This window comes from Silurus meridionalis, chromosome 6, assembly GCF_014805685.1.
Source record: "Silurus meridionalis isolate SWU-2019-XX chromosome 6, ASM1480568v1, whole genome shotgun sequence".
NCBI classification, from domain to species: domain Eukaryota; kingdom Metazoa; phylum Chordata; class Actinopteri; order Siluriformes; family Siluridae; genus Silurus; species Silurus meridionalis.
The window spans coordinates 13209147-13353325 of NC_060889.1; the positions used below are offsets into that span (position 1 = coordinate 13209147).

The window sequence follows — 144179 nt, forward strand, 5'->3', positions numbered from 1 at the left end:
CTTTCAAGCCTTACCTGTGGTCACAAACTCTTGGTAGTGACTGAAATAATGAGGTCGCGGAAATGAACATTCTGTGAAGGGTGGCTTTTTAAGTTTTTTAAGGTGTTTCGGGCATCTGCTTCCCGGATGCCTCCCTGGGGAGTGGTTTTGGCATGTCTAACAGGGGAAAGATTCCAAAGTAAAGCAAAAACTAGTTGGGGAGATTTTATCTTTCACTTGGCCAGAGAGCATCTGGGTATCCCTGTGGGGGAGCTGGATTGGTGGCTAAAAACAGCATGTATAGTATCTCTTCTTGGATTCATGCTAGAATAGATGATATTGTTAATAAACCATATTTGTAGGATGATGTACATGTTTTAGTAGGAGAAACATTCCTCTTAAAATTGCAAATGTTTTCCCAGTTCACGCAACGAGTCTGAGTGTCTGAATTAAAAATTTGCTATCGTTCAATTAAAATATCAAGAAAGCTCATCTCAAGAAAAAACGTTTCGGTATTAAGAGTATATAAAAAGTAAGCAAATAAAGAAAATGTATAAAAACCTAAGCCTTTGTGGTTTTCCATTGTGCATAATTTTAACAATTGCAATATGTAAAGAAATTTCACCCAGCAACTGACATACATGAATAGAATAAAATGTTCTGCTTGACTAGAAGGGCAAAACTCTTATCTTTTCAAGAAAATCAGTAGGCTGGAGAGAAAGAAGTGCGTATGGCATCAAATGGACAGTAATTAGTGAACCGGGCACAGATCCTCATAACTATACTTTTACATTTCTTACTTCGCGCAGAGACACACCTGCGTAGACTCCATCCATTCAGCTCATTAGATAAATCCACAGAGAGAGGACTACCTACTACTCTAATTGCGAACGTTGCTCAGATTTTCATGTCATCACTTTCTCTCAATTCCTCAGGTGAAATTGAAGGAAATAAAGACGGTGAATGCTGTGAATTAATTTTCAGACTACCAGGCAGCAAATTAGGCTAAAATGATCTCACTGTGAACTTTTTTGGCTAACTCATTTGAAAATGCCTGGCTTTGAGGTAAAGCCCTTAGCTTGGTCATAGAGGAACAGTGTGGTCTCTTGTGTTTGCAGTCTAACCACACATCAATTATTGCATTCCCACACAGTGTCAGTTAGATTGTGCTGCCTCCTTAGTTTCATGTGACTGAAGACCTGACAGTGAGTGAAACGCTCCTAGGCAAGTCAGCTACAGATCCGGACAATTCTTCATGTCTCTGAAACAAGAAGCGACTCTCCTTCATTAACTGCAGCTTTGCTTTCTTCAGATCCCCATGCCTCTCCAAGGAATAGGATGCACACGAATGAAACCTAATAAGAACTGAATAGATAACAACACATGGGAGCATAATAAAGATAAATGTGTTTTGGTGAAATCATTAATGATGCTTTGATATCCAACCTGAAAAGCATAGAGTGAGCCACTGTATTAAATATTTTTTCAGATGTAAAATAAAAAATTAAAAATAATATACATGGGTTTTTTTTTTTTCAGCTCCTTTACACCATGAGAAAAAAATCATTTGGTAATAGGCTGTTTCATCATTATTTATGCCTATCCACTGATTTTGTTCACTTTTAATTAGAGAATTTTGTGAACATGTCATATACACTGTGAATACTGATTAGCGCACTATTTCTATCATTTTCCTGAACGCCACCAAGAATATCTGTGTGTGTGTGTGTGTGTGTGTGTGTGTGTGTGTGTGTGTGTGTGTGTGTGTGTGTGTGTGGTGGTGGTGGTGGGGGGGGGTTCAACCTTTTATGTCACTACTTAAAATTTGTGCCTATTAGAGAAGTGAAACTAATTAGCCATGTGCTCTCCTGCAGTCTTCCACATGTAAAGCTGCATACTGTGCTCACAAAACCTTTCTTAGAACACACTGAGAAAAGACACAGCAGGTGAATCAACTTTAAATTATATTGAATGCTGATTTTCATCAATAAGTCACGTTTTTTAACAAAAAAAACTCGTAACCAACATTAAAGAAAATGCTTTTTATGTGTTCCAGAGGTCATAGGCTGACTGCTGGTGCAAAGCTAAATACAGGAGTATAGGAGTATAGTTGAGATTTCTGTAGTAACAAGGCTGACCTTACAGTGTTGTCATAAGGATGAGTCAGATGGCAGCCTGAGGGCAAGCTCATTATTTCAAGCTATCACTCAACGTCCTGCCACTGATGAGTGTCACACACTCAGGCTCACGCTTACGCTCTTCACTGATCAGGAAGACGAAAAGACTTCTAGGTTTTTTTAATGCATAGCATGTTCCGCCTTATGGGCATTTTAATGAAGATTTTTATCACGTTGATGCTTCAGTGAATGAGATTAAAGCAAAATGCCAAGCAAGGTCCAATGTAATGGCGAAAATATCTAGCATTATTGGCGTAATTAGTGAAGCAGGTTTGTGAGTGAATAAACAAATGTGAAACAGCATTCATTTATTGGTGTTAGAGTATAGCCACCTGTTCATGAAAGCCACCACAGAAGGCAATTCACATAAATGTGAAGCGAGGTTGCACCAAGAGCTGCACAGAATTCTTTATTGATCACAAACATCATTTACCATTTAAACCTGCATTTTTAAATGCGCATCCACGCTTCCTTGTTGTTTCCACTGTTTGCTGTCATATGTGTAGTGGTTTTGTCCAGTTTTGTGACTTAATCTGATGCACAACCTGATCCTTGCACACCACTAGCTAGTGATAGCTCTGGATGTCACAATATCAATTTGACAAAAAATGTACTGTATGGACTAAAATTATGAAATGCTGTTAACTCCATTTCACACATGAGGGGAAGTGTGATTTGAGTGATTTGGACCATGGCATGGTTGTTAGTGTCAGATGGTTGGTTGGAGTATTTGGGAACTGCTTATCCCCTGGGATTTTCACACTCGACAGTCTTTAGAGCTTACACAGAATTGTGTAAAAATCAAATAATAATAATAATAATAATAATAATAATAATAATAATAATAATAATAATAAAACACTTACTGAGCTATAGTCGTCTAGAAGGAAACTCCTTGTTCGTGAGAGAGGTCAGAGGAGAATGACTAGATTGGTTTGAGCTGAAAGGACATCTATAGTAGCTCAAATAAGCAATCTTTACCACCATGGTGAACAGAAGACAATTCAACATGTGCAAACATTGAACATTGAGGCAGATTGGTTATAATAGCAGAAAGCTACTGTGGGTTCTATTCCAGGAAGCTAAAAAAAAAACAAGCTATCTAAGGCTTCATTGAGAAAGTTAGAGAAAACTTGTTTTTGTGGATGCTTTCTGCAAAGGAAAACAGTAGAATTAGCATACTGTTCATTCTATAGCCAGTCATGTGTCAGGTGCTACTAATATAATTGTATTAATATATAGGCAATAATAATTGTTTTATTAACAGAAAGCACATAACTAGGCATTCTGTGCATTTTGATCATATAAGATACAAGAAACCAAACTGCATTGAACTATTAAATAACAATTGTTCAGAAATCATTATTCAACATATGTTATATAACAATTGTTCAGATGTCATCTCTTGTTTTATATATGTAATCTTATCAAGTTAAATGTATGGTTTCCTTAAAAGTTTATTGTCTGCACATCATATCTATTCAGCATTACACCCCTGTGCCACATAAAGTCTGATGTCATAAGAAAAACTATTACTATTTACTACTAACACTTACACCAATCTGTTCTTTGAGAATGTTGATGGAGAAGTATAAAGAAGGTCAGAAGGAGTTGCATTGTGTGTTTTTGGATTTAGATAATGTGTACGACAGAGTGCCGAGAGAGGAGTTGTGGTATTGTATGAGGAAGTCAGGTGTGTCAGAGAAGTATGTGAGGGTGGTGCAGGACATGTATGAGGACAGTGTGACAGCAGTGAAGTGTGCAGTAGGAATGACAGACTGGTTCAAGAAGTAGGTTATACTGCATCAAGGATCAGCACTAAGCCTTTTCCTGTTTGCAGTGGTGATGGACAGGTTGAAGGACGAGGTCAGACAGGAGTCTCTGTGGACTATGATGTTTGTGAATGATATTGTGATTTGTGGTGAGAGTAGTGAGCAGGTTGAGAAGAGCCTGGAGAGGTGGAGATATGTGCTGGAGAGAATGGGAATGAAAGTCAGTAGGAGTAAGACAGAGTACATGTGTGTGAATGAGAGGGAGGGCAGTGAAGGGGTGCGGTTGCAGGGAGAAGAGGTGGAGAAGGTGGAGGAGTTCAGGCACCTGGGGTCAACAGTGCAAAGTAATGGAGAGTGTGTTAGAGAAGTGGAGAAAAGAGTGCAGGCAGGGTGGAGTGGGTGGAGAAGAGTGATAGGAGTGATTTGTGATAGAAGGGTATCTGTAAGGGTGAAAGGGAATGTTGAGATTTTCACTGGGAGTGATGAGGATAAACAGGATTAGAAATTAGTGTATTAGGGGGACTGTGCATGTAGGACATTTTGGAGACAAAGTGAGGGAGGTGAGATTGAGATGGTTTGGACATGTGCAGAGGAGGGACATGGGGTATATCGGTAGGAGAATGCTGAGGATGGAGCTGTCAGGAAGAAGGAAAAGAGGAAGACCAAGGAGGAGGTTTATAGATGTGGAGAGAGAAAACATGCAGGTAGTTGATTTGAAAAAGGCAGATGTAGAGGACAGGAGGGTATAGAGACGGTTGATCCGCTGTGGCGACCCCTAATGGGCGAAGCTGAAAGAAGAAAAAGATTTACATTAATCTGGGTTTTTTACAGTGAGTAAAATCATAAGATCCTACAGGCAGACATATTTAGCGACAGTACATTGTAGTGCATCATCAGAGAATTGCATTTTGCAAACATAATGTATCAAATTAGTAGCTTAGGGTATTGATTGAGCTCAATTTGTCACGTCTTGTAGCTTTTGTTTTAAATGAACACAAGTTACAACATAGCTGTGCATTTACAAAGTAAGGAAAGTCTATAAGCTCTCTTATGGTCATAAATCAGTGGCTTATGTAATAAATTATAAGATCGATTGGATTTCAAAAAGCCTACAGGCAGTTCAGAAGTCTCTAAAGACAAAAATGATCTATAAAGGTTAAGATTTTGAGGTATGTTGTAGCACATCTGTTTAGTCTGCCTTTTTGTCTAAAATCTTATCATCCCTTAGAGAGAGTGTGTGGGAAGCTGAGTCTGCAGGCAAGAAAGGTTGCCATTTAAGAAAGAACAAAAGGTTGGAAAAAGTTCTAGCATGCAAATTTTCTTTTTTTTAACCAGATGGGTTGAAACTATGCACTGCCCACAATCGGGAAAATAAAATTGCTCTAAATAAAATTGTAAAATTCCCTGGTTTAAGATCCACAACAAAGGATATTAAAAATGTTTAATCTTTAAATGTTTAAAAAAGTGAAGATTTAGAATGCAGTTAATTTGTTTTTCTGACCCTAATAAGAAAACAGAGCTTACATTTATCTACTCTATACTGAGTAGATAAATACTGTACTGTATATATAAGAACTGTATATTTACTATACTACTATATATCTGCATTCCTGTACTGTATAACACAATAAACAAAGAAACAATTGCAGACTTAAAAAATTCTTCTATTTAGGACTAAACTAAGGTATATATTTTACCCAATAAAGAAATAGCGCTTCCCGATCTAGCGCAGACCCTCTTTTTCAACTTTCAGATTTATGTTATAAACATAATCCAACTTTTCAAATATTAGGCTCATTATTTAAAGTTATGCAGTAGTCTCTGGACAATTTATTGGCGTCATAAAGCTTTTGTTTTTGGGGCTTTCCACTAGCAAAACACATTAGATTTGTAACTATACATAATTTTGGGTCCCCAGACCCTAATTTGAGAGCCACTGTACTACAAGTACACTTATCTGAATTTGGCTAGATGTTAAAGCTTACTATGGATGTAAAACAAACATCAGTGTAATAGTGTTCATATATTCAAAGTATTTAAAAGTGTTAAAATTAGAATGACTGAGAATACATAATTAAATCATGGAATGTGGGAAAGGTATGGTGGCTTTGCATGTTTTTCTTGCAATTCCAGGGTTGGGGGTGAAAATCACACATTTGTCTTGGGTGTGCAGAGTATGCTTTAGGGGTCTGTCAGTCCAAAGATGTGCACTGTCTGTAGTGTGTGATAGTTGCAGTGGCGGGCGGTTAGGGCCAGCAAAAAGCCTTCTCTGCTGGACCAAACGCTATCAGAAGCACTGACCTACATTTACAACATAAATTCTAATATTTGTTCCATGAAATTTTATTCATTTATTCACAACATTCTATTGTCTTCATTTTGTAGCGTTTCTTTTGGCTGCACTGCTTCCAGTATGTGTATTTGGATGTTGTATTTTTTGTGTAATCAGATTTCAGCCTCTATGTGCTGCCATGTCAATCTAATCTGCCCAGGGCCTGCAAAGTCAATACTGCTGGCTTTTTGGCCAGAATATTAGCAACGGGTCTGTTCCTTTAAACAATCAGATTTCATATTCACCTCACAGGGCCAACTAGCTGGCCAAGAATAGAGTCAGCATTTTTCCATCCTCTGATTGGTTGGTTAGAGGGAAACTGTTACAGCCAAGTTCGACTGGTAAAACACGTGTGTAGCTCTCTGCACACATGAATACAGCTGAGTTTTTACACCTTAATACAGTTGAACTCACTTATCTCGACCTCGGTTAACTCGCCAACCTTATTAAGTCGACGTTTTTGAAGTGGAACCGCCAAATTCTCGCTTTGTCTTAGCATTTTTTAATCGGTTATGTCGCCGAACCCTAATATCTCGAGCACAAGGGGGGCAAATTTGCCACTTAACGTCGGTTATGTCAGGAATCCACCCTGCTTCTTCCCCCGTGCGTGCCCCGCCCACACAGAGCTCGTCGCAGTCATGCTAATCACACACACCTGACTCTCATTCACTCACTCATCCCATCTCCTATTTAAGCCCCTCACCTCCACACACTTGCAGTCCGTTATTGTTTGTGCGTGATCGTATGTGTTGGTTCATGTCGGTCTGTGTAATTGCGTATACATATCCCGCTACGTACCCTTCTTCTCGGACTCCGCATTCTCTCAACTGCACCCCGGATTACCCGATCCTGCTGTTTTCCATGTTCACACTGTCTGCACCACGTTTTTCCGTTGCTGCCCAGCGCTGCGCTTTCCATAGAGCAGATCCGTGGATTCTCTACACGAACTGTCTCTGCTTTCACAGAACTTCGTGGACCGTGCTCCCGGAGCGCACCACTGGATATTACTGCTTCGCTACAAGTATTGGTGGATTATCTCCTGAGTATTCTCAATAAACTTTGTTTGCGTTTAATTCGGCTTCCGCCTCCTTATCCGCATTACAGGTTATCTCGATCCGCATGACAAATCAAACAAATCACGGCAACGTTGTTGTGTAAAAAAAGCCTCCAAAAACACGTGCATGCACATTCTCATTTAATAACGCACATCATGTACATAAAGAAATTTCAAGCCGTTAATATATTGCCGCCATATTGGTTTTTGTTTATCTCGATCATCGGTTATCTCGACGCTTTTTGGCGTCCCCTAGGTCGGCTACTTAACCGGGTTCCACTGTATACCTAAAAATCGATTTTCCAGAAAAGCTAGACATTGTGAGGAGAGGTCAGTCCTCACTGAAGGCCCAAGTACCAAATGCACCACCACTGGATAGTTGCCATCTAATCAGGGTGATCATTGGGTGCTATTGGTATAAATTGCAATGATGTTCTTGCGATCAAGAGATTTGAGATGTGGCTGTTAGTTAAAGAAAACTTCAAAAGACAACAACAAATCAATGGATTTTTTTGATAAATTCCAGGACAGATGAACAGGAAATATGGTGATTAAACAGTGAATGCTCTGGAGTGTAACACGTTTTACACATTTAACCATTATAACAAGAAGAAGGGGAAAAAATGGCTTTGTCAAGGCTTTATAAACGGCTGTATTGCATCTGTATGGTAGCTTCATGATGTTGTCATGGAAATGGCTGCACTTTCTCTTGACACTAATTGGCTAATGGGCTTCACTGCTGAATTCTACTTATAGTCTGTTACTTATAACAGCTCTTATATACAACACAAAAGCATAGACTGTGTAATGTGTTAAACTGTATAAGAGATGAATCCTGTAATTAATGTGAAATACAGATAAGAAGAGGTTTTTTCCTCAGTAAAGATTAGTGAACCATTGCTTCAGTACTTTTATTAGTGAAGGCACAGAAATATATCGCCTTATTAGAAAATGGCACTATCAAAGAGTTTCAATAATCATAAACACTCCTAAATCCTATTCTATTCACAATCAGCCTAAGTGATTTACTTCCCAAAGCATCTGCAAATGGAATACAGGTATTGAGAGATCTTTGAAAGACCTGTCTTTACATACCCTGCTGAAAAATCCATCTTAATCTGAATAGCTATCTATGCTGAACCCCAAGGCAGCAATTTGAAAGTCTGCAGTTATCTGGCTTGATGTGATTCAGAGAAAAGCACATGATTGACTTCACCCTCTGAGGTTGGCTGCTGTTATCTGATGGGAGACCTTAGAGGCAAGCAGGAATTGAATATTCTTGGAAGGAATGTGTGTAAGATGACATTAAATGTTGAAAATGACAGAATATTTGGTAGAAGGGAACACTTTCAGAATGACCATGCTAATGGCACATTGCAAGGTATGTTAAAGGAAACACAGGAGCAAGACAGTTCTCAAATGTCAAACGTCTATTCATTTTGCCAAAAATTGAGGATGCTGGAAATCAAATTACCTGCAAAAGTTAGATTCTACTGGTTTTGTCAATGCTTTAGGAGGTTGTAGTTGGTCAGATGAAGTTGGATTAGACTTCAGCATTACTAGAGCTTTCTAGACATAATGTTAATAGTGAGGAAGACAATTGCATATAATAGGATACAAAGTAAGAAAGCCATTAAGAACATACATTGGTGTGAAATATTTTTGCCCCTTCCTGATTTCTTATTTTTTTGCATGTTTGTCCCCCTTTAATGTTTCAGATCATCAAACTAATTTAAATATTAGTTTGCCCCTAAACCTAGTAACTGGTTGGGCCACCCTCAGCAGCAACAACTGCAATCAAGCGTTTGCGATAACTTGCAATGAGTCTGTTACAGCGCTGTGGAGGAATTTTAGTCCACTCATCTATGCAGAATTGTTGTAATTCAGCCACATTGGAGGGTTTTTGAGCGTGAACCGCCTTTCCAAGGTCATGCCACAGCATCTCAATAGAATTCAGGTCAGGACTTTGACTAGGCCACTCAAAAGTCTTTATTTTGTTTTCTTCAGCCATTCAAAGGTGGACTTGCTGGTGTGTTTTGGATCATTGTCCTGCTGCAGAACCCAAATTCGCTTCAGCTTGAGGTCACAAACAGATGGTTGAACATTCTCCTTCAGGATTTTTTGGTAAACAGCAGAATTCATGGTTCCATTTCCATATTTTACTGTTGGTATGATGGTCTTTTTCTTAAAGGCGGTGTTACTTTTACGCCAGACGTAATGGGACACACATTCCAAAAAGTTAAACTTTTGTCTTTTCAGTCGACAGACTATTTTCCCAAAAGTCATGGGGATCATCAAGATGTTTTCTGGCAAAACTTAAACGAGCCTTTATATTTCTTTTTGCTCAGCAGTGGTTTTCGTTTTGGAACTCTGCCATGCAGACCATTTTTGCCCAGTCTCTTTCTTATGGTGGAGTCATGAACACTGACCTTAACTAAGGCAAATGAAGCTTGCAGTTCTTTGGATGTTGTTGTGGGATCTTTTGTGACCTCTTGGATGAGTCGTCGCTGTGCTTTTGGGGTAATTTTGGTTGGCCGGCCACTCCTGGGAAGGTTCTCCACTGTTCCATGTTTTTGCCATTTGTAAATAATGGCTCTCATTGTGGTTCGCTGGAGTCCCAAAGCTTTAGAAATGGCTCTATAACCTTTTCCAGACTGATAGATCTCAATTACTTTCTTTCTCATTTGTTTCTGAATTTCTTTGGATCTCGGCATGATGTCTGGCTTTTGAGGATCTTTTGGTCTACTTCACTTTGTCAGGCAGGTCCTATTTAAGAGATTTCTTGATTGCAAACAGATGTGGCAGTAATCAGGCCTGGGTGTGGCTAGAGAAATTAAAGTGTATTAAACTACAGTTTTAACAGGGGGACAAACAATTTTTCACACAGTACCATGTAGATTTAGTTTTCCCTCAATAATAAAAACCTTCATTTCAAAACTGCATGTTGTGTACACTTGTGTTATCCTTGACTAATATTTAAATTAGTTTGATGATCTGAAACATTAAAGTGTGACAAACATGCAAAAAAATAAGAAATCAGAAAGGGGGCAAACACTTTTTCACACCACTGTACATATATTAATACATTTTAATTAAATTATTCCATAATCCATAAATAGAAATGTTCCAGAGCACTGGCAATATAGAAAATATCTCTGACCTGGCCAAAGACTTTTGGATAATGTTTAGTAGACAGACAAGTTAAATGTCACAGTTTTCACATAGAATTTTTTTATGTCATCTTTTTTCTTGTCAAAAATAGGTGAATAGACTCTTCATAAAAAGCACAGCAGCTGAGAGACCTTATCAAAGTGCTCCATGACACTTGCAGAAGAGTTTGGATAAAAATAAAGCACACAGTCTCTATTGTCACATTCTGGCTTATGGCCATTCTCTTGTGGTCACTGAAAGTGTGGTTGTATCTTCTTGGTTGTGCTGCTCTGGTGCCTGCTTGCACCTAATATAGAAAAGCTTGTTTCAGCTGTGTGAGCTGTGTATGTGTGTTTCATCTTCAGTACCTCGAAAGGTATCACAGTGCCCTGGTTTAGAATTCACAATGATCTCTGCTACAGAACATCTGCAGAACTCACGAAACACGATTTTGAAATGACATTTGAATACCCCAAAGGTTTCAACCTTATAAAGATAGTGTTACTCAAAGCTCTACACAGTGTTTGATTATATTGTCTGTGTATGTAATAAATGAATAACATATGTTTCATATGTTTTATGTTTCTTGGAATGTAATTGAAAATGCATGTGACTTAATGAATAAAATGTGACAGGATGTGCACGTATGGGAAACTATTAACAATTATTAATCAGAATCAGAATCACAAAGAGGTTTCTTCGCCAAATGTGCTCACACACAGAAGGAATGTGCCTTGGTGACAAAAGTCAGAATAGGCAGAGTTTAGATACAGATACATTGCTTGTCAACAGTTAGGAGACCTCAATGAGTTCATGTATATTGTCTTTTTATGTATATTGTTTTTGCAGTGGTAGCATTTACATGAGCCAGTGTGCATTTCATCTGGGAATAAAATGTTTTTATGCTTCGAGGTTCTGGTGCTCGATGCTCTGTATCGCCGGCCAAAGGGCAGCAGTTCAAAGAGGTGGTGGACTGGGTGTGTGCGTTCAATTGTGATTTTGGGTGCTCGTTTCCTCACTTTGGAGGTGTACAGTTCTTAACAATAGAACTGATTCTTTATCAAGAACTACATCACAGCAATTCAACAAGCAAGACAGGGTATGCAACCCTTCACTTATCAGCTTTCCCCTTCGGTGTTAGTAAGAACAAAGAAATGGAGCTTTTCAGGTTACTGATAAACTAAGTGCACATTCTCCCCCCAAAGAAAAAAATATATAAAAAAATAATTAGCAGAATTAAGCTTCAGCTGGGACTGTTGCAGAGTGCTGACACTGTGCGATCCTTCCAAACATGCTAAATAAACATTTTCTTCTTCTTCTTCTTCTTCTTCTTCTTTCGGCTGCTCCCATTAGGGAGTCGCCACAGCGGATCATCCGTCTCCATACCCCCTGTCCTCTACATCTGCCTCTTTCACACCAACTACCTGCATGTCTTCCCTCACCACATCCATGAACCTCCTTCTTGGACTTCCTCTTTTCCTCCTTCCTGGTGGCTCCATCCTCAGCATTCTTCTACCAATATAATTCATGTCCCTCCTTTGCACATGTCCAAACCCTCTCAATCTCGCCTCCCTCACCTTGTCACCAAACCATCCTACATGCTGTCCCTCTAATAAAATCATTTCTAATCTTGTCCATCCTCGTCACTTTTAAAAAGAAAAATTTGTCCATTACTGCTTTACAGACCTATTGGTAAGTCATTAGCTTGCTATATAAACAATAATACTTAAGATCAACCTGTGCCTTTCAGTTAAAGAGGGTGAGAATTAATCAGTTCTATGGTATACATAAGTATCTAAAGGCTTCTTTAGAAAAAACGTAGAAATGTAGCAACAATAGAGGTTTTGATATTTCGGAAGTTCAGAAAGTGATTTGAAAGTGAATTTTTGTCTAGCGTTGATATTTTCCATTTAAATTCCCTCAAACATTAAAAACCCTGTTTTATAGCTGCCTTAAAGGATACCACCCAACACACAGAGATCTTTATTTCTATTTTTTTATTTTTTATTTTTTTGCTTTTTCAGCATGCCAGCAATTTGCACGTTCATCAGTTGCTAGAGCAGCCCTTTTCAAATGCACACAGCAATTTCCTCCACTTTGCTATCTCCAAGCTTGCCAAGTAGTACTCTGTGGGGAGGAGGACAGTGCTTTAAACCCCTTGCACACAAGAAGTCCAGCATGCACTGCAAAAATTTGCTGAGTCATAAGACACATCGTTCTCAAAATAAGCCTATTTTCCTCACTGGGAGCCCTAGCATCCAAGATGATGTCAAATTTGTTTGTTGTTTAAGTAAAACATGGCAGCTCTTTTTAATGTTGGGGTACAATGGAGTCAGTCAAATCAGAGAAAATCAGAGAAAGGGGAATGTAAGCTACTGTGTATATACTGTATATATATTTATGTATTTATTTATTTATACATTTATGCCTCAGTTCTTCCCTTTGTCAACATTTCTGTTCTCACAATTTGTATAGAATTTATTCATGGTATTATTCTTATCTCACTATTTCTCTATTTGTTTTTAGCTTAATCGCTTCATTTCTTTTTATATAATAGAAATAGCTAACTAATGTAACTGATAACATATATCCGGCCTGTGCGCACATTTTCAGTACACCAGCAAGAGCTTTTTAAAGAAGCATCACATTCTAGATAGTTTTTCTTTCTTTTTTTTACTGTTTTTGTGGCAGGATAATCCATAATATAATGTTAGCTAGATATAAAGCTAAACTTGAGAAATCTCATTTAATAAATGTACGAAATAATATAAGGGCAATTTCAGGGTTTATGGATATTATATGGTGTTTGCACTTACATTGGCTTGTAAAATGTATAGTAGCAGAGGCAGGTTTAGGATCAATTAGGCAATTTAAATATGTTTCTATTTAACCTCTTGAGGACAACACAGGCAAATATTCAAGATCCATGTATTGAGTTACATGTTTAAAACCGATAGTCATTTATGGATGTGGCATCAAACTGACACACCCTTGCAGGACAATACATATTATCTACAAGTTCTGTGAATTTTAAAGTCTCAAATGAACCCAAATACAAATAGGAACACATCGTTAAGAACAAACCAAAAATGAGTTATGGATTTAACATGTTTGAGTCTATACGGGATATATGATGTAAAAATAAAGCCATTGTTTGTATAATCAACCACGGAAATATGGAAATATTATTTTATGGAATTTTTATGGAATAAATTGTGAAAGGAAAATAGACAATAGCAAAATGGCAAGGACCAGCACAAATCGTCTGCTACCACACCACTGCCTTTTTCTTCACATGCCACATTTCTTATCTTGCTGGCTCTCTGAATCTCAGCAGGCACTGCATTATAAGGTGTATCCTCCTGCCTCATAGCTCAGAACGTTCAGCTGTAATATTTACTGTTGCTGTGGAGCGCTGACTCAACAGGAGATCAATCTCACAGCCATTTTATCATAGACCAGACATTTATGCTTCTGTGATTGGATAGATAAGAGACCTCTGGTATGACATAGACAACACTATGGTCAAAACCTTTTAGAATCTAATTCAGGATTGGAAACAGAGTTGACTGAAACAATTATATAAACGTTAAGTGCTCATGTCACAGTGTATGATATGAATGAAGGGGTTTGCTGTGGGCTTTTGATGTGCATGTAATATAGCTGTGATGAAATGGACTCCTTATTATAATTCAGCATACTGTATTGATTATTGAGTTATTAAAATGAAAAGAAAAAAAAAGCTTCAAAGTATAGGAACGCGGGTCTATTGTTTTCATTACATATAGTCAGTGATGTATAATTCTACTGCAAAGTGACAGCTGGACCTAATAAAAAAAAATCTATTATTCATATTTTTTGAATGACTTAATACTTAGAATAAACGACCATGGAAAGGCTACCATGGAAATTCTGTAGTTGCAAGATGGCAGATAATTAAGCTAGAGAAAACACTGACCTGGCAACAGTGAGGGAAATGTACATTTAATAACTAAGGTGTAATAACTAATGTAAATAGAAAACAAACATGCAGTAATCAGAGGTCAAATGATTGGGTGTGAGCAGAAAACATCATCTCCAGTGCTGTAATTTGATGAGAATATGAAAATCATAGCATGGCATAATGATAATAATGTTGATGATCCTGCTGATGTATAATTTCAGTGGTTTATAAAGAGATAAATGCTTCTATACTGTCCTTTACTCGAAGCTGCACAATATGGCCAAAAGTATATGTTCTGTATGTAGATGTCCTTGAAAGAGACCCAAAATTCTTTCAGTATTAAACAATGCCAATGTTTGGTAACGTTAGTTTGATAACAATGGAGTATCCTGGCCAGAGCACTGACCTTAACCGCACTGAACACCACTGGGATGAATAGGAATACTGACTGTGCACCAGGCCTCCTCTCCCAGCATAAATGACTCATGCACTAATTTTCTTGTGGCTGAATAAGCACAAACTCCAAACAGCCATGCTCCAAAAATCTACCGGAAAGGCTTTCAGTAATAGTGGAGATGATTATACCAGCAAAAAAGAGACTAAATCTGGAATCGGACCTTCAATAGGCACATGTTGAAGTGATTGGTCAGTTGTTCGCATACTTGTATTTATAGTGTATACATTTGACCATGTTTTAAAATCTAGTTTACAGGCACTATTGTTTTATGTGCTACATATTTTTATATGATTTTTTTGTCATAACATGGTATATGCAAACCATACAACCTAGTCAACACTTAAAATCTTTGGCAAATAGAAGCATATTTTAAAATACTTTTAATATGAATTCCATCATTTTGAGGAAATCCATATAATAACAGACAGGAGAACTGTAATTGTTTCCACATTGTTGGCCCTCGTCACTAAATCCCAATTCCATCACTAGTCTACACAAAACCATTGTACAAACTCCCAGAATGTTGTTTTACACTCATTCCAAGTCTACACCAAGCCTGGATGTTGTTGCTTGACAATTTTACGACAACCAATTCTGTGTTTAACAAGGCCACTCTGGATTACATTAGAGCCCATAAGGACAACAAGTTCTTGCATAGCGATCGAGATGTCATTATCAGTGTTTTCAAAGTTTGTCTGTGTCTGCGGGGTGGCTGTACTTCAACAAGCTTGACAGGTTAACGTCGAAGCTTCCAGCCACTGTATGTGAAGCATCTGTCTACACATCTGACAGAGAGTAGGACTCACGCTGTGCCAAAAGCAGCATGTGATAATGCAGCCCTGCTGCTCACTTGCAAATATTTATCCCTGCTAAAATGTCAGGTAAGTAATTTGGTCTGTGGTGACTTCAGAGTACTGTTTAAGCAGGGCTCAACAGAAAGGCTGCAATAAGACAGGATCCATTTCTTTTCAAATCCTGCTTTAGTTTGAGGATTTTCCCAGGTTTAATAAAATATCCCAAGGATTTCTTATCTCTGTCTCGTGCAAAAAATGGAAACATAGCATGTGCCTTATTACTGTAATTTGACCTATCAAAGAATAACAGCAATTTTGACAAACGGTTTTTTTTTTGGAATTACTCAAAATGTAAATCTCCTTGCAGAGAGAATTAGAACACATTACTAATGAAGGATAGTTCAATGAAACATCACTCATTCTAGTGACTTTAGATTTTTGATAAATAAACAATTGTTTTTTATAAGTACTGTATGAGCAATCTTTTTTATTTAACTTCTCTTAAAGATCAGCGCAAATTATCACAGTAGAACAAGTTATGAGCTTCCACAATGACATCAGTATTCAGTATGATGTGAAAATCAGGGGATCAATCCCACTGGTTGCACACGCATTACATCAAGGTGATGGAGGGGTTAGCTCAGGGGTCAAGGCATTGACTCTGGATTGGAAGGTTGTGAGTTCAAATCCCACCAAGCTGCCACTGCTGGGCCCTTGAGCAAGGCCCTTAAACCTCAACTGTTTAGTTGTAAGTCACTCTGGATAAGGGTGTCCGTCATATGCCATAAATGTAATGTAATGATGAACAGAAAATTACTTTTATATCTTTACAACTATTTGTTTGGTAATAAGAAATGAAAACACATACTGCTTCGATATCTTAAACTGAATTACATTTGAATTTCTCACTGATTATTCATATATGGAAATGTCCCCTGGCTTTCTATTAATATTATATTTAGAGTAAGAGATTGGAGAATTTAAAGGCCAGACCTCTTGGTGCGTTTGCACCCACTCGATTATATCAGGTCAATCATCAGAGAGAACATGAACTCTGCACGTCTTTGTTATGAACCATGTAATTTCTATCTCATACAGCTTTATGACAGATTCACGGGCTCAGTAAAGTAGAGGGTTAGCAGACGGTAGACTATAAAACGGTTTAAGAACACTGGATAGTAAAATGCAACCTTACTTATTCTCTATGTACAGTACACTGGGGTGCAAACAAAACGCCTGCTCTCTGTGCAAATGCGCTTCCCTTTTTCGCTTTATTTTTTTCCTAGGAGCCTTGCCACTATAATCACTTGCACTATTCTTCACTCGGTGACATTAGTGTGGCAACACAAGGTGTTTCAGCAACCTATTAAAGAAAACACAATATGAACCCTGTATGTGTCCTCTATTTGCATCACCGCTGACCAATTGTTTAGCCAATTAGTTAAATATGACTGATACATCTGTCACTGATAGGATGTACAGCTCTACTCTCTAGGTTAGAAAAGGTATGAATGCTACTGTCCTGTCTAAACCTATACTTTTCTGGGTTTGCACTGATCTCACACTGTCATGTATCTGAATGTTATGAAATCTTATGTACTGTGCCACTATATTTTGTCGCACCGAGGTTGGAGAATTTTTTTTCCAATGTACAAAAGTTATACAAATAACTGGCAATAATAAAACACATGTTTCAAGATGACCAGATTTACTGATTTGTGTTGTGATGCACAGCACTGTAGTCCTTTGTCATGCAACTTAAGATGATGTGCTGTAGTTTGATTAAAAAAAAAAAAAAAACAGTTTGGACAGATTTCCACAATAATTTTTCTGTAAAATAAAAACTGAAATACAAAGAAAATGTGAGTCACTTCAAGGACGGAGGAATGATCCCTAAGGAGAGACGGACGATTTTAAATTTCATCCAATGGGTGTGAAGAACGTATTAAAGGCTATTGCTGAAGTGCGGTGTCCATTTTCAAATAAAACTTGACACGTGCAAGTTCATGCCATAAAAAATCATTTGCTAACTACATAGTTATGCCAATCTGGTCAGATTGTTAAAGAAAAACAAATCTTTGTGCTTGATTGGTTCTTGTTTTTCATGTGAATGATACATGTGATGGGACTGAGCAGCCTCTGTGGCACTATGTGCTACAACAAAAATGTGACTTTACTCTTCATTGCACTGTTTGGTATAAATAACCTAAAAAATAAAAATAAATGACCAGAGTATACACGTGTCTTGATTATTTACATTTTGGCAGCAAAATTGCCTTGTTAACTGCTGTACATCAGTTTGTCAGAAGGCATAAGTCCTAAGAGGCCATGCAATATAATATTGTTTTTCTTTTTTCCTTTTGTGATCTCGACATAACAATAGCAGTTTTCTCGTTATCACAAACTTAATTTTCTCATGATCGCAACATAAAAAACATTGTTTCCTTGAGATCAACCTTTTCCTAACCTCTCTTCTGCATGAAAACATGTTCTAGTGGCAGAATCATGGATAATAACCATAACCATTTGAGGCAGCGGGCTCATTCACGTTTTATCCAAGACGCTGCACCTAGAACATTCCTCTTGATCAGTAATGAATCTTTCTGCGTATTCGGCATAAGGGCATGTTCTAGAGGCAGCATCGTTGCAGCATTATGGATAATACCCTTAAGCATTTGTGGCAGCGAGCTTGTGGATGAGAACACATTCTTATGCGAAATACACCGAAAATTAACTACTTATTAAGGGGAAACCATTTTTATGTCACGATCATGAGAGAATTAAGTCGTGATCACCAAACGAGAAAGAAAAATATATATTATGCATGGCTTCCTAGTGCTTTCGTAAAGAAAAACAAGCCACTTTAGGGCATTTTAATCACAGCAAATGATCTGATGAGGATGCATAAATGAATCCTTATATTGATTTTTTTTCCCTTTGAAAGGGGGGTTTAGCTTTAAACCAGCTGGGAAAGGGAATGAAACTTGTGCAGGATTGAAGGCCCAGCATGCCTTCTGCTAGCCTTGCGACTGCCATCCATAGGACATAAGGAAGCATTTTCATTCTCAGCAAAAAAATGAGTTTCACCCACTCCTAGTACCAAAAGGCAAACTTAAACCAGCATGCTTTTCAGCATTACACTGGTGGATCATTCGGTGAAATATCTACAAGAAAAACCAGTATCGCGTAGTACATAATGCCCCACTCTTCTCGTCTTCACTTACAATCGTACGAACGAGAAACCGAAATTGAAAAACTCGGAACCCCACACACAGCTCACCTCAACCCTGAGTCTATAAAACTGTACACGAGAAACAGATTGACACATGTCAGAGCCAATCAATATACAGAGCTATAAAGCGGGAAGCTGTGTCGGACCAATGAGAAGCTGTAGACAGTAAGTGGGCGTGTCCAGAGCAGGACGTTCGGTTGCACCAGTAGTGCGGGTAAGCGGAGGGGGGTGGGGTCGGTGCTGCTGTGAGCTGAGCCTCGCTACAGTAGCGCTGTGAGGCAGACGGAGCTCCGGTAACGCCGCTTGAATTTCGTTACCCTGTTGCGAGTATTTCTGGCGAGCGATAGGGGCGAGCCATATCACCTCCCGTTTTTTGGGGAAAGAGAGGAAAAAAAAGAAGAGTTTATTGAGGGAGGACTACTGTAACGACATACATATCTATTATAGATCTCATTTTAATTACAGCCAGACGGAGCGCGCGCGCACACACACACATTGGACTGGAAATGTCTGAAAACAAACCGAATGATGATCCGAAGTTGTCCACGACGGATAGAGTTATTAAATGTGAGTATGAAGCGCTCCGTGCTGACACGAAATGGTGAAAAGGAGGTGTGTGTGTGTGTGTGTGCACAAAATAAAATTTTTATATAAGGTGTTAAAATAGCTCCACGCTGCCCTGCTGTACTGAAGGGGACCAGTTGCCTGTGTAAGGGGGGGCGAAAAGGGTGTTAGCCGGCTGGAGTGCTGAAAGTAGGAAGTAAAAGGGAGTCGTTTCACGAGTACACAGCGCGTGTCATTCGCTCGAAAGAAGAAGAGAAAAAGAGAGAGAGAAAACGGCGGTGTTTTGGTGTCAGTAAGCGTGTGATATCCACGCTCGTACCGTGTTTACTTGTGCGCCACACGGCGTTACACGGGGAGGTTGAGCAAAGCGCGGTGAAGTCCCAGGTGTTGCTCAATAACCCGTGCACATTTCACAGCCAACAACCCCAACACACACTCATTTTGTCTGGGTTTTTTTTGTTTGTTCAGTCCGTCATGTTGTATTTAAAAACCCTCACTTTGCTATCACATTGTTTTTATATGTGTTGTATATATATATTTATTGTTTTATTGCACGGTATCGTATTTAAGGCGTCAGTGTCCACTATATCAGCAACGATGGGAATTCCTCTTTTTTTTTTGTGAGTCAAATAAACGGACTCGACTCATTAATAGGAGCCGACTCCCAATCGGCTCACTGTCATTTTTGTTTTTTTTTACCAAACCAAATTTTGCAATATTTCCACAGGTTTTTTCTACCTTTCTTGCCTGTAGGGAAAAGATTCATGCAGCAAAAGCAATACTTATCATTGCATTTTATATCTGTTTGCCTGATTGGGGGAAATCAGCAACACACTACCAAATGTCTCTGCATTGATTGTGTGTGTGTGTGTTTTGAGTGTGTGAGCCATTAAGGAGGTTTCTTTTGGTAATTAATCACCTCCACTGGTCCACTTCAGGGCAGCCGGAGTGCGGGCGGATCCTCCTTCCTTGTCTTGGAACACACGAGTCAACATGCACACTAATTAGTTCACATGTTAAAATAGGGTTTCTATGGAAAACTCTAAAGAAAGAAAATGGTTCTACTCCTATGTGTGCTATGTCAATATTTGACTAAAAAAAAAAACCTGACGTGCTCATGAATTACATCTAACTGGTCATAAGTCAGACATTTATACCCTCCCATTCTTTTAAACATTTTAGATGCTCAAGCCAATGCTATAATTCAGTTTTATTTAAAAAAAAAAAACTTTTTACTCCTTGAACCTACAGGTTGTGCGATTTATTCCTTTCTAGGGCTAAATTTTTATATGCCGACCGGCTCAGGAGTCTTTGCACCTTCCAACAAGCGCTTCCCTTCAGATCTCTTTGCACTTTCTTTCCACCAAGTTGAATAGCAATAGGTTGCCTTCTACGCAAGCAGGCACTTTGAATACTGCTGTGATCCATTATTTTGCTATGCACGGTTGTAGAAGTTCAAACCCCACCCCCCACCCCAATATGAATTGATCGCTTTCATAAGAAAGCCCTCCGAGAGCTGATAAGTCTTTTGCTCTCATTCGTTCGGCTGCGTCTCCTCAGGACGCCGCTGTGAAGAGCAATTTCCTCTCGTTGGCCGGAGGATGCGATTGAAAGGGCTCCGAGTGCTTGTGGAAGGACCCTGCATTATAAATATTTCACGAGATCATGGCAAAAGGTATCAGAGTAATGGGCGCAGTGGCACAAAGTGCTTTGCTCAGGGTGAATAGGGTTTTGAAAGGGTGGGGATTGAAGAGAGGAAGGAAAGAGTTGCTGCTTTCTTTTTCACCTCATTAGATTTGATTTAAAGATGTAAATTTAATGATGTAAAGAAATTTATATCATTCTGCATAGTTTTTTCTTTTCCTAATAGAAATATTACTGCTAGGGAAAGAGTGACAATTTAGTGTTGCACATCTTTCATCAATCACCACTGTGAAGAAAGACAAATCATACACATTGTATACCTCTCTATGCTTTTATTTCTTCGATTCAAGCACAACACGTGGAGTTAATGAGCACAGTGCGGATTTATTTTCTTTCTTCCCTAAAAAGCTGCGTCACTGTTGGTAGAATATTAGAATATTTATTCAGCTGCAGGACAAGGCTCTTATTTGTTTACCTGTCTTGCTCTGCTTGTATTTACAACACGGTCGGTCTCTCTTAAGCGCTGTCTTCTCACCGGCTTTACCGTAGCCACATTGTTTATAAATCATTTTGTACTATATGCAGGCAAAACGTACCAGGTCCTTCCCCTGCACCTTGTTTTGCACACAGTTTTCTCCTCTATGCTGGGGCTAGGAAAGGTTTCAATTTTAGACTTTTAGAGTCCAAATTTAGGACAGGACAGGGAAGTGGTAGCTCTATAGTTGGACTACTCATCAAAAGGTCATAACTTCAAATCCCAAAAGCACCAAGTTGCAGCAGCTTGATCCTTAACACACAACTGCACAACAGATAACTGTAACTTGCTCTGTTAAGGCTCATAAATGCTGTAGGACTGATTTGAGAGATTTTCTATAGCATTCAGGTGAATTTGCACCCCCCCACCCCCGTCCATCATAGTAGCTGTGCAATACAAGGCTGAAATGTTCAGCAGCGTGTCTTTAGTTTTAAACGGTCCTGTCTGTTATGTAATGCCGTGTTCCTTAAGGTTTTTTTTTTCTTCGTTCAGGCTCCATGTCGAAGAAAAGACTCGCTTCTTATGCTAATGAAGCTTTTATGGTTTCTAAAAGCAAATCTGTGCGAAAGAAGGCAAAAGAAATGCTGACGGACAGGTCGATGGGCATGCTCAGTCCACAGGTGTGGCTGAATAAGAGCTGAAATGCATTAATTACACCTGCTATTCACACAGCTACAATGTGTTTGTTCTCTAGAAGAGTGGATATTACTGCAGGGCAGCCTGCTCTCAAAGGGCACCACAGATTTGATGTATTATTGAGTTTCAGCACAAATAGATTAAGGTTTTGTTTCAGTACGGACTAGGCCGTGGGTTGGCGCAATGTAGCGCAGCGGAACCTTTTTGTCTTTTTATTTCTCGCGTTTTCTCGAATTCATATATTGAAATGCACTATTGTTCTGCAAAATTGATAATGGCTGCACCATTTAAAGCTTCCTCCACAATTAGGTTCACTGCAGAACCAGGACAATAGTTATATAATTTCTGATCAGAAGATTATTTTGTATTGTTTGCATAGTTCTGCCTAGCAATTATTTTTGCTCGTTTGAATCGAAGAGGTGCTAAATGCGTTTGCTTCACTTTCCCGTTTCAGTCGATGTGTCCAGTGTGTGTGTGTGTGTTTTGGATGCCACTGCGTTTGCTTTCTGGGATGGTACTTCGCAGGAAGCTAATTTGATCCAGGGACATGAGGTGAAAATGTGACCAGGCTGAACCTGTTTGAAATGCAGTAATGTGACGTGTTAACATGGCTAACTAGCTGATGTCCTGTGACTGGTCAGTGCTGCACAGTAAAGTATTATTTTGAAGCTTCGAGTAGCCCATATGTGAAACATTTCCAAAACACATTCTGGAAATCAAAAGCATTTTGATTCGTTAGGTTTTAACTTTAAAAGTCTTTCTACTCAAATGTGTCCGTTCAATGGCCTTCATGGGAACCCTCTGTGACCATTATTTAACATTATCTGAATAACTGGGGAGATTTTTTTTTTAAAACAGATCCACAAGATAACCCTGGCATTCAAACAGTTTGTTGTCTTTGGCTCCTAAACCAGAATATTTTATGTTGCTCTGAATGCAGTGAGTGCGGTGCAAACCTTGATTTACAGCTGTTTCTATAGTAACGGCAGATCCAAGAGTAGGCCTAGTGAATGGCTTAGTGCTCCCTACATATGTCTGCTACACAGGACAAAATATAATGGCTTCTACACCATATGTAGTGCTCTATATGGCATCAGAAGCTAGCTATGATATTTAGCATGGTAGCCAGCTTGAACTACAGTAATCTGGATTTCACAGGTTATTTTGTTGTTTAGGATTCTTCATCTAAGATCTTGAATCTAAGTTGAAGCATAGAACGATATTAGTGTTAGAAGTATGGTATTAAGGCGAGCACTGCCCTCAGGCACGTGTTAGCATGTTGCTAATACATATCTGTATATAAACAACAGATACACTGTATGGACAAAAGTTTGTGCAAACCTGAACATAAGATTTGTATGTGCTGTTTGAATCCCATTCTATATTTGCTTACCATTTGCTGCTATAATAAGATCCACTCTTCTGGGAAGGAGTTGGCTAGATTTTATAGTGTGATTGTTGAGATTAATGCTGGAACAGGTTTTTGTCTACTAGTTCTAGTGATCTATATATATTTATATTTATGATATATTGTATTTTGTCCTGTGTATCAGACATATGTATGGAGCACTAAGATCCAGAAGAGTATATCAGGTTTTTAGTACTGGCTTTCTGAATAATACAGGTGTGGATGTGAGTTTGGTTTTGTTTGTGTTTGATGATTGGCATCACCTCCCCTGAATTTACTTTCATTTTTTCTTTCAGAGGACCTTCTTTTATTTGATGTTTATGTTTAACCCTGCTCTCAACCAAAAAATAAATCAAATTGGGTGAAGATACAATCTAAAGTAACGGAATGCTTAACATACGTTTTATTTTTTGTGTGCGGTGGAAAAGATACTGTAAACCAGATAAAGCCCTGTTGAATGGAGTTTTAAGTTTACTGGGATACAGATTTAGGATTGTGTTTTGTTCATGTACACAGTCAAAAAAACTATATTTTTATAACAGTAGCCATTGACCCAGATTAATCACATAAAGTTTAAGAAGTGAAAACATTCAAAATGTGAAATTTAAATGTTTTATTTTTTTCCTCTGCCTTGAGGTGTTTTGTATTCTGGGGTATTAATATGAGGTTGTACACATGTGAAACTCCTATGTCCTCTATTACCAAACAAACAAAGCAAAGACCAGGACAAATCAGGACATAGATATAAAACTCCATATGCAGAAAAGAGCATTTAGGGCCATAACAAAAACACGTGTCTGACAATAAAACATTTGCCAGGAGTTGGACCCAATTTCCAACACGCAGTGAGCAGGAAAGAGAAGGAGGGTGAAACAAAAAAAGAGTTGAAAGAAATTAAAGAAACCTTAGACTTGGCAAACCTGTAGATGAGTTCAGCACGGTGAAGGGGACCACGATCTAAGAGTCTCCAGCCTTGTTAGACGCTACATCAGGATGCATGTGAGAAATGCTGGTAGCCTTCGCTACCCCATGCTGGCTTAATGGAACGTAATCGGGTTGAGACTCGCGGGAATTGTTAACGATCAAATTAGAAGAACAGTTGCACAAATGCATTAATTAAATCGCTCAATAAAAGACACCTTAATTAACTTGTCTCGTCAGCCAAGCTGTGAGTGCGACTGGCTTCATTTTCTCATCCTGTTATCCCAACCCGAATAATCACGTATGATTACGCCGCCAGCTCCTTTAGCTCAACGCGAGTGACTCAGCAAATCGAGCCTTTTCTCCCTGTGAGGTCGGGTGAGACACCATGAAGCCATTGTCTGCCGATTTTATAACGCAACCGTAGACTGATGGCATGTGACATTTGACTTATGAAGATGGGCAGCATGCTAAGCGAGAGAAGCCCGCGGCCCTGACACCGCCTGCTCCCCGCCGAGTCATTTTTAGTAACTCAAAGTACTTCAACCCCAAGCGTTAAACACCCACTGTTTACTGTGGATTCCGCCGGCTTGTGTGTTTGTCACACCTATGCCCACTCACTCACTTTTATTTATTTTTTTTCTTCTGTCAACTACTCAAAGATGGACTTTTCTTCCTGAAGTCTTTAAGTTGTAAAGGACTTTAAATCCAAAATCTGGCTTATTGGGATCCTATTCTTAAAGGTCTGAAATGAAAATAGGTGTTTCTTTAGTGTAACCGACATTAATATGATACTGTCCCTGTGCAAAGGCTCACAAAAATGGGATGGCCTTTAAATTTTGCATCCAATTTTACATATATTTACTTATATTTGATTTCTTTTAATTGCATTCAAATTGTATAGTTCTGGGAAACTGATCAAAGCATTTGTTTCTTTGGCTTAGCAAGAATTTCTGAATTTCTATTGCTCTTTGTTCACACTATGCACACCGGCGGAGAATGAAAGCGCTTGACGTTCGTTCATTTTATATCCTTTCTACATATTCGTTTTCTCGACGTGAGAACACCATTCTGTCTTTGCGCAACCTCAGGGCTTCTTTATTACCGATATGTGGTCCACATTTACGGACTCCAACTACAAATCTTGATGTCACTCTGTCTTCCAATTTTGGAATGAAATGGCTAATAAGATATTTTATTGAGATTTTGGGTGTAACCTTTAAACCACATGAGTCAGGGATTACCACTTTATACACTCTGCTCTTTCAAAAAGGGTATCGTTGTGCTGCAGGAGATAATTTGCTCAAACTCGTGTTTTCGTTTAATTCGAGTCAGTATGTGTTTCGCAATCCGCCTGACAATTTACAAGAATGCATCGCTCCTTCGGTACGTCTCTTGTGCAGTCCTGCAGCGTGTTCAGGTGACCAGGCTTTTGTCAAAGTGTGCGAGATAGAGCGCGGCGCGACAGGACGGTCTCGCAGCACGGACGGGTGTCGAGGGCCGAGCCGCTCACCGCCACAGACACTTGTTTTGACGAGAAGAGCGGCAGAGTCTTTCTGTCAGCAGAGCAGAGGAGAGAATAGTGTCTGAGAGGCTGAGAGAAAGGAAGGCAGACTGAAAAGAGAAGCCGGTTACCTCAGCATCACCTCCACAACCTCGCTTTAAAGCCAGCAGAATGTAGCAACACTCTCTGACTGGTGCTGTGAATACACTCGCTCTCCCATGTGTATGACTAAAGCAGAAAACCCCAGCAATTCTTCAGCTCAACCACAAGCAGCAGTGATGGGAAACCATGCCGAACGCGCTGGTGTTGCGAAAGCATGCTGAACAGACACAGCAAGCCTTTTTTTTTTTTCTCTTTTTTTTTCTTTTTTTTCTTTCCCCGTCTTCTCCCACTTAGACCATCTCACCCCAGTGCTGTAGCAGAGAATACTCCTGACCTGAGATGAAATGGGTGAGGAGTTTCCTGGAGGCATTGCATGACCAGCGTAGGAGGGTTTCAGGCAGAGGAGCTAGCGAGTCCATCTGTTCAGCCTGGCGTTTGGAAAGGTGCAGTGTGACACAAGTATGTACTGTATGTACACAGGCAGATAAGCATATGCTGCTTATAACACAGAAATCACAATACAGATACTTGCTTTATAAGTGGGTTTTTTTTTTTCTACACAGAGTAGCAACTAAGGTCTGTGCAAGTGTTTGCAGGTGATTTCATGTGCTCATGAATATATGTGGTGGGGTGTTTACTTGTTCAGGCTGTCGGTGTTTTTTAGATGTAAGGGGACGTACTCAGTTTGAGCCAAAAGTGACATTAGCTTTATGTAGCCCCAAGTTATTGTCTGAAAAACACAAACTACAGAATTAGAGGGTGAAGTCAGAGCCTTGATGAGCTTTGATTAGATTACTTTTACATTAGCTTATTGCTCACTTCGGCTCGTCTGCGCAGTAAGCTTATGCTCGGAGTGTGGCTTGTCTAAATGGATACAGAGCAGCTTAACTTCAGCTAATGCAATGGAATCCTCTTCTCCAGTTAGCGGCTAGATGCTAATTTTGGGGCGGGAACAGGGTTCCACGGAAACGAGTACGGAGAAAGCTCGTTTTAGTGACTGATAGTAGTAGCTTTTGGTTTAACAGTTTGTTCTGGTGTGCCGTAGCATGTCCCAATCAGAGATCCTAATAATTCCACTTATTTGAATTATTGTCAATTGTCTTTGTGTGCGTTACAGTATTTATACCCATGGTTACACTGTTACAACCCTTTTGTAGATGATTGGTATATACACAGTAGATGACTGATTTTTGCACATTTTACACTGTAGCAGTCCAAATCCAGAGAGAAAATAGTTTAGTCTAAATCACCAGCACTATGTTCACCTAGTTGAATAATGTGCCTTTGTTTCTGTTTCCTGTTGAATTTTAAGTGTGCCACCAGTGTGCAGACAAACACATCCTATTCATACATTTTATGTTTAGTAATTGAGAATTTCATATTCGGTACAGCTTCATGGTCCAAGGCTCAATCCTGGGCTCGGGGAGTTTTGCGAGTTCTCCCTGTGTGGGTTTTGTTTAGGGCAAATTTGTTCCTGCTCACTGCAGCAGGGGTTTGGGACATTTTTAATCTTGTTCTTGTACAATGACAGTTCATGTTGTGCGAACTGCTTCACGTATGTGCAGTACATCCTCTGTGGTCATTAGTCACAGCGAAGAAGGAGGAAAGGGGCGCTTTGCTTAACGCAGCGGTTAAGTGTTAATAAGGCAGAATCGACAGTGCTGTCGAAAAAGAATTGAGGATTGAGAACCAAACCGAGATCATGACTTCACCCGCTTTTAAAACATCTGCGGTATTTTGTTAAACGTGAAGTTTAGAGGTTAATCGCAGGCGCTGTTTCTCCCTCCCTCATATTAAAAGCGCTTTTATATTGTTGCCATGCCATTAGCAGACTGCATTACCAATGTTTGCTCAGGTGAGTTTTTGAATTTGCCAAGCCATTACCGCCACTGCAAATTGCACTTGCACCTTGCACCTTTCGCTTTTGCAAGATCTGCAGTTCGAGGAAAATGTAAAAGACGATCGGCTCGTTTCAGTGTGTTTACTGTTTACCATTATTGGATTACATGTATTGCAGGTCCGTATCCAGACCACACAAATAACTTGTTTGAAATGCAAATCATGCTTCTTGCTTCATGCTTCGAAACGTATTGCCCTGTTTTGTGTTTATGTGGCAAGCGAGATCTTTAAAGGTCTCTTGTTTTATTAAAAAAAAAAAAAATAGTATGTTTGTAAAATGTTAATATGACAACGGTATGTGTTATGGCTCAGTTTATTTAATAAATTTTTTTTATGCAAATGCAATCTTCTATTTCCTGAGTAGCTTTTGAGCTTTTGTCAATAGTGAGCATTTTGCAATCAGTGCATGCCATTACTCAGTTCTAATGCTAATTAGAGTTAAGTGGTTTGTCTTCGAGCACTTGAGAGAATATAAAACCCGGTTTGCTTTATGCTTTGTCAAAACCAAGTCGCCACCACTAACCCTAACACCCCCACCCCCCACCCCCATGTAGAGAGCATTTAAGAGTTTAAGGCACTTTGAGCGAGATTCTCCCAAACCCTTTCCCCCGATATTTCTAGATATTTCGGCCGTAACTATTTTAAGGGACTCTGGTTAAGATGCGTTTCGGTTTGGCTCCTCGGCCGGAAAAAGCTGTGTAAAAATATGCGTTTGACATTTCGATCGATCCTATTTCTGCTGCTTTACTACCCACTGCTCACCAGTGCCATGGATAAATATTATCTTTGTAATGGAGGCTAGTATTACAATTCTCCTCGGCCATGTTTGGGGACGTGTAAGAGTACAGGTGTTGGGATAATTTATTCGTCATGTGACGGGATGTTTTACAGCTTAAATCGGAGGTATAATAAAACTGTTTTTGCTGCTTGCTAGAAGTGTGATGTGTTGGCAGGCCATGGGGGCATGACAGTCATACAATGTGCCTGTATTTATGGGTATTGCGTTTCAGTTTTGCCAGGATGCTCATGTCTGAGGTAGCACACATGCTCCATCACTAAGCATGATTGCACATGGCATGGAAGTACGTGTGATTGATATGTCTGCTGATTGTGTTTTTTTTGGTAAAGAAAATAAATGCAGAATGTGTGCACATTTTTTTTTTTCCTTTTTCACTGTTTATTAGTCTGCTCTTTCAGATCGCTGCTATTAATCAGATAGAACGCAGGGAGTCCTTGTGCACTCAAACAGCCTGCATCGATTTTCCTCTACGCACTTCAGCTCAGGTTGCAACCCACCATCAGCTCTCAGCAATGAGAGTCAAGCCTTTCTGTCTGCTGCTGTTGTTTACAAGCAAAGCAGCCATGTCTACTGTTCATTCAGCTACTAGCCGACCAGTAGTAGTTCGTACAATAATAATCCCAGTATCAAGTACACCCATACACACCACTAAAGCTTCTGATTTGTTCTTAAATGATAGTCATGTATAATTATTCACAGAATTTAAGAATTTTAATCTAAGATTATGACCCGTCTGAATCACATGAGGAAAAGTGTAAGTAAGTTAATAATGGCTGGATTTGTGTAAAAGTATTAGAAATTCAGCAGAGGCCAGTGAGGATCTACACTGCTTTGAGAAGAGAGGTATCTAGCACTCCTCGCTTTAGCACTTACCCCCCTCGGCGCTGGCGAGAACGTCCCCCAGATAGCATGTCATTAGATCCTGAGCTCGAAATGTGCAGCAGTAGTGCCAGGGATCAATTAGAGGCCACTTTACTGTTGCTGCTTGTTGTCAGGGAGAGGGTCAGCAACAGACACGGCCATGCAGTGATTCAGCTAAATCAGGATGTCTCGGACAGGTTGTTCACAGCTGAAAAAATTTGAGCGCTCATAACGAAAGCCCGGTCCGCACTCTGATTTCAGAGTATTATTTGCTTTAATTATTCCTTGTCACGTTGCATAAGATTCTGTGAAAGACCAGCGTGTTCTTTGTATCAGATTATACAATGAAAGAGAACCCGTTTCTCCATGCGAGCTAGTGGTAATATGTAAGTGTAGGGCTGCAGCTATCGTAGTAATAATAGAGCGATCGGATAAGAAGGTACTTTTTCTTTATTAAAGAGCAATACTAAATAACAGGAGAAAATAAGACAAGTCTCTTGAAATGAACCAGTCATTCGTTTCCTTTTTAGAGCCATTTTTATTGCTGAAATTGCAATACAACAATATCTGTGAAATCTAAACCCAGTTAATGCATTTAAATGCCATATTACATCAAAATGCAAAAACAAACAATTGTGTATAGATATATATAAAAGCATAAATAAAATCTATAAAAATCTATTTTAAATGACTTTAAAAAAAACATAAAAACCGTAAACACACTGTATGGTCTTCTGTGTTACCTGTCCAGGGGTCTCTTTTATAAACGTGGCTTACGCACAAAACGAGGCTGAAAACGTGTGTACGCCGCTTTCCACGCAAAGGTTGTGATTTATGTAAAAAAATTAAAAAATACTTGTGTAAACTTTGAACCCTGCATACGCAAAGTGTGGAAACAGAAGCGAGAAGGGGAATTGTCGACTCAGATTTTTGCACAAACTTTGCACGTTTTCAGCCCCGGTTTTTGTCCGTGCGCCACGTTCATAAATGAGACCACAGAACGGACCAGAGTTTAGCTGGTGGTGCGTCTGTAATAATGGTCCGTTGGGAAACACGGTGTTCTGTCTGTAGTTAAGACAATACGCTTTTTTGTATTCGAATTACTCAAGTTAATTGAGGAATCGTTTCAGCCCTGAAGTCAGATAATGCATGTCAAATATAGCAAGTATTCACGTTCTCTGAAGTTTGGCTAGATGTTGCATAGTAAACGGTACACTCCTGTGCAGACAAAAATGGCCCAAAATGGCAAAATCTGAAGCTTTTAATTGTTTTAATAATAAATAATTGGTCAGGAGATTTAGTAGGAATGAAACGAATGCACCCCTCGAGGCCTCTTTTTCTAGTGTTTACTCATTCATTTTAGCTGCAATGAACAGTACAGGGAATTCTAGAAACAGGGAAATTCACATATATATTCTAGCAGCACACTTGCAGTCGTCGCCTGCATTCGGTCACAACAGCACTAAATAGGCTGTCGTCATATTCCAGGCTCCCAGACCACAATCTCACCTCAGTCAGCGTGACGTCTCAGGAGGAAATTCGGCTTACAGCGTAAACCCGGCATTCTCACTCGCTCTGGGTGTAAAACGCAAGCTGATAGCATTCTGACTGTCACTTGAAAGCCCCTGTTCCCATTAGGAAATTGGATTTGCTCCACGGTGAAGGTTGTTAGGGAAATATGTGTGGACATGCAGGTGAATCTGGTCTTACGTGCCCCGTGCTGAACCCGGTTCGAAAGTCAGGATGCCGAGTGGCTACATGTAGAGCTGATGATGTTATTTTAAAGTGTTTTTTATGTTTCTGGCTGTTTGACATAAACACTGGAAGCACAGTGTGTAATCTCTACTCAGGGTTACTCAGTTTTCATCTTCTTTTGCTAACTGTAGGGGAATGTTTTTTGTGCACTGCTCTGTGACTAAATTGGAAACGTTAGGTGAGCATAGGCAAGTCGTCTGTCCTTCTGGTTCTCAGCACACTGTGACAGACCAGCCCATATTCAGTGCGAGACTTGAAAAGTCAGCTGCGCAAGTAAACGCAGGATTAGCAGGCAGAGGGAAAGCCCTGAAGGGAGGGGTGGAGATATATATTTTTGAAGTGGGGGATGTTGTGGTGCACAGCCGTGACAGCATGTCTATGGAATGCAGAGAGAGAGAAAGAGAGGGGGGGAATGGAATGAGAGTGGTAGATCGACTATGTGCTAACTATATCACTGGGGGTACAGCCTGGCTAATGCTCAGAGCAGCTGGATTGTGCAATATTGCTCATGGCAGTTTGTCTTCTCTCTTGGGATGGGTTCATTAGCCAGAGCTTATATCCGTACTGACTGCAGGTTCGCTGACCACCTACTTACTCACACTTCTGACACTCAGGATCATTAAAATAGACTGGCATTGTTGAGATATGCTGTAAATTCCTGTGGTATATGATACAGCATTTTTTTTTTTTTTTTTAATCCAGTGTTTGAGATTGTATGGTATGTGTATATTCAGCATCATTTTTTACAGCACTGTCACATTATTGCGGGATCCTAAGATTTGACCCAACACCAATTAAATACTAGGATATTCATCTAGATTTGTCCTCGGTATGCTAAAAAATGTATATAATGTATATAAAAACAAAATTGCTGATAATTTTTTGTATTTTATTGAAGCATATTCTGTGTAGTTTTAACGTTTAATTTCAAACGACAGGAGTGGAACCTGATCTAGAAATGTGCTGTTGCAACACATCCACTGTAAGGTTTGACATAGTGTGTGTTCTGAGATGCTTTTCTTGCTCAACACCGTTGCAAAGAGCTGTTACTATACACTTCCTGTGAGCTCGAACAAGACGATCCTCTGACCTCTGCCATCAACGGGTTGTTTCAAACCGCAGAAGCGCCGCTCACAGGATGTTTTTTTGTTTTTAACACTCTCCTGTGTAATATCTAGAGACTTTTCAGCAGAGGGGGGGAATCCCTGGAGATCAGCCGTTTCAGAATTACTGAAACCATCCAAATTGACACCAAATGATTAGGATCACATTTTCTCCCTGTTATTATGTTTGGTGTAAAGGTTAACTGAAGCTGCCCGTGCGGTTTGGTAGTTTTCAGCATTTGGTCTTGTTTTGATCTACTGAACCAAGACCACACACACACATGAGCCTGTTGCATTTCAAATAACAATAAATATTATTATTCTATAAACCTCAGCAGTATAGGGATGTCCTTTACCATTACTGTGGTAAAGCTTTTGATTAGTGTGATCTTAGATTGAATGTTTTCTATCCTGAGCCCTGATTCAGATTCTACTACTGAACACACACACAACCAGCTTGGCACAGTTTATTGACATTTCACGACCAAAAGCTTGATGCTCAATATGCTCTTGTATCTAACTTGTTCTATCAGCTCATCCATAATAATGAGCTCAGGAACAGTTCACCGCACACTTTGCATCGTAACACGGTTGTTCTCCTGTATGCTGGAGTTCACACACGGTGGTACCGTTTTCAATCGGGTAGATCCTGTTTGCTTATGTAAGCTTTATTTGTACAGCATGGCAGGCCCTGTAAAGACGATGTAAAATCAATCCTGACGTTCTCTTGTTAATGTCCCTGAGCGTTCCGTGCATGATTCCTGAGTATCAGTGTTTACACTCATTACATCTCCATGCTATCATTTTACTATGAGGCTGTAGGACATTTCATTTCTTATAGCATTAGGCCAAAAAGTATATATGCTGTACTATTAAAACCGTTTAAACTCCCAGTGTGTAATTCACCCACATTGCATGAATCATTAGCTTAAAATGGCTCCTGTGGTTCCAAGGAGCACAATCCCAATTCTGTTTCCTCTTTCTTTCTTTCCGTTTATCACTTCACTTCTCTCAATCTGCCTCCTATCCTGAATTCCCAGCACTACTCAACCTACCACACAGTTCCCAATCCATTAAAACACAAAACCAAAGGTACCCCAAACAATAATAAAGGCAGAGAACAGGGCAGATCGTGGTTACATGACTGAAATGCATCTTTTCCTGCTTGCGTAATATCTATTGGCTTCATAGCTCAGCGCTCAATCTTTGATCTGCAGTACCTTTGTACTTTTGATAAAGCGACGAAGACGCTCAGCTTGAAGGGGCGCAGCTCTATAAAATGAGTTTGGCGTCTGTTTAAAAAAAGCTTAAATACAAACTGGCTTGATTTGAGATTTGAGGACTTGTACTGTATTCTATGACTCAGCACATGCTTCTGCCATTGTAGTATTTATCATTTAAGATCTATGATAGATTCTATATTTAAGACTGTAGACAGAAATGTATATTCCCCTCTTTGTATAAATGCAGCGGTGGCGCAGAGGGCAGCTGTGCAACCTGGCAGCCGCAGAGCCCACGGTTTAAACCTGAGCCATAACGTACCATTCGCCAGTAGGTGGATTGATGACAAAATTGCCCCAAGGTGTAAATGAGTGTGTGAATGGGTGTGTTTTTTTTGTTGTTGTTGTTGTTTATTTTATTATTTCTTTTTTGGTGCACTGAGATGACCTGGCGTCCTATCCTGGGTTCATTTGCACCTCACAACTAGTATTTATGGGATATGCTGCAGATACGGCATAATTCTGAGCAGCTCATTGAAGACGAATGTGAAAAGTCTCTAGAAGGTCTGAATGAAAAGATTAGACGAAGTCAGACAAAAAGATTGGAAATAATTAATTTATACGGGAAAAAAACACTCAGCTGGTTTTGGTAAGTACTCATTTTGGATTATGTGCAAGAGCTTTTAGTGTGGGGTTTTGCCTCCTGGTTTTCACTTTAATTTATTCATGGCAGGTTCCCACTCTATCACTTGACTGCTACCAACCAGAGAGGCACATGATCTTCGGTGGGGGCATCACCATCTTCGGTGTGCACAAAGTCGCAAACACCCCCGAACGACTAGTGGGATTGCGATTGATAGGACAGAGATTGTATGATACCCTCCTCCCTGAGAGATCATTTTCACTATTTTGCCCTCTCTGACTCCTGGCCACAGACGTCTGTGAGCCCGGCAGTTTAATAAGCACAAATGTTCTGCAGTTATGTCTGCCTCAGACGCAAGCAGGTACATGAGGCCAGTGTTAATATTTCAGCTGAGTGCAAGGTTTCTCCTGGAATATGATTTACTGTTATTTATCTAAAGAAATTGTAGTGGGAGCAAGAAATAAACACATTTTTGAGCAAAAATACACCCACAGTGATTTAGATGATAAGAAATAAGAATATAAACACACAATTCAGTTTGTGGACATGTTCGAAGGAAGCCCAAGTGACATAGTGGACATGCGATACTTGTCCATACTTCGTCATAGAAGGAGGTGAATTGTTTGGACCAAGCATGATACTTTCAGTAGAAAGTGATTCTAGGCAGTGGAGATGCAAATCATTTTATCATTCAAATGATCACTCAAAGCAGGGGCTCTATTTTTTATTAGCCCAAATCTGACTTTTATATTTGTAGATAAGCCCATGATTAGTTGACTATAAGACTGCGTACAGGACTCTCGTGGCAGAGGCTGATGCTCAAGATCGATCTCTAATGTGAATTCGACACAAAGTCAGAACATGCGTTAAATCTCAGTAGCAGTGAGCACCGAACGTTCGCTTCATTCTCGAGTAAGCACAGAGTAGCACTCATGCCATATCTCTCATTCTCACTCTAAATTTGTTTCTTTCCTTGTTCATGCATGAGCCGTCATCTCTGGGTTCAACATATGCCACTGACTTTATAGTAACATCTGTCTCTCTGATCCCCACCTCCCTCTCAGGAGCCGTCGTCTCGCTCTCCCTGCTGTTGCTTACTGTTATCTCAGTAGGGTGTCTAGCTGTGCTCGGTGTAATTAATATGGCTGTTTTGTGCTGTAGGCCCGTAAGCGTTTGTCAATGTAAGCGGCAGGATTCTAAAAGGAGTCGCCGGGCCGTGTTGTGCGGCATGCTAGAACGTATGGAAACTGCAGCTGCCGAAAATCTCACCGCCATAGCAACCCCTGGCTGGTTTCACTTCTGTCCAGTGGTTTTTGCTAGTTTCTGTTTTATTTCATCATGCGCATTTGAAGAGTAGGGCGAATTTTTATTTCAGCTCGCTTTTTCTGCCAAGCTAAACGAATCCTCGTGGTACAGAAGACAATCTTGGTACGGGTTAAAAAAAAAGAAATCTGGGAACCTTCTGAAAGCGGCGTGTTGACGGTAACCCTGTCGCGGGGTATAGCTACGCCTATTCGAGCCCACTATAGCTCGTAACTCGAGCTACGGTCGGAATGTGTTGGACTGTCGGGACAGCCAAATGCAGCTTCTCCCTGGCTTGTGTTGAAGGATTGGATGTCCCCCCCCTCCTGCATATGAGCTTGTGTACGTGTAAGACCGCACTTGGATAGCACCCACGCAGTGTCGATCAGAGGACACCCTCCTCAGGCTGGGTATTTATAGCACACCATCTCAGAGAAGTCGGGGAAAGTCCAAACGGAGCACTGCTGCATCAGCTGCATTTTGCTTGGATCTTTGTCTGCCACCTCGAGAGGATTCACAGCCAAAGTGACACAGTAAAAAAAAAAAATTCTATAAAAATACAAAAAAAGGTAAAAGGCAGAAGGGTATAATTACACATTTCACAAGTTTTATCTGACTCACTTTTTCAGCTTAAAAGTCATTACTTGTATCCCAGACAGGCCTCTCGTCACCTGTTGAGTCAGATAGGTCTTTCTGTTGTTGTTTTTTTTTTTTAGTCACATCACACCAGTTTCGCTTTTAATTCCTCACCAATTTGCTTTTCTTATTAATATTAACGGCCAATCACAGTCTTCCTGTCTGTTCTTGCTAACCACCCAAACACCTCCAAGAATCTATAATAGGCCTGAAGTGAACGCATGTCATCCAAACCGAAAAACTGTCTGTTTCTTCTACTGCTTTGTAGTTTGGTTGGTTGGGCAATAAATAACGCACCGATATGAAATACCAATTCAAAGTGTACTCCTGCATAAATGATGATTTATGCCTGTAAAGCTTAAATCCATAAACTAGAACCCTGTGCTTGTTGCCATGACAGCAAGTCTGTATGCTTGAACCTGATTCAGAGCAGACTTGTTAATTGAAACCGAGACTGGATTGCACATTTAGAATCATAAACAGACCATGAATTTCATGACAGTAACTGTATTAACTGTAACTGTATATGTAACTGTATAAAAATTGCCTGTCATATTCATATTCATATATATATATATATATATATATATATATATATATATATATATATATATATATATATATATATAAAATATTTCCTCATATTGAAGGTGCCAGACTCCACGTGAGTGGAACCACTGCTGGTGGAAGTGTGTGTATGCCGAATAAAATAAAAATCCAATTAATTAATTCTTTATTTTAAAAACTTTGACCCTTAATTGTGAAATCTTTTGCACTGAAGTGTCTAAATGATGAGCTGTACTCCAAACTAATAAGTGACCCAATATCTTCGACACTTGTGTAGACATGGACGCGCAGATTCAACGAAACAAAAAAAAAAAAAAAAAAGGTGAGTCACAGAGTATAGCTGTGAACTTCTTTACAGCCAGAGTGTCATTCTCCTGTACCTCCACGCTGTACTCATAGACTGCACATGTTTCCTTTGGCTGTTTTCCTTTTCACTCTGTGGCTCTTTGAACCAGCCATCAATAACCCAAGACAGAGAAAAATGAAAGCATTAAGACGTATTCGGTTGAGACCCACAGCATCATTTCCCATTCAGACTAACGATTTTTCTTTCTCTTCAGGACAAATCCCACTAGCAGCTGAACATTTCAATGCAGTGCCGCTGTGAACGCTAGCCAAGGCTGCGACTGATAAATAGAACAAAAAGTCATTGCTGGGGTTGCAGAAATACAGTGAATAGGACCGTTTGTGGCCGGGGCTCTTGATTTAAAATGGATGGGTATCAACCACTAAATTCAGCTCAGTGCATAATGAAGTATTTCATTATATTCATCATGAAACACCAGTGAAATAATCGATTAAACTAGACGTTTCCTTTTCTGAAAATAAACACACCGTGTAAGATGTGTAAGAATACAAAATACAATTTGTACACTATATAGACAAAAGTCAGTGTTATAAGATTCCTGTGTGCCTTTTGAGCATCCCATTACACCTTTGCTGGTCTAATAACCTCCATTCTTCTGGGAAGCTTGCGGAGATTTGTGCTCATTCAGCCATGCGGGTGTTCGAAAAAATTCAGGTACTGATGTAGGACGAGGGGGCGTGGGGGTGCGGGTGCGGTCAGTGTTTCAATTCATCCCAGGGTTGAGGTCAGAGCTCTACAGCAGGCCACTCAAGATCTTTCACTTCACCCCATGTAAACTATATCTTCATGGAGCTTTGTGTGCTGGGGGATTGTCCTGGTTTGGGTCTCCTAGTCCAAGTGAAAGGAGAATTTAATTCTACCACATCCAATGATATTCTATACAATTGTGTGCCTTCAGCTTTGTTTGGGGAAGAACCACGTATGGCTGGAAACGTCAAATGTCCCAGTAGTCTATACAGTGTACCTTTTAATTTCTTAACCATCTGTTCTGTCTCTCTTTTATTACGTTGTCTCACAGTATTATTTCACACCGGGCTGCACACTGACTGACACACACACACACACACACACACACACACACATATACACACACACACACACACACAGGGAGCAGGTCTCACCCACACTGTTCCACATGCCTCACGCTCAGATGACGCAGTCACCAGTGCTTTCATAGTTCTTAACAACTCTACCCGGTGCTCAGGCTCCTTTGGGAGGAATGAAGTGTAATTACTTTAGCCGGCATAGCCACATGGCGCTCGAGATTCTGTTTGATGTGGGTCAGGCTCTCGCTGGGCCCCACAACGGGTGCTAAGCGCACCAGGCTAAAATAGAGCATGCTCGTCCCTGAGCCGTGTGCCGAGTCATTACATTTCACACATAACACAGGAGGCAGAGCAGATGATGGAGACAGAGAGAAGCATTCATTCCCTACCAGCTTTCTTCCCTGCCTCTCCCCATAGACCCTCCTCAGGAGCAAGGGAGTTTGCCCAGCCTCAAGCTGTGACCAGAAAGGGAAAAAAACATTTTAAAAGATCCTTTTTATTCGCTCTTATCAAATGTGCACGCTTTTTTTTTTTTTTTTTGTGTAATACCTGGTGTAAGAATCTACTTAATGAGTCGCTGGTGCCTCAAAACATAAATCAGCAACTGGCAGTCTGTTGTTTTGCTTTAAAGCTAAAAGCAACGGTTAAATGATGACTGTGTGAACACAAATTACAACCCTCTGAGCTTCATGCGGAGAAAAATGGTGTGATTTGAAAAACACCAACATGTTGTAGTGCCCTGTTCAAGACAGTAATGTGTATGGAAGAGCAATAATCAATAAAGATATGTGTAACCAAAAACATTTGCTTGCAGTTGTTCAGTCTTGTTCACCCTCTGGTCTAGGATTCGCTAGTACTTCCTCAAAAGAGCTGTATTTAGCTCGACAGTAGACTCTGCACAAATGCTGCTTATGTATTTTTGGTCAAATCTCAGCTTGTTCCAGTGTTACAATGCCCCTGTGCACAAAGCCAGCTCCATGAAAATATTTTTGCATGGGTTGGAGTAGAAGATTTTGAGTGGGCTGCTCCTGAGTTCTGACCTCAACCCTGTCGAACAGCTTTGGGATGAAGTGGAACGATGACTGCACCCCTATACCTTCTCACCCAACATCAGTGCCTGACTTTACTACTACATCCGGTGGCCGAATGAGCACAAATCCAAACTCTAGTGGAACATTTTCCGAGAACAGTAGAGGTTATTGTAACAGTGAATGGGGACTAAATGTGGAATAAGATGCTCAAAAAGCACATACTCGTGAATGAAATTGATCATATATCCGTTATTTCTAATTCTCCCACAACACACTCCAAAATCTACTGCAACATCTTCACCAAATTTCACACAATTATCATCAATAGCAAAAACGGCTTCCGGTGCCGCACCAGGTGTGGTATATGTGCGCATAGTCTTTCACACTGATTGTACGCACACATGCTATATATCGTAGTGACTGTACACTGGATGCCTAAGGAACATTTTCAGATGTTTACTACCAAACTCGAATGTGATTTGTAGACCTTTCCATAGAGCTTCATTGTTCATTAACTGACATCATAAGGGCTGTTAGAACTTAAGTTCAAAGCGCGCCGTGTCACAAATCGTCAGTGAATCGTGGCTTTATTTATTTGCCATGCACATTGATCATATGCAAAAAAAAAATGGTTTTGTCTGAATTCAGAACTTCTATTCAGTACATCACAGAAGCAGGAATTATAGCTTCAAGTTGTCTTGGTTGGCTCTCTCCCATTGTTCTTGGCAGATCTTCCTAGTTGACAGCTAGTACCTGGATTTCCTCAGCAATCAAAGAAAATTTCTAGCTAGCATCTCTGCTATAAAAGCCTGATTGATGGATTATTTCTGAGGTGGCTGTCTTTCTGGCTGGTGCTCTCATCTTTGTGCAGGACTTCTAAAGCTCTGTTAGAATGGCCATGGTGTTCCTTCCCGAAGCAATTCTCGCTTAGGTACTAACTGTGGCCAGACATCTAGCTTTAAAAAGAGTTCTTCCATGTCACAATGATGACACACAGTGTGGTCTTGGGAGCAACATTGAAGAACGTACGTTCTTTCGACTTCATGGCTTCCTTTTTGGTCCGAGGACCTCTGTACATTGCGGAATTATAAAAACAAAGGTATGTAGACTTGGTGGCTCTCACCTTTCGCTTAAAGATCCCCCACAGGTCTGAAAACATACCTGGCAACTTTATCGCCTTCATGTCCAGTCATGTTGAGTCAGGTGAACTGCAATCAAGGCAACCAATGCAAACAGGAAGCACCTGAGCTTCATTTAGAGTGCATTAAGCTTTTTATTAGACAAGACTTTTCATGTTCATTTATTTTAATGTGTATATATAATAATAATAATTCCATAATTTCAAATTATACAAAAAATGGTTCCTTGTGGTTTTATAAAGGGGGGTATTTGTTGTATTCATTTGTAATCAGACCCTCATGCCCTCTGCTATACAAAACCACAGGATGATTTCTGCAGATTTAGAGCTTTATTTGCAAATACAGTGAACTCGATTTCTTTACAAATCAAATCTTTGTACAAAAATGCATTTCTTATAATAGTTTATTGACTGGCCAATTCGTCTGACCCTAGACTTCCGTCCTGAATGAGTTTTGAGTAAACAATCTTTCTTTCCGTTTTATTAGTACATAAGTACATGGACACGTTTATGCTAATGCACATATACACTGCAGATGTGCTTTATGCAGATTAGGGTCAAAAGCAGCAGCGTAGTTTATTTATTCATTTATTTTTATTTTTTTTGTGGCCTCTGTTTTTCACTTTACTGTGCATTAATGCAGTTTGGGATGTTTTAATTGAGTTTTGCAATGAGGTGTCATGTAGCTATAGTTTTTTGGATGCACACAAATATGAATATAAATTTTCCAGATAAATGTAGGCTTTTTTTCCCCTCTCTTTTTACTTGCATTTGGTAAGTGTTTGGTTAGTGTGTCATCATAAACAGGTATTTAAATGCTCCGCTGGCTTACTGTTTCTGTCTGTGTAGTTTTCTCATCTATTCAAATGCCTACTCAAATTACCTTTACCTTTCTCCTCTCCTGCTGGTTTACTTTTTTCATTCTCACTCTCTCTCTCACTCTCTCTCTCTTTCTCTCTCTCTCTCTCTCTCTCTCTCTCTCTCTCTCTCTCTCTTTCTGCCTGTCTCTCTCTCTCTCTGCCTCTCTCTCTCTCTCTCTCTCTCTGTGTGTGTGTGTTTTGTGTTTTTTTAGGCTTATTCTGCCCTAATGCTGATTTGCATGGTGTCTTTAAACACGGCTTAATCCTGTGTCACACCATTGTGCGAGTGGAAGCTCTGAATGTCTTCGGGCTCGTCATCCAGTGCCACACATGTACAGACACGCAACACATACATCACTTACACTCCTGTACCTGCTCCTCAGGTGTCTTACTCACACACGTTTTTTGGCACACGAGCTCGCGTTGTGTCTCCGTGTAACCGTTTCAGTTACCTTGTTTGTCAGGCGAACTCGTTCCACTTCCAGACTACACGTACAGGCGCATACACCATACACACAGTAGGACGCATGGCAGCGCTCGTTAGTGTCTACTAGAACCTGCTGCTGTCTGAGAGATGGAGTGGAGGATGTTGTCACGATTGTCTCGACGATCCAGCAGGTTGTGTGTGTGTGTGTGAGCAGTCTGTCTCACTCTTCTTCCTCATGCAGCAGAACCTGTATGTTTTACCCATCACGCCAGCACAACAGCACAAGTCAAATATTAACCTTCGGTTAAGCCGAGCTTCACCGCTTTATATTCTGACTCTCGTTGTCGCACTAGAATCAGAAACACGTCCGCACCACACACTTATTTATCTACACAATTATTTACACAGCTATTACTTGGGGGGCTGATAAACCACTAGGCTCTCGAGCAGTAGATTCCGTATACAATTGCCAGGTATGGAAAAATCCACCATGTATTTGCATTTGTTCATTTCCAGTACTTGATGATTGAGGTCAAGGAGCATATCCCAAGAACACTTGAGCTAAGGTGGGAACACACACACATACACACACACTTCATTCAATGTGAATGGAAATGTTTGTATGCAGGCATGTTTTAAGGGGGTGGGAGGAAACTGGAGGACCCAGAAGAAAACCACACAGAAAATGTTAGAACATTTAAAACTTCACACACACACACACACTCTCTCACACACACACACACACACACACACACATCCTGAACTCTGGATCGAACTGGTAAACCTGGTGCTGTTTTTTTATCTTCCATTGATGATTGACGGTCTGAAAGATGTTGACCTGTGGAAAAAGCGACATGTTGTACAGCTTGTCATTGTACCATCAATACTGCTAAATACAGCGCAAAGTGAAAATGAAGACTGGTTTGTCTTCATTTGAGATAAACTCTCAGACCACAAGGCACATAACTAGCCTGGAATACGTTTCATTAGCATTACATTTGTTTGCTAGTTATGACTTTGTAGCATATTACGTAGGGTTTCCAAAAAATTGAGGAGAACATGGAGCTTTTTAAATGCCTTCAATTGCCTCATTCCAGATATGAGAAAAAAAAAAATTAGTTTTGCACCACATTGTAATTTTTTTCAGATTTTCCATTTTGAAATGTCACTAAATATAATAATATTGAATCTGTTAAAAGCGTTTATTTTATTTATTTATTTATTTTTACAATTAATTCCAAAATGATACTACTAATAATAATGACAAGTAAACAAAATTCTATCATATAATTAATATAGTAGATTTATTTCTTAGTTTTTCAGAAGGCAACACAAACCACTTATTTTGATAGACATGAATTCCTTTATTTATACAACCGTTGTTTTTTTTTTTTTTTTTTTTTTTGCTGTTTTAGTTTCCCTGGCAACCATCTAACTGTGGTTCATCCTTTCTCTGCACACTGTAACAGGGACAGTATTTCATAGAATTAAATGTTATTTGTTTATTTCCTCATTTATTTATTCTTTCCAAGATGTCACAGGTGTAACAGGGGCACATCATTGCAAACATCTTGCATTTTTTATATATATATATATATATATATATATATATATATATGTGTGTGTGTGTGTGTGTGTGTGTGTGTGTCTGTGTGTGTGTGTGTAACTGACATCCGGGATCGACTCATATTAGATCCTTTAATGTTGTAACTTAGAGTAGAAATCACTTAAGCTGTTGTATGATTTCTGAAATGATGGACTCGGTAGAAAAGGACAGGAGAGTAATACGGTCAGCGAAACGTGTGGCGCTCTGCACACTCGCAGCTTTTCGGAGTGTGTAGGAAATCGTTTCTGTGCTCCGCATAAGAAAGTGGGTTGGGTAACAAAACAGTAATTATTTGCCTCCACACAGATCCCTGCTAGGATTTCTGGAGCAGGTTGCACATGTCTTGCCCTGGTTAATTATACGTTTGCTCCATTTTCAGTCCCGCTTCATATTTCCGTACAGACACAGTGTTCTAGCGAAGTGCTCTTCTTTAGAAACAGTGGGGAAAAGAAACAGGGTGTAAAGGGTGTAAAAGGTGCTCCAGGTGAATTGGCGTGCAAACCAAATGTCGTGCAATTAGGTTAATAACCGATTTCACTTCAGGTAAACCAGCACACTTGTTTATGGCCATGCGATAACGGAGATCTTGTTACCAAGGCCATGTGCTCTTTGTACGAGCATGTGCGCAGCGATTTAAAAGCACAGCGGCCGGTAAATCAACGGCGTCCGCGTGACAGACTGTAGTTTCTAATTACAAAGTACATCTGATCATAAGTGCCTGTATCTGATTATATAAAAAAAAAGGATTATGCGATCACCAGCTTTTCATCAGTTCACCCTTTTATTTGGCTAATATGGCTTTAATAAATAACATTATCCTGTTAGGCCTGTGCTTACAGATTTAATCAGGGTGAGCGTTCCCAGGTTTTTGAACAGCGTCGTCCAACTGGACTCTTTCCATCCTCTTGCCTTCTCCTTCCTTCCGTTTGAATCGGCCACTTCCTCCAAATCCGAGTGTGCCAGGGGCACTAACTGCGATGCATGTGGGTCTCATTGGCCTTCAAACCTGCCTTCATGTGTGGAGCTCTCGCTCTCTCTCTCTCGCTCTCTCTCTCTCTCTCTCTCTCTCTCTGTGTGTGTCTTTGCCTCTCTCTCTCTCTGCCTCTCTCTCTCTCTTTCTGCCTCTCTCTCTCTCTCTCTCTCTCTCTCTCTCTCTCTCTCTCTCTCTCTCTGTGTGTCTTTGCCTCTCTCTCTCTCTCTCTCTCTCTCTCTCTCTCTCTCTCTCTGTCTCTGTCTCTGTCTCTCTCTCTTCTCTCTCTCTCTCTCTCTCTCTCTCTCTTTCTGCCTCTCTCTCTCTCTCTCTCTCTCTGTCTCTGTGTTTTGCCTCTCTCTCTCTCTCTCTCTCTCTCTCTCTCTCTCTCTCTCTCTCTGCCTCTCTCTCTCTCTCTCTCTCTCTCTCTCTCTCTCTCTCTCTCTCTCTCTCTCTCTCTCTCTCTCTCTCTCTCTCTCTGCTCTCTCTCTCTCTCTCTCTCTCTCTCTCTCTCTCTCTCTCTCTCTGTATTTGCAGTAGGATCAGAGCTCGAATGCTTTTGAAAATGTTAAGCCTCAAAGACACGCATCCACTATTTACATCTTTTCCCACTATCACATATAAAACAGATCTGGTGGCACGCTTAATGACCCCCCCCACTATGTGCATTAGAGCTGGTTGTCCGCTGTGTCCTTTCACGTCCATTGTGCCGTATTGAGCACCGAGCGATGTGGAGCCTCCTGTATCTGTGGTGTAGCACAAAGTGGCTCTGTTTGGCTTTAATGTCGTCCGTTCATTGTGTTCGCCGGCCACAATGCCACTGAGCATGGGAGATAGTATTCGCCTCTTTGATTTCTGTTTTTATCTGCCCTTATGTGGATTAAAGTTAAGCACTTCCAGTCCACAACAGAGGTCATATAGCGGCCAATGCCTTTTAGGCTTATCTTTTATTGCTAACACAATCTACCGATTTCAGCCTCCCTTATTGGGAGCTGCAGTTTTATTTCTTTTCCATTTGAGGAGATATACACATTCTGGGAGTAAACCATGATGCATAGGTCGGTGCTACGTTTGTAGTCACAATCCTATGCTTTTTGAACATTCTATTCCAGATTTAGTGTTCTTTTGAGTTTCTAAAAAAGACCAAATCATTCCAATTTTTGGAGTGTAGCTGTTTGTGTTCATTCAGCTACAAGACCGTCGATGAGGTCAGGCCCTGATCCAGCTGAGGAGATCTTGGGTTCAATCCAAGTTCCAGTTTGTGTCGGTGAGGTTGAGGCGTAAGGTTTTTCACTCCAATCCATACAAACCAGGGTAGCAGGCAAAAATATTTTGGTCATGATTCCCTAAACAACACCAGTATTTACACCAGTGTGATCGGCCATTTATAACACACTGATATGCGATTAGGGTGGAGGCAGCCCCTTATTCTATTTAAATTATTATTATTTTTTAATAGTAATTATTTTTATGGCTATTTAAGGATGGTTTCAAATAAAATAGCTCAATTCAAAACAAAATAATGACCGAAACAACAACATTTGCGTTTTAGTTACATTTCTGACGTTTGACAGACACGCTAGAGACTCGGCTGTTCAGACCTTAAGTGGAAGTACGTTCCACCACGTAGGTGCCAGAACCGAGAAGAGACTTCTCAGCAGCTTAGATAAGCAACACGACGTCGATGAATTTTCATACCCAGTTGACGGTTGTTGACTAATTGCTGCAGCTCTGTACAGCATATGAAACTCGGGGAGAAAGTCAGTAGTAGGTTAAGAGGAGTTAGCAGTAAATTGCATTCGCATGGTATTTACTGCTAGAGCGGGATATAAAAGAGGATTACTGCCTATTTGTGCGCTGGCTTTTCTTTCTTTTGAAACGCTGCTAAATGAAAACTGGCGGCCGCAATCGCAGTCTTACATGCACGCCTAATCTCTGTGTATATTATTAATTTGCGTGTATTTTTTTTGTTTTGTTGACAGACTTCCCTGGAGGAAAGAAGGGTGGTCTCTAGGAAGAGCGGGTTCACATTAGAGTGCAACAAAACTACAATTAACTAACAATTAAAAATTTTAAGAACCCTTTACGATTTTAGGGCTTTTTTTTCCCCATTAAATATAAAAATTCTCTTCTCACTTAAAAATATATTCAGCCACCTTTATTGTGAAACGTCACTCGAGAGTTTGTTTTTCATACTAAATAATTGAAATAGCCTCAGGGAGTTCTTTTCAACACAACAGTTCACTTGCACTCTCTCTCTCTCTCTCTCTCTCTCTCTCTCTCTCTCTCTCTCTCTATCTATCTCTCCCCCTCTTTTTTTTTTTTTTTTTTTGAGCCTCTAGTCTTATCCAATTGCTATTTCTCAAGCTAAATGTTTTGAACACAAAACCTAGTTTTCTTCTGTTTTAGCTTCTGAAAGCATTCATATGCATCCGAGTGAGTGAATGGAGCCAGTCTGTGCCCGTGTTACATTTGCATCCTATATGCCTGTGCAATGAATAACCAGGAGGTCACACTGCAAGTATTCATCACGCTGTAGCGAAATCACTCATTAGTCTCGAAACTTAGTGAAAGGAGGAAAAAAAACACAGTTCTTCACTATATAGGGAATAGTCTGTGGATGCCTGACCATAAGATATGTTATTCTTCAACAATAAATTCTTTGATATTTCCTGCCATAACCTCCATTTTCAGGGTTTCCACAGGGTCTTAAATCATTTCAAACAGGTCTTAATTTTCCGTTTTCCATATTTCTATATAACGCTCATTGTAATGCACTTTAGAAAGTTTTTGTTTGTTAGTTTCCGTGTTGTTGTAGTTCTTTCTTTCGCTAGACCAGATATAATTTGCTGTATTCTCACTACAAATGAGACCAACATGCGACAGCCAGTCAGCTTTCTGTTATAGGCGTGAATCTCTTTCGGATTGTAACACAGACATACAACGGATTTTATTTTTCAGCTATTAGGAAGGTGCTAGTTTAGCGATAGGTGGCTTGGAAAACAAATCTGTGTTTTTGATTTGATCTAGGTCTTAAATTTCATTCTTGATGGTCTTAAAAGGGTCTCAAAAAGTCTTAGTTTTCTGGGAAGATGCTCCACTAGATGTTGGAGTGTGGGTCTGGCGATTTGTATTCATTCCCAAGAATGTTAGTAAGGTCAGGTACAGGTGTTCCAATTTATCTCAAAGGTGTTCTATAAGGTTGAGGTCAAAGTTCTCTAGCAGGCCACTCAACGTCTTCCACTCCAACCCATGTCAACCATATGAACATGGAACAGATTTGGGCCTTCTAGTTCAAGTCTCTTAATCCTACTGCATCCAGAGGCTTCCTGTACAACTTGGAGGAAGACCACATATAAACACTTATGATAGTCACTTTACTCCATATAGTGTGTGTTCAGAAACCAGTTCTACAGTATTACTTTCATTTCCAACAAGTGGCAAAGAGAACAAACAGAATTTTTACCACAGGAACTGTTGAGCATATGTCCTTGGACGATTCAACTCTGTCAGCATAACCGATCAACAACACATTCCAGCCTGCACTTTCACCTTTACACGTTCAAAATACTGTGCAAAGTAAAAGGAACCACAACCAGGAGCAAACGCATATGTTTCATCTCCAGTGTTGTTTCTTCCTCCAGTTAAAGTTAACACCCGTACGTTCTTCAGCTTTTTATTTTTCAGTCTGGTGAATTTTATTTGTATTCAGTTTACTGAAGTCCTATAACAGCTGCAGGGTTTCTGGTGAACGCCACTCCTGCAAGACATCTGGAAAAGCAGGTTACCGTGTAGGTGACTCTTTCTCTGACTGCGAAATGATAACGTTTAAGGGGTTGTTCTGCATTATTTTATGCTCGTTGTACTTTCTCAGGGTTTTGGTGGTCAGACAGCAAACTCTTGAAAAAGCAGTCCTCTTTTCTTTTTTTTTTTTTTTTGGCTGGTTAGAAAGTTTTCATTTACATGTTAGTCTTTATGGTTTGTACGTAGGAGTTACTTTGTCTTCCTTTCCGACTTTTCTTGCCCTTCCTACATCAGAGCAGCGCACTTAAGTATGTCGGGGGCATGGAATTGCAGGTGTGCTAAGTGTTTGTGGGCAGTGAAAGATAAGTGCCTGCATTTATTTATTTATTTATTTATTTATTTTCATTTTTTTTTTTTTCCTCCTCTTATCTTGGTCCCATTTTAGCCAGTACATTGATCAGTGTCTGCATGGCTTTATCTCAGCCACAAAGGAGAATTTCTTTTCATTCTTTATTGTCGTACCATCCATTTTACTGCACTTTATACACTCTCTCTCTCTCTCTCTCTCTCTCTCTCTCTCTCTCTCTCTCTCTCTCTCGCCTGCTCCTACCGAGATCGAGTGGGTGGCAGGGTAAAAGTGCTGCTCTTTGGCTTAGCACTTTCAGACTGATACTGTCTCACTCTCAGCAGCCTCCCCCCCACCCCCCCAGGGGCTCGGAGCAGTTTGTTACCACCTCAGCACTTTCAGCGACACCACAGAGATGCAGCACCTCAGCTAGATTCCCCCAGAACAGACCACAGGGCAACCTTACATCACATCTCCAATCACTACATATGCTTTATTCAATTCCTCGCTCGCTAATTAGTCCATATGTTCCTCCAGCAGCCGATTCTCATGCTGATAAATGATCCCGTCCACATCGGTTACAATGATAGATCGTTTAGGAGGCGCAGAGAATACTAATGTTTTGCGGGGAGCTATGATTGGCAGGCGCGCGTCAAAAATCTTCAAAGGTTACATCTCTGTTTATGAGCCGATGCTAAAAATCATTGCTGACATTTTCGAGGTGAAATTTTACATCGTAAGCCTCGAAATTCTTGTCCTCTGTTTGTGTTTTGCATTACTCCATGACAGTTATGCCTGTTGACCAGTAATGTATCATTCTTTTAGTAAAGTTGTTTGTAAATGAAAAACGTGGCACAATAACAGCAAAAGATGGACTGCTGAACGGATTAACAAACGCCTCCAACGGGCAAAGTGTGTCCTAAATAGTCCAGCAATGCAGTTTTTGCAGCATTGCAGCATCTCAGCTATTTCCTATAGTTTCCTTAGTCTGTTTTTATGACCTAATATGAAAAAATGTCACATAAAGAATATAGAGTGCATCCGGAACGTGTTCACAGCGCTTCACTTTTTTCCACATGTTGTTACAGCCTTATTCCCAAACAGTTTCAATTCAGTATTTTCCTCAAAATTCTACAAGCAATTACCCATAATGACAATGTGAAAGATGTTTGAGATGTTTGCAAATTTATTAAAAAGAAAAAACACACATGTACACTAGTATTCACAGCCTTTGCCATGACACTCAAAATTGGACTCAGGTGCATCCTGTTTTTACTGATCATCCTTGAGATGTTTCTACAGCTTGATTGGAGTCTACCTGTGGTAAATTCAGTGGATTGGACATGATTTGAAAAGGCGCACACCTCTCTATATGTGATCCTACAGTAAACTAAGCCATGAAGTGTAAGGAATTGTCTGTAGACCTCAGATAAAGGATTGTATCGAGGCACAGATTTGTGGAAGGGAACAGAAAAATGTCTGCAGCATTGAGGGTCCCAATGAGCGCAGGGGCCTCCATCATCCATAAATGGCAGAAGTTTGGAACCACCAGGACTCTTCCTAGAGCGGAGGGCCGCACGGCCAAATTGAGCAATCAGGGGAGAAGGACCTTAGTCAGAGAGGTGACCTAAAACCTGATGGTCACGCTGAAAGAGCGCCTCTGTGGAGAGAGGAGAACCTTCCAGAAGAACAACCATCTCTACAGCACTCAGGCCTGTATAAAGAGTGGCCAGACGGAAGCCACTCCTCAGTAAAAGTCAAATGACCGCCCGTCTGGAGTTTGAGAAGTTCTGCAAAAAAGAATGAGAGAAACTGCCCAAAAATTATTCTGCCAAGCTTGTAGCATCATACTCAAAAAGACTTCAATCGGTGCCAAAAGCGCTTCAACAAAGTCTTGAACAAAAGCTGTGAATACTTATGTTCATGTGATTTATTTATTTTTTCAGATAAATTGCAAAGATTTTAGGGGCAAATAATTATTTTTAATCAATTTTGGATTAAGGCTGTAAAATAAAATGTGGAAAAAGTAAAGAGCTGTGAATGATTTTCGATGCAGTGCATGTGTCTTTTCACAAGTAAATTAAAACATATGATAATTTCAGTAACTGCAAAACAGAAGTGGGATCGACAGAGTGATGAGAAAAGTAGGCAGGAGTACAAGGAGATGCGGCAGCAGGTAAAAAGGGATGTGGCGAAAGCCAAGGAAAAGGCATATGAGGAGCTGTATAAGAGGTTGGACACTAAGGAAGGAGAAAAGGAGTTATACCGATTGGCCAGGCAGAGGGACCGAGCTGGGAAGGATGTACTGCAAGTTAGAGCAATAAAGGATGGAGAGGGAAATGTGTTGACTAGTGAGGAGAGTGTGTTGAGAAGGTGGAGGGAGTATTTTGAGCAGCTGATGAATGAGGAAAATCACAGAGAGAGAAGGTTGGAGGATGTGAAGTTGGTGAAGCAGGATGTAGATAGGATTAGTAAGGAGGAAGTGAGAGCAGCGATTAAGAGGATGAAGAATGGAAAGTCGGTTGGACCAGATGACATACCGGTAGAGGCGTGAGATGTTTAGGAGAGATGGCAGTGGAGTTTTTAACCAGATTGTTTAACAGGATTCTGGAAGGGGAGAGGATGCCTGAGGAATGGAGAAGGAGTGTGCTGGTACCGATCTTTAAGCATAAGGGAGATGTGCAGACCTGCAGTAACTACAGGGGAATTAAGTTGATCAGTCACACCATGAAGTTATGGGAAAGAGTAGTGGAAGCCAGGCTGAGAGAAGAGGTGACCATCTGTGAGCAACAGTATGGTTTCATGCCGAGGAAGAGCACCACAGATGCCTTATTTGCTTTGAGGATGTTGATGGAGAAGTATAGAGAAGGACAGAAGGAATTGCATTGTGTATTTGTGGATTTAGAGAAAGCGTCGACAGAGTGCCAAGAGAGGAGTTGTGGTATTGTATGAGGAAGTCAGGTGTGTCAGAGAAGTATGTAAGGGTGGTGCAGGACATGTATGAGGACAGTGTGACGGCAGTGAAGTGTGCAGTAGGTACGACAGACTGGTTCAGAGTGAAGGTTGGACTGCATCAAGGATCGGCCCTGAGCCCTTTCCTGTTTGCAGTGGTGATGGACAGGTTGACGGACGAGGTCAGACAGGAGTCTCCTGGACTATGATGTTTGCAGATGATATTGTGATTTGTGGTGAGAGTAGAGAGCAGGTTGAGAAGAGCCTGGAGAGGTGGAGATATCCGCTGGAGAGAAGGGGAATGAAAGTCAGTAGGAGTAAGACAGAGTACATGTGTGTGAATGAGAGGGTAGTGCAGTGGAGTGATGCGGTTGCAGGGAGAAGAGGTGGAGAAGGTGGAGGAGTTCAGGTACCTGAGGGTCAACAGTGCAAAGTAATGGAGAGTGTGTTAGAGAAGTAAAGAAAAGAGTGCAGGCAGGGTGGAGTGGTGGAGAAGAGTGACAGGAGTGATTTGTGATAGTAGGGTATCTGCAAGAATGAAAGGGAAAGTTTATAGGACTGTGGTGAGACCTGCGATGTTGTATGGATTAGAGACAGTGGCATTGAGTAAAAGGCAGGAGGCAGAGCTGGAGGTAGCAGAGCTGAAGATGTTAAGATTTTCGTTGGGAGTGACGAGGATGGACAAAATTAGAAATGAGTTTATTAGAGGGACAGCACATGTAGGATGTTTTGGTGACAAGGTGAGGGAGGCGAGATTGAGATGGTTTGGACATGTGCAGAGAAGGGACATGAATTATATTGGTAGAAGAGTGCTGAAGATGGAGCCACCAGGTAGGAGGAAAAGAGGAAGGCCAGAAAGAAGAAGAAGAAGAAGATAATTTCAGTAACTCATGTCATTTTAAAGCCTATGATGTAAATGTACCCAAACATATGTTGTGTTCATGCATAGACGTCTGATATAAAAAGTAATACCATGACACTTAAGTTGTGCAATCTGTAATATGTAATTTATAATATGAACATATGGTAGTGTGCAGACACAGTAAATGTTGGCATAAGTCAGTGCTCTAATACTCTCTTTCCCTCAAAACCAACAGTTGTTTGTTTTTTTTAATAATTTTTTTATATAAATTGTGAAGAGAAGAAAGCTTTATTCAAACTGAGGATTTTTTAAAAAACATTCTGGTATGTTTTTATACACTTGTCTATAACACACACATATTGGGTTCTTCCACAAGGGCCACAAATATAGTTACAATTTCCCTTCACTGGAGTAGAAATCCTTCCTCAGCTCACTATAATCAACTATTTGATTCTTTAAAAAAAAAAAAAAAAACGGGCAAAAAATCTTCTATGATGATGATGCACAGTAACAGATTCTGGCAGTCTGGTTATGATATTGTAAAGCAAGTCTTCGCGCACTGAACTCGGATCACGGCCTTTTGACATAAGCGCCGTTGAGAAAACGCCACTAACAGGACTGCGACTCTTTAACCATGCACATCAAGGTCATTTATGAAGCACACATGCAGCTGTTAATGGATCTTTCAGATGGGGTCCCGAGGGGGGGACGTAACCTCTCCAGAAACATTAAAGGAAGGTTGAGCAGAATTGAGTTCCAAGAAGTGCTGTTAAGTGAGTGCCTCAGAATGCGATCCTGACATGTCCCTTATTCTTTCCCATTTCAAGGCGGGAGTGGAGGTCTGGGTTAAAGAATATATCGATACGGAGCCAAATCAGATCATAATAACGCTGTCATAAGTTTTGGCCTGTGGTCAAGAGCTGTTTGTAGAGGCCGAAATTTTCGAGGTCCCAATCCATTTGTGTAAAGTAGATGAGCTAATGATCCTCACACGTTCCAACAAGACACGATTGCCACTGAAATCCAGCGTGCTTGCTGCGCCTGATGGAAAATGATTTATTCCACATCTTGATTGGAACTGCTGACCTGCGCCGTAACCGATATTGCTTGGCATAACCCAAGCCTCATATCCGATTCTTGATCGACTGGAGAAATTAGTTGTGGTCTCGAGGGGGTTCATGGAATTATGCATGAGCCTCTGATTGTCCTGCCGATTTAGAAACAAGGCGAGTGTGCTTGTTGCTTGATTGGCTGAAATGGGACGTAGGCGGGGCCACGCTTCGCCTTTAACGGTCTCTCATTATGGAGATTCTTTTATCTGCACTCATGCCGTTCCTGCTCTGCTCGAGCCGCCTCATTGACTTTTCCATACATGCCTCTGGAAAAGCTTCTTCAAATGTCAAAACACTTTGCGTCCCATCACTGAAGACAAATTATCGAGTGTATTATTGTCTGCCGTGTCCTCGCAAAACACGTTCCCCGGCTTTATTTCCTTCCAGTTTAGTAGCTGGGATGAATGCTACACGGCGTTTAGTGTTTAGATGGGATGTCTCACAGGCTGTTTGGTCACTGCAGCTGGGAACGGTCAGTGAACGTTTTACAAAGGGCTCCTTTTTTGTTGTTGTTGTTTTTTTACAGCCAAGCAGGCGCTTTGATGTGGCTTTCTCAGCAGGAAACTGCTTTGGACCGATGAATTAGGAAGAACTAAAAGGAGACCGAGTTGTCTGCATGGAGCAGAGTCGGAAAAGCGGAGGAGTTCAAGTCATTGTGACGAGCACTTCACACTGCACATTTCCATTTTATTCATTTGTCTAACGCTTTTATCCAAAGCAAGAGTCCTGTTTGAATTTGTGTAGAGGAAATCAAGTTTGGAAAAAAGGTTGCAGTTTGTTTATATATATATATATTATAAGTGTTTTGGTGGAGGAGAAAATGTAAAATGCCATGAGGTATGTCTATGATTGAAAAAATGTATTATTGGATTTCCAGATTAAATCACATTTGCCCTTTTTTAGCTTTATTAATTTTTTTTTTATTACTGGCAGTGAAGAAACAGTCACAGTTATGGCGACGTTCTCTGAGAAAAAAGTCACCTGTTTCTATTGAGAAGCAGCAGCTGATATCAGGCTGGTTAATATTTTGCTCATCTACAGAAACTGTTTTCATGTACATAAAGGCATAGCCAGAGCGGAGGGGTGTTAATGAACAGCCGATGCTTTGTGTGTTTTATCCCACACACCCCACAATGCACATCACTCAAACACAAGCATGCTTATTAGTCCTGCTCAAGTGCAGAGGCGCCTGGAACTCGTGGTGCATGTGTTCATTCCACCATGGTAAAAATCTTAATGCCGTTTAATAGATAAACATCCGGTCCCGAATCTCAATTATGTAATACGCGGCGAGATTTAATAACTTTATTTATTTAACTTTTCCAGCCATATGAGGTTCTTCCTCTAACTGTAGCGGCACAGAATTGTATGCAGTGTATATGGATGGTATCAAATTTTCCATTCACTTCACTTGGAGAGCCAAACGCGTTCCAGCATGACAATGCCCCTGTGCACAAGGTGAGCACTGTGAAGATATGGTTTACATGCATTGGAGTGGAAGATCTGGGGTGGCCTTCTATAGAGCTTTGACCTCAACACTACCAAACATTAGAACACTGCACTTCAGACCTCCTCACCCTACATCTGTACCTTGTGGCTAAGCACAGGTCTCCACTCCAGTACACTCCAATATCTTGTGAAACATCTTCCCAGAAGACTGAAAGATATTAGAACAGTAAATAGGGGCTTAATGTATAATGGGATGTTCAAGAAGCGGACATGAATCTTATGGTCTGGTTTCTTTTGTCCGTATAGTACACATCTAAAACCGGTTCACAGTAAAGGATATTAAAAAAAAATACTTTTTTGCTCTATATATATATATATAAAAAAAAAAAAAAAAGAAGCATGAAAAGATTTCATGTGTATCTTTTTTTAAAATGGTTTCATTTTCGAGTTCCTGCCCAGATTTGATCAAGCTTCCATTTGAATGTGTGAATCTGTTGTGTATCAGGACTACCTCAGAGTTTCCACCTGAATTGTTCAGTTTAAATATTCATGTAAAACACGTGTAGGAAAATCTCACGGTTTGCTGAGAAGTGATAATGAGGCAGACGACGCTTTCAGACCGCGCAAGACCAGCTCGACCTTTCAAAAAAAAAAACTGAGAGTAAAGCAGCACGTTTGCATGAGGATTTGTTTATGCATGTTCAGTAGTTTGGAAATTCAGATCAAAAATGTAATTCAGAATAGCTATGCACTGTGCTTGTTACGAGTGTGCTGAGTTTTCTTTCCTTGGTTAGGGGGTAGGTAGTGTTGGTGTTCAGTGTTGTTTAAGCTGAGAACAGGGCAGAGAAGGTCACTTCATAACTGTCCAAGCCAGCACTGGTGTGTGGAACACTTGTTAAAGGTTGGCTTCACAAAAGCCCTGTGTTTATACAGTTCTTTCCAGGATTATTGGTGTCCTTGGTAAATGTAAAAAGAAAAGAAAAAACAGCCTTTGTAGGAAAGACTGTCTTTGGTGTTAATTAGCATAATCGAGCACTGATGCAACTCTCGTCTTGAAGGAGAAAATGTAGCTATCGCAAAATATATATACAAAAAAACAATCCCTGTGAACTTGTTCCCAGTTCAGTTTTCCTTTTCTTAGCTGCTTGTCACATGTTCTGGTGGGTCATTTGACACACTCGTGATCACACTTCTTCATGAGCTTCTTCATGAGTCAGTTTGTCATCTTTAATGCATAGCCAAAGGTTTCTGGTGTATAGAATAAATATCTTCTTTTTAAAAAAGTACATAGAAAGTTGTAATGCACACACACAGATGATGAACTTCGTATGTCTATTCGAGCCTGCTCCTGAATTCTGTTCGAATGGAAGTTGCATCAGTTGATGTCTCTCGGCCCACATCCACCATGATTGGTCGATGTAGGCATGAAAAAAAGAAATGACGGAGTCCAAAAGCTTCTCCCTGAACGAGGTGGAGTTTATTTATGTCTGGCTGGTTCATTTAAATATAGGGAATGGAACAGCAATAAACTTGTTGAAAACAGTTTAAGTTGGGAATGTGGAGCCTTCTTCTGACTTCAAGACAGCACAGTGGAGCTGTTTCTCACGAAACCAGCGTTTATCACTGTAATCTGTGTAATGTCTGTGTAATCTTCATGAAATTAGGTTACAAAGACGTTCCCATTTCTGGCGAAGTGCAGCCATTTGATTTTCATGAATCATGTGCTTGCTTGATGGACAACTGAGATTCTCTTAGTGTTCACTGTGAAAGCTCTTCCAGGAAAACTTTAAATCTGGCCTATGGGAGCTGGATCATAGCATAGCTCATCTTCACACTTCGTGAGGAACTGAGGCACTGAGGTCAGCTTTAAAATGTTTGCGCCTCGAGTGTACATTGTGTTGATCAGCTCTCACTGTTTCTACTTGGATACTTGGACCCATTAAATTCGATGTGTGTGAAGGCGTTTTGTGTGCATAGTGCTTTATAAAGCAGATGTAATGCCAGTGTTTCTGGGATTCTACATTAGTGTAAGTTGGCTGCATCAGATCATGCAGACTCGAGATACCACATATCCAATTCAGCCAGCAACCATCCACAGATTGCTATCGCCAAGCCGCATTCGATAATTAAGTCCGAATTTAGACGTTTCATCAAATAATAAGCTGCAAGCGATTTGCAATCATGTGTTCATATATATTTTTCCCGCTTTGCTTTTTTAGTGCAGCGTAATTGCCTGCAATTCAAATAGCCATGGAGTCATTATATAAATCGAAGGAGTCATGCGTGAGACAGAGACTGCAGCAGAGAGACAATTACTGTTTAGTTAATTCCTCAAGTTTAAAGCCTTAATTAGGCTGTATTAATTAGAGATTTTTTTTACACCTATTCAGTAATGAAACACTTGAATAAGGCTGCAGCTATCGATTATTTTAGTAATCGAGTATTCTAACGATTATTCCATTGATTAAAAAAAGAGCAATACTCAACATACAGGAGAAAATGAGACTCGTCTTTAAGAATGAACAACTAATTTGTTTGCTTTTTAGAAAAAAAAAATTGATTGCTAAAATTATAATCTGTGAAATCTAAACCAATTTATTTGCCATGGTACATCAAAACGCAAATACAAATATATATATATATATATATATATATATATATATATATATATATATATATATATATATATATATATATATAATTAAAAAAATCATAAATAAAAAACTAAACAAGGCTGAAAACGTGCGTACGCCAAAGGTTGTGGTTTATAAAAAAAAAAAAACTAGACGGGAGAAAGTGTGCACCTGTAACTAAACTCCGAACCCTGCGTGCGCACAGCGTGGAAACACAGATGGCGAGCAGGGGAATTGGCGGCACAATTTTGCCTGGAAAGTGGCGTACGCAGAACCCCGGTGGTGCGTCAGTAATAATGGTCCGTGGGGAAACACAGTGCTTCATGTGCAGTTAAATGGACGAATAATTTGCTCATGTTTTCAGACAACTGACTATGTTTTTAAACGGATATAGATGCTCTATCACTGTGCAGTGTAATACATTTGTACAAATAGCACTCTTCCGCAGACACGAATTTACAGATGCGCACGATTGGATGCCAGATTTTGGTCTCTCGGACAGCTAAAGCATGGTCGTGTTTCCAAATGATAAGCCTTTAGCTTTTTTGGAAGAACCACATATGGTAGGAAAAGTGAGGTGTCCCAATACTTTTTGTCCATATACTTTGTATTTTGACCTTAGAACTAGGTGAAACACTGAGGGGGGAGTTGGTTATGAGCTGAAAGGTTTATGCATGAGTATAATAAGAATTAGACAGCAAATATCATGTGACTCGACATTAAGTGAGGGAGAGTTTTTGTGTTTCATGTTATTTCAGGATTCTTCACTCTTAACTGTAAAGAGCTGACATGCCTGCCGCTTTTCATTCCTGCCAAACAGGAGACACTGAATAGTCGTTTAAAAAAATGAAGATCTGTTGCTCAAATGTGTGGAATGATGCGTGGGAGCAGCTCGATTGTAATGAAATGCTCTTTTGAGGGCAGGAGCGCATCGTCAGCTCGCAGCGAAACCCGCATTGATTAATGTCTGTCTTTCTTTTATTTATTCCTCCAGCTGTCCCGTTCCCCCCCAGCCACAGGCTGACCGTGAAAGAGGTGTTCGATGGCGAAGGAAAGCCCAAAGTCGATGTCCTGAAGGCTCACCTGACAAAAGAGGGCCGCGTGGACGAGAGCGTTGCCTTGCGCCTCATCGGCGAGGGAGCGGCCATCCTGCGCTCGGAGAAGAACCTGCTGGACATCGAGGCCCCCGTCACAGGTCAGCGTATTTTAGATCACACATGCACCGTGAAACTGGAACGTATCTAAGCAGAAATCTCCCACTCTGATTCCTCACACTTCTCTAACACAGCGTGAGGCTTGTCTGTGCTAACGGAAGAAGTGTTGACAGAAAGGGTTCCGTGTGATGCGCCACATTTTCCCGCTTTCTGCTTTTTTTTACGTCGGTCTGACAGCTCTGACACTGCCCTGAATTCGCCCCCTGCTTTAGTGGCTGTGACACACGTTGCTTAGAAATGACATTTCTACTGACTGAAAAGAGCAAGTGTGGACTGATCTCTTAAATTCAATGCATGACTGAATGCAGTCTCAGCTTTTTCTTTTTTTTCTTTACAATAAGCTGGATATCTGAGCCTTTTTATAAAAGGTATGTTTCATCACTGCTTTGATAAGGCAGATTACCAGAGGACCACCCTGTTGTTTTCTCCCTCTCCATTTCTTCCTCTCTTCCTCCTTTACCATTAGCCGACTTCATTAGATTTTGGTTCGAGGCTCTTTGGTGACTCCATTAACACAGAGTAGGAGGACAAACCCTGTGCAGCGCGGCTTAATGATATTCGTGCGTGTGCTCTATTGGCCGCCTGTAACATAAACACCTTGTCTGTTTCTCGTTATACTCACCCCCAGGCTTTGAGGTTTCATCTGCAGCATGACTCTTTTCTTTCTTTATTATTCTCTTTATTCTCCCTTTGCACTTTCACAGGTATTTTTAAATCCACTGGTATGTTGTGGTTTACTGTCTTAAATTAGTAATCTTTGCTATCTTCTCTAAATATTCTCTGCTGAATTCCAGCCCACAGTGTCGTCGTTCCTCCCACACACACTTCCCACAGCCAATGAAACTCTGCTTCGGGTTGTTTACAGAAATAAGAACAGCATTATTCTGAATTGTTTTGTCCTTAAGTGGCCCAGACGAGTGTGTTTAAGACATTAAGCTTGTCCCTTTTAGTGTGTGTGTGTGTGTGTGTGTGTGTGTGTGTGTGTGTGTATTTATACTAAGTACAGACAGTTTTCTGAAAGGCTCTGTGCCTTGAACAGCGTTAGTGTCGGTGTGTGTGTGTGTAATGTGTTTGACCTCAAAGCCTTATAAGTCAGGGTTATGATGCTAGCATTAAAAAAAAATCCTAATACAGCGATACCATATATGGTGTGTGTGTGTGTGTGTAATTGCTGTTCTCTTGGTGGGGGCGAGTATCCCTTTAAACAAACTATCAGATTTAAGAGTATCTGATAGTGTGATAATGTATTTTCTTCTTCAAAAAAAAAGCCCACTGAGGTACAGGTTAGTTTTGACCTAAAATAACAACTTTGATGGTGAGGTGTGTGCTGTAATATGTGTGTCATTACATGGTCATTACTCTGGCCTGTACTATACAAAGTCTTAAACCGTAAAGGAGTTTTCATTGTAGGCGCCAAAATAAACGCACACAAGCACAACTGTTTACAGCGGAAGGCGGCGTTTGATTCGCACCGGCACTCATGTAAACAAGAGCAAGTATATCACTTTAATATACTGAGCACATAGAACGCGCAACAAACATTTCCTGACGCTGCTGCCAGTTTGGTTTAGGAGCTCTGTTCAGATTTTGTACATTTGCAAATATAAATTTTACGCAGCAGAATACGCTGAAACATCACCAAAGCCTCTGTTGATGTACTAGTGTATTTTATGAAATATAGAATAAAAAAAAAAAAAAAATTTATTCAACAACAGAGAAATAAGACTACAAACAGAATTGATGTTTCGCCATTGCACAAATTCATGTGTTTTTGGTACAAACTAAAATGTACGTTTGTAAGTTTGAGGATGTTTTGTGTCATGTGTTTTCTTTTTGGGGTCCACAAAAGGATTCACCCTACACAAGGGGGCCTCCTGCTGAAAAAGTTTGAGAACCACTGGTCCAGGATAGCGTCGTAATTGTTGTTTTAACGATGAGCGATCTGACATTGTCAAGTGTATCGCGAAACTCAAACGAAACACACCTACAGAGTGCACGCATGCAATATGTGATTCAGTCTATTAAACTGTATTTAGAATGATCACAGAATTCGTGATATGGGGGCAGGAAATGTGTACATTCATATCATTTCACGTAGTTAATCAATATCACTCGTAAAGTGATGGGTATTTCCTCTCCAACAAAATCAGCTGTTAAAATATATAATAAAATGTAGATTATATACTATTTATATTTAATTAAAATGTAATAATATTATAAAATACTGATTTCATTCGCTGGGTAACAACCAAATAGTTGTATTATTATAATTGACTGATTAAATGTAAGAGTTTGACACATTGATACACACTTTTAGAAACAAATATCTTTATAAATAAAAAAAAATTAAATGGCTATAAAACATCAAAATCAATATAAACCTTTTGGAAAAGATTAATCTCTGACCACCACACAGAATATAAAGAATATAAAAATTTTGACGAGTCAGCTGTCTACGGTAGTCCTGAAGTTACCAGCACAATAACATGCTCAGCAAAATATTGTCTAATCGCAGTTAGCGAAGAAAAAAAAAAAAAAAAAGTCCAAGATTAAAATTTTTGTCAACATCGCACAACCCTTCATGGTGCACATGGGTTGGAGGGGAAGCTCTTGAGTGGCCTGCTATGGAGCTGTAACCTCAAAGCATGGGATGAATTGGAACACTCGCTGCACATCCGCCTCCACACCTTCCATCAGCACCTGTTATTACTTACCGTAATTTCCGGACTATTAAACGCACCCAAATATAAGCCGCACCTGCTGAATTTGACAGATTTTTATTTTGAACATAAATAATCCGCACCTGTCTATAAGCCGCAGGTGTCTACACTGAAACTAATGAACTTTACACAGGCTTTAATGAAAGACAGTGTCTGTTACACGGCTTGTATCTAAACAGTAGCCTACCATGAAAGTCATTGTTCACTGTCTTCCTTCTTCCTTTCTTTGGGCATCATCGTGCGTTTAAAAATCACCATCGGTGAAGCTTTTCTCCCAATGCCCTGCAGCTCAGAACACAGGTGAAGTGCGGTTTTTCATGCCTGGTTGTTTTCAGCGTGACGAATGATTCGCATTTCCTGTAGACAGTCCGAGTGAGAGGCAGGTCAAACGTCAGAGGAACTTCATCCATATTTATGATGTGGTGCGGCCCGATTCAGTGGGAGCGCATCTGATTTAATAATAAAGTATTTCATTGGTTCACCTGAACCTGTTTGGCAATTTCATTGGTCTAATGTTATGGGGTTCAGTTTTTTGGCTTGAAGTTTGTGAAACCGGGAAAAACCCAGGAAAAATCCATAAATTAGCCGCTTCGTTGTTTAAGCCGCGGGGTTCAAAGCGTGGGAAAAATGTAGCGGCTTATATTCCGAAAAATACGGTATTATAACAGCAAAAGGGGACTAAATGTTCAATTAAAGCACGTGGTCAGGTGTCCACAAACCTTTGTCTATATAGTGTATGTTTACCACACTCAATTTTTCTAAAACAACAGCACGGCTGCGGTGGTTGTGTCAAAGCTCCTCGTGTAGGGTTCATCACTTCTCAGTGGACTGCAGTGTCACTGGCTTGCGTGTATCAGGCTTGTCCTTTACACAAGCGCCATATTAAACCTGCAGCTCCACAGAGAGGGTGTGGGGCTGCGTGAGGTCGTGTTTGTGTTTGTGTAGTTGCAGTCAGTTTCACAGCGAGCGTCTTTGTGAAGTCACTCCAGCCTTCATGTACACACCGGTATGATATTAATATCGAGCCACCACACCCGAAACCTCACCGAGGTTGTGTTGTTGGCTTTTCTAGTGCTAGTGACCTTATTAGTTCATGGTTGCATTTAAGGGATGCAAATCAGGGTATGATGTGATGACCTGAAAAATTCAACCTTAAACATTTTTTGGTACAACAACCAATTTTTATTCCTTTTTTTGTTTATTTAGCATTGGTTTCACAGTTCGTAAAAGTGGCTTACATTTCCACTAAACCTGAGTGTGTGTGAGGGCATGTTTACAGTGTATGCTGCATCGTGTTTGTGTGTTAAGCTCTGGTCTGCTGGTGTTTTTGGAAGCACCACGCTACCCTGAGGGGAGGTGTGTGTGTGTGTGTGTTGAGAGAGAGAGAGAGAGAGAGAGAGTGCGAGAGAGAGAGGAAGAGCGAGAGTGCAAGTGAGCGAGCATGGGGTGAGAACAACCCTCATCTGAACACACGCCTTCATCGGGACATGCAGAGGTACACAGTGTGGTTGGAACAGAGCCATTAATCACTCCCACCCAACTAATCCTCATCCTGTTGGTGCACACACTCGCACACAAACACACACTCTCCTTCTCATAATGTTAGTCTCCCTCTGTATCACACACACTCATGTAATCGTACCTTTCTTCTCACATAACACTTGCCAAAGGGTTCAGTGTGCCAGTGTGTGGGAAGTGGGTTGATATCATAGAAGAGTTTGGTACACACATGCGCGCACACACACACACACACACACACACACACACACACACACACACACACACACACACTGACCATTAACAGCCAATAATTACATTATGGATTTTATGTGCGTACGTGTGTGTTTGTGTGTACCAAACTCTTCTAAACACACACACACACACTACAGGCTAAAAGTATTGAGACAAGCTATTTCTAAAGTTCCCCAAGTAATTTTCCAAAACACAGCATGGGATTTCCTATTTCCAAAATTCTTGTATAGTTTTGTAGAGAGCTACTTGCACACCAAAATAGTATGTGTATGTGTGTATACTGTATAAAAACTTCCATAACAATTTCTTATATAATTTACTCTAAATGCGCATGATTTTTGGTAGCTACGATTAATACAGGAAACAAATTATAGAGAAATCCATCACAGGCTGCCAGAAAAGTATAACCGTACCTCTGAAAGAATTCTATACATCTCTGGGAGTTGTGATGAAAACCGTACTTCTTGAAGATATTCCCATAGTTGCTGTCAAATCAGGATTGACTTACAAGGACTCTTTCCTCTAAAGGAGACAAGTGAACCCAATGCATGCTGGCGAAATGTCCCATATCAGTCTACATACCCATGAAGACGTTCATAACATTTTAACTGAATAAACCAGGAAAACACTTGCAACTAGTTTTACACTCTTCCAAGACATTCCCCCAGACACAAACGGTTCATTCAGAATCTGCAGTTGGAGCCAATTCATCCAGAGTAGTGAAAAGTCCTCAAGTAAACACACTGATTACAGCAACACTGTGTGGTCTCTTTATTAATGGCACCTGCCCTACATCTACATCCAACAACTTTTTCTCTCTTTTTTTTTCTCGTAATTCAACTACTCACTATGCAGTTATACACTTACTGCAGTCCAACTGTTGCTCTGCACATTTATCACCCACTCTACACCCTTTTCATTTGTGCTTAGTCAAAGTCTCATGTGTGATGCTCTCACACACTGTATAGACTATAATAGTTTTGGGACACCTAACCTTTCCCCAAAGTTTTACCACAACGTTACAGGCACACAATTGTACAGGATGTGTTCGGATGTGAAAGAAAAGATCATTGGCGTTGTCAAATAGACAGAAGGTGGAGCTAAAGGTAGTAGAGCTGAAGATGTTGAGGTTGTTGGGAGTGACGAGGATGGACAGGATAAGAAACGAGTTTATTAGAGGGACAGCACATGTAGGACGTTTTGGAGAGGAGGTGAGAGAGGCGCGATTGAGATAATTTGGACATGTGCAGAGGAGGAACATGGGGTATATCAGTAGGAGAATGCTGAGGATGGAGCCGTCAGGAAGGAGGAAAAGAGGAAGACTAAGGAGGAGGTTTATGGATGTGGTGAGGGAAGATATGCAGTTGGTTGGGGTGAAAGAGCAGATGTAGAGGACAGGGGGGTATGAAGACTGATGATCCAATGTGGTGTCCCTAACAGGAGCAGCCAAAAGAAGACGAGGACTTGAACTAGAAGACCCAAACCTGTTCTAGCATGATTGTGTCCCTGTGTACAAAGCGTTCTCCACAAAGATATGGGATGGAGTGGAAGATCTTGATTGGCCTGCTGTAGAGATCTGACGTCAAACCCCAGTAAAAACCCTTTTCAGTTGTTTGCACCCCAAACCTCATACCTACATCAGTATCTGACAGTACCTGACCTGACTAACTCCAGACTTTACTAATGCCAGAGTGATTGAACTAATAACTTTACAAGCACACTCCAACATGTAGTGGAGCATCATCTCAGAAGAGTGGAGGTTATTATAACAGCAAATGGGGACCAAATGTAGAATGTTTAAGAAAGCAGAAAGCACATAGGAATCTTATCGTCAGGTGTCTACAAACCTTTTTCTATGTAGTGTAGCAGTGTTCACCATGCCCACTCAAATATAGTCAGCAGTGGTCTTCTGTCCTCAGTCGTTTATTTTATTATATACCCACAAGGACTGTGTTTATTGACTGTTTTTGTTGTTCTACTGGTTACCTGTTAACGCCAAATGCAACTACAACATAGCTCTTTACCTAATGCTTGTGAATAAATAATAAATAATACTAATTAATAAAGCTGGAGAGGTGGTAACTTGGTGGACTTTGGATCAGAAGGTCGTGAGTTCAAATCCCAGCCACACCAAGCTGCTGCTCCTGGGTCCCTGAGCAAGGCTCTTAACCCCATAGCTGCTCAGTTGATAAATGAGATAAATGGAAGTCACTCTGGTTAATGGTGTCTGCCAAATGGCCTAAATATAAAATGTAAATGTCCAGCTCCAATGATAAATGATCAACTACAAAGAAGTTTACTTCTGCTAATGTAGGCACTAGCGCATATGCAGTAGCACATACTCGCGAAAACAAACACTAGACAGTCAACGTTTGCTCATATCCAGGGCTGTGTAGCAGTCCTGTGGTTAGAACAGAAGGCCTAGCATCCACTAAGTGACTCAGCAGTAATCAGTGCCAAGTTTCTCCTCCATCTTTTGCTAATTGGCTGAATAGACAGTTCAACTCTGAGGCTGAGGCTCTTCTTTCAAGCACGACTCAATTGCCTTAATTGTTTTATCTAAAAAGTCCAGGTTCCTGTAATGTCATTAGATAGTAAGGCAGGATCCTCAGATGGGGACGCTACACCATGGACGCTAAACTGCACTGTTAAATGATGTCTACGATAATTAATGATGTCTCCATTGGAAATTACTTGACTGGGCATTTGTGTTCATGGGAGCTATGAGGAAGGCCCACAGGCACTTCCTGTCTGTTTCTGTCTGTTTGAACTACAATCACAGTTACGTTTATATGCTTAGGGCTATGGAGGACTGATGAGGTGTGTGTGTGTGTGTGCATGGTTTAGTACAAATAGGGAGAAGTCTATTGCAGGATGCATCACGATACAAATAATCCTTTACTATTATTACATGATCAATAACATTTCCTACTTACATTTTTTTGTACTCATTCAGAATAGAATTAATGGAATGTAAGTCCAATAATTAGCTTTATTTGACATTTCGCTTCCTGTTCACTATGCATACTCAAAATGTGTCTTCTAAAATATCAATATAGCACAATTCCTTTATGCTGGGGATGTAAAAGTACATGTGAACACTTTCTTTTTATTTAAGAAAGGATGCTTAAATAAAAAAAAAATTATATATATATATATATATATATATATATATATAAAATGTGTGTGTGTGTGTGTGTGTGTGTGTATATACACCAATCAGGCACAACTTTATGGCCACTGATCAGGCATAACATTATGACCACCTGTCTAATATTGTGTTGGTCCACTTCTGCTGCTAAAACAGTTCTGACCTGTCGAGCATACCAGCATTAACTTCTTCAGCAGTGTGATCTACAGGAGCTCGTCTGTTGGATCGGACCACACGGCCCAGCCTTCACTCCTCAAGTGCATTAGTGAGCCTCAGCCCATATGACCCCGTCTCCAGTCCAACACTGTTCCTTCCTTGGACCACTTTTGTTAGAGACTGAACACTGCAGAAGGGGAACAGCCCACAAGAGATGCAGTTTTGGAGATAAACCCAGTCGTCTAGCCGTCACAATTCGGCCCTTGTCAAACCTTGGCCACTGACTGGTGAAGTGAATAACTGATTCTCTCATCATCATGGCACCTGTTAGTAGGTGGAATAAATTAGGCAGCAAGTGAACATTTTGTCATCAAAGCAGGAAAAATGGGCAAATGTAAGGATTTGATTGATGTGTGTGTATACAGTATATACACACACAGACCATACATATGTATGAAACTAATTGACAATTATTTATTTTCTTTCTTTATTTTTTCCCCCATAAGTAAAAGTTAAATATGCAAAAACAATTAGGAACAAAACATTACATTCTTGATAAACATTAATTTGCTTAAAGCAGGATGTTTAATATGGAATTGTTGTCTTACATAATTAAGGAATACTGCATAAGCAACAGTGCGGTTACACTGAATATCAACGCCGCTGTGATTCATCGAATGGCACAGGCCTTCATTTCTAGCTCAGTTTGATTTGTACCATCGTTCCTTCTTTCTTTTTTATGTTCAACTGGCCAACTTTCATATATTCATATATCAAAATTTCTGCCACGTCCTCTGCAGTAACCGTTTTCATTTAAGAGGCAGAATTTTCGGTGCACGAGGCGAGTGATACACACTGAAGCAACCTGGTTCCATCATAGGAAATGTAAGTACGTTTGGACCGTTCAGATTAGAAGACCAGTGTGAACTGTTGTATGATACAGTGTGCAAATTTGTGTGAAATTTGATTCTGATTGCTGAATACATTTATTTATTTTTTTTATTAGACAGATAAATAAATTGTGCTTTTAAAAAACAGCAGATGGTTAATTCCAAAAAAAAAAAAAAAAAATGCTTTAACAATATAAAATCAGGATGCCCAATAAATTTCTTTTTAATTACATGGCGCTATCCTGTGTTCACATGAAAGTGGGCAATCCCTCAATATCCCTCCCCCTAGGGTCTAGGCGTACAAGTGTGTGTGTGTATGTGTGTGTGCTCTTGCGTTGGCTCGGTGTGTAGGCCAGTGAGTGGAGTTGTATAATGTGCATCGCCTACACACTGGCCTGCTGATGGAGGTGCAGTCGCAGAGATCACTTCACCACTCACTCAACACTGTGTGCTCCTACTCACTCAGCTAATCGAGAACCTGATCGTGACTCTCTCTCTCTCTCTCTCTCTCTCTCTCTCTCTCTCTCTCCTCTAGTCTGTGTGTGTGAGCGACAGGGAATATTGTCCTTGAAAGTGGCTTTTCTGTTTGATTGCATCCTATTTTTGCCATGCACATTTCCGCTGTACGAGAAATAACAGTTCTTCAACTAATTTCGTTGTTTCTGTGATGGTTAAGATTTGGATTCGGAGTTGGAGTTGAAATGCTGCGTTAGGCAAAGGTTTTTCAAGCAATATTTATATTCCTATGTTATGCCATAGCGTTATTTAACTAATATTCAAATAATTAGGCAAAAAACAACACATTATGGCTTTAAGAGCTGCAGTGTGTGCACTTTTGATGCTAAACATACGCGAATATTAACACTTTATGTTTCAGTTTACATAACGGACACCATCTTTGAGCTTGTAAAGTGATACTGACAACGTCAGAGACTTTTTGGAACAAACGAACGGTTATGGAATTTATAGACAATTTTCTTTTTTGAGAATTTGTAATTAAAATCACCTCTTTTTGAGGACCTTTTATCAATGTTTTTAAAATGAAACAATAGCTGCAGACCAGCCAAATGTTCTCCCGAGATCAAAATGACCTGATATTCTTTTCCAACGTGCCAAACAATGATGTTTACTACTACACATTTGTGGTTTTTTTTGTTTCTTTGTCTTGTGTCTGGGAGCTGTGTAGTATGTAATATGACAAAAAAAAGGTCTGAGTGCTCTTTTGAAGCGAGAGGGTGGTGACGGGCCCAAATGCCGCCCACTCAAAACAAAAAAAAAAAAACCATTTTTTTCACTGCTTCCGGAAAAAATACTGTTGAACAGCTTTCCGCTAATTGACGGCGAGCACATCTTGATGACAGCACGCATAACACTCGTCAGCCACATACTTCCTCTCTGATGATACATTTTCCCACAAGTGTGCTAGGCACTCAATGTAATTACTTTTCAAAAAATTGTGACTGAATCTATCACCAGTCCGGGATCTTTCCCGAATCCGCAGTGCAGTTCAGTCCAGGCATTAACTCTGGTATTAATATACAGAAGTAACATTAAAGTACTTGTCTTTCTTGTTCTGCGCTTGAAAGTTTTTCCCTTTTTTTTGTTTTTATTTTTCCGTTTTTATTATCAAAAAATGTGGTTTCATTTGCCGGCATTGTTTTATTTGCCTGAGGCTGGATTCTTCCCTTTTTTTTTTTTTTACCTGCTAGTTTGTTTTCTGATTTGGATTGATGACGTGTTCACATCCTCCTGCCTCCACGTCATAACGAGCACAAATTAGCACAAATGCCTCATTTATTGTTAGATATTAAAAAATATGGACTTCTGGCAAACCGATGTCCATCCCCACTCTGCCCTCAAGAAATGGTTCATTAATTGAAGCAGTGATTACAGTTGGCACAGACTTGGCAGATCAAGACTGTGCCAAACTCTTGCCTCAGATTCCGGTTCTTATCTGACCTGAGTGCAACCCAGTGTAATCTTCTATTAATGCAGTCCATCTACCTCAAGTCCCAGTGTGCTTTTCTGCTCACCATGGTCTGCTTGAACCAGTGTGACCATCTTTCCGTGATCCCTCATCAGCAAGGAGTTCATTCCTTGCCAAACCTCTGTCCACTTGCTGCTTTTTTTATGTTTTCACTCCACCCAGTGTAAATTGTAGGTACTGTTGTTGCATTAAAAGCTGTAGGACAGGGGTGCACACCTTTTCAGCATGCGAGCTACTTATAAAATGATCAAAAGTCAAAATTATCTATCTACTGTAAAAATGCATAAATAAATATCTTTTTTTTAATGTCATGTGATCTACCCACACTACCTTTGTGGTAGATCTCGATCGAGGTATTGGGCACCCCTGCCCTAAGACATTGCGGCTGCCTAGCACCAACAATCATGCCGTGCTCAAAGAAATGAAATTTTGTCCTAATTCTGATGTTTGCTGCGAACATTATTTTATCAGCCACATGATTTAATGATTGGATAATTGCATGAATGGGTTACAGGTGTTTCCGGTAGTAGTATTTTAGAATTACTATCTGGAGGTCGACTGATAAAGCAACCAATGGTTTTTTAAAATTGATACTTGGAAACTACTGAATCATGGTGCTAAATGAAGTAAATATGAATATATTAATAAATATGATTATAAAATGAATAAATTATTAATAATAACTATAATATAGCGCTCTCTGTGCAGCACGCAGTCTCGCATGTAAAAACAAACAGCACATGGCATCAGTGATTTGCCTCTAGAGGCCGCTCTCGTAATGACAGCAGACTGGAAGCCGGAAAAACTATCGGTATGAATTTCTGCCAATGGTTCCAGCAATTAATTGGCAAAACTGATAAATTCATCGACCTCTTATTAGTATTATTATAACAATCTAAGTGGGTAGTTTATTTTTTAGCACATAGAGATATAGTACAATTGTCTGATATCTTGGGCGGTAAGTATTTGAATATCTTGTGGATATAGGAATGTATAGGCTCAGCATCATGTATTGACAACACACAGATTATCGAAGATGCAGTTTATGTTTATCTGCTGTAGTAAAAAGGGCATACATAATCAAGATTGATCTTTCAGCAGCTCTTAAAAACTGAGACTTTCCATGCACAGTGCTGCGCGTTTTACAGTGTATTATTGCTTCCCACTGGAGCCGCTCCACACACACGCTCGTTCCATGTCGGGTTCATGTCCTCATCCGAAGTGCAATGTTGCCTGTCAGAGCATTGAAGTTCATAACACACACAGCAGCAGCACATGCACACGTGTCAACCGACTCAATCTGTCTTTGTTTAACTTTTAAAAACCTGTAGCAGGTCCTTTTCTCGTGCTTCACTCATGCACAACACACATGCAAAACAAAAGGTAGGTGCAGTATCATTTCATTGTTACAAATCTTGTATTTATTAAATATATTTCATCGTTTGAAGCCCCCACAGGAATGGGTTTAGACAGCAGTGAATCAGGAGCTCATCACAGGATCGTTTCCATGCTAATAAGTGAGGTTTCCATAGTGACTGTAGCCACTAGTGTAATTGCGGGTGACCACAGAAGTGTTGTACTCGAACGTTCATCTAATAAGCTCAAAAATCTCTAGATGTGACCACAACCTGCTATTGGGAATGGAGGACAGTGATGTGAAAGATTCAGCTCTCGTGTGTGTGTGTGTGTGTGTGTGTGTGTGTGTGTGTGTGAGTGAGTGTGAGAGAGAGAGAAAAAGGTTTGCCATTGTGGCAGACAGTAACTTGTGTAGGATGTCATTAATGAAGCCTGTTATTTTGCAAAAGCACATCGGGAAAGTAATACTGTCCATAAAATGCTACTGAACCACAATAACAAATGCGCACACACACACACACACACACACACACACACACAAAGATTCTGTGCACATACCTAGGTTCTTTTAATAATACTTTATAAAGTGTACGCCTACTGCACATCTAAAGAAAGCAGCTGTGTGTGTGTGTGTGTGTGTGTGTGTGTGTGTGTGTGTGTGTGTGTGTGTTTTCCAGAGACTTTGAGCTCAGCTTAATTGCTTCCCACTGCAGCACGCCTAACAGATGCTAATTGGACGGTTCCAAAAGACATTTTGACTTTTCTTTTTTCTTATTTACTTTTATTTATTTATTTATTTATTTATTTTTTGTGCAGGTTGCACAGACACACGTGCAGATAAATAAATTTACAACTTTATAAAGCATTTGAAAACAAGTTCCAAATTAGAGTTATTATTCAGAGTGGAAGCACATGCTTATGCTCGTTTTCTCTCTCTCTCTCTCTCTCACTCTCTCTATGGTTCTCTCTTTTAATTACCGCTTCTGCTAATCTGTTGCTTGTGCAAGATTTATTTATGTATATAATGGTAACTGCTCTCAGCAGTCCTGCGAGAGTGGAAAACCTGTTTAGTGTGTGAGAAAATCCGAAACTGAGACGAAGGATCGCACAAATCTGACTGATCAGTTGATAACAATCTGACGTGTTAAATCCGATGTAGTAAGGAAAGGTGCTGGTCTGTGTACTCCTCCGGTTTACCAAAATCTACATTCTCAATTAGAAAGATTATTTAAACTAAGGTGACAGAATACTGAAAAAATAACATGGACAAAAGAAAACACTAGTTTCAGGGTAGCAGATATGTTGATCAGACCCCTTCCTGACTGAGATTAGTTTAAATATCCCCTAGTTGCTTGTTTCACTCAGCAGAGCGGCAGGTTGATTTCATTTCTTTTTGTTTGCACTAGTAGAAGAAGTGGGAAGAGTACATTCGAGGGACGTTTTTCTTTGCTAAACAAACACAGACATGCTGCAGCCGACATTTCTCGCATTTCTCTGTCCCATTTCGTGAGTATTTCAGCACAGTTTTTTTTATTCCTTATCTGTACATCATTTGATATTTGATACAAAGGTATTGAAACACCTGACATTTCCAGCTATTTTCGGTTCTTCCTCAAACTGTAACCACAAAGCTAAAGACACACAACTGTACAGGGTGCGGTCGCATTAAATTGTCCCTTAATTTGAACTAGGAGACCCAAACCTGTTCCAGCATGACAATGTCCCTGTGCACAAAAACCAGCTCCATAACCATATAGTTATATGAATGTGAACGCTGACTGCACCCAAGGCTTCATCCATCACCCTACATCTGTACCTGACTATACTAAAACTCTTGTGGCTGAATGATCACAAATCTTCACAACCACACTCCAGAATATAGTGGAACATCTTTCCAGAAGAGTGGAGGTTATTATGATAGCAAATTGGGACTAAATATGGAATGGGATGTTCAAAAAGCACATATGAATCTTATAGTGGGGTGTCCACAAACTTTTGCCCAAAATAGTTAACAGCTTTAACAGTCATTGCATGTCTTTTTTTTTTTTTCTTTCTTTCTTTTTTTTCCCTCCCTCCCCCTCTCTTAAAGTTAATACGACAGAAAAGGAAGCTTATCACGTTACAACAAAACCACAAAAGTTGCCGTTTTGGAGACTTTCTAATGTCTGGGAAAAACATTCAAAGAAACAGCTTCATGTCGGACTATTTTCCCAGAGCTCTGTTTGTAAAAATAAATAAATAAAATAAAAAATCTGCCACACAAGTTCCTGTGTTCATGGTTCCCAACCTTTGTCATGGAGTATCTCCTGTTTACTTGCTCGAACACACTACCAACTAGTTAAATGGAAAATATGAAAAAAATTGAGTTGAGAGCAGTGTCATGCCAATGATTCAGCAACTTTTAACCAAAAAAAGCAGCAGACTGGTGGATGATTTCACAGTTGTCAGGAGAGCGGTGTCAGCAATCAACACGCCGTTGTTGTGCAAAGTAGTTGAAATGCTAAAACCCAGAGAATGAATCTTGACTTAATTAGTTTAAGCAAATAGCAGTCAAACAGAGGAAGCTCTATTTATAGAACTCATTTTGCCCCCATGAATTTGAAATAACTTGCAAATAACTAATACGGTGTCCAGATTGACACTCAAACAAAACAGCGTGAGCATCCCCCCCAACGGAATCGGCAGAGTCGAGGCCCGGCGTTACGAGCGCATTCGAGCCGGGCGCGTTTATTGCAAGCACGCTTGACAGCAAAACTGATATTGATGGGGCTGCAGCGCGGGTGGAGAGAAGCGTTTGCTAAATAGCATTTGCATTTCAAATGGACACTGTAACAGAGCTTGCCGAGAACAGTAACCATGGAAATGTGCATCTCATGAGAACGTCGTCACTCATCGCATTGTGCTGTATTGTAGGATGTTCTCATTTTTATGAGATATGCGATATGACGAACATATCAGCACAATTCTTCTTCTTTCACCACCAACATTGTGCCTCTTTTACGACCGCCATGGTTGTCTTTTTATTTTAACATTTTTGACCTTATGTTTCCTAAAGTAAATTTTTTTTTTGGTTATTAATAAAGAATTGCTAGATATATAAGGTTTCTTGATTCAATGCATAGTAGATGTATACACATTGTTACTAAAGGTGATAAATCAGTTACTGAATGAATAAATGAATGAATATTCTTCCCCTAATGCTGTGGAGTTTAAAGTCTATAGTATGTATACCGTCAGGGTTTTGTTTATTTATACACCGTAGTTCTTGGGCGAAGGATATGGAACGTGCATGATAAGTGACAGAAAAGGTCACCTGACAGCTCAGCTTGGATATTTTAACCTTTTTTGAAGGTGTCGAGAAATCTGATTGTATACAAGTTGACTTGGCCTCTGTTTAAATGCCATTGCCACATCTGTCCTTAAAAACAGACCTTGCACTAGAAATTTGCTCGAGTATGAGCAGTCCACATTAACGCTGTCTCCTGGCGCTTAATGCTCTCCTGCAGTTCTAATTATCCACCTTGTTCCTCGAAAAAGGAAAGCTGAACTCCATTTCGATCTGTTCAGGCAGCGTATTTACTCAGTTTATTCTAGGACAAAAACCCGTCTGAATGCGTATTTACACTGTCACTATATAAGGGCATGGCAGTAACCATCACTCAGCGGGATGCTGGATGAAAGTGAGTCTTTGCTCAGTGTGCATTGTTTAATGCACAAAGGCGCATTACAGCCAGCAGCACTGATGCATGTATTATTCATTAAACAAGAGGCCAGGTGACACTCTTTTATATGAAAAGCCTCAGGCACCGTTGTTTGGTAATAAGATGGAGGAAAAGCTTTCAGTCTCACTGTGCTACTTCAAAGCCCCCCATGTCGCGTCTGCATGGAAATACGTGCATTAGTGTGAGCGAGTGTGTCACATGTAGGTGGTAGAAGAAGAAAAAACTGTTGCATGTTTTGCTTGTGTATTTCGATTTAAGAAAAGCAAGCTTGCTTTGTTACTGTTCTATTGAGTTGGGATATAAATCGAGAATATGCGCAGTGCATTATTGTGTTTCTGAATGTATTTTCTGTCTGTCAAATTCTTTTACAGTTTGTGGAGACATCCATGGGCAGTTCTTTGACCTGATGAAGCTGTTTGAAGTGGGAGGATCTCCAGCCAGCACACGCTACCTTTTCCTCGGCGATTACGTAGACAGAGGATATTTCAGTATTGAAGTACGTTCTACCATGTTCATGTAGCATACATTTTTATTATATGTGTGTGTGTTTGATAATTTTATTATTATTATTATTATTATTATAAAACTTGAAAATATACACAACAATGCCAGGGTTAATGTCAAATAAAATTTCTGTGGCAATCCTCTTGGGTAAATTAAACACTTCAGGTGATATTATGTTCAGGAAATTCACCAGCTTACACAAATATTCATGGACACAAACTTTATATATCTGATTTCACAGTAAAGTGCTGATAGAACATTTTTGGGTATAACATAGATGTATACATATGTTGGTCTCACATTTTCTTTATCAGCTACCAACATCACTGAGACTCATGAACAGTACATCTATTGCTGAGTAAACGGAGTGCAAGGGTTTATAGGTTAGATTACACATGACCAGTTTCTGTTTAATACATGGCAGGTGTTTATGCATTTATCAAATATGCATTCAATAAACTGATAGATGTGGCATCTGAGAAAAGTGTTTGCCTTAACATCGGGAGGCCACACGTTTTAATTCTGACGGTTCAGGCAAACCAAATTCACCTGTGTCTTTGAGCTTGTGTATGTGGAAGAGGGTAGATAGCACTTTTGTCTGTGTGTGTGTTAAAGTGCTGTAATTTAAAAAGATGCAGAAGTGTATTATGGGTGTGAACAAGTAGGGTTCTGTTTATTCACTGAGGTAAATATTTTTTCAGTGAACGAGGTGGTGTCAAAGTTTCAAGACTACATCTGTTTATAAGAAAGTACTTTATTTATCGGCGTTTACACGCTATCACCTTCAAAACAGTCCCCTTGTACAGCGATACAGCGTGTCCTGGAAGTCTTCTTTCTGAAGCATGTCAAGCTCCTCCTGCTACTCACACTGGAGCTCCACAATGTCAACCTTTGAGCTCGCTCTTCATCTTGGCGAAGAGGGCAAAAACCCGCAGGAGACATATCTGGCGAGTTTGGTGGGTGCGGAAGTGAGATCATGTTGGGGTTTTTTTTGGTGTGAAACTCACGTGTAAGGAGAGCTCGCTGACGGGGTGCACACGTGGTCAGTATAGCAGGCATGGTTACGCACGTGGTCAGTTAGCACCAGTCGCACTGCTCCTGATGTACACAGGACGATGCTTTATGGCACACTGACTTATGAAGGTCGGTGCTCCTTGTGACTGTGCAAGCAGCTGTCAAATGGTGTTACAAAACTAGTCTCAAAACTTTTGATACCACCTCGTGTATAAAGATCATTAGTCCACTCACCTCCTAATGTTTTTGTGCTTCCCCCCCCCATCCCCCCTTTTTTTTTTCAGTGTGTGCTGTACTTATGGGCCTTAAAAATTCTTTACCCTAAAACACTGTTTTTGCTGCGTGGGAACCACGAATGTAGACATTTAACAGAGTATTTTACCTTCAAGCAGGAATGTAAGTACCAGCTACATTATCGGTTTCCCCCAGACATATCAAAAACCTGCACATTCTACTTTGCCAGCTATGAACTATTGTGTGTTTGAATGTGTGTTTATTTAAACATATAATGTATATTAGGCCTGCTGCTATCGATTATTTTAGTAATCGAGTATTTTAACGATTATTCCATCGATTAATCAGATAAGAAGTACTTTTGCTTTATTAAAGAGCAACGCTAAATAAGAGAGAGTATAGATAAGACCGGTCATACAAGAATATCGGTGAAACCCAAACCTATTTAGTGCATTTAATTGCCATATCACATCAAAATACAAATACAGTGCATTTAGTTTAATGAAACGCCATTATTCTTACTCATGTATTTATTTATTAAATTTTCCACGCACTAAATCCGTGTATTTATCGCCAGCTTTAAAAAGGTGCTCCACCACCTGCTCTACACTCCCACAGCAGAGGGACTTTTCGAACGGACTGTACATAAATAAAAAGATACATATATTAATTACTTTAAAAATGGTAACCACACTGTATGGTGTTTCCTTTGTTTTGGTTTGAAATGATCTCAAACTTTGGAAACTTTCTGTTGTTTTCTTTGGTCTGAATCTTCTCTGCTTTTCTCCCTGTTCCTCCATTTTTATTTTTTTTTATTCTGCAGCGTCTTTTTTGATAGCCGTCCAGCGCGCGCCAGAGTTTAGCATGTGGTGCGTCAATAATTATGGTCTGTGGAAAACACAGTAGTTAAAATGGACTAAACAAATAATTTGCCTCGATGAATTCGAATTGTAATTGTAATCGAATTACTCGAGTTACTTGAGGAATCGTTTCAGCCCTAATATACACACACGTTGCAGTAATAATGTATAAAGTGAAAAATTAAAGTGTTTATTGTTCAGCCCATGAAGTGACATTCTGCTTACTTTGATGGTTAGACTTCAGAAGTATTGCTTTTGGACTGAGCATCTAAAAAGAAAAAAAGAAAATATCACAGAGTCTAACTGCTTGTCAGTGCATATTGCTGTTTACTTGTGTATTACTAGTGTATTCCTTCATGCCGTCTCCACTTAGCCCCTCTTTTCCATCCCTCACAGGTAAAATTAAGTATTCGGAGCGAGTGTATGACGCATGTATGGATGCCTTTGACTGCCTTCCGCTGGCCGCGCTCATGAATCAGCAGTTCCTGTGTGTGCATGGAGGCCTGTCCCCTGAAATAACAAACCTTGACGATATCAGAAAAGTATGTATCCACCACTTTCACTCTTATCCAGTAGCTTTAAAGAATATTGCTCTGATGTGGTAAATATATAGCTTTCAATGCGGTAAACGTGAAATATCAGCAGTTCAGAGGTAAGTAGTAGTTTGTAATTAAGTGCACACGTAAACACTGAAGACAAATTTATACTCTGGTAGAAAACTGGGTATTTAGAGAAGGTTATGTTTGATGTTTTTATTGGATAGGTTCTGAAGGTTTTGTATGTTATGCAATTCAGACTCTGGTATTAAATATCTATAACTGAAAATGCCGTCACTTAATATAAGCGAACCACTTGATTTCAGTGAACTCTAGCTCTCTGGTTCGTCAAACCATTTCCACACGATAGCCAGAGCAGCCTAATGAATGACACCGCTAACCTGGGATAGTTCACATAAGCAAAGTGCTTCTCGTGCACGGTCATTGGAGAGTACATGTGCGCTAATACATATTAATGATTAACGATCAACAGATAAGAACAGCGAACAGTCTCTGCGACTTAAGAAGCAATTAATGCTGTGATTAGAATCGAATTCAGTCTAATTAGGACACTTGAGGCCACTCAGAAATGCTGACAATAATATTATAAATATTATGGGGTTTTTTTATGTTTTTTTTTTATTAAATATTAAGTGTATCAAAAAGGTGTTACAATACCAGATGATAATACCAGTATAGTGATACTATGTGACATAAGCTACACCAAGCGACTTGTGAATCTGTCAAGAGGAGGATGTGCAGCATCTCCCTACAGCACAATCTTCATGGCAAGACATCACATGACTCGATAGCACGCGGACCCGAACAAACGAGCACGCACCGCCACGAATTATGCGCACGCAACGGTATTCGTGCGCATGCAGATGAACTGTTGCACGTGCGAGAGCACTTCAGTTTCTAACGAGATACATATGCTCTCCAGGGTCTACACACTGCTCCCACACATCGCACGTCTTAAAAATAAAACGAAGCACATTTCTAGCAGCACACACACACACACACACACACACACACACACACACACAAAGAGCAACAACATAAACTGAGCTAAACAACGTTTCATGATGTTTCCTGGTCGCTTATCGCACAGCAGGTTATTCATTTTATGGTCTGTATAGACGAGTACCATAAAGCAGTTACTTGTAGTCATACTCAGACTGAAAAACTGTTAGCAGAGCATCCCTGCACTGGAGTGAAGCTTCAACCAGGTTTATTGCTGTAGATATAAATCTTTCAACGCAGCTTCCACCAGGCAGAACTGAGAACATGTCCATGTGATGACAGAGTTTATCTGGAAAGTGTTTTATTATACATTATTCATTTTTATGTCTTTCACCATTGGATAAAGTGAAGACTTTTCTTTTCTAATTAAACTGTTACAGTGCTGTAATATTGCAGCTGCCGACTGCCTCGCTCTCTTCTCACATCTGTAATATGACACACAGAGAGCTTAATAATCCTGCACTTCCCTCAACTTTAATAAAAGTCTGAAAATGTTACTTTCCTTCTCTGTAATAGAATAGAACGCACCCGTTTGTAAGATCTGTGGTCACATGACCTTTTAATTTGCCTCTGTGTATGTAAGTAGAAAAACTGCTAAAACTTTAATTTATGCATGTCAGGATTTTACAATAAACATGTGTTCACCGTCTCCAGTTAGACAGATTCAAGGAGCCTCCCGCTTACGGACCAATGTGTGACCTGCTGTGGTCCGACCCGTTGGAGGACTTTGGCAACGAGAAGTCCCAAGAACACTTTACACACAACACAGTGAGAGGCTGCTCTTACTTCTACAGGTAGTGATAAGTATCAAAGCACAAACGCCACCAACACACACTTTCACATTTAACACCCCCCCCCCTCTCTCTATCTCCAACAACATACCATCCAAACACAAGCTACCTCTAGATATCATCAGAACACCAGGAGCTTTTAGCAGCAGTAGAACTCTGGCAGAAATTGTAAAAAAAAATGTGAGGTATTCCACGCCACATGAGTTCGGCTATTAAAGTGAGATCCCTACAGCAGCACAAGCTGCTTTTCTATATAGTGTGTTTAGGATGAAACTTTAGGAAAGAGGTTATGATGTTTTTTATTTATGTACTGAGTTCTCGTTGTGCACGTATGTTCACATTTTCAAAAGAGGTTCACAGACAGAATGAATGTTCCTCACCATTTTCCCTATGCCTTGATTCCTTGCAGCTGAGAAATGACATATGAGTTATGCGGTTCTGACTTTGCCTAGAAAATGTCATATGCTTGCTGGATGGAAAATCGAATCAGACTGCCATTATTAAATTGGATATCAGAAAACCCTGCCCTGAAGCACACACATACTCCAACAATGACAACTATATGATAAAGGATGTACTGTATGGGATGTGCCACTGTATTACAAGCTAATACGGATGCTTAAAATCCCTGTAAAATCACAAGCAACATACACATGCATCCATTAATACAGATGAATCCTTAAACAGGTGGAGAACTTGAGAGATCTGCATTTAAATTTGCAGTTCTAAGTAGCTGTTGTATTGGCATCTCGCTCTCTCTCACACACACACACACAAACACACACACACTCTCACTCACACACTGCATTCCTTTTTTCCCAGGCAGTAGGGTGTAATTGAAAGCATACTTCATAGCTGTAGCTTTACAAGTCGGCACCGGAGCAGCAGGCCCGTTCTGCCTCTTTTCAACACTCCCGGGGACAAACATCCTGTCTCATCCCACCACGAGTCCTTGTAACTTTTACACACATAACTAGCCGTGTAATTGCTCATGACTCAAATGTGCACCTGACGTGTACTCAAAAAGTTGGCTGTGGATCTGGTTGTTATAATCTGTTTTTTGTTGTTGTGTTTTTTTATATAGAGGAGTGGGTTGTTTGTTGCCGTATCCAAACTGGACGTTTTTGACAATGAGCACAGCACAATGTCCTTTATAACCTGGAAAGCGTTCGGGTTTCACGATTCTTCACTTGTCTGCTCTCGCTTCCATCGCTCAGCCTCTAATCAAATCTAGAAGTGTTATAGAGGCAAAGATTTCACCAAATCCTATTTGTATTCATGTGGAAATGTAATGACTGAAGGGCTTGTTGATATATGGATATAATATGGTTATCGTGATCAATGGTGCCGCGATACATTTCTCAGAAATTTTTTTGCTATGCCAAACTCGATGTAACTTTTATTTATTTTTATTTATTTTTTGCTGTTCACTGTAGAGAGGTAAAGATGTGATGTAAACATTGGCTGCTGCAGCAATAGGGGAAAAGAAGCTTCAGATTGGTGCCGCCATGTTGTGATGGGCTCATCTTTTGTTTATCCCCATTAAAACAAGAACCGAAAAAAAGTCAGCAGATTTTATTTTATTTTTTCTTCTCACTCTTAGTATGCGTCAATACCAAACAATGCAAAATGGGGTTCTTTTTTTGCATTATTATTATTTATTAAAGTAAATCTAGCTATTTATTTTTATGACCACTGATGACACTGTTCATCTGTTATTGAAATGCTGAACAGCAAACTTGCATCTTGGGTTTTTTCCCCAGCATATTCTGCAATAAATTGGATTTTTAAATGCCAATATAAATATAATTCAGTTTGGCTTTATTTTTCGTCCAACAGGCAAGCAAAGCAAAACACGTCAATAAATATGATTCGTGTGAACCTGAAGGCGACAGCACATTTCCAGCTACACTATATGGACAGAAGTATTGGGACACCTGATTTTCCCAGCTATATGTGCTTCTTCCCCAAACTGTTTCCTTAAAGATAGAGGGCACACAATTGTATAGGTCTTTAAATGCGGTAGAGTTCAATTTTCCCTTCAGTTACAGTAGACCCAAACCTGTCGAGAACAGTGTCCCATGAAGAGATGGTTTTGTTTGGGTTGGAGTGGAAGATCTTGAGTGGCCTGCTTTAAGCTCTGACCTAAACCCTTTTGAACATCTTTGGGATGAACTGGAACACTGACTGCACAACCAGGCCTCATTACCTTACATCAGGTCCTGACTTTACTAACACCCTTGCGGCTGAATGGGCACGAGAGAGTGGAGGTTATTGTAAAAACAAAAGGGGACTAAATGTGTATTGGGATAAGCAAAAAGCAGGCTTAGGCTAAAGTGTCCATATACAGCTTTGGTATGTTTTCAAAGCTGACCCCCAACCCTTTGATGACCGGTAAAAAAAAATCTTTCTATCATTTACTAGGTAGAATAAAATGTTCATGGCGACATCTGGACAGCCTTTATAAAAACGTACAGAGAAATAAAGCGCTGAGAGGTTCCGTAGCAGCACCTAGCAGATGATGATTGTTTTTACCTGCTAGACGTAACATGTTTTAATTCCTCTCATCTGCAGCGACTGTGAGAGAAATGATCTAAACCGCAGATCATTTTGCTTTGTGTTTGTTTGACTTATTTGTTCTATGAATTTCCAAAGCAACAAAATGAAGCCAAATTAGATTACGTGTGCAGAAATACCCAAAAAGCCTCCATTTCTATTCCTATCAGGAGCGTTTTCATTCACAAAAGTACAGAAGCACATGTTTGAGTGCTGGTCTGCCAGTTATTATTTTTTTCCCCCTCTTGACTCAGCATTATCTGTAATGAGTTTAGATTCCACCAAATCTTCAGGTAGCGTTAAAACCATTTTCACAGCTCCCAGCGCTTCGCCTCGCGTAGCCAGGCAACTCGTTTCCCGAACAGCCAGTTTTTCAGTGTGTTTGTGCAGGCACCGAGCACCGTTTTGTGTTTGTGTAAGATGTTGTTTTAGTTCTGTCAGCTCATTCAGTGGTTGCAGAGTGCCACAGGGTAGATTCATCACCAAAGCCAGCTGTAAACACAGGAAAGTTCCAGCGTGAACTTTTCTAGTTAGACGATAGCTGCGGTGTGGAAAAGTCCAAAAACTCGCATCTTGCCTTTCACGAAGGATGACCGAGTTTGCTTTGGCTTCCAGTCTCCAGCATTGATCTGAGGAGTGTTGAGGTTTCCCCCCGTTGCTCTCAAAAAACAAACACGCACTGTTTTAATGCAAAAGTTCCCTCTTTTGATGGTCACTATGAGAGAACGAATATGTACTGTGCTGAAGTGCTCAAATATGTTGTATTGTTGAAACCAAATTCACCGATGTTCTCTTTGTTTATCCTTTCCACAGTTATCCTGCTGTGTGCGATTTCCTACAACACAACAACTTATTATCTGTCATCCGAGCCCACGAAGCACAGGACGCTGGGTAATATCTCGTCTCAAGCACTTCATGCTTTCCCCAGTTTCAATGCATTTCACCATACAGCTAACTGAAGTATTGTTCTTAATGTTCCTGCTGTGCTGTATATAGCAAAGAGGTTCAGGATACTGCAGTATTATATTATAGGAATTAAAAAAAGAGACTGACTAGCCATTTAAATTCAAGCTTTTTGTGGGGTTTTTTGTTTGATTTTGGTAAATAACCAAAAGATATTCTCAGTTGGATGACTTGTGAATCACGATAATCTCCTGAGTAAGTGCGTTCGGTTTACTCACAATAAATTTGAAATGAGCTCAGGCGCTGTCTGAAATTTTGCTTACTCACTCCAGCTCTAATGAAATTGCCCTGCTTGTGCTTTAGTCAGTTAATTTGAGCTCTTTGCACAGCAGGAGCTTTATTGATTATTGCAGAGTTATTGTCTGAGTAGTTTGGACTCCCCTTGGTCTCCCAGTCTAATAGATTATAGCAGTGAGGGGTTGAGCGGCAAACGAAACCCCCACCACCACCATCACCACCACCACCGGCTCAATCCAGTAGGACTTGTTGAGAATATAGAAGAAACCGTACTGCACAACTGGTGTAGATAAAGAATTATGGATCCTGTAAGTGAAAAGATAATGACTTGAGAGCTTTTGTCTTTGTTAGGTATCGCATGTACAGAAAGAGTCAGACTACAGGCTTCCCCTCGCTCATCACCATCTTTTCAGCCCCCAACTACTTAGATGTCTACAATAATAAAGGTAAGAGATGTAGACAAGAGACAGTGTGTGTGTGTGTGTGTGTGTGTGTGTGTGTGTGTGTGTGTGTGTGTGTGTGTGTGTGTGTGTGTGTTGGTCAACGGTTGGCATTCCGCGGTCCCGCTGAGCTGCAAGATGGACAGACCCGGGCTCAGTTAGTCAGCACTTTTACATTAAAGAGAAAGGAAAGTGTGTGGGCGTTTAGTCATTTTACCCATGCTGCACTTTTTCTTCTGGCAAATGAAAATGTGAAGATGGATCAATCATTGCTGAGTTCACACAAACCCTCCCCCACACACACACACTGCTAATGTAACCACTGTAATTGTGTTCAGGGTTTTGCGGGGCTATGTGTGTGTCAGCTATTTATCACTGATGTCAGGTCCTATGTTAAAGCCTTCCGTGTATAGTTATGGAAATCTGTCGTTTTACACTAACCGGTAATCTGTTAGGGAACGGTCTACACACTCGTTTCTTTTTCAGACAGCTGGAATTTTTCCAAAAAACTTCAGTACTTATTTGCTTTGCTGCGCACTAATCTTTCTCCAGCTTTAATCTTTCATCCTAACTTTTCCATGACAAAGGTAATGAGCTTAAAATATTTGTGTTTTGCGTTACAGGGAGCAAAGAAATCAATTATTACCTCCAGGTGTAGTAGTTTCATGTGTATTATTTCATTTCATCATGAAGGAACAGCTCTGACACTGTGGGAAAATGTTTTGGTTGAACAGCCTTCATTGGTTAAGAAAATGTCAAAATGCATTAAAAATTTCTTTGCATGTTGCTAGATCAATCAAAGGAGAAGTTTGTACTGGTCTCCAGTGTCTGAGAAAGCTGAGAAGACCCGATATGGTCAAAACATTGTGGAGACCTTACTAAGCACCAGTGGTGTACAGTAACGATGCAAATGCTACACTTTACTGTACTTAAGTAGCTTTTTCACATATCTGTACTTTACTGAAATATTTCCATTTGGGGAGACTTTAAATTCACGCCATTTCGAAGTGAAGTATATTACTTTTCACCTAACTACATTTTGCGAAATCAGTCGTCCCTTTTGAGTTATGAGTGGATTAAAACGTAACTGGTCACGCACACAGCAAGCCACCAATCAGGAAAGAGCGCGCTCTGTGTTCAGAACCAGTTTTGATTGGCGCTTGGTGGTATCTACTTAACACTAACATGCAGTTCAGCATCAGTTCAACAACGAGCAGAACGTTTAGAGAGGAATAAACGGTGAAAGAAACTCATGATTAGAACTCGCCACAGCACCAATGGCTTTATTTGCACGATTCTTTTTTGAAGTAGTTGAAAAGGAGGTTTTGGGCTCATAATTTATTAGATATCAATCAGTGTTTGACTCATTAATATCATTCTATTAATAGATTGGTGTTCTGAGAGTAACCTCAGAGTCTTTTTTATATAAACTGATTTAATTAATTAAGAGTGTGACAAAAAGGATAATAGGAACATTATAAGCATTATAAATCATAGTACTTTGGATGCTTAAGTACATTTGTAGGCAAATACTTTTGTACTTTTACTGGAGTAATATTTGACCTACTGTATCTCTACTTTGTCAACTTCATGGTCCACCACTGCTAAGCACACCATTATACAGTAGATTTAGTAACTCATTTGCTGTTATAACAAGATCCACTATTCTGGAAAGGTTTTAGATTATATTTTAGAGTATGGCTGTTGGGATTCGTGGTCATTCAGCTACAAGAGCATTAATGTGGTCAGGTTATTGATTTCAGAAAAGCCCTAGGGTTCAATCAGTATTCTAGTGTATTCCAAAGGTGTTCACTAAGGTTGAGGTCAGGCTCAGTTTCAGTTCTTTTACACTGCTCTTCATGGAGGCTTAGTGGTTACTAGGTTACTGATCGGAAGGTTGGGGGTTCAAGCACCGGTATTGCCAAACTGTCCCTCTTGAGTCCTTAAGCAAGGCCCTGAACCCACAGTGCTCCAGCGGTGCTACATCATGGCGGACCCTGCGCTCTGATCCCAGCTTCCCAACATCATTGGGATCTTTGAAGAAAGAATTTCACTGTGCTTTAAAGTACTTGTGACAAGTATAAAGCACATTTACTTTAACCTTTACCTTCATTAAGCTTGCCTTGTACACAACCTTTCCGTTTGTGTCCCTTAGTTCCATTAAAGAGGAAAACAAAGACATTCTAAACAATTGTATTTTTACATACAGGTCTGATGGTCAGGTGTCCACAATCTTTTGGCTATGTAGTGTATATATCTTGAGAAAGCAATAACATTTGTCTAGTGAAATTGCTGTAAAAGGAATACCATTGTTATCTAGAGTAAATATTCTAATTTGGCACATAAACAACGCAGGCAATGGTGGCAAGAAGCATTGTGTCAAATTTCTGCATACACAGAACCACAATTGTTCTTCCAGCACCATAGCCGTCGCTGGATTTGCATCAGGCTGCCACTTCATCTGCGATAACACACTATCGCAGACAGGTGTTTGTTGCTGTGGACAGACATCTGCAGAGACTTCGAAAATGAGCTGCAATTAAGCAGACGAGACCGGAGGTGCCTCGTGTGTCGGCAAAGCAGCAACGATTTCGCCGAGCTATTTTCCCTTCATGCATAACAGCATGCGCCATCACGACCCGCACGCATTTGTAAAAAACGGGATCAAGCAGGCGGTGGGCAGGGGTTAGATGGATGCATGGGCGATTGATCTTCTCTCCTCACTCTGAAGCCAGAGTCATGGCCTGTGTCAAGATTGACAGCCACAGAGCGCCGCTGTAAATCCAGCAGCGAGAGTGGGAGGGTGCGCTCACAGTCTCCATCACTCTTCTGGGTTGCCAGACTGACTCTCCAGCTGTCCGTCGGGCTGGAGCTCCATCTGCGTCAATCGAGTCAATAAGGCAACCATGAAATCCGACGACAAAGAGCGGTAGTGCTGGTTAGGCTGATGGAGCTAATGAATGTCTAACTAGTGTTTTAGACTCTGATCGGAGGAAAGTGTAGCAGGACTCAGCAGGGGTAATGGCCACAGTCTCTGCCAGCATGCTGAGCTCATTCCAAGCATTGATTAAAGCACCGAGGGTTCCTCCATCTGTCAGTGGCACAACAGTTGGGGATTCCAGATAAGACATGCCTTGAATACTGATCCACACGACAGATTAGATGAGTCAGGAACAGTGGCTCGTTGTCTTCTTGTGTTTCTGACTAATAGAGTGGGGTTTTTTTATGCATTTTTCTGTTATGGTAATTAATTGGTTCATTCCTGATCCCTGGACTTTTTCCAGCGTACAAGACATTCCAGCATGAGCAGTTATTCCTCCTGAAGCACTGCGTGTTTACCTTCATGATAGCGGTTCATGGGGTCATCCTGTGGCTCCTGTTCAGACCGATGTTCTCAGTTAGAAGGTTTTGGAAGGGCCACATCATTTCTGATGACTCTGTGTGCTGGAATGAGGGAGGGGAGAAAAAGAGAGAAACCGAGAGAGAGCACAACTGATTCTCTCCATGGTCACAGTGTTCTGTTTCTCTTTTGCACTCCAATGCTGTTTAGCTTTGACTCCAGGTTTACTGCCTCCACTGTTTTCATTTGACGGATAAGGATGTTCCCAAAGCGACTTGGAATTTAACGCGGGTGTTTGAGAGTTCAGAGCTGTAAATTAGGATAACACTGGTTTAAAAAGAGGCACGATTCCTACAGGTTAGATAATTTAGTAATTAGCTTGTCAAAACAATTGCATCTTTTTCATCTTTATTTCTTCATTTATTTTCTTTTCATTCATTCTTTTTAATTAAAGCAGACCAGCAAAAGCTTATTTTTATACGTTATTGTAATGTTTTTATTTGCATCTTTATATAATTACACAAACGCAAATCTGATTAATACCCTATAGTCTATACATTAGTCTGTAATCTACGCGCTTTATTGGGCACGGGCTCCCCCTGGTGGTTGTGTGCGAAACTGCATCCTGGGACAAAATCGCCAGATTGAAATAATTTGTAAACTTCATTTGCATAATGCTAAAAAGCCACATACATTAATTGCAGCAGCCACCTATATGCCATGTTGTAAATGATTGTAATGTAGGTGATGCAACAGGTACGACAATATTCATGTTAAGTAGAGACATAAGTTTGGTTTGCAGTTGACAGCTGGCCTGCTCTCTGTGCCACATGACAGCCTGCTATTCTCATTCGAGTGAGAGCGAGACTCTGGACCGGGAAAGTCCCTCTCTGCAAACTCAAGTGCAGTGTCGGCTTTCAGTATGTGAAGCACACAAGCAGGAGTCACCATGCGTACACTAATCCTGATACCACACAGGGAGTGACCTTGAGACACACAGATAAGATTTCAACCAGATAGCTGTGATCTCTGTGTTGACCATTTATTTAAAAGGTTTAATTGCCCAAAGCAGATATCATTCTGTCCTTTTGCCACTCTGAAGGGTAACACTTTACTGAACTCATATTGACTGCATTATTGAACTTTTACAAACTACAGATGTAGTGACATTAATAGGATATAAGTGATGTTTGGAAATAACAGATACATGTATTTATGAAATGTTTGCCCATATTTACCAGGGGTGCCAATAATTCTGAATGCAATACGTGTTTGTAGGTTTGTAAAATGAAGTACGCGAGTGCTCCGCTATATAGAATATACCTGTATGTGCATTTACACTTGTTCCTACATTTTTTTGCCTTTAGCTGCTGTGCTGAAATATGAGAATAATGTCATGAACATTCGGCAGTTTAACTGCTCTCCTCACCCCTACTGGCTGCCCAACTTCATGGATGTCTTCACCTGGTCTTTGCCCTTCGTTGGGGAGAAAGGTACATTTTGGAACCCCTCTGAACACATGCACACAATTTAACTGAAACATGCAGTAACATTATAATTGCAACTGTGCAGCAGATACTACTGTTATTGTACATGCTGTTTATCATGATGTCTCTGTTTTTCTCCCTCTCTCTTTCTCTCTCTCTGTGTGTGTGTGTGTGTGTGTGTGTGTGTGTGTGTGTGTGTGTGTGTGTGTGTGTGTGTTCTTGCCCTCAGTCACTGAGATGTTGGTAAATGTTCTGAGCATCTGCTCCAATGATGAACTGACTACAGATGAAGAGATTGATGGTAAGACAGTTACAGCTAATGCTCACAACTGCACACATGTACATCCACAGACAGGGCTCAGTGTCGAGCTTCTCAGATTCCCATCAGGAGATGCCACTAGACCATATTAAGCAGTCTGGACTATTCGGTTTGTGTGGCTGTTTTCAGATCTCCAACACAACAGGGCCAGACCAGCGTGTCATGGTTAAAAACATCTCGGCTCATAAGATCACGTGTATGCAGTCTGTGGTGAACATGGACGCTGTAGTAGGGCAAAGCTCTCTGCGTTATAAAAAAAAAAGGCCTGTAAAGCTAATTTGATTTCCCTACCGCTACGCAATCGGCAGCTGCTCCGAGTTAGTTTAACCAGAAAATATAGGCGTTTGAAAGCTTTTCCATTTACATGTTTATAGTAGACCTGTGAATGCCGCGTGTAGCACAGGCAATAAAACCCATTTTCTCAAAACGACAACAATAAATTCAGGCTTACCATCTGCTAAGAATATCTGAAAGCGGGTAAACTCGTTAAGATTTCCAGATTAAAGGAAAAGAGTAAATGCATGGTTTATTCAGTTGCTCTTTACAATTTTGAGATTTGCATGCAGACTGTAATAGAAAAGTGCACCAGGCATATTTATTTGTCTTCATCGTTGACTTCATTCCGATGACTAATGGGACGTCCGCACATTTTGGAGCTGCCCCTCAAAACAGGAAATGATCAAACAAATGCACCTTCTTTGCGCTACGGGGTGTCACGCAGCCCATATATATTATGTCCCCTTACTGAAAACCCATCACGCTAGCGTTCGCTGAACTGCTTGAGTCACGTTGCATGCTAAGGGAAATGTGATGAAAGCTGAGCAATATGCAAATCTGCAGGGCTTCATTTGCATAACAGATATTAAAATGCTAAAGCTGAAAGTTTATAGTTTATTGAAAACCATAGAGGAATATCTTGGCTTTCAGGCTAGCAAACTATAATCCATTGAGTCTACACTCCTTAAACACTAGTTTAGGACTTTAATATCTTGTTCCTCATTCTTAACCTTTTTTTTTTTTTATATATATATTGTCCTCTCACACCCTCTTGTTTGCGCATTGTATTTCCATAGGTGATTTCACGTTCCCCTTATCTAATCAGTTTCCTGAAAGTCACTGGGTCAGGCATTTCCTTTCTTTTGCTCCATAGGTGTGGCTTCCTTCCACTCTTTCTCCCCTCTCAATCTTTTTCTTCCGCTTTTCTTTCTCTTCCTCGCTTTCTCACTCGCTCTTCCTTTCTTTCACCCTGACTCTCTCTCTGTCTTTATCTCTTTCGCTCGCTCTCACCCTCTCCCTCACCATCTCCTCAGCCATCCACTGATCATATTTCTGTTCTTTTTCTCTTCTCTTCTGGGGTGTTCTTGAGAAGGACAGCTAATATATACCCCAAAGAAAGGTACAGCCTCCCACATGCCATGCCGTGTGCACAGTGCAGCCTTGCTTATTGTTTGTACCCTTTGCTAACGGGTTGCATAACACCATGTGTACGCTGTTTATTATCGTTGTTGTTTTTAATTGATTGCAGGGGTTCATACTAATATCCCTAATGTCTACCTAAAGAAGCTCATTACACACTTTGGATTGTTATGAGAGGATGAACATGTTTGGTGTGTGGATTGCCTCCAGTCATTGTTCACATTGTCCCTGGCCTGGTGGATAGCTTTAATAAGTTATTACTATTCAAAAATATATAGCTGGGCAGTGAATACAGCAACAGCATGTTAGTGCTTTTTATAGTGTTATATTCTTAATTTATACTGTAGGCTTCTTAATAATGACTGTTTTCCAAACCTCCAAGCAAATAAAGTCCTTTAAACACTTAAACATGCTTCTAATCTATTCAGTAATAACATGACAATTAAAATGGTGATCGGTGCATTAATGTGTGCATACATTTCTAAAAGTTATTAAGGAAAGTGTAGTATTAACAGTGGTGGACAAAGTAAATGTAATTTGTTGCTGTACTTAAGTAGCTCTTTTGTGTATCTGTGCTTTACTGAAGCATTTATATTTCGGGAGACTTTTACTTTAACTTCTACTTTTCAAATATTTTGACTCAACACCCGTGTCCTTATTTTTTATTTTTTTAAGTAGTTGAACGGAAGGTTTTGGGCTCATGGTAATTGTACGGTAATAAATATCAGTGTTTGACTCCTTAATATCATTCTAGTAATAGATTTGCATGCAAAACGTAACATTAGTCTTTTCACATAAGACTTTTACGATTAAGCAACACTCTTGTGGCCCAAATGATAATAGGAACATTACAGCCATAATAAATCATAATACTTTGGCTACTTAAGTACATTTGAAAGCAAATACTTTTGCACTTTTACTCTTTGCATTTAAAGTGAGGTTCAAATGGAGCACGTTTGCTTTTGCTGGAGTCATATTTTAACTACTGTGTCTCTACTTTATAATATAGCATTTTAGATTATAGCATTAAAATAAAGAACTAAATTTGGCAACAAAGGAATGTAGAATTCCTGCTTAAAATGTCAATCCAGAGTTCAGCGAGTGATGAGAAATCAACATGGCTGCCATATTGGACATGTGTAGCCATATTAGATATAAAAGACAAACATATTTGGGTGTTAAATGTAAATCAGTCATCAACTCTACTGAAAGCTACCAAACACTAAGGTCTAAGTAGGAAACCACCTGTATGGAATGGCATTACATTTCAGGGCACGTTGCACAACGCCAATTCACTTGCCACTCGTTTTTAGGATGAAACCAGAGAACAAACATTGACAGCATGCAATATTCTGCACTTTCTGTAACCTGAGTTAAGAATCAATATGGGTGCCCTGAAGCTATGTTAAAGCTTATAATGTTACCTATTTACTGCTGTATTCATTATTTAGCTCCACACTTGATTATGATGTAATGTCTAATATACTGTAGGATTCCTCTCACTGCACTAGCAAATGCAATTCTATACATATTCCTGCCAAACCTCTGTCATGTAGTTATTATTACCTCTTGACTGTTTTAGGGTCCTCAGAGAATTTACACTATATGACCAAAAGGATGTGGCCATCACACGTATGTGGTTCTTCCCCAAACTGTTACCACAAAGTAGAAAGCACACAATTGTGTAGGATGGCTTTCTATACTGCATCATTGCTTTTGAACTGTACATGTCCAGAGTAAGAAAAAAGTCTCAGAAAATCACTCTGGATCCCTCACATCCAAGCCCTATGCTTTTTGGACTTTTGCCTTCTAGCCGACACTGCAGAGCACCACGACAACCAGGCACAAGAAAAGTTAATTCCTCCAGGCAATCTACCTCATAAACACTTAAATGCTCTCCCCATTGTTCAATAAAAATAAAACTATGTGCAATGTCACGTTCACCAATCTAAATCTGTACTTTTCTGTGCAATAGTTTTTTTTATTTCTTTTTCTTGATGTGCAACTGGAAAATTCTGTCACTAAACAAATTCCTTGCAACATAGTTAGCAATTAAGCTCTTTCTGATTCTGATATGATCTTGAGCACAAAGTCCTGGCCTCAACCCCACTGAGCACCTTTCGGGTGAACTGGAACACCCACTGCACCCCAGGCCTCATCTAACATCTCACGAATTGTCTTGTGGCTGAATAATCAAAAAATTCCTTATCCAAATCTAGTGGAAGGCCTACCCAGAAGAATGGGGTGTATTATTAGAGGTCGACAGATCAGAGGTTGGATCTTACATGCCGATAACCGATTAATTAACCAAAATGAATACTGGATTAAAAACAATCATAACATTGCATGTAAAATAGTACTAAACTTAATGACACATTTTTTTAAGTACTAAATCATCAAATGTGCTAATAGAAATAATTATTGTAAATATATGAATTTATAAAAAATTCTATAAATAATAAATAATATAGCGCACTTCAGCAGCACACAGTCTCGCATGTAAAAACAAACAGCACAAGGCGTCAGTGATTCCCCTCTGAAGGCCGCTCTCGTAATGACAGCAGACCTTCTCAGCTGCTCTGGCAACAGATGCAACCCGGAAAAACTATCAATATGGATTTTTTGCAGGTAGTTCCAGCAATCAACTATTGTTAATTGGCAAAACCGATGAATCAGTCGACCTCTAGTTATTATAACAGCAATGGAGGTTTAATTCCCGAATGAAGTGTTCAACAAGCACATACAGGTGTGATGGTCAGGTGACTAGAAACTTTTGGACATATAGTGTTAGCTGTTATGTGGTAGCTGTTTTGGCAAGGTTGGGTCTAATGAAAAAACAGTTGTGAATAATAATGTGTGTGTGAAGCTGTGAGTAGCCTCACTGTAACCCTGGTTGCATTAGTCAACATTAAGCTAACCGAATGCTGAGCATGTGTATTACATTCTGAAGTCTGGAGGCATTGGCTGCTGTAGGGAACCAGTTTATTGATCTGACTCACTATAAAGAGGACAGCAAAATAGTGACAGTGCTGTGACTGAAGCTCTTTATCCTTGAGTAGTTGCACCTCAAACCAAGATTTGAGGAATGCAGCCGTATGTCTTTTTGGACATTCGGATAAAAATATTACATATTTGAATGGTTTGGGAGATTTGAGTTTGTGCCATGGTTGCCATGTGGTTTGAAAAGTAAAAAGAAACCTTCACTGCCTGATGGAGTTTGACTTTGCTGTGGCCTCATTGTGACCCTGTGATTTTGTGCATGTGTGTAGGTGCTACAGCCTCTGCACGCAAAGAAGTGATCCGAAATAAGATTCGTGCCATTGGGAAAATGGCCAGAGTGTTCTCAGTGCTACGGTAAGATACAGTGTGTGTGTGTGTGTGTGTGTGCGTGTGTGCATTTGTTTTTGTGCATGTGTGTAATGCTGTGTCTGTGTTTCAGAGAGGAGAGTGAGAGTGTCCTGACCCTGAAAGGTCTCACTCCGACCGGCATGCTACCCAGTGGTGTTCTCTCAGGAGGCAGAGAGAAACTCCAGAACGGTAAGACACACACACACACACACACACCTCACTGTCACATTCTTTATAGCATTCATAACACTGAGTAATTTGTAGACACCAGACCAGGTTTTAACACTGAATTATATTATTTAGTTATGAAGGTGTTCTTGGCTTCATTATTATTATTATTATTATTATTATTATTATTATTGGTTTTAGTATTTGTGATTTTTTTTCTAAAGTTGCTTTTATGTAACAGGCAGCAGTGCATCTAGTATAAAATAGCAGTTATACTGAAATGTTTATTTTGTTTATTGTAAAATGAATGAACACCACTGCATGTCCAGGTTGTGTAGGTCAGCTGATCTTTATTGCCATTTCCAACGAAACTAGTTTATTTTTACGAGACCTATACTGTTTTTTCTAGCTCTCTGCAGTGTTGGACATATTGATGAATAAATGCAGGATATTCAGTGCACATAATCAATTCACTCAAGAACACGTATGCACACTGCAAAAACAGCGCACAAGTACATGACATAAAACAGCTTTTAGCCTTTATAAAGTATCTTTCCTACATTGGGTGTGGTCAGTGCTCATTATTCTGCATGCAAAACCGAAGAAAATATCTGCTCAATGAATGGATTATGACCAATAATCCAGTCTGATTTAAAGATTTAAACATGCAATGTAATGCAGTGAAGTCCAGTCCACCTGTTTGTGTATTTCAGCAATCATCCTGTAACACATTATTTTAACACTGAAATATGTGTAACAGAAAATATCGTGTTCTTTTCAAAGAGAAAACCTAGGAACTGCAGGAAAAGAAGCACCTTCCATAGATGGATTATTCTTTTAATCCTGAACTCCTCAAAACCAGTTCCTAGTGTGTTAATTACCATTTGTCCACGGGAAATTCTATAAAGGGACCTACAAAAAAAAGGCTGGGCTTCCAATTAATATGATGACCCTAAAAAAAGAAAACTAGACACTTAGTCACTTGCCCCTTTAGTTACTGTGATGGCATGGTCTTACATTCTGCCTTAAATTTTGTTCTTTTCTAGAGCTGCAGAAGCACAGCCTTTTAACATCCCTCACTTTAATTATGAATATGTACACGAACACCCTCTACTGGTGGTGTTTGGAATCAGCGGGTTGCCTGTGACTATCCCACACTCAATGTACTATCTACTTCTTTCTCAATCCATGTCTTTTCTTCTCTCTTTTTCTTCCTGGAAGCCGCAGGTATAATGTGTTGTGCAAATGTCTCTCACACATGAATGAAATGTGGAATTCAATAAAATCCTCCACATAGTTAACCCCTGTTCATTACAGCGCTGAACACGTTGCTGTAGTGAAGCGTCTGCCTCTAATTTTTTTTTTTTTATGTAGCTTGTGGTTCGGTAGCTTATAAAATATCTTATAAAGCATTACTAACGTGTGATGAAAAGTATGTCATCAAATACACTGTACTCTATAGGAAACTTTAGATTCCAGACATTTGTGATTTCCAGAGTTGCTGATAGCACAATGCTATAAACATAGCACACATAATAAAAATCAGGCAACATTATACCATATAGCCAAAAGTTTAAGGACTGACCATCACGTCCACATGTGCTTGCCGAACGTCCGAGACTAAAAACGTGAGCATTGAAATGGGAGTTTTTTTCCTTTTCCCCTGTACTTCTTTTACAGTCTTCACTCTTCCGCTCACATTTAGGGCATGGCTGTGAGGATTTGCATGCACAGCTACAAGAGCGTTAGTGAGGTCAGGCTTAGAGTGCATAGACTGCATCCTAAAGGTGTCTACTGGGGTTGAGGTCAGGGCTCATGTATCAGGTCAAAGTTTTCCTCTCCAACCCTGTTTTTATAGACTCCACATTGTGCACAGGGAAGTTATAAAGCTGCTACAGGCTCAGGTACCATATTTCCACTAAAGGGAAATCGAATGTTACAGCATACAATCCTTCCATCTTGTGTCTCTTCAGTGGAAATGGATTGCTTTTTCTTGTATGATAAATGTTTGCTTTTGGACTTGTGTCCATGTTGCACTTGGCAATTGGGAGGCTAATTGCACATTGTGTATTTACCGTACCCTATAGAATTGTATATTGTATTAATTGTTATTATATAATTGTATCTTACTGTTAAGTTCAACGTGGCCAGTTCTTCAGCTTGGTTTAGGCAGAAGAGATTGTGAATTAATGCTTCTTTTGCAGAAGCTGTTTATCCATTGTATAAATATATGCCCAAAATATCTGTTTGCATTATATATAAGTTGTCTTATGTTATTTCAAGCTGTTGTATGGAGTAAAACAAAAATGCAGTCTTTCCAGAACAGGGAACAGGCAAAAAAAGAAAATTGCAGAGCAGGGAAAGTCTATAAAAAGAGGTACTTGTGTATTAAAAAGACATTACCCAACTGCCCCTGTGTAAATCTAAATCCATAGTAAAGTAGGCCAGTTGGGAGCTGCTCTTAGCCTCAAGATCTTTGTAAATGCGGCTCTGGTAGTTTAACTTGAAAATGGAGACGTGCCAGGGAGCGTGAAGTAAAGACTAATTCCTGCCTCAGCATTAGTAGAAACACAGCTTATTGTGTGCGTCCTGTCCACGGAGACAGCAAAGTGCTTCTACTGCAACGCTGTCTCTTCCCACAACACCTCTGTCATCGTTGTAGATTTTGTGTGTGGGGGATTTTATTTTAATCATACATCTCCTGAAGTCCACAGGTTGTCCTCAAATTGTAATATTTTTTCTTTTCTTTTAATTTTCCAAATTTTCATTCTTGTTTTGAACATGTACGTGTTCCTGCACATGAACTTGTACATAGCGTTACCTCTCACAGACTGTTACTTGACGGTAAGTGCCAACTCCCACTCAGCGCTCTCAAGGATGGAGATTTTCTTCCATGACACATGAGTCTCTCACCCTAGAAATGTGTGTGTGGGCAGATATATTAATTTTGATCATAAATAAAACATTCTATTATGATTATTGACTGTATCCAGTATGTAAGGACACGATCGAGCGCTGAACCTGTCACAGTCGTTCTGTATCTGCATCCACGTGCTTATCATTTCATGCTCAAAAAATCGAATGTATTAAAATCCAGAGTGGTGAGACGCCGTCTCTGATTTCTCTGTGCGTCTGTCCCATTTTCCCCATCCATCCATTCCCTGTGGTATGGAATCCCGTTCTAAACGTCTGTCATTTCTCGTTCAACCCCCCACGAGCCTCTCGTTTTGTCTTCACTTTCTCCTGTTGCATCTCGGCGTGTTCTCACGCTGTGTGTTAATGCTGTTACGTGTACATTTGGCTCTTTTTTTGCTGCTCGTTGACTTGTGAATGGACAAATTTAACCTGCTCTGCTCACCTCTCTCACTCGTTTTGTAACCCCCCCTCCCCCTTCTTCTCTTCAGCTACTATTGAGGCTATAGAGGCCGATGAAGGTAAATAGGCCAAAGCCCCTTTTCCCCTTTCTGTTGCCTGCCTGCAACAGATTAAGGGGTTCTAATGGGTTCATCTATTGTTACTGTAGCTTGTGTAGAGTGTGTTGGGTGTTTGGGCAAACGGAGTGCTTTAGTGTTCAGCAAAAATAGAAATAAGAAAAGAAAATACTGAAACAGGCCATGCTTGCTTTAAAGGGGAACTTGATCACAAGTGCAGCCACGTGTCATATTTTGTACAATATTTCCGTGCAACACTTACGCAGTATATCGCAGGGGTTCTCAAACTTGTGCAATAAATTCCCCAGACCCTCCCAGCCCTGATTTATAAAGTTTTATCAGTGCAGTAAAGCTTCTAATTTTATACTAATTCCTGAGGTTTGGATGAAACCTTTTCGCCAGTCAAACCAGTCAATAACTAAAATAAATATGTAAATCAAGAAATAATAGTGGTTTTTGATCAACACCACTGCAACAACAAGTGTCATTCCTCATAGCTATACTTTGAGGACCCCTGCGACCACTTTATGAGCAACTGCTATATGACTTACTGTATAACAGGGTAATTACAAGACTACAGTTACCCAATTTACAGTCTTTATAATCCCCTTTAAAACAATGGTACTGATGCAGTTGTGTTTTGTTTTTGCCTCAATTTTGAGTTTTACCAACAGTCTATACCGCAAGAACAACCTCAACTGCGCTCTAAATAGTGGCTTTGGCTGCTATTTATGTTATAACTGTTGATGCTTAAGTATTGTTCTTAGACCTAAAGGTGCCCCACTGTGCCAGTACTGGTTTTCTTTTATTATTATTCTATTTTCCCAAATACATTTATTTGGCTTTTCTCCCCTGTGGATAGTCCGTGGCTGTGATGTGTCTGTGTGTTTCTCCTTCACTGCTAATAACCTGTGTTTGCCCTGTGCTATGCAGCAACAGTGAAGCGTATCCATTGTTGTACAAGATGACTCGAAGCCCCGATCCAAACGGCAGGCCGAGTCAGAAAAGGGAACAACTTTAGATTTTTAATCACCAGAGTTTTAATACGTCTCTTCAGTTTGCTGCATGCTTCAAAAAGGCATAACGTGGTTAACAAGCAATTTCCCTCAGTATCCATATACTGATCTAGCTCCACCTTTATTTTGTCCACACATTTACTTATCTTTTTTTTTCCTTTTACCTTTTTCCCCTCTTTTTCGTTACGTTACGTTACCTTCCCTGAGCCTCTGTAGTGCTTTGTATGGAGTGTGGTGGGAAGTTCAGTTCTTGGTGGCTTGGGTTGTTTTCGGCCACTGGGAAGTGTAAAATAACGCCAGCATCTGGTCCGCCAAAACGGAAGAGGCCTTGTGGAAACCACTTGTGTTCATGGCCCTCCAGAACTGAGACAGCCCTACACTGCTCCATTCTGTAATCTTAAAGACAATGGTTTCTAGCCTGTACATCCTGGTTTTTCCTTTTTACACATTACATTGTTCCAAAAAAAACTGTTTATTCCCCCCCATCATTTAGGGAATCATGAGGCATTGTGTAATACAACTCTCATGATGTACAAAGTGTTTTTTATGCTTTATCGTTTTAATTCAAATATGTGTAAATGCTAAACAATGTACAAAGCTTTTAATAAAGAGGGATTTCAATATTTTGGATCAGCTAAAATATGGATATGAAGGTTTTCAGTCATCCTTGTAAGTCAAGGTCACAGGAATTATTTTGTTTAGTGTCCTACTTCTATCAAAGTTCATTAAGTGGTTAAGATTATATGAAAGGTCCAGTCACCTTGACTTACTACAAATCAAACATTAGCATATCAAACCAGCCAAATCAAAAGAAATGGATGTGTGTCTGTGTGTAAGTTTTTTTCATGTCCAGAAATGAGAAGCATCTTGTTCTAACATTTTCTCCTCTGTCCTGCTCCCCACTTCAGCCATCAAAGGCTTTTCACCACAGCACAAGATCACAAGCTTTGAAGAGGCCAAAGGCCTGGACCGCATTAACGAGCGCATGCCACCCCGGCGCGACGCGCTGCCTTGCGATGCCAGCCTCAACTCTCTCAACAAAGGACTATGCTCCGAAAGCAACGGCACCGAGGCCAAGGCCAGCAGCGGCAGTGCCATCCAGTGATTGTCCCCGCTCACACCCTGCCCATGCCGTCATCAGGCTCCTCCTTCTCTCTCTCCATGCTACAGCCGGACAGACGAGTGCAGGGGGGCGGGCATCGCGAGTCAGAGGGTAGGAGCAGAGGAAGTGAGGATAGAGAGGGCGGTGAGGGGAGAAGGAGAAGGTTTCCAAACATGATTCAGAGCGACACTCTCTTAGTCTTTCGATATGCCTTTAAAAATATTTTGCTTGTAAAAACCAAGTTCTTGCGGGGTCACTCGTTTTCCGAATGATTTAGTGTGGGAAGGGTGGAATGATTACATGTGGCAAGGGTGCTCTCGGTTGTGGATTGAGAAGCGCAGCAGGCAGATATTTTATGTGAAAAGGCCTTTACTCATTTACTGGTTAACAGATTTTTTTTATTTTTTTTTTTTTCCCGTGTGTGTAACTTCTTACTAATTATTGTATGTTTACAAAAAAAAAAAAAAAAACAGCACTAAAATGGACAGAGCATAAAGTTTTTAACATGGAAAGGGTGTACAAACTAAATAAGGACTATTTATTGATACCTTTTTTGCTACTCTTATAAACTAGCTCGAAAGTAAATTAGGCAGTCTTAAAAGAATGTTGCAACATTGAAATGCCAAAAAATGGAACGTTTTATGGTTTTGTACAGATTATGCTTACCTCAGGTTTCTTTGGTGTGTGTGTGCTTTGATCCTATTTTCTGTATAATGGCTAATTTTGCTTGATAGCAAGTACCCACTTTCTTGGAGATTAGAACTGGAATTTAAACCTTATCATTTGAGAGATACGTTTAGTTTTATTGAAGATGGGGAATAGATCTATTGTGGCTTGCTGGAAAATTTGTGTGTTCATTTTTTTCTTTCTAAGTATTGCGAACAAACAAAAAAAAAGATTTTATATATATATATATATATATATATATATATATATATATATATATATATATATAGCACCTATATTCTGAAAAGACAAAAAATTGAAAGCATCTGCCTATGCATGTTTTATAAGATTTATCAAAGGAATTATGAATGAATTATCTTGGCTGCAGAGGCCGGTTTTGATCTGTAGTGTGCTTAGTGAATATATACTGGAAATGTATACCGCCATTCTTTACTCTAACGCCAGGATAAAGCTTCAGGCCTTCGAATTTTGTTATGAAAGCATCAAACTATTTAACATTGGATGAGGAATCAAGGTTTTTACGCCTGTAAGTACACACGTAGTCCGATTTAGCATGTTTAACTGTTATCGTGACATAAGTTTGTGGTTACATGTGGAACTCAAAATGCATGACAGCTGTTAATGTCATACAAGACAGACTAATTTTTTTTTTGTTCTTTTTTTGTAAATGTGCCACAGACAAAGTGTAATTATTATTACTATTATTATTATTATTATTATTATTATTATTATTAGGAACTATGCTTTGTATATCAGTTACCAGTTTGTTACTGCTCAATACTTTAAGAAAATAAAATACTCCATTGTTTTTTTTTGTTTTTTGTTTTTTTCCGTTTTTATTATTTTATTTTATTTTTTTAAACAAATGCTTAAGTGCCCAAGTAATTCACTACACAACATTAAGACTTGCTTTTGTAATTTAACTTCCAAACTGTTGGCTGATGCAGCATGCACTCACAACTATTAAAGAGTATTTTATATTACTGTTCAATAAAATGTGCATGAAAATAAAAACCCTGGATTTGTCTCCTATTTTGTGCCTGCACATGTGTGTGTGTGTGTGTGTGAGAGAGTGTGTGTGTGTGTGTGTGTGTGTGTGTGTCTAATGAAAGTGCATTAAGACAGCACTAGTTAAGATAAACGGATGAACTAAAGGAGCTCTGGGTGTTGCTCTTAGGAAAGCAGTGAGTATAAGGAAACAGGAATCTGTTCACTCTACAGTCCTGGTTAAAATAAGTCTGACACAGAATCATCTTTAAAGCTTTCTAGCTTTTCATGCTTGTTGCAGATTGCTGGCTGATGATATGACTTAAATGAATGAGTGAATTTGGTCAGTTGGAAGCTGAGGGTATTAGAAGTAACTCGCTGAGTGGTTAACATTGATCTTTTTGTGTGCCTTTTCTTTCCTCTAGTCGTATATAAATATTGGTTCAACATTCTATTGAGAAGAAAATTATCAGTGTTAGTCATTTAACTGTGTCAGTCTGAAGAGATAGATGGATAGATGTGTAAGTATATTTACAGCATATATATATATATATATATATATATATATATATATATATATATATATATATATATATATATATATATATATATATAAAATATGTACAGTAAATAAATACAAAGGCTATGGCAGTGGAAAATGTACAAGTAGAAGGTTATAAGGCTATGGCATTGAAAAAATTAGCAAAAAGTTGAATAAACAAGTACACTAAATATATGTATATTTAAATGTGAAATATTAGGCAGGATGTAAAGTATGTAAGGTGTAAATATACATACACAAATACAATATTAATGCAGATGTATGTGAGGCACGTGTCTGGTATGTAAATTACAATATGCAGTATGTGCTTTGTATGTACAAATATACAGAAGTTATACCTATATATGGTTTTCCTTCTTGATGGAAGGAGGTTAAGAGTCCTTGATGATGATGTGAGCTCTGTGCAGACACCTGCTGTGGTAAAGGTGCTCAATGGCAGGTTTTTGGGTGCCAGTGATTCGTTGGGCGATTTTGACTTCCCTTTGCAAGGCTTTACAGTTACCATACAGTGAGGAAGTAGCCAGAATGCTTTCGATGATACAGCGGTAAAAACACATTAGAATCCCTGGGGACAGATGAGACTTTTTAAGACACCTCTAGAAGTACAGGTGCTGTTGTGCCTTCCTAACCAGAGCTGAAGTGTTCTGGTGCCAGGACAGATACTCAGAGATGCGAACTCCCAAGAACTTAAAGTTGGAAATCCTCTCAACCTCAGTTCAATTTATATAGACTGGGTCTACATGTGTCTCCAAAAGTCCACAATGAGCTCTTTAGTCTTCATGGCATTGAGGATGAGGTTATTGGTGGCACACCACACTGTCAGGCTTCAAATTTCTTCCCTGTAGGCCGATTCGTTGTTGTTGCTGATCTGGCCAACCACGGTGGTGTAATCTGCATACTTGATAAAAATGTTGGAGTTATCCAGAGGAGCACAGTCATGGGTGAACAGGGAGTAGAGTAGTGGGCTCGTAGCACAGCCCTGTGGGATGCCGGTGTTCAGAATGAGAGTTGAGGATACCTGTATGCCCAGCGTAACAGACTGATGTCTGTTGGTGAGAAAGTCCAGAATTCGTTTGCAAGTGGAGGTGCAGATACCCAGGTATCGGTACAGTGGAGATGATCGTATTGAACGTAGAAATCAAGTCCTAAAAGTCCTAAAAGAGCAGTGGAAACTGCATCACAGTGAGTTGATTCAGAACCAGTTTCTCAAAGCACTTCATCACAATAGGGATGAGTGCAACTGGGCAAAAATCATTCAGGTATTCTGCAGCTAAATGCTTAGGAACTAGTATGATGGCTGTAGTCTTCAGGCATGTGGAAACCATGGCTTGGGCTAGTGACAGGTTGAAAATGTCAGTGAAGACGCGCACTGAGAACATATCTCCGTATGCTGTCCGGACCAGCTGTCTTGTGTGCATCCACTCTTAAATGCTGGATAGACGTCCGTTTTTAAGAGGGACAGTGGACTGTGAGAAGTAGTAGAGTCAGCGATTGAGGTAAAATGCCCTTTGCCTTGATTGGAACGAACAAAAAAGTGAAATAGTTCATTCGGTAGGTTGGTTAGTGGAGATCGAGGTGACGGTCTGCCTTTCCACATGCGTCTGGGGGCATGTATATGTATGGATGTATATGTGTTTGGCTCTTCTAATACATGTTTTCAGGTTGGCCCTGGCTCTGTGTAGTTCTCTGCATAGCCAGATTTAAAAGCAGCATCTCTTGCTTTCAACAGGAGACAAACCTCAGAGTTCATCCACGGCTTCTGAGCATTTCATGTGTATGACGGTAGTGACAATGTCAATGCAAGTGTTGATATGGTCCGAAAGAGATGACGTGTAAATGTCCATGTCTGTGTGAGAGTCCAGTTTGTCCAGTCAGTATCCTAAAACTGTTTCTGTAGAGAAGAAATGGCCCCCTCTGGCCATACCTTTACTGTCCTCACAGCTGGTTTTACCCTTTTGATCAGTGGTGTGTATTTGGTTTGAAATAGATTAAACCTAAAAGAAAATCATTAAATTGTCAATTTTTTTTATAAAATGTATTTATTTATATTATGTGCTCTAAAAAAACCTTTCTTTCGGCTTCTCCCATTAGGGGTCGCCACAGCAGATCATCCCCATGTTTGATTTGGTACATGTTTTTGCACTGGATGCCCTTCCTAACGCAACCCTCCCCATTTATCCGGGCTTGGGACCGGCACTAAGAGGGGCTGGGGTTGGTTCCCTGACCGGGGATCGAACCCGGGCCGCAGCAGTGAGAGTGCCGCATCCTAACCTCTAGACCACCAGGGAACCTTTTATATTATGTGCTCTACATAATTTAAAAACTCGTATTTTGCAGACAATTGAAAGAATGAGAGAAATTAAATTAAAATAAATAATAATAATTAAATGTTATGTTTCCTGTTTGTTAAAACTTGATTTTACTGTTTACAGATAAATGAGTGGAAAACAAGCACAGAGTATTAGGCACAGTGTTTAAGAGAAAAGTGGCGAGAGTGCATCTGTGGCCTTTATAATGAGCAGGAGAAGGACACTGACCAGATCTAATTCCGGCTCCTGCACAATTTCACAGTTATTATTTTTGGCAGATCATTTTATGAGTTAAGTAGAATACAGGAAAAGTATGTGAGGTCTGAGTGCTACAAGTGCTGCATAGCTTCTGTTAGATACAAAGAAGGAGTGAAATGTGGGAACTGCAGCTAAAAACCATGACATGGAGGGAGGGGAAAAAAGAAAGAAAAATGGCTAGACTGAATAAAAGATTTTAACATAAATTATATTTAAGTAAATTGTAAATACCATGTAAAAATTTCACATTTTAAAAGTGGAACGTGTATGTATATACACACACACACACACACACACACACACACACACACAGGGCAAAAAAGTATTTAGTCAGCCACCAATTGTGCAAGTTCTCTCATTTAAAAGGCCTGTAATTCTCATCATAGGTACACTTCAACTATGAGAGACAAAATGAGAAAAATCCAGAAAATCACATTGTCTGATTTTTAAAGAATTTATTTGCAAATTATTGTGGAAAATAAGTATTTGGTCAATAACAAAATTTCATCTCAGTACTCTTTATTTATTTATCTTATATACCCTTTGTTGGCAATGACAGAGATCAAACGTTTTCTGTAAGTCTCCAGGAGGTTTTTACACACTGTTGCTGGTAGTTTGGCCCATTCCTCCATGCAGATCTTCTCTAGAGCAGTGATGTTTTGGGGCTGTCGCTGAGCAACATGGATTTTCAACTCCCTTCAAGATTTTCTATGGGGTTGAGATCTGGAGACTGGCTAGGCCATTCCAGGACCTTGCAATTGATTCGCAAGAAGCAAAATCATTGGAGGAAGTTGAAAATGTTTCCACCCCCATGCTTCACAGCAGGTATGGTGTTCTTTGGATGCAACTCAGCATTATTTCTCCTCAAGTTAAGTTTGTACCCAAAAGTTCTATTCTGACCATATGACATTCTCCCAATCTTCTTCTGAATCATCCAAATGCTCTCTAGCAAACTTCAGACAGGCCCAGACATGTACTGGCTTAAGCAGGGGGACACGCCTGGCACCGCAGGATTTGAGTCCCTGGTGGCGTGTGTTACTGATGGTAGCCTTTGTTACTTTGGTCTCAGCTCTCTGCAGGTCATTCACTAGGTCCCCCCATGTGGATCTGGGATTTTTGCTCACCGTTCTTGTGATCATTTTGACCCCACGGGATGAGATCCTGCGTGGAGTCCCAGATCGAGGAAGATTATCAATGGTCTTGTATGTCTTCCATTTTCTAATAATTGCTCCCACAGTTGATTTCTTCACATCAAGCTGCTTACCTATTGCAGATTCAGTCTTTCCAGCCTGGTGCAGGTCTACAATTTTGTTTTTGGTGTCCTTTGACAGCTCTTTGGTCTTGGCCATAGTGGAGTTTGGAGTCTGACTGTTTGAGATTGTGGACAGGTGTCTTTTATACTGATAACGAGTTCAAACGGGTGCTATTAATACCGGTAACAAGTGGAGGACAGAGGAGCCTCTTAAAGAAGGAGTTACAGGTCTGTGAGAGCCAGAAATCTTTTTTTTGTAGGTGACCAAATATTTTCCACTATCATTTGCAAATAAATTCTTAAAAAAATCAGGCAATGTGATTTTCGGGATATTATTTGCAAATTATATATATATATATATATATATATATATATATATATATATATATATATATATATATATATATATATACAGTGAGGAAAATAAGTATTTGAAGACCCTGCTATTTTGCAAGTTCTCCCACTTAGAAATCATGGAGGGTCTGAAATTGTCATCGAGGTGCATGTCCACTGTGAGAGACATAATCTAAAAAAAAATCCAGAAATCACAATGTATGATTTTTTTACTATTTATTTGTTTATACAGCTGCAAATAAGTATTTGAACACCTAAGAAAGTCAATGTTAATATTTGTTACAGTAGCCTTTGTTTGCATTTACAGAGGCCAAACATTTCCTGTAGTTTTTCACCAGGTTTGCACACACTGCAGGAGGGATTTTGGCCCACTTCTCCACACAGATCTTCTCTAGATCAGTCAGGTTTCTGGCCTGTCGCTGAGAAACACAGAGTTTGAGCTCCCTCCGAAGATTCTCTATTGGGTTTAGGTCTGGAGACTGGCTAGGCCACGCCAGAACCTTGATATGCTTCTTACAGAGCCACTCCTTTGTTATCCTGGCTGTGTGCTTCGGGTCCTTGTCATGTTGGAAGACCCAGCCTCGACCCATCTTCAATCTTCCCCAAAATCTCGCAATACATGGCCCCGGTCATCCTCTCCTTAATACAGTGCAGTCGCCCTGTCCCATGTGCAGAAAAACACCCCAAAGCATGATGCTACCACCCCCATGCTTCACAGTAGGGATGGTGTTCTTGGGATGGTACTCATCATTCTTCTTCCTCCAAACACGTTTAGTGGAATTATGACCCAAAAGTTCTATTTTGGTCTCATTTACATTTACATTTGCGGCATTTAGCAGACGCCCTTATCCAGAGCGACGTACAAACGTGCTTTAAATCTCTAGTAGTGAATAAATCTACACTGGTATGCAAGAATACAAACTCAATATAAATATAACTCGAATTCTACAAACTTGGAAAGTGCTAATTTAGGTATTTCAGGAAGAGGTAGGTCTTCAGTCGTCGCTTAAAGATAATCAGGGACTCTGCTGTACGGACATCTAGGGGAAGTTCATTCCACCACTTTGGTGCCAGAACAGAGAAGAGCCTTGAATTGTACTTACCTCTCATTCTGAGAGAAGGTGGTACCAGTCGAGCAGTGCTGGAGGATCTCAGACAGCGTGGTGCAGTGCGAGATGTGATGAGGTCACTGAGGTAAGATGGTGCTGGTCCATTTTTGGCCTTGTAGGCAAGCATCAGTGTTTTGAATCTGATACGTGCAGCTACTGGAAGCCAGTGAAGGGAGCGCAGCAGTGGGGTGGTGTGGGAAAACTTGGGCTGATTGAACACAAGTCGTGCAGCTGCGTTTTGGATCATTTGCAGTGGACGAATAGCGTTCAGGGGAAGACCTGCCAGCAGAGAGTTGCAGTAGTCCAGTCTTGAAATGACAAGAGACTGAACAAGCAACTGGGCAGCCTGTATGGACAGAAATGGTCGAATCCTTCGGATGTTATTTTGTCTCATCTGACCACATGACTTTCTCCCATGACTCCTATGGATCATCCAAATGGTCATTGGCAAACTTAAGACGTGCCTGGACATGTGCTGGTTTAAGCAGGGGAACCTTCCATGCCATGCATGATTTCAAACCATGACGTCTTAGTGTATTACCAACAGTAACCTTGGAAACGGTGGTCCCAGATCTTTTCAGGTCATTGACCTGCTCCTCCCGTGTAGTTCTGGGCTGATTTCTCACCTTCCTTAGGATCATTGAGACCCCACAAGGTGAGATCTTGCATGGAGCCCCAGTCAGAGGGAGATTGACAGTCATGTTTAGCTTCTTCCATTTTCTAATGATTGCTCCAACAGTGGACCTTTTTTCACCAAGCTGCTTGGCAATTTCCCCGTAGCCCTTTCCAGCCTTGTGGAGGTGTACAATTTTGTCTCTAGTGTCTTTGGACAGCTCTTTGGTCTTGACCATGTTAGTAGTTGGATTCTTACTGATAGTATGGGGTGGACAGGTGTCTTTATGCAGCTAACGACCTCAAACAGGTGCATCTAATTTAGGATAATAAATGTAGTGGAGGTGGACATTTTAAAGGCAGACTAACAGGTCTTTGAGGGTCAGAATTCTAGCTGATAGACAGGTGTTCAAATACTTATTTGCAGCTGTATCATACAAATAAATAGTTTAAAAATCATACATTGTGATTTCTGGATTTTTTATTTTTTTTTTAGATTATGTCTCTCACAGTGGACATGCACCTCGATGACAATTTCAGACCCTCCATGGTTTCTAAGTGGGAGAACTTGCAAAATAGCAGGGTCTTCAAATACTTATATATATATATATATATATATATATATATATATATATATATATATATATATATATATATATATATATATATACACACAGTGAGGAAAATAAGTATTAGAACACCCTGCTATTTTGCAAGTGTGTGTGTGTGTGTGTGTGTGAAGTATATATATATATATGTGTGTGTGTGTGTGTGTGTGTGTGTGTGTGTGTGTGTGTGTGTGTGTGTGTGTGTGTGTGTGTGTAAAGTATATATAATATAAAGATATAAACGAACGCATCAAGTACTTATATAAATTTGTTTTTTGTTTTAGACGGGTCGGAAATTCAAAATAATTCACATGAAAAATCCTTAACGCGTAATTCAGTGGTTTCTTAAACTGGGCGGCCACCAGATGTCGCTAGGGAGGCCGCATGGAAATTCTAGAGTCTAGATTAAAAAATTATTTTACCTGTATGTTACGTTTGTCAACCTATGTAAACTATGATGAATTAAAAAAAATGTTAAATAATAAAATAATATAAATTTTATGCTGCACACTATGCTGAAACATCACCAAAACCAAGAACCACTGGCGTAATTAAACACATTACGTTCTGGACTCATTATATTCTGGACCTATGTGCTTGTCCGTACTTAATATTTTTTAATATTGATGTGTTTACTGAGTTTGGATTGTATTGTGTAAATAACATTATAAAAGGATAAAAGTAATGCTTAAGAAATAGACCAATATCAGCCTTGTGTTTTGTAAGAAATTGCAGCTACATAAGTATTAGCCCAGTCCATGATAGTAGGCGTTGAAGGCAGAGATGTCTGTAAGGCAAGATACAATGTGCATTGTCTGGTGGGATGTACAGGTACAGCTACAGTAAGTGTCATAAGTTCAGCAGTACCGAGTATCAGCCGTGAGGCAGAATGATTTGCAAACAGGCCAGATGAGCTCATGAGAAGCTTAATAACTCGCTCATGGGAGGAAAAGTCTCAGGGAAGGATGATGTCGAAGCAGTGAGTGTTGCTTTCCTCACATCTCCAGGGTCCCTGGTTTGATCCCGTCCTCTTGGTACTGTCTAAGCAAAGCTTCCCGTGTTCTGCCATGATTGCGTAGGTGTTCTTCGGATCCTCTGGTAGGTGTATTGGCAAACAGATGAAGCATTTACTGAAGATGAATCAGTGCAAAGATCTCCTCTGTACTGTAATCCCAGGTGGAAGCACAGTGACTCTATTAAAGTTGCATGTGCAGTAGGGAAAATAAATATTCACTTTTTACTTTATTTTAATTTATTATAATTTTTTTAAATGTAATACAGTTCCAGGGCATGAATTCAAAAGTAGACATATAATAAGTTTGACTTTTGCATATATCTATTACAATTACAGTGGAATTTTATGTCGCCAGCCTAGGGGATGCCAAAAAGTGTTGAGATAACCGATGATCGAGATAAACGAAAACCAACATGGCGGCAATATATTAACGTGCTTGAAATTTCTTTATGTACATGATGTGCGTTATTGAATGAGAATGTGCATGCACGTGTTTTTTGAGGTTTTTTTACACAACAGCGTTGCCGCGATTTGATTGATTGGTCATGCGGATCGAGATAACCTGTAATGCGGATAAGGAGGCGGAAGCCGAAGTAAACGCAAACAAAGTTTATTGAGAATACTCAGGAGATAATCCACCAATACTTGTAGCGAAGCAGCAATATCCAGTGGTCCACGAAGTTCTGTGAAAGCAGAGACAGTTCGTGTAGAAAATCCACGAATCCGCGCTATGAAAAGCGCAGCGCTGGGCAGCAATGGATAAACGTGGTGCAGACAGTGTGAACATGGAAAACAGCAGGATCGGGGTAATCCGGGGTGCCGTTGAGAGAATGCTGAGTCCGAGAAGAAGGGTACGTAGCAGGATACGTATACGCGATCACACATACCGACATGAACCAACACACGCGATCATGCACAAACAATAACGGACCGCGAGTGTGTGGAGGTGAGGGGCTTAAATAGGAGATGGGATGAGTAAATAAATAAGAGTCAGGTGTGTGTGATCAGCATGACTGCGAGGAGCGCACGGGAGAAGAAGCAGGGTGTTTCAGGAATGCCGCTGCCGAAGGGGGCATGGCAGGGAGATTCCTGACATAACCGACGTTAAGTGGCAAATTTGCCCCCCTTGTGCTCGAGATATTAGGGTTCGGCGACATAACCGATTAAAAAATGCTAAGACAAAGCCAGAATTTGGCGGTTCCACTTCAAAAACGTCGACTTAATAGGGTTGGCGAGTTAACCGAGGTCGGGATAAGTGGGTTCAACTGTATATTGATAGAATAAAGTTGCCATTCACCACAAACAACAGACCTTAGTTTTTGTTTGTTGTTGCTGGCCATAGAGTTGCCAAGCAGTTTTCTGGTTGTAGAGAAAGTGATTGCATTTGAACATGTGCTAAAGTCTTCAGAGAAACTGGCTCTGGATTTACTGAAGATAGTTTCTTTCCTTAAAGTCCCTGCAGAGACATTAATATTGGTCCAATTATAATGCGATATAGGAAATTACTATTTGGCAGCCTCAGAAAAAAAAGATGTTTCCTATTGTGTTATGGATAATTAATTTTGGCAAAGGGGTGTTTGGATTCAGGGAACACAGGTGAACCTGGTCCACTGGTAAGGAAACACATCTCTTGAATTGTTGGAAAGGATGTTTATGGGAGTTAGGGCTGCTTATCCTGTACGAAAACACACACACACACCAAATAGGTCCAAAAATGCACATACTTTAACATTACAGCAAATACCAATAAAACAATTATATTATGATTTATGATAAAAATATAAATGAATTGTCAGGTGAAAATGTGGTATGTTTTCCCTAATTTTTAGTACTGACTGTTAAATAATAATCACATAGCGGAGTGAGGAACATTGTAATAATGTACTAATTACACAGTGGAGAGTGGGGAGTGTTTAATAGTCACATAGGAAGAGTGGGGATTGTAGTAATGTTTACATAGGTAGGAATGGGGGACAGATGTGTTTGTGTTACTAAATACTTGGGTGCGGAGTAAGGACACTAGTAATAATCAAACAGGGAAGGGTAGAGACTGTTGTAATCACACCAGTGACAGTTGTAATAATCACGTAGGGGAGAGTTGGTACACTCACATAACACAGTCATGACATTCACTTTGCACATGCCCATAAGAATCCTCTGCCTGCCTGTAAAAAAAAAAATCTCTTCGTCATATGTCAGAATTTGCTGTTTGAATTTGCATTTTCACTTATGCAAATTAAAAAAATAAGGTCTGGTTTATTAGTTCGATTATAATTTATAGGTGATAATGCTAAACTGGCTTATCGATTTACATTTATGGCATTTAGCAGATGCCCTTATCCAGAGGTAAAAAAGTGATTTGAGTATTTATTATGAGTAAATCAACACTGGTTTGCTAGATTACAAACTTATATATACTGTATTAGCCCACGACTCAGGACCATCAGGATTTTTTTTTTGTTAAGAAATAAGACAAAGCAAACCAGTAGTAGTACTAGTTTAAGTGTTTCAGTAAGAGGTCGATCTTCACCCTTCCTTTGAAGATAGCCAGTGACTCCTTTGATGTAGATGATTGGGTCCCTTTTTATACAGTGTTTATATTACCACTGTCGGGATTGCCTGCTGTTACTGGTGATTGTTATTGACCGCCGCACAACTCTGGTCAGGGAGTTGGAGTCATTATATAGAATTCAGATGTTTTTTTCTCACAAGAATAACACTGCACACAGGGTCATGTGCGTGAGGTAGTTTCTAGGAATGAACATAAAAGAAACAACTGCTTATTACACAATAACGCCATAACATGACATGTGTGGGAGGAACATTAGCCAACCGGTACAATATGACTCCAAACAAGAAGCATTGGTCTCAATAAGTAGCCAAGACAACAAACTGCATAGTGCACTGAATTATTAAGAAATGTGTGCTTAATGCAATCACTAATAGATGGTCACAATAGTTACCGGACATCGTTGCACAAAATGTGACATGCCGACGGAAAATACTGAAACATGTTAAAGTCCGAGCAGCTACGCTATGCCTTTGGTTGGGCTCCCCATCAATGGCAAGCCAGACAAGTGAGTTGATGGTGACTGATTGCCTGATTTCCTTTGAGAATCCATTGCTGTCTTCACATCTCAGCATAGACTCTCTGGGCTATTAAATGTAATAGCTGCTCATCAAATTCTTTAATAAGGAGCTTCATGATCGTTTGTTTAGGGTACAGCACAATGGGGTGGATTTGTTCCAGTTCTGAGTTGGCCAGCCTTCGTAGTCGCCCCAACCCTGATCACCTTGGTCAGCGAGTCCCAGTCAGGAGCAAGGTTGACTAGACAACTGTGCCTAGAAACAGATTACTGGGCTTCCAAGGCTGCTACTTCTTCTGGAAAGCTTTGAGCTTGGCATGATCTCAGCAGAAAAGTTTCAGCTTCCCTGCTAGTCATAGGTACATCGCTGGATGTGGCTGGCCCCTGACAGGTCTATCGAGTTGCCTTCAGCAATTCCTGCCAGGTCTTGAATTGGGTTGCATCAGGGAGACTGGACTTAGCATCAACCACCATTTTGTAGCAAGATGAGCCTTTCAGTTCAGACACTGCCTCAGAATGGGTAAATTCTGGTTTCTTAGGTCCAGGGTCCTTAGGTCTTAGGTACTGTGTTCTGTTTTAGAAATGAAGGGCTTTGGCTCCATCAACTGGGTTCTGACAGACATTGGAGAGTTTAACCCCTCGTTATGTCATCTACAGGGTTATCCTGCGTATTAACATATCTCCATGGCCTGTGGTCTGTCAGTTCCTGTATCTATGAGACTTGTGTCCCCACAAAAACCCTTTTACCTTTTACCAGGAGTCTGATTGAATTCTCTCTAAGTCAGTCATAGAGTCTGTTCATAAGATTGTCTGACCACAGAAGAAGCATCAGCCCTTACCACCCAGCTAAGGCAGCACAAAGCTGCAGGCATGGCATGTACATGGACTGCTGCCTTTTAGGAGAAACTTGAGATCTGGCCATTATAAAGAAGACAAGGATATCACTGTCCAGGTTAACCACCAAATATGCCACTGCCTCGTATGCCCTTTCTGAGGCATCCCAGAACACATGGAGAGAACTGGGCTGCACCACTGCAGCTGGGGAGGCTGGTGAGTAACAGCAAGGAACTGATACCTTACTGAGATGAGCATGTTCGCTCTTTCAGTTGGTCCAGGCAGTCTGAAGGTTTGGCAGTAGATCTGGGTCATCCCAATCTCTCTTTTTGGCCCATAACTGCTGAATAATTACTTTCGAACTGGGGGTAAATGGTAGTATGAATATCAGTTGATCATACTGGAATGCCAACACCTGATAGGCAGCTCTCATGGTCAGCGCTTTGTGATCAATAGGCGGATAATGGTAGCTGAAGGTGTCAGCTGCACAGTTTCACCTGAGGCCTAATGCAGGCTCCATCGGGTCATTGCAGGTTTGCAACAACCACTGCTCTGTAGCAGAAGACAGATGATGAGCTAACCATGCCGGATGACTGCTGTCCCACTGTCTGAGGTCGAATCCTCCCTCTGCTAACATGCTGCGTAACTGACAAAACATGCCTTTGATGTATAAACTAACTGCAACCGGATGTTGTCTGAACCTTAGAAGTACTTTTAACACTGATGTTCCAAGGTTGGGACTGGGTAGGAGCTGATCATTTAGGGACAGGCCATGATGCCTGAAGGAACAGTCAAACACCAACCGGAACATATTGTTATGACACACCAGACGATGAGCCAAGTACTATGCCAGCTGTTTTAGTTCCATCTGGTCAAGTTTGAATATACACCCTGCCTCAGCGAGCTTAGTGATCTCTTTTGAGTAGATTAAGGCCTTCTCGGGATCCTTACAGAGTCTCCTTTCTATACTTCTCAGATTTGCGAGGACGTAGTGCATGGACCCTTCAGGTTTTGGTGCACCCAGTTTTTATAGAAGCGCGTGGCGTAAGATTGTACTCTATCTACCATGACTCGCTGACTTTGGGTCTCGCCGAGGTTGGGTCTCCGGAAAGCTGCATCACCTCCTCTCCTGCTGGCAAATGTCTGCTCCCTGAACAATAAATTGGACTACATCAGACCCCAACAAGCTACTCAGCGTGAGTACAGACACTACTGCGTTTTTGGGTTCACTAAAACGTGGCTGAGCGACAGAGTTCCGGACGCCACCATTCGGCTGGAGGGGCTAGCCGCGTTTCGTGCCAACAGGTGGCAGTCTGTGTGTTTACATCAACATGGAATGGTGTAAGAACTCTGTCCTCATTTCCACTTACTGCTCATTACTGTTGGAGTTTATGGTTGTGAGATGTAGACCTTTTTATTTACCACAGGAATTCACCACCCCGATTGTGCTTGGAGTGTACATACTACCTAGCGCTAATGCTAAGGAATCGCTTAGTGTGAATCACTTTACGGGACCATTAGCGAGCTACAAAACACACACCCTGACGGATTGTTTATTGTTGGCAGAGTTTTCAACCATGCAAATCTCAGGACTGTGCTTCCTAAATTTCCTAAATGTGGACTTTGCGGAGCGGAGGAAGGTGCACACAGGTGGACTATATTCTTTGTAGGAGATGCAACCTGAAGGAGATTGGAGACTGTAAGGTGTTGGCAGGGGACAGTGTAGCTAGACAGCATTGGATGGTGGAGTGTAGGATGGCTGTAGAGGTGAAGAAGAAGAAGAGGAGAGTGAGGGCTAAAAGTAGAATAAGATGGTGGAGACTGAAGGAGGAAGACTGTAGTGTAAGGTTCAGGGAAGAGGTCAGACAGGGGCTCAGTGGTGGTGAAGAGGTGCTGGATGATTGGGCAACTACTGCAAAAGTGATAAGGGAGATAGCTAGAAAGGTACTTAGTGTGACATCTGGAAATAGAAAGGAAGACAAAGAGAAAAAGTGGTGGAATAAGGAAGTGCAGGAAAGCATAGGGAGAAAAAGGTTGGCGGAAAATAATTGAGATCGGGAGAGAGATAAGAAAAGTATGCAGGAGTACAAGGTGATGAGGAAGCAGGTGAAGAGGGATGTGGTGAAAGCCAAGGAAAATGCATATGAGGAGCTGTATATGAAGTTGGACACAGGAAGGAGAATAGGATTTGTACCGAATGGCCAGGCAAAGAGACCGAGCTGGGAAGGGTGGAGATGGAAATGTGTTGACTAATGAGGAAAGTGTGCTGAGAAGATGAGGGAAGTATTTTGAGAAGCTGATGAATGACGAAAATAAGAGAGATAGAGAAGGTTGGATGTTGTGGAGTTGGTGAAGCAGGAAGTAGATAAGATTAGTAGGGAGTAAGTGAGAGCAGTGATTAAGAGGATGAAGAGTGTAAAGTCAGTAGGACCACATGACATGAAGTGTGGAGATATAAAGGAGAGATGGCAGTGGAGTTTTTAACAAGATTGTTTAACAAGATTTTGGAAGGTGAGAGGATGCCTGAGAAATGGAGAAGGAGTGTGCTCGTATGGATTTTTAAGAATAAGGGAGATGTGCCTACCCACTGTAACTACAGGGAAATAAAGTTGATGTCACACTATGAAGTTATGGGAAGGAGTTGTGGAAGTCAGGCTGAGAGAAGAGGTGACCATCTGTGAGCAACAGTATGGTTTCATGCCGAGAGAGAGCACCACATATGCCTTATTTGTTTTGAGAATGTTGATTGAGAAGTATAGATAAGGTCTAGAGAAGGAGTTGCATTGTGTGTTTGTGGATTTAGCGAAAGCGTAAAACAGGGTGCCAAGAAAGGAGTTGTGGTATTGTATGAGGAAGTCAGGTGTGGCAAAGAAGTATGTGAGGGTGTTGCAGGACATGTATGAGGACAGTGTGACAGAAGTGAAGTGTGCGGTAGGAACGACAGATTGGTGCAAGGTTGAGGTGGGACTGCATCAAGAATCGGCTGTAAGCCCTTTCCTGTTTGCAGTGGTGATGGACAGGTTGACAGACAAGGTCAGACAGGAGTCTCCCTGTACTATGATGTTTGTGGATGATATTGTGATTTGTGGTGAAAGTAGGGAGCAGGTTGAGAAGAGCCTGGAGAAGGGAGGTACATGCTGGAGAGAAGGGGAATGAAAGTCAGTAGGAGTAAGAAAGAGTACATGTGTGTGAATGAGATGGAGGGCAGTGGAGTGATGCTTTTGCAGGGAGAAGAGTTGGTGAGGGTGGAGGAGTTTAGGTACCTGGGGTAAACAGTGCAAAGTAATGGAGAGTGTGTTAGAGAAGTAAAGAAAAGAGTGCAGGCAGGGTGGAGTGGGTGGAGAAGAGTGATAGCAGGAGTGGTTTGTGATATGCAAGAGTAAAAGGGTAAGTTTATAGGCTATGTTTTATGGTTTAGAGACAGTGGCATTGAGTAAAAGACAGAAAGTGGAGCTGGAGGTAGCAGAGCTGAAGATGTTGAGGTTTTCATTGGGAGTGATGATAATAAACAGGATTAGAAATTAGTTTATTAGAGGGAGAGCACATGTAGGATGTTTTGAAGACAAGGTGAGGGAGGCACGATTGAGATGGTTTGGACATGTGCAGAGGAGGGACATGTATTATATCGTTAGAAGACTGCTGAGGATAGAGCCACCAGGAAGGAGGAAAAGAGGAAGACAAAGAAGGAGGTCCATGGATGTGGTGAGGGAAGACATGCAGTAGGCAGATGTAGAGGACAGAAGGGGTATGAAGACGGATGATCTGCTGTGGCGACCTCTAATGGGAGAAGCCAAAAGAAGAAGAAAAAGAAGGGGACGTTTTAGCCGAGGCTTAAACTGCATGAAATTTTATTAATACCTTCCACAAGCAGGAAATGAACAAACATTAAGTGAAGATGGTGTCAAAGCTGATCTATGCTATAAGATACACTCCGTAGTATATAGCAAAAAAGAATAACAACATACTATTATCTTGCATACATGAGCTTTTTCATATGTACCTTTGTTTAACTGTGTTTGAAACAGCAGGTGTGTTTATTATCATTTCTTCCCTTCATTACAGCTCAGTGTGGTGTGCACATGCATTACTGATGTAGAGACACTACAGTATCTACTTCATAGTCTACCTTCATCTTTTCCAAACAATCTTATAGAATAAACAGTTCTGTATATCATGCATGCACTGCCTGCACTTGCACTCTGCCTTTGTTTAAAATGTATGATATAGAATTTACTGTAAACTATATTCTGGCTACCAAGGAGTACGTTTACCAGCCATGATCCAGGCAATACTGTCAATAATAAAGAAAATAAATCATAGTGAAGAAGTAAAGTGGAGACAGTGATGTGGTTCTTTTCCTTCACAACTTGTGCAGATAAGGATGTGTGTGTAAATAGTTTTTGTTTGCTTTTTCTTTGAATTCTCTGAAGAAGTTCAAGTTCCAAGAGGAATTTATGTGATGTTAAACTTGTAATTCACCCAGCCAAGCTTTATAACTGGTAAGTGTGGTTTTATTTTTTATTATTTATTTTTGCTTTTGTGTGCTGAGGGGGCCACTGTGACTTGATGATACTGTTTTTGTTTACTTGTTAATTTACAGGCTGTTGCATGCAATCCAGAAATACAGCATATTGCAAAAGTTATTTAGAGTTCTTGCTCAAAATTACCTGTCAGGTGGGGTCAGGTCAGGTCAGGTCAGGATGGGTTTCAATTTAAAAATCTTTCTATTTAAATTTCTTGCTTCAATTAAGGACCACTAGGTGTAGTAATAGTAGTAGTAGTAGTAGTAGTAATAATAATAATAATAATAATAATAATAATAATAATAATAATAATAATAATAATTATAATAATTATAATAATAATCACCATCATCATTATCATAATAATCATAATAATCATAATAATAATATAACCTCCTGGAATCTTTCAAAATAATAATATCAAACAGCTAATTTCCTTAAATGTTGGTCACTCAAAATTTCGCATCTCACTGGAATTTAAAATGTACGGAGTTGATAATAAGGTCTTTATATTGTATAATGTTAATATTAATCTTTGGTAAACAGATTAAGAAGCTGACTAATGATTAGGCTCCAGCTGCCTCTGTGGACATGAAACTGGAAACAAGTTAAATGAATTGAGATATTTTGAATTATTGTCCTCTGATAGTATGATATGATGTAAATAAAGAGCTGACATATATACCTTTAATTTCCCCCAAAATGGAGTTATAGCTTGAGACTATTGATCCCACTCTCCTCTACTTCTGGAGGAGGATGGTTTGGATCATGGGAGTAAAAATGCTATTAAATGAATTATGATTATTAGACTTGCAGACTATTTGGAAAGTTAAGAGAAAGTTTAGTGTGTACTTGTACCTGTTTTGAGTCTTTGTGGTACAGTTTTACTTTTACAGATTATTCTTTGTTTTGTTTTTGTGGAGGCTACAAGCTTTCAGTGAAGTGGGATCAGTCGATACAGAAGAAACCCTTATTCAATAGAGAAGCTGGGTACTTACAGGGTATAGTATTGATCTGTTCTCAATATAAGAAGTTCCCCTGAGTGACTGGTGTCTAATTTTTATATGTGTGTATGAAATATGATGATGAAAATATGGTGAATGCCTTATGAAATAGATCAGTGGATACACAGCCTTTCTGAAGCTGTTCATCGTGTAACAGTGTAATTAGGAATTAGTTAGGAAACATTTACAGCAGTACAACGTACCGCAGAGTAGATGTATGCTCTCTACTTCCTCTCAGTGGATCTTATTTGGGGCATCTCTAAGGCACAATGCACAATAAAATTTGAACACTGCGTTATCATGTGGTTGCTTTGAATGACAGGATTTCTGGTTTCTTATCCAGTCCCTTGATGTGAAGTAAATGGAGACAAGTTTATTTACTGCTTAGGAAAGAATGTTAGAAGGATTGCCATCTTTACATTTCCTGAAATTTGGGATTTCTTTAGAAAAATAGAGCATTAGCAGCCTAGGCATGCAGGATCACTGAAATTCTCCTTAACATTTTTCTAGTGTGTATGCGTGACACAATAAATACAGGAAGTAAACAGAATTTTTTGCATCCTGTTTTGGACAAAGAAGCCTTAGGGAATGGCTTATTACAGAAGGTCCTTTTTAAATAAAATGAACCTGGGAGACAAATCTGCTCAATCTGCAATCCTGAAACTCCTAAACAAATCTCACACAGAGCAAAGACCTGTGCTTTTTCCTGATTAGTGTGTGATCAGATAAACAGACAAACTCTGCATGGCTGTAATTCTTATTAGCCACACCCATTGGAGCTCCTGGGCACGTACACAATTTCTTTTCAAGCCACATTGAGCATGCATCCAATCAAAACCAGGAGTAACATGTAGCTTTGTTAGAGGCATCTGTTCAATCAATGAGTGCACAGTATATCTGACTCATGTATTAGAAATATCTATCAATCACTTTTGGACTTTCAAAGTACAGACAGTATGGTGTTTACATATCTTTAAACTTATGCAATAATGCTGAAGTTTTTGGCTGGCAGTTGTCCAAAGGCTGATATATGAATCAGAATATCTGAATCAGACATTGGATTTGCTTATATGTCATTTTTTGTGTAGAAATCTGCATTTCTGGGCATATACCCTGGATGACACACCAGTTACTGGTAAAAAAATCATTTTCCACATGTTTTTGGAATGGGAGGTTTAAAAAACCCAAAAAAGACACCACCAGCCTGGTCCCTATCAAATTCAATTATGTCAAATTATGTACCTATATACTGCACTTTATATTTTATATTTCTGCACTTTATATTTTATACCACACCATTCCACACATGGACACTTTATGGACATTTTACATCACACCATACCGCACACGGACACTTTACGGACAATCTAAACCACCTTAAATTGTTTATTGTTTACTGTTGTTTACTGTTTACTGTTTACTGCCATAAGCATTTTGTATATACATCTTTTTCTCTCACATACAGTATATATCTATCTTTATATCCTATATATTCTTATATTTTATTTTATATAGTTTTTATACTTTATTTATCAGTCTCTTTGCCTGTGCATGTATTGCTTGCAGAGGCTGGCCAGGAAGGAAAAGCTAACTGAAAGACGTTTGTGCAAAAAAAACACAAACACCGCCTCGGACATCGGGTTCCTGTTCAGAGAGTTTGGAATTCTCACTCCAGCTTATTCATGCCCAAACAATTCCACCTCCCATCCAGTCCACCAGACCTCCACCCAAGTGGAAGCTGGTGTATTTCCTCTATTTAACCAATGGAAGTGACGGAATAAGCAGCATAGACTCTGTATCTGAAGCTGTCTTGCAGTGAGCATTGGCCCTATTGCACTTGTCTGAAGCTTCAGGGTGAACTCGTTGGATTCAGTGCTCTGTACAAAAGAAAGGCATCATGGCTGCCAGAACCATCTTCCTTATCTTCTGTTATTTTCTCTTTTTCAGTGAGTAACATTTCTATTAGTTTGCTCCAAAATGTTAAGGATTCATTAGGATAAAGACGTTGTGGTTTAGTAGGATGAAAGGATGAAGCAGTCTAGAAGGCCTTTAAATTGTGGAACAGCAGCACTTTCACAAACTTAGAGGGAAAATGGTGCTGTTTAAGTATTTGCATGAATATTTCAGGATGTTAGTAAAATGATAAATTGAATGTAATCAATACGTATAAGACTGCAAACTCGTAAAAAATGTAGGATGTCCACTAGAACTGTATTGTATATTGTATCTTCTATTATATACCGGTACCTTCTAAAACTCCTACAGCATAGTTTGAGTTCAAGTTTACACTATTGAAACATTATATGCACTTTAACAGAAATTAAAATTTGCAACATTTCTATTAGTTTTTCCCTGGTTAGATTCTAAATCCTGTGAGTATTGAGTTTATTTAAATAATAATATTAATAACAACAACAATAATAATAATAATAATAATAATAATAATAATCTTTTTTTTTTTAGCTTAATTAAGCAGTATAGTTTAGTATTTGATGACGGTAAAGAGGAAGGTTTCAATATTTATCCCTGCACGGTTCTCAAGACTGTATTCCGATGTGACTTTCTTCTTATGGTCATTATTATCTTAATATTAATATCTTAATATCTAAAACACAAAATATATCGTGAAATATCATGATATAGTTTTAAGTCTATATCGTCTGCCACTTTCTGTCCAAGATCTGTAGATGTTTGTTAGTCCTATATCAGTTTAGGGTGGGGATTAACTGGTGTTCTCTTGATGGGTGTGAGATTGAATGTGGTGTTAATCAGTGGGAACCAGACAGCTCTGCTTCTCACATGGGGACTGCAGCACTGGGCAGAAAATAAAGGCGCCATTAAAAAAAAAATACAGCAAATCTGCTCCAGTTGAAAAACAACAGAACCAGGAAATCAGCACCCAGAATTGAGAATGAGAATGGTTAGAAGGTCTAAATAATTGTCTACAATATATAAATAATACTTTTTATTTTTAAATAATATAATCATGACTACTATGCTAACTATTTATATCCACAACAGACATCTATATAGCTCATTCTGGATTTCATTATTTGCTAAATCAGTAATTTATTAATGAATTTATTTAACTTATAGTTAATCTTTTTTTTAATTAATGAATTTTTTTTTTTAATTAAAGGACAACACAGCACTTTTTTTTCATTCCAACAATGACATCATTGTTTCTCTACATAGATTCAAGCGCAGTTAGAATTCACATAGGGCCAGACAATAAAGGCGCAGAAAAAAATACTTCATTATGGACAGGAAGCACTGGCAGGAACTTTCTAGGGGTCTCTTGGGAAAGAAACAGGGTTCCACAGGATGCAGCTTTTCACAGGTTTGCTCATATGTACAGAGGATGTCTGCACTGGGGGATGAGGGAATGCCACACTTTTGGTCATCCTGTGTCTTCAAATGTGCAAATCTTAACCAAAATAAATGAATTTCAAAAAGGAAAGAAACAAACATTTCCCATCAGATTTAAGAGTCAGTGCTCAGGAGTATGAATCATTTTGATGGTGCATGTGTTTAAATATATTTGTAATGGCAAATGATATATATATATATATATATATATATATATATATATATATATATATATATATATATATATATATATAATGTTTATTAGATTAGATTAGATTCAATTAGATTAAACTTTATTGTCATTGTGCAAGGTACATGAACATGGCCAATGAAATGCAGTTAGCATCTAACCAGAAGTGAATAAGTGGCCTATTTACAATAGATAGCAGTAGATAAATAAGGTATGAGGTCCATATATACAGGGATAAAACTTTCTTTTGGCTTCTCCCGTTGGGGTCGCCACAGCGGATCCTCTGCATGTTTGATTTGGCACATGTTTTTACGCTGCATGCCCTTCCTAACGCAACCCTCCCCATTTATCCGGGGTTGGGACCGGCACTAAGAGTGGCTGGGGTTGGTTCCCTGACCTGAGATCGAACCCAGGCCGCAGCGGTGAGAGCGCCGCATCCTAACCACTAGACGACCAGGGACCCAGGTCCATATATACAGGGATGAGGGTAAATAATGTACAGAAGGTGCAGTAGGTAATAACATATTGTATATAAATTAATATACAATATACTGTGCATATACAAGATACTGTGTGTATACATTATACAATTATAATGTGTTCATGAAATGATTGAAGAGTGTACTTCATTTTTCCTCACTGCTGTAGATGTAAATTTGGCAACTGAAAATGTCAGGAAACTGTCAGGAGTCATGTATGTAGAGTACCAATGCCTACTAAATATCAGGTTATGTCAACTTGGTAACAGAAAATTTCAAATCACTTTCATCAAGAAAATGCATCACTTTCCTATCAGTGCTTTATCCGTATTATATGCAAATGAATTCTGTGTTTGAGTAACATAAGATTTTTTTCACTATTTAGAAAACGATGCTGCTTCTACACAATCAACAGTTATACCCATTACAAAGGATACAGGTGGTAATTTCTATTCTTCTTCTTCTTATTATACAGAATATAGTCCTATTCTTGTTATTGGTATAATGGGTATTGGTATAATTTTTCCGAAACTGTCAGGAGTCATGTATGTAGAGTACCAATGCCTACTGAATATCAGGTGATGTCAACTTAGTAACAGAAAATTTCAAATCACTTTCATCAAGAAAATGCATCACTTTCCTATCAGTGTTTTATCCGTATTATATGCAAATGAATTCTGTGTTTGAGTAACATCAAATTTTTTGCACTATTTAGAAAAAGCTGCTGCTTCTACATTATCAACAGTTATACCCATTACAAAGGATACAGGTGGTAAGGTCTATTCTTATTATTATTATACAGAATATAGTTCTATTCTTGTTATTGGTATAATGGGTATTGGTATAATTTTTGGGTATTGGTATTATTTAGTGTTAAATTTGGCAACACAAAATTTCAGGAAACTGTCAGGAGTCATGTATGTAGCGTACCAATGCCTACTGAATATCAGGTGATGTCAACTTAGTAACAGAAAATTTTAAATCACTTTCATCAAGAAAATGCATCACTTTCCTATCAGTGCTTTATCCGTATTATATGCAAATGAATTCTGTGTTTGAGTAACATCAGATTTTTTCACTACTTAGAAAAAGCTGCTGCTTCTACATTATCAACAGTTATACCCATTACAAAGGATACAGGTGGTAAGGTCTATTCTTATTATTATTATACAGAATATAGTTCTATTCTTGTTATTGGTATAATGGGTATTGGTATAATTTTTGGGTATTGGTATTATTTAGTGTTAAATTTGGCAACACAAAATTTCAGGAAACTGTCAGGAGTCATGTATGTAGCGTACCAATGCCTACTGAATATCAGGTGATGTCAACTTAGTAACAGAAAATTTTAAATCACTTTCATCAAGAAAATGCATCACTTTCCTATCAGTGCTTTATCCGTATTATATGCAAATGAATTCTGTGTTTGAGTAACATCAGATTTTTTTCACTACTTAGAAAAAGCTGCTGCTTCTACACAATCAACTGTTATCCACACTACAAATAATACAGGTGGTAAGTTCTATTCTTTTTATTATTATACAGAATATTCTTGTTATTGGTATAATGGGTATTGGTATAATTTTTCCTCACTGCTTTAGGTATTATTTAGTGTTAAACTTGGCGACACAAAATTTCAGAAAACTGTCAGGAGTCATTTATGTAGAGTACCAATGCCTACTGAATATAAGATCATGTCAGGTGCCTGAAGAACTCCACAGAGACAACGCGTACTGAAAAGATCATTTTTTAGATCTACTATAAATAGATAAATATTAGTGTGATAGTACATTAAGAGAATATTCAGTTATTTCTATAAGCATATATTTCACAAAATATTATTACAAGCAATTATTCTATTTATACTGTGTGATGTATGTAACTGTTTACAGAAATGCGAATGAAAATGTGTAATATTTGTCATGTTTTTCCTATTTACTACTTCTTCTTCTTTCGGCTTCTCCCATTAGGAAAATAATTAAAATGTCTACAGTACAAGTGTAGAAAAAGACACAATTTGCAAATTATTATAGTTTCAGGTTACTGCTACATTTAATCCACTGAAATACCAGCTAAACAAGTTAGATCATAATATCACTTATTAAATCAGCCACCGACCAAACATAGAGCTCAGCAAGTTAGTATGGAAATGCAAATCACAGATTTGACACTCCAGGTAATAAAAAACATGTTTTCCATAATTTAGATATGAAGATCTAAATTAGAATATTGTAATGTTTTGTTGGTACGTAATTCAGTTCCAACTAAACCACAAGGCAAAGTGCAACCAGGTGATTGAGAAAAACATTGAATGTGCACCAGTGTTTGGTGGTCTTTTTGACAGCATGTTGATTGTTGTGTTTTATACAATGTGTAATTATTTAGGAGCTGATAATAATACTGAAAATACTCAGTCTGTCAACAATAAAACAATGGAAAATAGCAAGCAGCCTTTAGCCAGTTATCAATATGTACATAATGACAACTAAGTGCATCAAATCAAATATTAATACTACATTATGCAGACTTGAGGATGATACCAGCATTTGCAGCTTTTAAACTGAAGTTCCAAGTGCTACAAAAGGGTGTGTGTGTGTGTGTGTGTGTGTGTGTGTGTGTGTGTGTGTGTGTGTGTGTGTGTGTGTGTGTGTGTGTCAGCATATTACAAATACTGTAGATTAATGCCCGCTCATACATGACCGAAACTTCTTAAACTAAAATATTTTCAAATATTAAATGATGTTGATGGATTAACGGATGGATGGATTTACTTTACTCTGCCCATGGGGAAGAGTTGTAGTATTAACTAGTATTTACAACATACTAGTTCCAATCTGCAAGCTTTCGTATAGCATTTATTTTCCTATTAATGTTTTATTATTGATTATATCTAAATTAAATAAAAATTTAAATGCATATTATATTATATTATATTATATTATATTATATTATATTATATTATATTATATTATATTATATTATATTATATTATATTATATTATATTATATTATATTATATGCAGGTGGTGTAAAGTCTTAAAGCAAACTAATAACTCCTTAAAAGTTGATTATTTTTTTATTCCAAAGCATTTTGCTGCTGATTAATTTTACATACATTTTTATCAGCTTAGTGTTACTTGCAATCGTTCAAAATGCCCACTAGACATGTTAGATCACGTATCATTCTGTTACAATATAACAGCTACCAACCAAAACTGCTACCATGTAATGAAGCGAGAGATGCAGGTGCAGTAACGTATTATTAAACAAGACTCATGATACTAAATATATGAACTGAAACACAAAATACACAAGAGCATGGCCAAAGGCCTAATAAACAGAACCTGGTTGTGAGCAAAACTAACAACATGGAATAACCAAGGTGAAAAAAAAGGGCAGTAAAAGGTGCATTTGAATACAATATATAACAAAACATGAAACAGGTGCACAAAAGAAATACGTGTCACAGTTCATGAGGTGTAGTGGCTGGTGCAAAATGTAGTCCTAGGTCATAATTCTGACATTTGCAACTGGGCAAGTTAGTAAGGAAATGCAAAGCATTGACTTCTATATATGCTGAATCTATGACTTTGATGGAAAATGTGAATAAACAACCTTACCTGATATCAACGCTATATAACCAGACTTAACATTTCACTCTTTATACATTTCTTTGCTGTTAAATATGTATTTGTACATGCACGGTTTATGCACACCTTTAATTTGTGTTGCATAGTTTTTATAAATATGCAGACAGGAAAGGCATTCACACTGCATACTAATAATGACATTTGTAACTGAAGAATGACAAATGTTTAATTGAATGACATGTCTGATTGCTTAGCCACTTCAAGATCAACTGATCATGTTAACACAACAACAGATGGTGAGTCTTACTATAAATGACCAGAAGAATTTCAACACTGCATTCTCTTTACATTTCATCCAAAGAACATAAACACAAAGAAAACATTGTGTATTATAATCTTTATTCACTTAGGTGTGATATCACTGAGCACAGCAGCTACACTGATCAGTTCCACACAAAATCCCTCCTTAAGCAATGACACTCAAGGTAACAGAAACCATAATGTGATCATTATTATCATCAAGGTGTGTGTGTGTGTGTGTGTGTGTGTGTGTGTGTGTGTGTGTGTGTGTGTGTGTGTGTGTGTGTGTATACATGAATGCAAGTGTATTTATTTACAGTATATACTGTACAGTACTGTGAGATAGAAAGCTGAGCTGCTTCACCATCTGTTTTAAAGAACTTCTATGAGCACTTGTTGGCTGCTGTTGCTTCACTCTCTGTTGTAGGTCCTACCATAATTCATTGGGTAATGTAGGGAACTTAAGTAAGAACACTATTTGTTGTTATACACAAGCCTTGTTAATTGCTGCTGTACACCATATTGTTGCATATTGCAGTGTTTTGTTGGTGAATAATCAATATGTACATACTGACAACTCAATGCATTAAATACATTATGCAGACTCGAGGATTATTCTATTTCAGTTAGATCTAATTTTCATTTCTGACATGATGCTATCGTAACTGAAATGTGAGATCAATGTGTGTATTTCCAATCAATTTTAACTTGTATTCATATCGGTTTTAAAGTGTTATATCTGTCACCATGATTAAGAAAGTGAGAGTACTGTATTAGTTGCATGTGAGTGATATGATGGGCATGTGACTGTTAGCAAAGAATATGGTTTGTTAAAAACTAATGCACCAGTGTATTGTGGTATCTTTTAAAGCATGTTGATTGTTGTGTTTTGTAAATTGTGTAATCATTCAGGAAATACTAATTTAAATGCTACATCTGCTCCAAATTACAACACAACAGTAATTGGTAAGTAACTTTCAGCCAATAATCAATATGTTTATATTAACAAGTGCATCATATCAAACATTAATACTATGTTATGCAGACTCGAGGATTATTCTATTTCATTTAGATCTAATTTTTATTTCTGACATGATGCTATCGTAACTGAAATGTGAGATCAATGTGTCCATTTCCAATCAATTTTCACTTGTATTCATATTAGTTTTGAAGTGTTATATCTGTCAAGTCAAATCAAATCAAGTTTAATTCTATAGCTCTTTTCACAATGGACATTGTCTCAAAGCATATACATTGTATAATTAATTAGGAGGTAATAATAATTTTGAAAATACTTAGCATGTCAACAGTGGAAAAATAAAAACTTGTAAGTTACCTTTAGCCAGTAATCAATATGTACGAACCCGATACCAAAAAAGTTGGGACTCTGTGCAAATTGTGAATAAAAACAGAATGCACTGATGTGGAAGTTTCAAATTTCAATATTTTATTCAGAATACAACATAGATGACATATCAAATGTTTAAACTTAAAAAAAATATAATTTTAGGGGAAAATTAGTTGATATTAAATTTCATGGCATCAAAACATCTAAAAAAAAAGTTGGAACAAGGCCATGTTTACCACTGTGTGGCATCCCCTCATCTTTTTATAACAGTCTGCAAACGTCTGGGGACTGATGAGACAAGTTGCTCCAGTTTAGAAATAGGAATGTTGTCCCATTCTTGTCTAATACAGGCATCTAGTTTCTTAACTGTCTTAGGTCTTCTTTGTCGCATCTTCCTCTTTATGATGCGCCAAATGTTTTCTATGGGTGAAAGATCTGGACTGCAGGCTGGACATTTCAGTACCCGGATCCTTCTTCTACGCAGCCATGATGTTGTAATTGATGCAGTATGTGGTCTGGCATTGTCATGTTGGAAAATGGGTCTTGCCTGAAAGAGACGACGTCTGGATGAGAGCATATGTTCTTCTAGAACTTGGATATACCTTTCAGCATTTATGGTGCCTTTCCAAATGTGTAAGCTGCCCATGCCACATGCACTGATGCAACCCCATACCATCAGAGATGCAGGCTTCTGAACTGATCGCTGATAACAACTTGGGTTGTCCTTATCCTCTTTAGTCCGGATGACATGGCGTCCCAGTTTCCCAAAAAGAACTTCAAATTTTGATTCGTCTGACCACAGAACAGTTTTCCACTTTGCCATAGTCCATTTTAAATGAGCCTTGGCCCAGAGAAAACGCCTGCACTTCTGGATCATGTTTAGATATGGCTTCTTTTTTGACCTATTGAGTTTTAGCCGGCGACGGTGAATGGCACGGTGGATTGTGTTCACCAACAATGTTTTCTGGAAGTACTCCTGAGCCCATAATTTGATTTCCATCACAGTAGCATTCCTGTATGTGATGCAGTGCTGTCTAAGGGCCAGAAGATCACAGGCATCCAGTATGGTTTCCCGGCCTTGACCCTGACGCACAGAGATTGTTCCAGATTCTCTGAATCTTTGGATGATATTATGCACTGTAGATGATGATAACTGCAATCTCTTTGCAATTTTTCTCTGAGAAACTCCTTTCTGATATTGCTCCACTATTTTTTGATGCAGCATTGGGGGAATTGGTGATCCTCTGCCCATCTTGACTTCGGAGAGACACTGCCACCCTGAGAGGTTTTTTTTATACCCAATCATGTTACCAATTGACCTAATACATTGCAAATTGGTCTTCCAGCTTTTGCTTTTATGTACATTTAACTTTTCCGGCCTCTTATTGCTACCTGTCCCAACTTTTTTGGAATGTGTAGCTCTCATGAAATCCAAAATTAGGCAATATTTGGCATGACATTTCAAAATGTCTCACTTTCAATATTTTTCATGTTATCTATATTCTATTGTGAACAAAATATAAGTTTTTGAGATTTGTAAATTATTGCATTCCTTTTTTATTCACAACTTGTACAGTGTCCCAACCTTTTTGGAATCGGGTTTGTACATACTGACAACTCAATGCATTAAAACATTATGAAGACTCGAGGATTATTCTATTTCAGTTAAATCTAATTTTCATTTCTGACATGATGCTATCGTAACTGAAATGTGAGATCAATGTGTGCATTTCCAAACAATTTTCACTTGTATTCATTTCAGTTTTGAAGTGTTATATCTGTCACCATGATTAAGAAAGTAAAAGTGCTGTATTAGTTGCATGTGAGTGATATGATGGGCATGTGACTGTTAGCTAAAAATATGGTTCATTAAAAACTAATGCACCAGTGTATTGTGGTATTTTTTAAAGCATGTTGATTGTTGTGTTTTGTAAATTGTGTAATCATTTAGAAAAAACTAATTTAAATGCTACATCTGCTCCAAATTACAACACAACAGTAATTGGTAAGTAACTTTTAGCCAATAATCAATATGTTTATATTAACAAGTGCATCATATCAAACATTAATACTATGTTATGCAGATTCAAGGATTATTCTATTTCATTTAGATCTATCGTAACTGAAATGTGAGATCAATGTGTGTATTTCCAATCAATTTTAACTTGTATTCATTTCAGTTTTTAAGTGTTATATCTGTCACCATGATTAAGAAAGTGAGAGTACTGTATTATTTGCATGTGAGTGATATGATGGGCATGTGACTGTTAGCTAAGAATATGGTTTGTTAAAAAATAATGCACCAGTGTATTGTGGTATCTTTGACAACATGTTGATTGTTGTGTTTTGTAAATTGTGTAATCATTCAGGAAATACTAATTCAAATGCTACATCTGCTCCAAGTCACAACAAAACAGTAACTGGTAAGTAACTTTTAGCCAATAATCTTCTGCTTATTCTTCTTCTTTCAGCTTTCCCCATTAGTGGTCCCCACAGCGGATCATCCGTCTCCATACCCCCCTGTCCTCTACATCTGCCTCTTTCAAGTCAACTACCTGCATGTCTTCCCTCACCACATCCATTAACCTCCTCCTTGGCCTTCCTCTTTTCCGCCTTCCTGGTGGCCCCATGCTCAGCATTGTCCTACCGATATACCCCATATACAAACCATCACAATCACGCCTCCCTCACCTTGTCTCCAAAACTTTGTACATGCGCTGCCCTTCTAATAAACTCATTTCAAATTCTGTCCATCCTCATCACTCCCAATGAAAACCTCAACATCTTCAGCTCTGCTACCTCCAGCTCCACCTCCTGTCTTTTACTCAATGCCACTGTCTCTAAACCATACAACATCGCAGGTCTCACCACAGTCCTATAAAGTTTCCCTTTCACTCTTGCAGATACCCTTCGATCACAACTTTTAGCCAATAATCAATGTGTACATATTAACAAGTGCATTATATCAAACATTAATACTACATTCTACAATCCTCACTTGAGGATTAATCTATTTCAGTTAGATCTAATTTTTATTTCTGTCTTGAAGCTATTGTAACTAAAATGTGAGATCAATGTGTGTATTTCCAAACAATTTTCACTTGTATTCATATCAGTTTTGAAGTGTTATATCTGTCACCATGATTAAGAAAGTGAGAGTACTGTATTAGTTGCATGTGAGTGATATAATGGGCATGTGACTGTTAGCTAAGAATATGGTTCATTAAAAACTAATGCACCAGTGTATTGTGGTATCTTTCAAAGCATGTTGATTGTTGTGTTTTGTAAATTGTGTAATCATTTAGAAAATACTAAATTAAATGCTACATCTGCTCCAAATGGCAACAAAACAGGACCTGGTAAGTAACTTTTAGCCAATAATCAATATGTTCATATTAACAAGTGCATTATATCAAACATTAATACTATGTTATGCAGATTCGAGGATTATTCTATTTCATTTAGATCTAATTTTCATTTCTGACATGATGCTATCGTAACTGAAATGTGAGATCAATGTGTGCATTTCTAATACATTTTTACTTGTATTCATATCAGTTTTCAAGTGTTATATCTGTCATCGTGATTAAGAAATGTTGATTGTTATGATTTGTAAATTGTGTAATCATTCAGAAAATACTGGCAACAAAGCAGACTCAGGTAAATAACTTTCAACGAATTATCAATATGTACATATTAACAAGTGCATCATATCAAACATTAATACAACATTATGCAAACTTGAGGATTATTCTATTTCTATTCTTTTGTGATTTTTGTGATCACTATTTTCTAGACAGTGATTTTTTCTTTATTTTATTTCATAGAACAGCATGAAAGAGGCACTAAAGATAAAGAAGCTGGTGTGTATGTTCGCTAATTACAGATTACTGAATGCCTGCACAAGCAATGTATTCATGTTGTATTTGCAGATGACACAGAAACATCTCATTTTTTTATTTTAATTTTAATTTTAATTAAATAATTTTTCTTTCAACCTAGAATAGCTAGGACATTTACGACATGACTGAAGATATGTGAGTTTTTAATTAGAAACACTGTCATCAACCTTTATTAAAAAACAAACACATTCTAATTGGAATTGGCATAGTGGTTTTGTTAATCAGTACTATAACTATAAATACTATTATTGTTATTATTATTATTATTATTATTACTGTTGTTGTTGTAATAATTTAAACATTTAATTCATTGAGTACATTTGAACATCTTTAAATAGATTAAAAGAAATACGTGTCACAGTTCATGAGATGTAGTGGTGGAAAAATTTTAAATATAATCCTGGGTCATAAATCTGACACTTGCAACTGGGCAAGTTAGTAAGAAAATGCAAAGCATTGATTCCTATATATGCTAAAACTATGACTTTGATATAAAATGTGAAAAAAAAACAACCTTACCTAATATCCACATTATATAACCAGACATCTGTAAACAGATCTTAATACATTAACTATTATATAACTGTTAATTATTATATAACTGTTAATCATTATATAACTGTATATAAACTGTTCTAATTTGAAAAAAGGTTTTCTAAATGAAAGCAAATAGAATAGGAACATGTGAAGCTGACGGTATTTAAAAACGTAAAAAAACAAAAACTGAATAATATACTTTTATTAATAATTATTACATAATAGAAAATAGGAGATAAATGTGTACATATTTAATGTATTTTTACTTACATACATCTAAATCGTCGTCACCATGACATTTAGAGTACTGTATTAGTTACATGTGTGTTATTAGATGGGTATGTGACTGTTAGTTATGCATGTAGTTAATTATTTATGGTTAGGACAGCCAGGAGCAAACTATTAATGTGAAGTGCATATTTCAATAAAGGGTGATTGACCTAAAAAATATAGAGGAGAGACTTAACTTAATAATAGTTTTGTTTTATAATCAGTTTTTAACAATATTTAATACATGTAAAGATGTTAAAGTTTGGCTAGTGGTTTGTATGTTTAGTAAAGTTCTGACTAAACCAGTCTGAATAATTTCTGACAACCTAAAAGCTAATATTACTCATTACTACATTCATGTAATCAGTGAATACTGGAGTAAAGTTTTTTCTTTAATCTAGTGAACACTGTTGATTCCTCATTGTGCAGTAATGTTTCACCAACTTATGTTTCCATGTACTAGTTCTGAGGTTATAAACCAGGCAATCCAATCATATTAACATAATGTAATTTCTTCACTAATAACTCAATCAATTCTTTCAAGTTTCTGTCAACATTAGTGAGGAGTTTAATACACTGATTCATCTTCTGTTCAAATTATGTTCCCACTCTATGGCATGTTCTATAGGATTAAAGTCTATTGGTTTTGAAGGACTGTCCATGTATTCCAGTTTCCAACTCGCTTTATAATAAAATATCACAGATTTGACCTTAAAAATTTCATCAGGGAATGTAGGTGTCATTATTGGGTTCTATAAGATTAGATTAGATATGCCTTTATTCATCCCACAGTGGGGATAGTTCTGTTACAGTAGCAAAGAATAAGAAATGTACAAATATATACAAAAAGTAGAGACATAATGAAAGTATATACATTACAGTGTATATATACAAAAGAAAAAGTGACCACTGTGCAAATTACAGGCAATAATTAGGGTAAATGAACATAAGCCAAGTAAATGAATATGGATGTAATGTACTAATTTCTGCAAACACATTGTTCATTTACAGATCATAAATGGGTCTGGATTGTTTTGGGGTTATCTGCAGTTGCAATCATAGTTGCTGGGGCGTACTGGAAGTGCTATAAAGCCCAGAATCATCCAGGTATCTACCAAACTCCACTGTATTATAAACACTTTTTTTTCTGTACTTGATTTGGACATTAGAATTAAATATTTCTTCATTTTTTTTTACATTTTTGTTGTCCCATAGTTGAGACCATGGACCATGGAACAGAGAAGTGAGTATGTTGGGTTTAAAAGAAACTCAAATTCCCCAAAGTGACTGTTTCTATCGTTGAAATCATCTTGAGTATTTCACCTTAACTTCTTGCTTGGAAAGTTGTCAAACTGTTATACAGTAATATACCTTATACAGTATATCAGCTTTGTTAAGCCTCTAGGAAAATGTACTATTTTTACACTGGCATTATATTGTAAGTGTTTCCCTGGAGTCATGATTGTTTTTCTGTATTTGCTCCCATGTTGCTGCTGAACTTTCAGTGCTTCGTTCCAAAGGACGGAGAGTAACAAAGATGGAGTCATGCTTTTGGGAGTCAAAACAGGAGGGGAGGAGAATGGTATGACTACTACCTTAAGTGATCAATTAATCATTCCTAGTGGTGGACAGGAAGTAAATGTAATTCTTTACTGTACTTAAGTAGCTTTTTCACATGTATGTACTTTACAAAACTATTTCTGTTTGGGGAGGCTTTTACTTTAACTTCACTGCATTTCAAAGTCAAATATCGTACTTTTTACTTAACTCAGCACACAGCAAGCCACCAATCAGGGTAAAGCACGCACTCTGTTTAGAACTCGTTTTGATTGGCTCTTGGTGGTATCTACTTAACACCAACATACAGTTCAGCATCAGTTCAACAACAAGCAGAACATTTAATGAGGAATAAATGATGAAAGAAACTCCTGACTCGAACCTGCTACAGCACCCATAATTTTAGTAATTATTTTTGAAGTAGTTGAAAAGAAGGTTTTGGGCTTATGATCATTTTAATAGATACAATAAGAACACAGTGAAAGGGTTGAAAGGGATTTGCATTGCTCCTTTCTTTTGACCACATCCCATCCTGTATTGCTATTTATCTGGTCCAACATGTTCAGCTGCTCAGAGGAAGCCTGAGCTTTTAATAGCTCATTGTTGCTGATGGGGGGGTGAGTGAGGGAAGGTGTTTCCTGCTGTTTATCTCTCCACCTCTACTCCCCTTCACACCACCCTACAAAAAAAAAAAAAAACAAGATGAGAGATTACTTTCTCAGTCAATTACTACCTATTCTTGCAAAGACATTATTGTGGTGCAAATGTCATTAAATCCCCAAGAGCATTGCTTTTATTCAAGGGTGGATTTTTATTTTTTAGTGAACTCTTTATCAGGGGATTTCACAGGATGCAGGATATTTACATACTTACATGTTGTACTTCCTGCACTTAGAGTTGATAAAACAATTTTTTTACATTTGATTGCGCTGTAGACGTGCACCATGCTCTAAGAATTTAGAGCACTGTGATATTAAAAATAGCAATTATGGTCCTGGTGCTCCTCTTAACTCATTGTTGACAGTGAATCAACAATGAGAAATGAATAGCTACAATTCAGACAAATATAGTACAATTATTTGGAGCCTTGTGGTGACTCAGAATAATAAATGTACCAGACAGTGATTACTTGGCGGAGATTTACTCCATAATCACATGCAGTGATTTGTTCAGCTTTCATTTGTTTTTCTGTGGCTGTCCAAATACTGACAAAACTCATCAGCAGAATCAGGTGAACACAACGCTACAATCATGTTCCCTATGACTTCATAGTGTACCTACTTTATTGTACACCCTAGAATTGTTTGATTTCTAAATATTTATTAACTTATTAAATCATTGAACTGTTTTTATGTCCTGCAGACATTAGCATTTACTGATATGCTAGTATGTCGTTTCATCCTGTGCTTATAGTGGCTGAATTTTCTGAACATTTACAAGTATCTTAGTGACCTCTAGTGGAGAGGAAAGCACTACTAATTTGTTGCAGGTCATTGAGGCTGAGGTGTTGTCAACTAGATATCGCCTGGCATACAACATAGACTAATATTTAAAAGTTTATTTGAATTCATTTGGATTATTTTCACCTTGTTACAGCTGCAGCAAAATAAGCAGCCGAGAAAAGTGGCATGAGGCAAAAACCATTAGAAGACTGCACACTTCAGTGATCTTCCTTTGGAATTAATTGTAATGAAGTGACACTTTTTACATTGAATGTAAAGGTATAGACTGTTTTGGCAAACTCAACATTGAAATATGACTACTGCAGAGATGATAAGTTTACTGTATATGGGACTTTTTAAATTTAGAATTGGGTAAAAAACTTCTGTTGTTTTCTGTCCATAAAAAAAATTGTCAACATGTCAATGTTTGTAATACATATACCGTATTTTTCGGACTATAAGCATCTACTTTTTTCCCATGTTTTGAACCTCGCGTCTTAAACAATGAAGCGGCTTATTTATGGATTTTTCCTGGGTTTTTCACGGATTCACAAACTTAGACCAATAAAATTTCCAAACGGAAATGAAAAAACGCACCTCACCTCACACACACGCCTCACTATTCCAGCACGATGATGACAAAAGATAAACTCCCCAGAGAAATACAGTAGTTGTGAAAGGAAGGAGAAAGACAGTGTACAGTGACTTACTTGGTTGGCTACTGTTTAGATACAAACCGTTGCAACGCGTTGAGTCTGGGTGAAGGGAGAGCTCGCTAAAACTCCAGTTGCAACAGAAATCATATAAGCACAGACAGGTTTCCAAAACTCGTGCTTTTTTATTTTTCTTGGCAACAGCGTTATGGGTTAGTCAAAGAAACTTAGAAATGAGCATCAGAAAATAAAAAGGACATAATCCTCAGTCTTGAACACACGCAGTAATAGCAGAAGAATGCAGTGACATGCTATTCCCAAAATACCCCCTGCTCCTAATAGAAGCGCAACATATTGCATTTAGTGTCTTTCATTAAATCCTGTGTAAAGTTCATTAGTTTCAGTGTAGACCTGTGGCTTATAGACAGGTGCGGCTTATTTATGTTAAAAATAAAAATATTTTTCAAATTCAGTTTCAGTTCAGCGGCTTATATAAGGGTGCGCTTTATAGTCCGGAAATTACGGTACTTTTAATAACATAATCAGATATAGCTTGTATAAAATTTGTGGTTAAAGCGCTATTAATATATGTGGCTGTAAGATTAATAAAGTACAAATATGTTAATCAATTTTTATTCCCATATGTATATCAAATATTTTTTAGTTTTCATGTATTATGTGTTCACTGGATTTCCAACTACTAGACCTACAGTGTCAGACATTTGCATTCATTTACTTTTACTTTTACTTTTTACACCTGCAATTTTAGAAGAGATTTTTGTTGTACTTGTAGAACATTTGTAAATATCAATTTGTGGACATTTAAAATGCATTATATTTGACACACCTTCATGTTATCATTCTTCTGTTTTTAAAATGTTCTTAAACTTTGTGCAGTGGCAATGTTTGCGACCTGCAGATTAATACAATTATTTGTGCCACATCTTATCACTCATTTACTGTAGCCATATATACAGTACAGACCAAAAGTTTGGACACACCTGCTCATTCAAAGAGTTTTCATTATTTTCATGACTATGAAAATTGTAATTTCACACTGAAGGCATCAAAACTATGAATTAACACATGTGGAATTATATATGGAATTATATACATAACAAAAAAGTGTGAAACAACTGAAAAATGTCATATTCTAGGTTCTTCAAAGTAGCCACCTTTTGCTTTGTTTACTGCTTTGCACACTCTTGGCATTCTCTTGATGAGCTTCAAGAGGTAGTCACCTGAAATTGTCTTCCAACAGTCTTGTAGGAGTTCCCAAAAGATGCTTGGCACTTGTTGGCCCTTTTGCCTTCACTCTGCGGTCCAGCTCACCCCTAAACCATTTCGATTAGGTTCAGGTCCGGTGACTGTGGAGGCCAAGTCATCGGCGCAGCACCCCATCACTCTCCTTCTTGGTCAAATAGCCCTTGATGCCTTCAGTGTGACTCTACAATTTTCATAGTTTTTCAAATTTTCAAAGTACAATTTTTCAAATAAAGAAAACTCTTTAAATGAGAAGGTGTGTCCAAACTTTTGATCTGTACTATATATATATATGGGCTAAATAAATATGCTAAATGTGTGTGTTATGTAATAAACAAAAAAATTGTTAAACAACGTACAATATGTTTTATATTTTAGCTAATGTTAGCTTTGATGACAGAATCTTCACCTGGAATTGTTTTCAGTTTAAAGGTGTGCTTTGTCAAATGTTATTTTGTGACATTTCTTGCCTGCCTAATGTGCTTTAGACTATTAGTTGTCTTGTGCAGAGGAAAGGGTGAGTACTGAGTCAATCACCCTGTTAGTACTACTACAACTACTGTACAAATCCATATTATGGTAAGAAACACTCAGTAAAGAAGTAAAGAAAAAAGACAGTCCATTATTGCTTTAACAAATAAAGGTCAGTCAGTCCAAAAAATCTCAAGAACTTCAAATGTGTTCCCAAGCCTCCAAAACCATTAATCACAATGATAATACAGGCTTTTATAAAGACTAGCACAGAAAAGGAAGACCAAGAGCTACCTCTGTTGCAGACAATATGTTTATTAAAATTACCAGCTTTAGAAACCACAGATTTACATAAATACTTCTCGGAGTTCAAGCGGCAGACATCTAACAACCATGGACATTAGATCAGTGGAAAACTCTCCTTTGGTCTGATGAGTCCAAATCTGAAATTTGTGGTTCTAATCACTGTGTTTTTGTTCGTAACATTGAAACATGGAGGAGGAAGTATGAATTTGTGCAGGTGCTTTGATGGTGACACTGTTGGTGATTTAGTCAAAATTGAGGGCACACTTAACCACTGTGGCTACTACAGCATTCTGTAGTGACATGCCATCCCATGTGGTTTGTACTTAGTGAGACCATAATTTGTTTTCTAACAGGACAATGACCCCAAACAAACCTCTAGGTTATGTAAAAGCTATTTGTTCAGAAAGGAAAGTGATGGGTGCTGCATCAGATGATCTGGCCCCCACAATCACCCAATCAAAATCCAGTTGAGATGGTTTGGGATGAGTCGGACCAGAGAGTGAAGGAAACGCGAACAACACGCACTCCACACCTCTGGGAACTCCTTCAAAATAGTTTGAATTGTTTTTGTTTACTACATACTTCTATGTGTGTTCCTTCATAGTTTAAATGTTTTCTATAAGTTGACAATGTAGAAAATAATCAAAAATTCGACAAAATATAAAGTAAATGAATGGAAGAGAAATCCAAATTAAAATTATAATTGGTGTGACCACTATTTGCCTGCAAAACAGCTTCAATAAGGTACACTTGCACTCCTAAAAACAGTTTTTGAAGGAACTCGGCAGGTAGGTTTTTCCAAACATCTTGGAGGACCTCATATACTTCTGTCTCTTCATGCAATCCCAGACAGACTTGATGACATTGAGATCAGAACTCTGTGGGTGCCAAAACTATTACTTACTGTTGTAATCTCTCTTGAAGATAGATCTTAATGTCATTAGCTGTATATATGGGTTGTTGTCATGCTGCAGAATAAATTTGTGCCCAATTAGATACCGCCCTGTATTTCTCAACATTAAGTACACCATTAATCCTGACCAAATCTCCAACTTCAATTGCAGAAATGCAGCCACAAACTTGCAGGAATCTCCACTGTGCTTTACAGTTGCCTGCAGACACTCATTATTGTACCACTTTTCAGCTCTTCACCAAACAACCTTTTTTCTGCTACAGACAAAAATTTCAGAGTTTGACTCATCCGTCTAGAGTCTCTGCTACCAATTAACTGCACCCCAGTTCCTATGTTTCATGCATAGATAAGTCGCTTAGCTCTGTTTCAATGTTGAAGGTATGGCTTGAAGACCATTTCTGTCCAGACATCTCTGGACAGTAAATAGATGTACCTGGGTTTTATATATATATATATATATATATATATATATATATATATATATATATATATATATATATATTTGGTGTGACAAACAAGTTTTTAATAATGGCTGCTATTTGACATATATATATATATATATAAATATACATATCGACATATATATATATATATATATATATATATATATATATATATATATATATATATATATATGTTTACCAATGTTGCTTTGCATACAGTTTTTGTGCATTCATGGAGCAGCATGCTCACGTTTCCATAGCTCCATAAAATTATTATTACACCAAAATTGGGACCTTAACAATCTCCTATTGGGGAGGCCAACTGGAGCAGGAACCGTGCTACCCCATGCTCTCTCTATAAGCATTTTGCTTATTAATGGAGGAGGGACAGCTTACAGAAAAAAATACATTATAATATTAGAATTATATTAACATAATATAATAATGATTTTATCAGTTAATAACTCTAAAAGCTTGCTCTGCATGTCTCATTAAGCTCTCTTCAAGATCTTTGCTGCTCTGTTTTCCATAACCCATTGGCTACAGAGATTTTACCTGAAACCATTTTCACTTCTACTGTAATAAGATCTACAGACCAACTGAATAACAGGACAGGCTCAGGGTCAGCCAACACAAGAACTCTGGTTTGTGCTGTGAAAGTTGCTGATAATCACTAACAGCTGCCATGGTTTGTCACTGCCAAAACAGGTTCTCAGTTCCTCTCCTGTGAAGACAGTTCGGCGAATTTGCATCACCATAATCATATAACCTATAGTGTGCAAAGGTTTTAGAGGAGTCTAATAATGGCTTGTTTAGCTTTATCAGACAAACATTTAGCAACAAATCAGGTAATATACTATAATTTCTACTTAAGCATATTTCTAGACATAATGCATTTTAAATGTAATAAAAAAAATTTATAGAATGCTTAAAGTTCATTAAAAAATCATAATAATAAAAATAAAAAAACAGCATGAAATCATTTATTTCTCCTAATAAACCTTATTGTCTCCAACTGTATGTAGCAAACAGTACTGGTTTGGTATCTTTCACCGTATAGCCTCCTGATTTGTATATACATGTAAAGATGTTGCTAATGCTAATAATCACACTTCACATGAAGGGAAAATCGTCTTTCGGTCCATTTGCTTGATATGGAAACACTTAAAAGTTTTCTAAGAAAACTGAAGTGGCTGCATATGATGGAAGCAGATGAGTCATTGCATTTAATGAAGGAGGAAAAACAACCAGAGAACAAAACAGCCCATTCTACACAAGGCAGTGATCTCGGACCAAGTAAGCATGAAAACGAAAACACTCAAACAGGCTCAACCCACCTCACTGGTCTTCTCCTCATCACGCCACTGGACTAAACCTCATCATTACCATATGCCTGTGTGGAGGAGGGAATAAAAACCATGCACAAACAACTGGTACAGTAATACAAACTGGTGTTCACATATGAATTCTTATTATAGAAGACGTGATCTAAAACATGTCCTAAGAAAAATGTGTGTAACAATTGGAATAAGAATAATGTGAAAAAAGAACAAGTATATCAGAATTACTGATAAAAGGTGGTTTGTTCTGATGTATGTCTTTAAATCCATATTCACGACATTTATTAATCCTCAGTTCTACAGAGGAATTAATTGACCTGCTTATCCTTCTTAAAGATTAAAATCACAGTAGAACTTAAACCCTGGATGTAGTCTATAATGATGGTCAGATTAAAGGCTGTGGCTCTTTAAGCATTGTAGGGCCAAATTAAAGACATGCAGCACTGACATAAAATAAGGCCATTAATCATACGGCTTTGTGTATCATTCGTTTTCTTAATCAGGATAGAACATTATCAATAAAGTATCCTTGTTTACTCCTAACATGGAGAGAAATGTTCTTACAGAAAGATTAAAGCACTCATAGTTGAAAAAGGGAAATGTCCCTGCCACTTTCAGACATCCCCTGATATAGTATTTTAAAGGCTGCCTTGTATATCCATCTCGCTGTCTCCATTCAGAAAGGTCAACTGTGTTGCTTGTATACTTCTTGGAGATGCTTCATGCAGGAAAATACGTGACTGTTTTCTTACCAGTATCTTGTTCAAGCCATGTGACCTGTTGGATTCCATTACCCTTGGCTCTGGGTATATATATGTGTGTGTGTGTGTGTGTGTGTGTGTGTGTGTGTGTGTGTGTGTGTGTGTGTGCATGTATGCGTCAAAGATATTAAGCCGGCAGGGTCATATTGCATGGAGAAAACAGGCATTGACAGCATGGTATAATGAGCTTGTTTTGCTCTGTGTGGTTACTTAACACCTCCTCTAACTTCTGTGCTGCATAAGTATACCTGTATCAGCAGTGTGCTGTATGTGCATTTCCAACAATTTGTCGGTTTACCTGTTGGTTACATCTTGGCTGTCCTCATTCTGAGGTTCTTTACCAATGGACTTCTGCCACTGAGAGCCATTGTGTCAAAAACCACTGAAAAACACTATTACTATTATTTGTTTGCCTCAGAAACATAGACTGAATACAAAATGGTTTCGGATGCCATACAGTGCAGTGTTCAAAAGTTGGTTGGATTTAGGGATTTCACCCTTTTGTTGTGAAAAAAACAAAACAAATGCTCTTACAAGCTACTCTGTAAAGAATCTTTTTACTTTGGGGTCTGCTGAAGAGTGCAGAAGAGTCTCATGGATGTTGGCAACAACAAAAAATGCATAAAAAAAACAAGCTTTAATGGTTTTCTTTCAAACAGTACACTATGCACTAAGTAGTGTTCTGTAATAAATAAAACAGCTGTGGAAGTAAATAATCTGTTGATATTACAGAAGTGTAAGTGCTGAACACAGTTAGTATTGCCATTAAATCGGCTACCTGCCAAGACGTAATCGCAACTGAACTATGGTACAAATACCGCAAGGATAAAAATAAGAATGACCACAATTCTGGAGCTTTGCATAAAACTTCCTTTGTGCCTAAAGTCAGGCCACATTTGACCAGACACCATGATGCAATAATTATGGTATATTTATTGTATTTCCTTTTTTTTTTATTAATTGATTATCAGGGCAACTGCCAGCAGTTAAGGTACCTCATGTGTGACAGATTGAAATATAATAGGGGAGCACCCATGGTGTTTCTCCATTGCACATAACGTTTGCAGTTGGGAAACAGTTTTGCATGTGATTGCAGTTAATCTTCTCCACCTTTTAAGCAGTACAACAAATGTTATACCCCATGTCATGCCATGGGAAGTGGTTAGCCCAGCACCAATAAGATGCCACTGCTGGGTCCTAGAGCAAGGCTCTTAATCCTCACCTACTCAGTTGTATAAAATGACAAAATGTAAATCGGTCTTGATAAGATTGTCTGCCAAAATGCCATTAATGTAAAAGTTATACAGTAGTAATTGTCCCTAGACTTATAAAATTCAACACACTATATAATTTAAACATTGTTCTGTTTCTTTAGCACAAAGAGCCCAAACATGCATGTTTTAAACTAAATATGTTTATGTTTTGCATACCGTGAAAAACCACAGAAAAACATCACTTGAAGTGTATGGTCAGAAGGAGTAATATTATATATATAGATAGATAGATAGATAGATAGATAGATAGATAGATAGATAGATAGATAGATAGATAGATAGATATCTGTGTGTGTGTGTGTGTGTGTGTGTGTGTGTGTGTGTGTGTGTGTGTGTCTATATTTATATATATAAAATTTTATTTATTTTTTTCCTTTCACAGAAAGAAAACTGGCCTCACAACATTTTTAGTGCAGCATCCGGGAAAAAAACAGACCTACCTACTGGAGGTATAGCAACAAGAAACTCCGTACAGTGATTGGTTAGCGGCATGGACACTGGCCAATCATATCACCCGACTAGAGCACGAGCCTAACTGCTGGCCTAACTACTGTCGCTGGAATTCAACCCTTTGCTCTGATTGGTGGACGGATTGTGGTCGTTGTCCTCGGTAACTTATAAATACTGGTGGAGGCGGTGTCGGTTTTTCATTTGGTGTGAATGTTTGGTTTTTGGTGTGTGTTTCATTAGCGTGTGTGAGAGAGATTAAAGTATTTCTATGAAGACTTTGCTGAATAATATATTTTAACTTATTTTATAACGGTGAGTAGTTTTACCTGCTTTAAGTATTTTTATTGTTGTTATCTGACAGGCTTTAATAAGTGACATAAACGGTAGGTTGTGGTTCAGAGCTGCAACTTTTTTTTTCCTCGAAGTTGCTCCAATTTGTTTTGCAGACAAATGATTTCTTATTTTTCGCTCTTTTTCTTTTGCAGCACTTTATGAGGCCAAGAAACGCATCTAAAGGGATTTCCACAATGGTTGCAACTAGCACACAGAAGAACAAAAGCTCTGAGTTCATCTCGGATTTTGTTGACCGAGGATACGATCATGCATGCATTGACAACGGTAAGAATGATTTCGCATTGTTTTTGCATTCGCACCAGTATTGATGACATTATTATCCGATGTAGATATCAGGTGATAGCTCAAGTGCATGTTTACTGCGCTGTGGATGCAGAGCTGCAGGGCAGAGGCAGGCTGCAGTGACGTCATGCGCAGGATGAAGTCATGGTGTTGAGGCAGCACAGCTCCTTTGTCACTCTGACATGCACACACACAAAAGTCCTTTCTCGTGTAGGTGTGA

At 39.2% G+C, this 144179-nt stretch overlaps 3 protein-coding genes across 17 annotated transcripts in view; all 3 read left to right on the forward strand.

The window, feature by feature from the left end:
* Window positions 1–19121: 19121 nt before the first annotated feature.
* Window positions 19122–100966, forward strand: LOC124386960 (serine/threonine-protein phosphatase 2B catalytic subunit alpha isoform). 2 transcript variants are annotated; one of them, XM_046851036.1, is made up of 14 exons: window positions 19122–19457; window positions 58527–58727; window positions 74852–74976; window positions 76283–76394; window positions 77489–77634; window positions 79306–79445; window positions 82812–82889; window positions 83550–83644; window positions 88346–88471; window positions 88695–88766; window positions 93470–93554; window positions 93640–93737; window positions 97121–97150; window positions 99072–100966. In XM_046851036.1, the coding sequence occupies exons 1-14, from the start codon at window positions 19397–19399 to the stop codon at window positions 99266–99268; spliced, it is 1566 nt and encodes a 521-aa protein (XP_046706992.1). In that variant the 5' UTR covers window positions 19122–19396; the 3' UTR covers window positions 99269–100966. The 2 variants fall into 2 exon arrangements, with proteins under 2 accessions (XP_046706992.1, XP_046706993.1); XM_046851037.1 differs by lacking the exon at window positions 97121–97150 and having other exon boundaries at window positions 19123–19457.
* Window positions 100967–120143: 19177 nt separating this feature from the next.
* Window positions 120144–136134, forward strand: LOC124387661 (uncharacterized protein YBL113C-like). Of its 14 annotated transcripts, none has more exons than XM_046852143.1 (17): window positions 120144–120411; window positions 122889–122945; window positions 123219–123275; window positions 123590–123646; window positions 123962–124018; window positions 126348–126389; window positions 126504–126578; window positions 127306–127359; window positions 129741–129746; window positions 130111–130164; window positions 131047–131100; window positions 131375–131401; window positions 131569–131604; window positions 133462–133557; window positions 133666–133693; window positions 133956–134032; window positions 135604–136134. In XM_046852143.1, the coding sequence occupies exons 1-17, from the start codon at window positions 120363–120365 to the stop codon at window positions 135615–135617; spliced, it is 840 nt and encodes a 279-aa protein (XP_046708099.1). In that variant the 5' UTR covers window positions 120144–120362; the 3' UTR covers window positions 135618–136134. The 14 variants fall into 14 exon arrangements, with proteins under 14 accessions (XP_046708099.1, XP_046708097.1, XP_046708098.1 ...); XM_046852141.1 differs by having other exon boundaries at window positions 123962–124015; window positions 129693–129746; XM_046852142.1 differs by having other exon boundaries at window positions 123219–123272; window positions 123962–124015; window positions 129693–129746.
* A 7368-nt stretch (window positions 136135–143502) lies between these two features.
* The window catches only part of LOC124387464 (DNA damage-inducible transcript 4-like protein), a 2109-nt gene continuing 1432 nt past the window's right edge, over window positions 143503–144179 (forward strand). Inside the window, exons 1-2 of the mRNA XM_046851854.1 lie at window positions 143503–143635; window positions 143809–143941. Of these exons, the coding sequence (XP_046707810.1) occupies window positions 143815–143941 (127 nt within the window). The 5' untranslated portion in view covers window positions 143503–143635; window positions 143809–143814. The remainder of the gene's footprint in view (window positions 143636–143808; window positions 143942–144179) is intronic.

Excerpts from the sequence above, each read along its gene's own strand:
- LOC124386960 (XM_046851036.1), top strand. The coding sequence starts at position 19,397 with ATGTCTGAAAACAAACCGAATGATGATCCGAAGTTGTCCACGACGGAT. Across the intron at positions 82,890-83,549 it reads CACGAAGCACAGGACGCTGG|GTATCGCATGTACAGAAAGA; the intron begins GTAATATCTCGT and ends TGTCTTTGTTAG. Across the intron at positions 93,738-97,120 it reads CAGAGAGAAACTCCAGAACG|CTACTATTGAGGCTATAGAG; the intron begins GTAAGACACACA and ends TCTTCTCTTCAG.
- LOC124387661 (XM_046852138.1), top strand. The coding sequence starts at position 120,363 with ATGGCTGCCAGAACCATCTTCCTTATCTTCTGTTATTTTCTCTTTTTC. Across the intron at positions 126,390-126,503 it reads TGTTAACACAACAACAGATG|GTGTGATATCACTGAGCACA; the intron begins GTGAGTCTTACT and ends TTATTCACTTAG. Across the intron at positions 133,558-133,665 it reads TAAAGCCCAGAATCATCCAG|TTGAGACCATGGACCATGGA; the intron begins GTATCTACCAAA and ends GTTGTCCCATAG.